Genomic DNA, 144,179 nt, shown 5'->3' with positions numbered 1-144,179 from the left:
TTTCCTTTGCTGTGCAAAAGCTTTTCAGTTTGATGAGGTCCCATGGGTTTATTTTTGCTCTAATTTCTATTGCTTTGGGAGACTGACCTGAGAAAATATTCATGATGTTGATGTCAGAGAGTGTTTTGCCTATGTTTTCTTCTAGGAGTTTGATGGTGTCCTGCCTTCTATTTAAGTCTTTCAGCCATTTGGAGTTTATTTTTGTGCATGGTGTGAGGGTGTGTTCTAGTTTCATTGCTTTGCATGCAGCAGTCCAGGATTCCCAGCAATGCTTGCTGAATAGACTTTCTTTTTCCCATTTTCTTTTCTTGCCTCCCTTGTCAAAGATGAATTGACCATAGGTGTCAGGGTTTATTTCCGGGTTCTCTATTCTGTTGCATTGGTCTGTCTGCCTGTTTTTTTTTTTTTTTTTTTTTTTTTTGTCTTTTGTCTTTTTTGTTGTTGTTATTGTTGCTATTTCTTGGGCCGCTCCCGCGGCATATGGAGGTTCCCAGGCTAGGGGTTGAATCGGAACTGTAGCCACCGGCCTACGCCAGAGCCACAGCAACGCGGGATCCGAGCCGCGTCTGCAGCCTACACCACAGCTCACGGCAACGCCGGATCGTTAACCCACTGAGCCAGGGCAGGGATCGAACCCGCAACCTCATGGTTCCTAGTCGGATTCGCCAACCACTGCGCCACGACGGGAACTCTTGTCTGCCTGTTTTGATACCAGAACCACACTCTTTTGATGACCGTGGCTTTGTAGTATTTCTTGAAGTCTGGGAGAGTTATGCCTCCTGCTTGGTTTTTGTTTCTCAGGATTGCTTTGGTGATTCTGGGTCTTTTGTGGTTCCATATAAATGTTTGGATTGTTTGTTATAGTTCTGTGAAAAATGTCCTGGGTGATTTGATAGGGATTGCATTGAATCTGTAGATTGCTTTGGGTAGTGTGGCCATTTTTACAATATTGATTTTCCCAATCCAGGAACATGGAATATCTTTCCATTTCTTTACATCTTCTTTGATTTCTTTGATTAAAGTTTTATACTTCTCGGCATATAGGTCCTTCACCTCCTTGGTCAGGTGTATTCCCAGGTACTTGAATTTGTGAGTTACAATTTTAAAAGGTATTGTATTTTTGTATTCCTTTTCTAATATTTCATTGCTGGTATACAGAAATGCGACTGACTTCTGAATGTTAATCTTATATCCTGCCACTTTGCTGAATTTCTTCATCAGTTCAAGGAGTTTTGGGGTTGAGTCCTTAGGGTTTTCTAGGTATAGTATCATGTCATCTGCATACAGTGACAGTTTGATCTCTTCTCTTCCTATATGGATGCCTTTGATTTCTTTTGTTTGTCTAATTGCTGTGGCTAGGACATCCACAACGATGTTGAAGAGCTGTGGTGAGAGTGGGCATCCCTGTCTTGTTCCAGATTTGAGTGAGAAGGCTTTCAGTTTTTCCCCATTGAGTATTATGTTGTCTGTGGGTTTATCATAAATGGCTTTGATTATATTCAGGAATGTTCCCTCTCTACCCACTTTGGCGAGGGTCTTGATCATGAATGGATGTTGGACTTTGTCAAATGCTTTTTCTGCCTCCATTGAGATGATCATTTGATTTTTGACTTTTTTTTTGTTAATGTGGTGTATGATGCTGAATGATTTGCGTATGTTGAACCATCCTTGTGAACCTGGGATGAACCCTACCTGGTCATGGTGTATAATTTTTTTGGTGTGTTGTTGGATTCGGTTGGCTAAGATTTTGTTGAGAATTTTTGCATCTATATTCATCAATGATATTGGGCGACAGTTTTCTTTTTTGGTGGTATCTCTGTCTGGTTTTGGAATGAGGGTGATGGTGGCATCATAGAATGTCTTTGGGAGTATTCCTTCTTCTTCAACCTTTTGAAAGAGTTTAAGGAGGATGGGCACCAATTCCTCTTTATATGCTTGATAGAATTCACCTGTGAAGCCATCTGGTCCTGGACTTTTATTTGTAGGGAGTGATTTTATGACCTCTTCAATTTCATTTCTAGTGATCGGTCTGTTCCATTGGTCTGTTTCTGCTTGATTCAGTTTTGGCAGGCTGTAAGATTCTAGAAAATTGTCCATTTCTTCCAGATTGTCAAACTTGTTGCCATATAGTTGTTCATAATATTCTCTTATGGTTTTTTGTATTTCTGCAGTATCCATTGTGATTTCTCCTTTTTCATTAATGATTTTGTTTATTTGGGTTCTTTCTCTCCTCTTTTTAGTGAGTCTGGCCAGGGGTTTATCAATTTTGTTTACCTTTTCAAAGAACCAGCTCTTGGATTTATTAATTTTCTCTATTGTTTTTTGAGTCTCTATTTTATTGATTTCCTCTTTGATCTTTATAATTTCCTTCCTTCTGCTGACTTTAGGCCTTTTTTGTTCTTCTTTTTCTAATTTGTTTAGGTGGAGGGTTAAGTTGTCAATTTGGGATCTTTCTTCTTTTTTGAGAAAGGCCTGGATTGCTATAAATTTCCCTCTGAGCACTGCTTTCGCAGCATCCCATAGATTTTGAGATGTTCTGTCTTCATCATCTTTTGTTTCAAGGTAGTTTTTAATTTCCTTCTTGATTTCCTCATTGACCCATTGGTTTTTTAGTAGCATGTTGTTTAGTCTCCATGGAGTAGGTTTTTTCTCTTTACTTTTCCCATGGTTGATTTCTAATTTCATGGCATTGTGGTCAGAGAAGATACTTGAGATAATGTCTATGCTCCTAAATTTATTGAGGTTAGCTTTGTGTCCCAATATGTGGTCGATTCTTGAGAATGTTCCATGAGCATTTGAGAAGAATGTGTATTCTGCTTTTTTTGGATGTAGTGTCCTGAAGATATCAATGAAGTCTAACTTTTCTATTGTTTCCTTTAGGATCTCTGTTGCTTTATTGGTTTTCTGTCTAGAGGATCTGTCCATTGATGTGAGGCGGGTATTAAAGTCTCCTACTATGATTGTATTCTCATCAATATCTCCCTTTATGTCTGTTAATATTTGTTGTATGTATCTGGGTGCTCCTATATTTGGGGCATATATGTTGACAATAGTAACATCCTCTCCTTGGATGGATCCCTTAATCATTAAGTAGTGTCCTTCTTTGTCTTTCTTTATGTCTTTTGTTTTAAAGTCTATTTTGTCTGATATGAGTGTTGAGACTCCTGCTTTTCTGTCTTGTCTATTGGCGTGAAATATTTTTCCCCACCCTTTCACTTTCAATCTATATGTATCTTTTGCCCTAAGGTGAGTTTCTTGTAGGCAGCATATTGAAGGTTTTTGACTTTTTATCCACTCAGCCACTCTGTGTCTTTTGATTGGGGCATTCAGTCCATTGACATTTAAGGTGATAATTGATAGATGATTATTTATTGCCATTTGAATCTCGTGTTCCAGTTGAGTCTATGGTTCTCCATTTTTTTTTTTTTTTTGGTTGGATGGTCTCCTGTTATTATCTGCTTGAGTGTTTTTTTTTCATTTTTTGCAAATGCAATATTTGGTTTTGGTTTGTGGTTGCCCCGTTTTTTAAGTATGCTAAACCCTTCCCATAATTGTGTGTTTTAGCCTGATGGTCCTGTAAGTTCAAACACTTCATTATTATATTAAATTTAAGAAGAGAGACATACAAACAAACAAAAAGGGTTATTTACTTCCTAACATCCCTTGCCCACATTTTATGGTTTTGATGACTCTTTTTTCTTTTTTTCTTTTTAATTTTATTTTGTTTGAATCATGTTCAGGATTAAATCTGTATGCTGGCTTATTTGAGTGACTTCTCTCTGATTGTGGTTTCCTCAGTCTTAGTTCTCCCTCTTCTTCTTTTTTTTTTCTTTTCTTTTTTCTTCCCTTTCCTTCCTTTCTTTTTGGTTTAGAGAAGCCCTTTCAATATTTCCTTTAACCTGGGTTTTGTGTTGCTGTATTCTTTAAGTTTTTGTTTGTTGGAAAAAAATTTTATTTCCCCTTCTATTTTAAATGATATTCTTGCTGGATAGAGTATTCTAGTTTGCATATTTTTTCCTTTTAGCACTTTAAATATCTCTTGCCATTCCCTCCTGGCCTGTAGTGTTTCTGTAGAGAAATCAGCTGATATTCTTATGGGGGTTCCCTTGTAGGTAACATTCTGTTTTTCTCTTGCTGCCTTTAGGATCCTCTCTTTATCACTAACTTTTGCCATTTTTATTATGATGTGTCTTGTGGGTCTGTTTGGGTTCAGTTTATTTGGGGCCCTCTGTACTTCTTGTATCTTGAACCCAGTATCCTTTAGAGTTGGGAAGTTTCCAGTGATAATTTCTTCAAATATATTTTCCTTCCCCTTATCTTTTTCTACTCCTTCTGGAATTCCTATTATGCGTAGATTGGCCCACTTTATATTATCCCATAGGTCTCTTATATTGATTTCCAGTTTTTTGATTCAGTTTTCTGCCTGTTGACCGGACTGAGTGATTTCCATTATTCTATCTTCCATATCACTGATTCGTTCTTCTGCATTATTCATTCTGTTTTTTACTGCCCTTGGTTCAGTTTGCATCTCTGCAAATGAATATTCTAGTTTATCTTGGCTCCTCCTTATATTTTCTAGTTCCTTTCTGAGGGTATCTGCATTACTGTTCATATCTTCTCTTAATTCCTTCAGTATTTTCAGTATTTCTCTTTTGAACTCCAGGTCTGTCAGACTGCAGAGATCTGTTTCATTGTTGACTGTTTTAGGTGAGTTCTCCTGTTGGTTTGACTGGGGGTGGTTTCTCAGCTTCTTCATCTTGCTTGTTGTTTTCTTTCTCCTGAGGGAGTTGTACTCTCCGTGATCGGGCAGTGTTTGCCTTGTCACTGCTGTGGAATATTTCCTGAGGGCTGGCGTTGTTGGTCAATCTTTTTTGAGGCAGTGTGTCTTTTCTGGAGTGTTGATGGGGCTAACAGTGTTTCTTGGAAGCAAAGGAGGACTTCCTGAGGGCAGACAGGCCTTGGAGGTCCACACCACGATGGTAGCAGATTTCACTCAGCTGGGAAGAGCTTGCTCTGGTGTTTTTAGGCTGTGGGGTTCTTGCAGGGGGTTGGCGGTGTTGGGCAGCTGCTCTTCAGGGGTGCATCACCCCCTGGGGGCTGGAGCAGCTATCTGGGTCACTGAGAACCTAAGAGGCTCTTCCCTAGGGCAGCCCAACTCAGAAGGACGGCCTGTGAATGTAGGCGGATCTTTTCACAGTCTGGCTGAGCTTGTTGCAGATTTTCTGGGCTGCAGGGGGTCCTTCAGGGGGCTGGTGGTGCTGAGCAGCTATTTCACGGGAGTGGGGCACCCCCTGGGGGCTTGGGCGGGTAGCAGGGCTGTTGGAAACCCAAGAGGCTCCTCCCCGGGGCAGCCCGACTCAGAAAAGCAGTCAGAGAATTAGGCAGATCTTTTCACGGCCTGGCTAGGCTTGTTCTAGCTTTTCTGGGCTGCAGGCCTTTTCTCGGGGGCTGGTGGTATTTGGTGCTGCTCTGCAGAAGTGTAGCCCCTCCAAAGGGCAAGCAGGCCTGTGCAGGGAGAGCCGCTGCGGTGGTAGGCTTCAGGCAATTGTTGAGGCCAGCCCTCCTGGATGGCAGGCAGCCCCAGGTTCGGCAAGAGCGTAGGGGGTGGTGGGGGTGGGGGGAGGGGATGCACTGGGAAGCACAGCTTTCAGCTAGCTAGTGGGCCTGTAAGCTTGCTGTGGCATGGGGGGTATTCTATGGGGACCCACCCCTTCTTCTCTCCCCTCCCCAGCATGGGCACAGACCAGGCTCTTCTCCCAGGTTCCCTCTGATGTGGCTTTCCACTTCCCCGCCCCTAGAGTATTGTTCCCTTCCTCTGTGACAGCTTTGTTTTCTAGTCTCCCAGGCAGTCTCTGCCCTGTCAAATGGTTTCTAGACCTCCCAAGCAGTTTCCGCTCCGCCCCGCCCCCCCAGCCCATTCTCTGGTGACTAACCTCTTGAGCCAAGGTCTCGGTGCCCAGCTCCTACCCAGGCGTCCCCGGGCCCTTTCTCAGGGACTAACCTTTGGAGGCGAGGTCTCAGTGCCCAGTCCCCACCCAGGCGCCCCCCGGCCCTTTCCCGGGGACTAACCTCTGGAGCCGAGGATTCGGTGCCCAGCCCCCACCCAGGCGTCTCAATTTTTGGTGACTGTGCCCGTAGTTCAGATGGTCCGTTCAGTTCTTGATTGGCTTTTCCGTACTCCAACTTACTGCTACACTCTTCTCTGCATCTGGAGATTCCTCTGGTTCGTTTGATCTTTCCCCCATGTAGGTGACTTTTTAGGGTGTGGGATCCCTTTCTCCTCCGCACTTCCCTTTCGGGAGCACCCGTCCTTCTCGGATTCACCTTCTCTCACTCTCCTCTTTTCTCCTGTTCTGCCCAGTAATGTCACGAACTTCTTGCTGTTATTGGAGTTTAGGTTCCTCTGCCAGCGATTGGTTGCTGTTCTGTGTGAGTCATTTATTCTGTAGATGTGCTTTTTTTGTTGTGTTTGTGGGAGAGGGTGAGCATGTCCCCCTACTCCTCCACCATCTTGTCCTCTCTCTCTTCCCTCTATTTCTGAGTGATTTTTCTCTTTATGGCCTAGAATTCTCTATTGACATTCACCATCTCTAGAACATTGTAGATCTCACCCCATTGATTTCTGGCTCTCATCATTTCCGCCAAGATATTCACTGTTGGTATTATTATTTGCAAGTGCTGTGCTTTTATTTTTCTGGCTACATGTTTTAGTTTATGGGTTTTTTTCATTTTTAAAGATTTTCTGAAGTATAGTTGATTTACAATATTGTGGTCATTTCTGCTGTACAAGAAAGTGGTTCAGTTAAACATATACACACATGTTTCAGGTTCTTTTCCCACATAGATTATCATGAAGTTCTCTGTGCTATACAGCAGGTTCCCACTGGCCAATCATTCCATACACCTCAGTGTGCATATGCCAATCCCAAACCCCCAATCCATCCCTCCCCCGCCTGTCCCCTTTGGTAACCATAAATTTATTTTCAAAGGCTGTGAGTCTGTTCCTGTTCTGCATATAAGTTGATTTGTGTCTTTTTTTTTCTTTAGGTTCCACATAAAGTTATATCATAAGATGCTTGTCTTTTCACTGTCTAATTTCACTTAGTATAATAATTTCTAAGTCCATCCATGTTGTTGCAGATGGCATTATTTCATTCTTTTTATGGTCGAGTAATATGCCATCGTACATATGTACCACATCTTCTTTATCCTTTCCTCTTTTGATGGGCATTTATGTTGCATCCATGTCTTGGCTATTGTAAATAGTGCCGCAGTGAAAAATGGAGTGCATGTATCTTCTTAAATTATGGTTTTCTCCATAGCATTTCAGTTCATATTTTAAAAATTAATATATGTGGAGTTCCTGCCATGATGCAACAGAAACTAATCTAAGTAGGAACCATGAGGTTGTGGGTTTGATCCCTGGCCTTGCTCAGTGGGTTAAGGATCCAGCATTGCCATGAGCTGTGGTGTAGGTCACAGATGCAGCTTGGATCTGGTGTTGCTGTGGCTGTCGCATAAGCTGGCAGCTACAGCTCTGATTAGACCCCCAGCCTGGGAACCTCCATATGCCACAGGTGAGGCCCTAAAAAGAAAAAAGACCAAAAAAAACTGATATATGTATGTCACCTACCCTAAAATGCTTCCATTTTGAGACATTTTATAATGTGTGCACTCCTGTTGCCACCCAAAATCAAGACATAGAATGTGTCACCTCGCAACTTGTTGCTTCCCATTTGTAATCACTTTTCTGCAATCATTAGTAAATCTGATTAGATGTTAATTGCCATATGTTCCTTTTTCTTGCCCAAGAGCTCCACATAAATCACACAATTTATAATCATTTGTGTTTAATTTCCTAAGCTTGGAATTCTGTTTTGTGATTCGTTCCACTTGCCTCACACAACTGATATGTATTCCTTTGATCACTCAGTGGTTTTCCATTATATGAGCACGTCACAACTTGTTCACCCTATCACATGTGGATCGATATTTCAAAGATTGGTTGTTCCCATTTTTGACTCATGAATAAAGTTGCCATAAATATGGGTTATGTGGGGTTTTTTTAATGAGTGTATACTCTCATTTCTCTTGGGTCAGAGGGAAATGCTCTGTCATGGTAAACACTAGGTGGTCATTATTCTCAGATTCTATATTTGTTAATTCATTAGTGAAACTTTTGTTATGGAAAGCCAATGTGGTTTTAGTTCAGTCTAGGCGCACCCTCCCTGAATCTCAAATCTTTCAAGGTGTTACAGGGACAAGTTCTGGCTGAAGATAAAGTCGTTGGGCTCAGGATAGGAAGGATATCACCCCCTTTAAGCCTCTCATGTCCCTTCATCACATCAGTGATCTGGCTTCAGCTCAACATACAACACCCTTAAGTGGTGAGGTGGGGCTTTCGCAGCAGAAATGGAATAAGAGGCACTTTATCTATCTCTAATATCTGTCACAGGAGAGCAATGAAAGTGTCCTTGGGGCACAGCAAATGTCCACATCTCACTGCTAATAGTAAAGGCTTATGTTCTCACCATTCAGGACACCTCCCCTTGCTTTGCTTTTGCTCACAGTGGGCAGTAAACAGGTACATTCTAGGTCAGAAAGGATGCCTTTCTCCACATTGGAAAGATTTACTGGAAATATTATTCACAAACTGCTTCTTTGAACTTCCTGTGCTTGAAATGTTTTCCAGTCTCCTTCTGCATCTGCTAAATAAGATCTTTTGTGAAGGCCTGTGCATAGTAATTTTTTTAATTGTTAGATATTTCATATTTTTATGTAAGTATTAAATGTTATTACAATTATGTAAAATAGTTTTTGCCTGCTAATATTATTTAAATATTATTTTCAAATTTAATTTATTATTCAATCAAAATATAGCAGATTTACAACCAGACCTTCTGGGCTCACCTGCTGCTGTTCTGGGGATCCATGCCCCAGAAAGCTGCTGTGGTTCCTATCTTCACCAAATATGTATTTGATTTTCTCTCCAAGAGGACAGTGACCTGGAAATGAGAAACTTCTCAGAAAAGAGGAAGAGGGGTCAAGTCAGTTTCTATGTGCAGAGACAGACCTGATGTCCCCTCACCAGGTCGACATGTCCTTGTTCACCATGACTCTGTGGTCACACTCCTGGCCAGGGTGCTTACAGATAACATGGGGAAACAGGCTATGTAGGACCAAGACAGTTCCAGTCTCAGGGTGGCAATGATACCTCAGAGAGAAGATGCCTCCTGAGAAGGGGCAGGAAAGGAGGGCTGGGGTCTGGGATTCTCAGGGGGCCCTGGAGGCAATGGATGCCCATGGAGGCAAGCACCTTCATGGAGGAGCACTCAGCTGAGTGGGCTCTGCAGGTTCCAGCAGAGGGAGATACAAAGACAGAAGGAAAGGGGGCCTACAGAGGGGGCACTTAAGGGCCTGCCAGATCATCTTCCTTTCTGCTCCTCTACCCAAAATTTCCTTCCTCTTCCTTACTGGCCATAGTCATCACAGAGGAAGTGATGTCTGTGCTCTCACGGGGAGGAGCTTGTGAAGTGGGCAGGAGCTCCCTTTTTCTCCCACTTCCCCATTGGAATGATAGCTGGCCTTGAATAAAGGGGGTAGTTCCTTCAAATATTTAGGCTGACTAAAGCCCTGCGGCCTTCAAATTCCTTATCTGTGTGAACATGCCAAAGATTCCTGCTCATTCCATAGAGCTGAGAACCCACTCTGAATTCTTCCCTGATCCACTGGTTGGGGGAGGAGGGAATATTTCACTGCTTGCCCCATCCTCTAGCCAGCTTCAATGAGTTGGTAAATGTCACATCCTTTTGGCAGGTTCTAGAAGAATTTAACTGATTTTCATTATTATGGATATTTTATACTTATTGAAATAAAAGAAATTGCCTATTGGCAATTTTTTGTTTTCCTTCCTAATCCCAGGTTTTGAGGTAGTGCATCAGTTGTGATATTGATAATGAGAAAACAACAACAACAACAAAAAAACCTCAAGAAAACTGCAGAAAGCAAAAAAAAAAAAAAAAAAAAAAAAAAAAGAAGAAGAAGAAGGAAGAATAGTCTAAATAGATTAAGTTCTTATTTTCACTGACTGCTGGTGTGTTGCTGGCCCTGTGTCAGTTTCACTTCCTTTGCTCTTTGCAATCTCTCTAGATTCTTGCCCATGCAAAACAAGGATTGGAGGTGCAGGATATAGTACAAGGATGGAGGCAGGCAATATGCCAGGAGGTTTTTCTGGCCTGGAGGTGGTGCCTACACGGTAGAAACCCAGTGGTTTTTTTTTTGCAGGGATGGAAGCAGGAGTTCTCTCCAGGCAGAGGTGATATGCAAAGGACAGGAATGTTTCTGGGTCACAGGGAATTTCCCCTAGAATTGACACCACAGTGTAACAGCTCTGACCTAGGCTCTTTTCATGAGATGTTAAGGTCTGTCACCCCTGCCCCCCCAGCAAAAAGGTCACAATCAAGAATCTGGGACCTATGCAGTATAACAGCTCTGATCTTAACAATTTAGATCCATCACTCTGACCAAAAATAAAGGCTCCTGCTGGTTGCCTCAGAGACAGCAAGCAATATTCAGGTTGCAGTGCAATGTAACATCTCTGACTTGGGCTTTTTTCATGAGCCTTTCAGTTCTGGAGACCCCCAGCAAAAAGGAGATCACAATCAGAGATAACAGCTCTGATCTGAACCATTCAGATCCATTCACCTGGGCAAAAAACCACTCCTGATGGCTGCCCCAGAGCTGTCAATAAAGAGTCAGGTAGTAGCATAGTGTAACAGCTCTGACCTGGGCTCCTTTCATGAGCTGTTCAGGTCCAACACCCCTAACAAGAAAGGTCACAATTAAGAGTCTGGAACAGTAAAGTGTCACATCTCTGACCTGGGCTCTTTTCATGAGCCATTCAAATCATTGCCCCGAGCAGAAAAAAATGCTTTTGCCTGTTGACTCCAAGGTGGCAGACAAGAGTCAGGCAGTAGTGCAATGTAACAGCTCTGACATAGGCTCCTTCCATGAACAATTCACATCAATCACTCCAAGCAAAAAAGAGGAAGCAACTGAGTGTCAGATAGTAGTGTAGTGTAACAGCCATGACCAGGGCCTTTTTCAAGAGTGGTTCATGTCCATGAACCCATGAAAAAAAATGCTCCTGCTTGTTGACTTGAAGATGGAAACAAAGAATCCAGTAAGAGTGTACAGCAAGCTCTGTTTTCACCCTCTAGGAGAAAGGACCATGCTGAGGTAGGCACTGGCTGTTACTGCAACTTGTTCTTCCCTTATATACCTATATCATGTACCTGTTTGGGGACCCCCTGCATCTCTTGTCCATGCCCACTAATTTCCTGTCCCAAAGCTCCTGTGCTGGGCATGCATAATGGCTGAGATTTTTTTTCTCTTTAGGGACCACGTTCTTATCCTCTGATTGGTTCAGAGCAGGGATGCCTTGTTTGAATGGAAAAAAAGGTTATACAGCAGTGTCCCTAAGAACATTCCTCTTCTGCATGTGTCTTCATTGTTTGATCACAGGCCTCCTGTTTTTGGCAATCATAAAATGTTAGGTAGGCTAGAAAGGACACTTGGACCTAAGTGATTCAAAACAGACTACTGGGATGGGGAATTCTGGCCAGAGAATGGGATCATAAATTATAACACTATCCTACAACTAGACTTATTTTCAAATGACAGGGAAAATGGAGGGAAATACACCATGTGCAGGAAATCTTCCAGCTGAGGGGTAAAAGGAGCTAGGTCATAAGTGTTGATTGGATATTGATCACAGGTGTCATCCCAATAGATGCCAGATAAAGAAGTGGTCACTCCACCTCAGGGGAATTTAAAACCTGAAGACCCTCATGAGGTGACCCCAAAGGTTTCCCAAAGCTATCCAGAATTGCCTCCTTACTTGAGACCAAACTTACAGTTAAGAATAAGAGGGGCATGCTCACAAGTCCAAAAATGAAGAAAAGGAGACAATCTTGTTTTAATAAAATTAAAATCTGCCCATTAGTAGAGACAAAAGGGGAATTGGGACTCTATGGGTAGTAAAAAACCCTTCTTTCCTTGAAATAAAACAATTCAAACAGGGCCTGGGAAACTATACAGACAAGCAGAGCCACTCTATAGACACCTTCCAACATGTAAATTTAGCTTTTGACTTGAACTGGAAAGATGTAATGGTGATCCTTAGCCAGACTCTGACAGACCCAGAACAGAGTAAAAAAAAATCAGGAAATCTAGGAAATATGCCACTGGGCTCCACAAGTCTAATCCCAAGTAGCCGGTGAAGGAAATGTCAGCCTCTACCTCAGAACCTAAGTGGAATTAAAACAATCCAGGCCACACTTGGGAAAGAGACCATTTACTCATATGTATCAAAGTGGTACTAAAGACAGTATACCCAGAGGTCACTGGCTATGCCAAAAGAATCTGCAGTGGCCCAGGGACCCAAGGAAAACCTTACTGCATTCCTAGAAAGGCTATGGGATGCACCCCAGAAATTCACAACTTTAGACCTGGAGTCCTAGAAAGGGCATGTCATCTTAAAGGATAATAATTCCTGACCCAATGTACATCAGACATCAGAATCAAGTTATAGAAACTACAGCAGCAGGACTCTGGGGCCACACTAGATGAGAGGACCCAAGTGGTCACTAATACCTATTACAACAGGGAGCAGGAAAAGGAGGTCAAGACTCAGGAGAATGAAAGGAAAAAGGAACTGAGCCATGCCCAAATGATTATGGCCATCCAGGAACTCACACAAACCTCCACTAAAGCCCCTTGAAATAAAACAGATGGGAAATGCTGGATTTGCCAACAGCTGGGGCATTGCATCAAAGAATGTATGAGATGGAGCCCAAAACAGCTTTCCCTAGGTGTCATTGACATGGATATTTGGGAGCCTTCTTCCCCCAGGGCCCCTGGGTCATAATCAAATCCAAAGGCAACAGTGGTCCAATAGGACTGAAGCAGCCCACTCCATCCAGCCCCACTTTCTGGCATCATCCTCAATGGGCTGGATCCAAGGGTACAACAGAACATGGCAGGTGAGAAAAAAATTTTCTTGTAGAAACAGGGGCTGCCTACACCTTTGCAATCTCCTACTCAGGACTTGCACCATTCTGGCAGCCAAAGGGACAGCCACCACTAGGTGCATCCCACTGACACTACTTTCATGGTGGGATATACTAACATTCACCCATAGCTTCCTTGTGGTCCCTGAATGCTCCATTCCCTTGTGATTAAGAGATATACTCTTCAAGGTGGGAACCACTGTAACTCCAGGTTGGATTCCTGGACCAAGACCCTTGAAACCCCTAGTTGTTCCAGGGGACAAAAACCACCTGAGCCTCAGGAGATAGAATCTTGGGGATTGGATAATGACCCTCAGCTCTGGGACCAGAGAATACCTGGATGAGCTCACAGGGCATTATAGGTTACAATCTTACTTAAAGGACCCACCAGATTTCCCAAGAAAAGATAGCATCTCCTTAAAAGGGAGGCTAGGGAAGGACCTCAACAATTGATTAACATGTTCCTTCCCTGTGGGTTGCTGGAACCCCTCCCTCATCTCTTCATGTATCACTCCAATAGTTCCAGTGAGTTGAAAGGATGGGACCTGGTAAATGGTCCTGGACTGAAGGATAGTAAATGAGGTGGTCCCTTGCTCCTGCCATACCTAACCTTTATTTGCTCCTCAGAGAGATTCCTCCAGGGTCTCAATTGTTCATGGCTCTTGACCTAAAATATGTCTTTTTCTATATTCCACTGACAAATGAATCCCAATTCCTCTTTGCCTTTGTCTTTTTGTTGTTGTTGTTGTTGCTATTTCTTGGGCCGCTCCCACGGCATATGGAGGTTCCCAGGCTAGGGGTTGAATCGGAGCTGTAGCCACCGGCCTACGCCAGAGCCACAGCAACGTGGGATCCGAGCCGCGTCTGCAACCTACACCACAGCTCACGGCAACGCCGGATCCTTAACCCACTGAGCAAGGGCAGGGACCGAACCCGCAACCTCATGGTTCCTAGTCGGATTCGTTAACCACTGCACCACGACGGGAACTCCCCTCTTTGCCTTTGCATGGGATGCTCCTGAAGGAAACCATCAGCAGTTCACATGGACAGTCCTGCCTCAGGGATTCAGAGGTAGCCCCCTTCTCTTTGGACAGGGCTTAGCACAGGACCTAAAAGAATTAAACTTGTTCACTGAGCCAAAAAGAATCTCAACAACACACACAACTAGCTCTCAACTTTCTTTCCAAAGTGGGGTAGCAGTTCTCTAAGGACAAATTCCAGCTCATGAAACAGGAGTTCTCTTACTTAGGAGTTATCCTCACTCTGAGATCTTGACAGCTGCCATCTGATCAAGTGCAGAGCATATTACAGATCCCCAATCCCATGTCCTGAAAACCTCTACCAGCATTCTTGTGACTTACCAGGTATTGCAGACTGTGGAAGCCCAATTATTGACTCATCGTTATACCTGGTATGAGATATCTGGAGGGGTAGGCAAAACCTTCCCTGTCTGCTGGCTGTTATACAATGGATGTGATAAGGCACTAAACACACAGTGTGTAAGTCTTTCACCTCCTTGGTCAGGTGTATTCCCAGGTATTTGATTTTGGGGGGAGCAATTTTGAAGGGTATTGTATTTTTGTATTCCTTTTCTAATATTTCATTGTTAGTATATAGAAATGCGGCTGATTTCTGTATGTTAATCTTATATCCTGCTACCATGTTGAATTTGTTAATCAGTTCAAGCAGTTTTTGTGTTGAGTCCTTAGAGTTTTCTATATATAGTATCATGTCATCTGCATACAGTGACAGTTTCACCTCTTGTCTCCCTATTTGGATGCCTTTAATTTCTTTTGTCTGATTGTTGTTGCTAGGACTTCCAGTACTATGTTGAATAACAGTGGTGAGAGTGGGCATCCCTGTCTTGTTCCAGATTTGAGTGGGAAGGCTTTCAGTTTTTCTCCATTGAGTATTATATTTGCTATGGGTTTGTCATAAAGGGCTTTGATGATGTTCAGGAATGTTCCCTCTATACCCACTTTGGTAAGAGTTTTGATCATGAATGGATATTGGACTTTGTCAAATGCTTTTTCTGCATCTATTGAGATGATCATATATGGTTTTTGACTTTTCTTTTGTTAATGTGTATGACATTGACTGATTTGTGTATGTTGAACTATCCTTATGTACCTGGGATGAATCCCACCTGGTCATGGTATACAATCTTTTTGATATGTTGCTGGATTCGGTTGGCTAAAATTTTGTTGAGAATTTTTGCATCTATATTCCTCAAAGATATTGGCTGATAGTTTTCTTTTTGAGTGGTATCTTTGTTTGGTTTTGGAGTTAGGGTGATGGTGGCATCATAGGATGTCTTTGAAAGTGTTCTTTTTTTTCTTCAACCTTTTGAAAGAGTTTAAGGAGAATGGGTATAAGTTCCTCTTTGAATGTTTAGTAGGATTCACCTGTGGAGCCATCTGGTCCTGGACCAGACACAATGAAATACTACTCAGCCATAAAAAAGAACAAAATAATGCCATTTGTAGCAACATGGATGGAACTAGAGCCTCTCATCCTGAGTGAAGGAAGTCAGAAAGAGAAAGAAAAATACCATATGATATCACTTATATCTGCAATCTAATATATAGCACAAATGAACCTTTCCGCAGAAAAGAAAATCATGGACTTGGAGAATAGACTCATGGTTGCCTAGGGGTAGGGGGAGGGAGTGGGATGGATTGGGAACTTGGAGTTAATGAATGCAAATTATTGCTTTTGGAATGGATTAGCAATGAGATCCTGCTGTTTAGCACTGAGAACTATGTCTAATCACTTAAGACGGAACATGATAATGGGAGAAAATAGAATGTATACATGTAAGTGTAACTGGGTCCCTATGCCATACAGTAGAAAAAAATTGTATTGGGAAATAACAATTAAAAAAAAACAGTGCTTGGCATCTGAAAGTTTTGCTTTACAAAAAAAGCACAATCAAACATGATAGCCAATTTTTTTTAGTGGCAAACCTTCATAAGTAGAACTGAAACACCCTTAGGGAGTGTATTCTTGAGTGAGTGGAAAAGTGTTTTGAATAAGAAAGGCTGAAGTTTGTTGTTTAACACTTATCACACTTCTCAAAGAGCAGCAAGGGCCTAGCCAGCTTAAGATCTATGTTTCCACTTTGAATGAGATGCAAATATCTTTCATCTAGACAATACTTCTTCTGAAAGGAGCTTCCTACTCAAGGCTCAAGTTGCAGGGAGTTCTTTGAGGTTTTAATTCCTAATGCAAGCATATTCTTGCTGTATGATATCCTCAACATGAAGGCATGTGGGAAGAGGATGAGGGGAGGTGAGATGGTGCTGAGGGGAGGTGAGATGGTGCTGAGGGGAGGTGAGTAGGAATGATAGAAGTGAGCATAATGCTGACAGGAGGAAAGGATAGGGCTAAGGGAGAGTCCTGAGACAGCCCTTGGTGTCAGTGAGGTGAGGGCTGGCCTAAGATATGTGGGCTTCTTGCCTTCATTCCCTTTGACTCAGGAGAGGGGTTTGCCATGTGGGACTACCCAGATAGCTCATGGCTTGAGAGGGAGCAGGAGCTCACAGACACTGGCCCCATGACAGGGCTATAGATTTCTGGGTGGTGTGGTAGGGCTTGGTTTCTTCTGGGTGAGGAGGAAGGGGGAAAAGTGAGGAGGAAGTGGAGGATGGTGAGGATCAGAATAAGAGAGGTGGAAAGAGCTGGAGGTGAATCCAGGAGGTGCAGGAGAGGGGCACAGGGGTTGTCTTGCCAGCAAATGGGCTCTGCTATGGCCATGGACAATCAGGGTGGATGAAGCACCAGACCCCAGCATCAATGCCTTGGCTTGCATCCCCTATGCTGTTTTCTTGAATGACCTTGAGACCAGGCCTGGTATTCTCCACCCATGTCTATTCCAGGCTGAGGGCAGTAGGATGAATGTGGTCCAGAACCACTGGTTGGGCAAGTCATCATTCAACTCACCATTACCTTCTGGAATAATCTTAGGGGTGTTGGCAGGCCAGGTAGCACAGCCCATCAGAAAGCAGAGGATGAGCCCAGAGCCTTCCACTCTTGCCACTATGGGACTGTACCTCTCACACTGCCACCTCTCCAATTTTGTCAGCAGGAGAGCTCATGTGCCCCAAAGAAGCCCAGCTGAACTTCTCAGTGGAGAACTTTCTGGTTTTTTCATTGCTCTGGCCCTAGGACATGCAACCTCCAGAGCCCAGCTATTTCCCACTTCCTACCAGATCCCTGGAGTCACTTGGCATCTGGCTGGGAGGAGCCATGGCAATGCCAGGCTCTGGGGAATCTATCTCCTCCTCTCATCTTCAGCTGAGGTGTGGGCAGTAAGAGAAAACTGGACTGCCCCTGAATCCTTCCTGATGGATGTGGTGAGCAGGGGAAACTGATATTTCAAAGAGAAGCCAGGCCAGGTGGTGACCTCACCAACACTCCTACACAGAGACCCCTGCCCCCAACACCACATAGGGATAAATTCACCCCAGTGGTTGGATGGGTATTTGGGGTTGGCAAATGCAAACTTTTAAATTAAGAACTGATAATGAGGTCCCACTATAGTAGCACAGGGAACTCTATCCATCCTCATGGGCTACAATATGATGGTACATAATATGACAAATGTAATGTGTGTGTGTGTGTGTGTGTATGTGTGTGTGTGTGTGATGACTGGGTCACATTGCTCTATAGCAGTGATTGGCATAACATTGTAAATCAACTATACTGTAATTTGCTTAAAAATTATATCTTGGAGTTCCCGTCGTGGCGCAGTGGTTAACAAATCCGACTAGGAACCATGAGGTTGCGGGTTCGGTCCCTGCCCTTGCTCAGTGGGTTAAGGGTCCGGCGTTGCTGTGAGCTGTGGTGTAGATCACAGACGTGGCTCGGATCCCTCATTGCTGTGGGTCTGGCGTAGGCCAGTGGCTACAGCTCCGATTCGACCCCTAGCCTGGGAACCTCCATATGCTGCAGGAGCGGCCCAAGAAATAGCAAAAAGACAAAAAAAAAAATTATATCTTAAAACTGACCAAAAAGGATGATTCAGAACATATATACTATGGAATACTAGTCAGACAAAGGAAAAAATGATATGATGCCATTTGCATTTACATGGATGGACCCAGAGATACTCATGCTCAGTGAAATAAGTCAGACAGAGAATGACAAATACCATATGATATCACTTATATGTGGAATCTAAAATTTGACACAAATGAATTTTTATGAAACCTAAACAGACTCACAGGCATAGAGAATAGACTTTTTGCCAAGGGGTGGGGGAAGTGAGTGGGAAGGACTGGAGTTTGGGGTTAGTAGATGGAAATTATTACTTGTAGAATGGGAAAGCAACTAGATCCTACTGTACAGCACGAGGAGTTATCTAATCTCCTGTGATACACCCTGATGGAAAAAAATATATATTAAAAAAAATCATGTACATCTTGTTATCTCAGAGCTGAAAACCAGGGGCTGAATTTCTAATTCCAGGAAGATGCACATGTCCCTACTCCTTCAAAGAAGTGCAAGTAAAACCCCAAGATGTTGTACAGGAAATAAACATAAGACCATGAGAGCTTGTGGGAATTGGCTAGCCATGAGATGGTTTGTGCTGAGTATCCTCTTTCCCACATTATATGCTGCACCTGTTTGTCCTTTAATTGTACTCATTAGATTTAGTTAAACTAAAAATTTTAAAACTTGATGTATTGCTACTGTACCATGTGATCAAAAAACAAAGCCTAATAGTTAACCAATGTACTTTTACCACTATGATGTAATCTGTCGTGAAAAAACTGTCTATATAATCAACCACTTATGCCAATAAAGTTTGAGTAGTCCAGCACCCTGAAAGAAGGGACAAAGAGGCTGTCTCTGTCGCAAAAGCTGACACACATCCCTCTCCTGTGGGAAAAGTGTACATTCCCTGGCCGCCGGAGCTGGCCCTAGCAAATTACATGATGTCTACAAATATTCACCTCAAATATAATGACATGAGGTGAAACAAGATGAAAAAGTATACTTTGCTAAAATTAACCAAAGTAAAGTAGGCATGGCTATGTTAATATTAGATAAATTAAACTTAATGGCAAAGAATATTACTACAAAGAGAAACATATAATGATTAAAGTTCAAGCCTTTAAGAAGATGTAACACTCCTAAATGCATATGCATCAAAAATAGAAGAAAATATGTAAAGGAAAACCTTACAGAACTGAAAGGAAAAAATAAATAAATCCACAAGTCAAGTTGGAGACTTCAACATCCTTCAGTTGGAGATGGAAAAATCAATAAAGATATGGAAGAACTCAAACATACTATAAACCAACAACAAAATGCACATTCTTATCAAGTTTATGGAATATAAGATAGACTAGATGCAGGGTATAAAACAAGCCTCAAATTTTAAAGAAGACAAATATACAGTGCATATTCTCTTGCCAGAACAGATACAAACTAGAAATTCATAACCAAAGGTAACAGAAATCCTCAAATACTTTGAAACTAAAAAGAGATTTTTAAATAAATGCAAGTGTATAAAAATGAAGTTAATGCACCTCAACTTTGTGTGATATGGTTAAAACAGCAGTGAGACGGAAATTTACAGTACTAAATTCATACATTAGAAGAAAAATATTCTGAAATCAAAGCCTAATTTCCCATATCAAGAAGCCCTCAAATGGAGAAGGAAATAAATCCAATTCAAGGGTTGAAAGTGAAGAAGGAAGTAATAACCATAAGACTGGAGGTAAAGAATTACCACACACACAAAAAAAAGAAAAATCAATGAAACAATAATCTGGCCTTTTGTATGAGGCATAAAAGGGTCAAACCTCTAACAAAACTGAACCAAAATAGACAGAAAAAAACTCAAATTACCAATACCATGAAGGTGAGAAAGGAAATCATTACAAATCTGGCAGGCATCACAATGATGATAAAACCATACTATGGGCAGCTCCACACTTAAATTAGACAGCATAAAAAAAGATATCAGTTCTTCCAGAAATACAATTACAACTCTTCGATATGGAACAAGTCATTTGAAAAGCCCTGTAACTATTAAGAAAATTGAGTTCCCAATTTAAAAACTCACATTTTTTGGAAGAACACAGAAGTGGTTTAACTGGAGAATTCCATCAAATATTTTCAGAATTAACATAAATTCTACATAATTTCTTCCAAAAAAATATAATCCTATCCACTTTTTGAAACAAATATGACCTGGATGATAAAATCATACAAAAAAGTATGAAGAATAAAAGCACATATCAATATCCTTCATGAATAGAAATGTAAAAAAAAACCCACAAACTATTATCAAGTAGAATTAAGCAACATATGAAAAGAACTATACATCACAACAAGTAGTGTTTATTTCTGGTTCAATGTTTAAAAAAATCAATCTGTGCAATATACTATGTCAATAAGCTAAAGAAGGAAAATCACTGTCACAAACTCAATGCAGAAAAAAAAACTGGCAAAAAATTAGCATCCATCTATTTCAAAAACTCTCCCACAATTAGGAAGAGGGAGAAATTCTTCAACTTAATTAAGAGCATTTGCAAAACTTCATCTCACCAGTAACTATTATTCTGAAGAGGGAAAGACTATATGCTTTCCTCTTGTTATGAGGAACAAGGCAAGGATTTTGGCTCCCATCATTCTTATTCAACATAGCAGGAGACATTCTAACTAGTACAAAAGGCAAAAAAAAAAGAGAAATAAAAAGGACACCAATCAGGAAGATAGAAATAAAACCATCCCTATTTACAGATGACATGATGGCAAATAATCCCAAGGCATCTCCCCCATAAAACCTCCTATAAATAATAAACAAGTTTTTTGAGGTCACAATATACAAGATCAATGTATAAAAGTCAATTGTCTCCCCATACACTAGTAATGAATATATGAAGATTAAAGTCCAAAATTCAATATCACTTATAGTTGCTCAAAAAGACACATGAAATACTTATAAGTAAATCTAACAAGATATGTAAAATTATATGCTAAAATATACACAACATTGGTGAAATAAATCAAAGAACATCTAAAGAAGTGGAGAGACATACCATGTTCACAGATTAGAAGACTCAACACAATCATGATGTCAACTCTTCTCAGACTGACATGGGATGATAGGTCATTACAACCAAAGCTCCAGCAAGACTTTTTTGGGAGATACACAAAATATCATTCTGAAATTTATAATGAAAGGCAAAGGAACTATAATGAAAGTGAAAACAAATTTTAAAAAAATTAGGACTTAGTCTCCCCAATTTCTAGACTTACACAGCTACAGTAAACAAGACGTTGTGGTTCTGGTGGATCGATAGGAACAGAAATCAACAGAATTCAACAAATAGACACAGAAAAATGCCCAAATAATATTGGAGCAAGGTATAAAAGCAATTAAATGGAGGAAGAAAGGCCCCTTCAACAAAGGGCTCTGGAGTGATCGGATATATTGATAAACAAAATAATAACCATCAACCTGAGCCATACACAATGACCCAATGATACAAATCCTGGGCCTAGAGCCAGAAAAGATGAAAACTTGAATCCAAAAAGATACATGCACCCCAATATTCATGGCAGCACTATTCACAATAGGCAAGACTTGGAAGCAAGCTATATATCCATCCACAGGAAAATGAATAATGAAGATATATATACAGTGGAATATTACTCAACCACATAAGTGAAATGATGTTTTTGGCAGCAATATTTATGAACCTATAGATTGATGTACCAAGTGAAATAAGTCAGAGATAGACAAACATCATGTGATATCACTTACAGGTGGAATAAAAAATATGGGACAAATGAACTTACCAAACTGAAATAGACCCACATATAGAGAAAACCAACTGATGTTAGCAGAGTTAAAAGAGAAAAAAAAGAGTAAATTATGACTTTGGGATTAACATATACATGGTACTACATATAAAACAGAAGAACAACAAGGATCTACTTTACAACACAGAGAACTGTATACAATATTTTGTAATAAGCAAAATGGAAAAGAATCTGAAAAAGAATAATATATAGCTATAGAATGATAGCTGAATCACTTTGCTGTACTCCTGAAACTAACACAACATTGTAACTCAACAATATTTCAATTTTAAAAGTCAACTTAAAGCAGATCATGGACTTAAAAGTAAAATATAAAACTATAAAACTTCAGGAGAAAAAAATTTTCCTAGGAAAAAATCTTCAGGATCTAGGGCTAGGGAGCAAGTTCTTAGACTTAATGCAAATCCACACACAGAAAAATCAAAGAAAATCAGACCTCATCCAAATTAAAAGGTTTTATTCTGTGAAAAACTCTGTTGAGAGGATAAAAATGCAAATTACAGGCTGCATGGAGATATCTGCAAACCACACATTGAACAAAGGAATAGTGTCTAGAATATAAAGAACACTCAAATCTTGAGATTAAAAAAAAAGACAAACCAATTAAAACATGGTCAAAGGACATGCAGAGATATTTTATAGAGGAGGACAGCCAGAGGGCAAAGAAGCACATGAAAAAAAGTTCAACATCATTAGCCATGAAAGCCATGAAAATTAAAACTACAATGAGGTGTAACTACACTAGAGTGGCCACAGTAAAAACACCAATAGCTGGTGAGAAAATGGACAAACTCTTATATTACTGGTGGAAATACAAAATGGGACAGCCATGTTGGAAACCATGTAGTGGATTCTTAAAAATCTAAATATGAACCTACCTACAACCCAGAAATTGCACTCATGGGCATTTATCCCAGGGAAATGATGAATTACATTCACACAAAAACATGAACACTAATGTTTATAGCATCTTTATTCATAACAGCCCCTAAAGACCTCAGGTGTCCCTTGGAGGGTGACTGGTTAAACGAACTGATGTGTGCACACCATGGAATCCTATTGGGCATGCAGAGTTTTGATGACAGAGGGAAGCCAACCCCAGAAAGTTTCTTATTGTATGATCTTACTTCTGCAGAATTATTGAAATGAAAAAATTATAGAGATTAAAGACAAATAAGTGGTTGCCAGGGGTTGAAAAGCATATGAATGAGGAAAATGTTCTTATGGCTATAATAAGCAGCATGAAGGATACTGATACTGATGGAAATATTTGTATCTTTATTGTGTCACTTATAGTGTCTTCCGTGGGATGCTGTACATTTAGTTCTGCCGGACATTTAGTTCTCCAGGGGTGATCTGGGTAGAGGGTGTGATGGTAGATTTGTATTATTTCTTACAATTGCAGTTGTTTTTTAAAAATAGAGGGTTATTATATTTTATGTTATTTTTTCTTCCTTTTTTTTTTTTTTTTTTTTTTTTGATGATGGACAGCATGTGGAGTACCCAGGCCAGGGATCAGATCTGATATGAAGTTGTACCTCCAGTACAGCTGCAGCAATGCCAGATATTTTAACACACTGTGTAGGGCCAGGGGATGGATCCTTTGTCCTGGGACTGTAGAGACACTGACAATCCAGTTGTTAAAATCAATCCTCTGCTTTTATTTTAAAAAGCACATCATGGAAAATGAAACAAATGAGAAGTTACACAGAGCTGCCACATGACCCAAAAGACAGGATTCCACTCCAAGGCATACACCTAAAATTGATAAGAACATACATCCACACAAAAACTGGGACCCTAATGTCCACTGCATCATTCTTCCTAAGAGTCCCAAAGAGGAAGTCTCCTAAATGTCTACCAACCAGGGGCCGATAAATCAAATGGGGTCCATCCATGCAACAGAAGCTTATTCAGCCACAAAAAGGAATAGAGCACAGACACGGGCTACCACATGGGTGAAACCTGAAAACACAATGTTCAGTGAAAGAAGCCGGACACAGGACCCCAGATTATGTGGTTCCATTGATATGAAATCCTCTGAATAGGCAAATCCACAGAGACAGAAAGCAGATGAGTGCTTGCAGGATGGGGAGGAGGGGGGAGGAGGAGGGAAGTTGGGAGGGGAGCAACTGCTAACAGGTACAAGGCTTATTTCAGGGGGAACAGAAGTGTTCCAAAATTACTTGTTGTGATGGTTGTGCAATCCCTGTATATACAAAAAAAATAATTGCACAGCTTAAATGGCTGGATTGTACAGTATGTGCATTTTGCCTCAGAATGCAGAGCATTATGGAGCTGGCTGGCTAGTGACTATTTCCTATCTCCTGGGAAAGCTGATGACTTTCCCACTGCAGGACACTGACCCCACCACTGGGCATGGGTTATATTTTACTGGGGAACCTTCAAGGTGTTTCAGGTTACTGGACACCCAGGCAGCCTCAGGACTGTATGGAAGGCACAGTGGGGCCTAGAAAACTGTCTGTATGTCTGTGGCCAGCAAGGAATGTTCAATAGTAATAGTTAAACTCTTAATGGGCTTGGTCTACACTGACTCACATTGGCCTCGAGGTTTGGGGTCAGCTGCTGGACCCTGTGGGCCTGGGGACCAACAGGAAACCCACCAGGCCCTGTCCAGATCCCTTCTCCTTCCTGAGGCCTCATGTCCTCTCTGGGCCCCCTAGTAACATCATCCCAGAACTGTGATGAATCCTATATCAACTCCTGTGTCCCCTGCAAGCCCAGTCTTGGAGAGAGGTGGGATGAGCCCCACTCTGGGCAGCAATCTGAAATAACCAAGGTTTGAACCTATCTCTATGTCCAGCCAGAGAAGAGTCTTTGTAGTTAAGCCCAGGAAACCTGTCTACAAGTCAGGGCTCCAACTGAGAACAAGAGGGTGGCATGACTATGTAGGAGCAGAATGGACTGAGGGGCAGGGGCAGGGATCATGAAATAAGGAAGCTGATCCCAGACCCCAGTAAAGCATGCTACTAACTTGTGGTGAGAGCAAGAGAATGCAAACCACAAGTGTAATTTCCAATTTCATAGTAGACACGTACCAAAAAATAAAGAAAAAACACAGCCGAAATTAGTGCTGAGAATATATTTTATGGTTCCCAACACCTGCAAAATATTGTCATTTAATCTTGTAGCACTAGCCACATTTCAAGGGTTCAACAGCCACTCATGGCTGGTGCCACCATACCAAAGAGACAGAATTGCTTGGTGTGGGCCTGGGTCACTTGGTGGGGAAACATCAGTCCAGATGTTGAAGATAAGATGGTTTGGCCTCAACCCAGCCTAGATGAGTCCCTGTACCCAACACAGCTGAGCTTGCTCCACTATGGCACCAGCTGGCTGGGAGCCATGAGCTGACCAGCCCACCTCAGATGATCTTTCTCTCAACCACAAAATGGAATCATTTGCCAAATATCAAAAATCCCTTCTTTTAATGGGACTATATATGCACATTGTGGACATAGAGCCAGATCAATGGAAAACCTCATGTTGTTGGTAATGATAACACATTACATAGTATAGGGACTCTGGAGTGGGTGACTCAAAACAGGCCATTTATTATTATCAGAAACAAGAGGCCTGTGATGCAACACAGAAGTAAGATGCAAGTACCAGTGGAATACTCTCCAGGGCATTAGCCTTATATACTTTTGCCCATGCAAATAAGATATTACCACATAACCAATCAGAGGATGAGAATACACCTCCACCCCACCCCACCCCACAACACTCAGCCCTTACACAAGCATGCACAGTGCAGATTGGTTGCAACAGAATAGCAGTCCTCAAACACGTCCGCATTGTTAGTATATAAGGCAAGTCCAAGCTGCAGTCAGAAAGAGCCCACTCTGTCTGAGAGCATCATTGAACGAGCTGTACACTATCATCTTGCAGTTGATTGGACACTGTCAAGTAGCCAGCAGGAGCATCTTTTTGTTTGGCCAAAAGGACTATATTGGCACTTTGATGAAAGTCTGAGTCAGAGCTGTTACACTTCAGTGTTGGTTTAAAGGGAAATTCCCTTTGACCAGAACCACCAGCATTCTGAGCTGATCTCTTCTGCTTGAAGAGACCACTTGTTTCTCATCCTGCACAGCAAGACCACCATTCCTATTCCTGTGCTGTGGCATCAGCTTCTTGGTCAGAGCAACATGCTGTTAGGTGGAATCCCTCCACTTTGCACATCAAAGCTCCCTGGTTTTATTGCAACATAGATACAGCCCTTTTTGGCCTACATTTACATCCTTGTGTGTAGGCAAGGACTGAGAGAGAAAGCATGGAGCAGAGAACCTTGGCTTTTTTGGATCATCATCAACTTCCCATGAAAAGCCACTTAAGGTAGGGATCCTAGGTTTTTAGTAGCTTGAGGATCAGTTCTGTTTTGATTTCCATCAGTGACCCTCAATTTCTATGACACTTAATTTTCATTTCTTCATGGGGCACATGAAGAATGGAGTTTGGGATTTCTATGAAACTTTTTCTGGAGGGCTTTCCATTGATAGGACTGAGCTTTTTGTTCTGTTTTGATCAACCAGCCTGCTTGGATGTAGGATTTCTGCTTCTGTTGGGCAAAATTAGTTGGGCTCTATCTGTTTCTGCCTTACCATCTGGGAATGCTCTCAAGAACCACATACGGGGGTGCTGCCGCTGGGTCATGAGCCAGCAACCTGGGCTCCCGAGACAACTAAAACCTGGAGAGCTGGGCTGGGGTTTCTGCTCAGCAAGTACAGGGCTAAATCCACTTCTACAGCTACATGTTTCCTGTCATGTGTTATAGAACTGCTGGTTTATTGGGGGTAGCTTGTGATATCCACTGAGGAAACAAATCCAAGTTCTTATGTCTCCAGAACTCCAACTGCAGCTAGAAAGCTTTTATCCAGGCAGGAAAGGCTGCTGGAGTCTGGCACCATTAAATTCCCTGAATTCCCTCTCTCCTCCTACTCCCAGGGGAAGTGAAGCTCTGCAGGAGATCCACCTGTCTCCAGGCAACTTAAAATCAACTTAGCCTGTTTGCAGCTGTAGTTTCACATATTTTTCCTTCTTTTTTTTTTTTTTTTCCCTCTTTACTCCCTGTCCCAAATCCTCTGTGAAAATGTGTCTTTGGAAACAATTGATGGATTCTGGTAAGAGCTATGCCCTGATGTATTCAGAAGGCCCTGGGCTCACTGCCTTAGTAACAGTTGCCTCTTCGATCTCCAGCCTTTCCTTTGCTATTGTTACCTTGTCTCAGACACTGATGAAGCTGCTAGCCCTGATGGATTTTAAAGAGACTTTGATTAAATCCTTAGTCCCCTATGGGCATTCTGTGGTAATTTCTCTCTTTCCCTGTAACAAGCCATGCTCTCCCTACCAAGGTGAAGGAAATAGGACAGGGCTAAGTCTACCACCATTAAAGTGCCTCCAAATTAGATGACACCACCTAGACTGAACAACCTAGCCTGATTATACCTATCCTCTTAAATGTGGCATGGGAAACTCAGACCAGGGTGAAATCTTCTAGTAGGTTGGGGGCAGAGTGATGGGGACACGAGCTGCACATTGAGGGGTATGGGTGGGTTTGGGTGGGTGTGGACATCACAGGCTGGGCAGGGTAGAGGGAGTGGTCCTCCACAACTGGCATGACCCTGGGCTGTACTGGAGGGGCAGGCCCTGCCAATGCCTCAGTGCCCTGTGTTGCTCTAATATACTATTAGAAGGCTGCTATTTGTAATTTGTTCCTTTTTTTTCTTTTTCTTTGTTCTTTTTGATGAGTTATTATGATTTTATCATATGTTCTTTGTTGGTGTATTTTTTTAAATTGAAATATAAATTATTTATACTACTATGTTAGTGTCAGCTTTACAGTATAGTAGCTCAATACTTTCATAGATTGTATGCCACTAAATACAATACAGTAACTAAAAGTTATTATAAAATAATGGCCATGTTACCTTGTGGTATGCAGTATATCCTTGTACCTTATTTGTTTTATATGAAGTAGTTTCTACCTCTTAATCCCTTACTTCTATCTTGTTCCTCTCCTATTCCCTCTTCATACTGGTAACCAAGTTTGTTCTTTATATCTCTGAATCTATTTTTGTTTTGTTGTGCTTTAATTTTCATTTGTTTAAAGGTATTTTCTAATTTCTTTGATTGTTTTTTTTTCCTTGCCTATAGTTTTTTTAGTGATAGTTGTTTAGCTATCACATGTTTTTGTTTTCCCATTTCTATTGCTGTAATTGATTCCTAGTTTCATATTGCTGTGGGGCAAAATGCTTGATATACTTTTTATTATTTTAAATTTGCTGAGATTTGTTTTGTTGCCCAGCATATCCAAATATCTACTTTTTAAAATGTGATAGTCATTTCAACTCAAACATATTCAAAAAATCTACATGTAATCTCCTCTCATATGAAGATGGCAGATTATAAAAAAGAACTAGTGGAAATTAACTAAATGAACCAAAATCAGTATGATAAAATTACAATAAAAATTAAAGGTTTAGAAGTATAAAAATCATGGGCTGAGAATATTACTTTTAAGTAACTGTCTTTAATAATTGGTTTTGTTTTTTCTTCTTGGCCTATTTAGGTGTAAAGTTAGGTTGTTTTAGTTTTTTGTTGTTGTTGTTGTTGATTTTTTAGGGCCTCACCCATGACATATGGAGGTTCCCAGGCTAGGGGTCTAATCAGAGCTGTAGCCACCAGCATAAGCCACATCCACTGCAGTGCCAGATCGCAGCCACATCTGTAGCCTATGCCACAGCTCACAGCAATGCCGGATCCTTAACCCACTAAGCGAGGCCAAGGATTGAACCTGAAACCTCATGGTTCCTAGTCAGATTCATTTATGCTGTGTCAGGATGCATCTTCCTCATTTTTTTTAACTTGAGTCAAGCATGTATCATAATGAACTTAATGCTTAGACCTGCTTTTGGTGTGTCATCTGTAGGTTTTGAATTGCCCAGAAGGCAGCAGCTGCTCCTGAAGCTGCTACTGCTGCTGTGCCTGGAGCTGCAGCTCAGACTGTGGCTCTGGGGGCTCGGCCCAGGTGGCAGTGGAGTGGGCTAGGTGGCTCTGTGCCTGTGCCTAGACAGGAAAAGGAGGTGCTACTCACTATGGGACTGCTCTGGATCCTGGCAACTGTGCCTGTGTACTTTGAGGATTTGGGCACGGAGGTCTGGCTCCTCTTGAACTACTATTTGTGCAGCCAGTGCTGGTGCTTCAGTCTCAAGCTTTTCCTGGTGTTCTGCTCACTTTTGGTGCAAGTGTTCAGCTTCCACTGGTTTGTGCATGATTTCAGTATCAAGGACAGGGCCACAGCCACTGCACCTACAGCTGCCCTCAGCCTGGAGCCTATTGCAAGAAGGTAGGCAGCAGTGTGTCTGCAGCTGTGGAAGGTGGGGCTCATCCTTCCATGCTGCAAAGGCAAGTATCCAATGCCAGTAAGAGCAATGTCACTGAAGCCAACAGGGGCATTGACAGCAGCAGGGCTACTAGGGCCCATGACAAACACAGGTCTGCATCCTGCTCCTTCTGCATCTTGCTCCTGCAGTCACTCATCCACATCTTGCAGCTAGGGAAGATGTTGATCCCCTGGCTCGAGTGGAGTCATATGAGAGGATAAGTTCAATGTGCAGGAAAGAGAGGAAACAACTGTCAAAGAAAGTTCTGGAAGAGAGTGGAGGGGATCAACACTAAGGGGGCTCTCGTGAATAAGGATGAGGAGCTCTTCTGCCTGAAACTTTCCATTCATGTGCTTAGTTAGGATTGTGCTTAATCTTTGCACAGTAGAGTGAAAGTTAAATGGTTCATGTGTACATTTTTCCAGACAAGATTCTAGAGACACAAATTCCATTCCCCACACAGCTGTCTGAATTTAAACTGTTCCATCTTCTCTGAAAAGAGGTAGTAATATCAAACTCCTCTGTGTCCCAGGAGGGTCCAATGTGCCAATAAGAAAGGACATGTAGGAGGGTAAAGTAAGAAGTGTTATTTAAGGAATTCCTACTGTGGTTCAGCAGCAAGGACCCTGAGTAGTATCCATGGTGATGCAGGGTGGATCCCTGGCCTTGCTTAGTGGGTTAAGAATCTGGTGTTGCCACAAGCTGTGGTGTAGTTTGCAGACGTGTCATTGCTGTGGCTGTGGTGTAGATCAGCAGCTGTAATTCCAATTCAAGCCCTAGCCTGGGAACTTACATATGCTGCAAGTGCAGCCCTAAAAAGACAAAATAATAATAATAATTATTAATAATAATAATAAATAGAAGAAGGAAAAAAAGTGCTATTTAAGTACCTTTGAGCCTTAACTGAATAGGATTCTCCTGAAACAGGTTACTCAGAGGAAAAGATACTTGATATCAATGTTTTATTAGTCAAAATTAGGGTCCCAATAATCTTTTATTATCTTCTTTGAGAAATTACTGAATTGAAATATACAATTCCTCATTTGCAAAATGAAATAATAATGGTTGTTACCTCAAAAGAGTTGTGTGAGCATTTCATGAGCTAATATATTTAAAGTGTTTCTGACATAGAAAGAGTACAGAAGAATTGTTAGCTATTATTTCTGTCATCCTCATCAATAAAAAAAATAAAGATACTATTCAGAGTAGTAACCTGAGAATCCTTACAATTTGCTATATAATTTGAATAAAGGGGGGAAAAAAAGTGCACCTGCTCTGGTTGACAAGTTTGTGGAAAACTGTTTGGAAATCATTAAGCCCTGAAAATCCAAATTGCCACTACTGTAGCATCATTTGGTAATTCTCTTTTATAACGTGATACTCATATGAGTACTGTGGATAGAAATACTCATCATTTACTGATTTTTATGGAGAAATAATGTTTTCTGGCCTTGTCTTTGATTTTCTATGTGGTATTTCATTTAAATACACTGAGAAAACACTTGCTAATAATTGGACAGCCTCTTCCAAGTCTCATAGGCCAATTGCAAAAGACAAAATAATGCCCAGTGACAAAAAGTGATTTGTTTTGTAAAATGCTCACAAATTGGTCAGGGAATACACATATATTAGATACCTGTGATTAAAACATCTACCCTATTTGGCAAATAATTTATTTTGAATGACACTCTCCTTATTGCCATTTTAAGGTATTTGTTTTGAAGACTATAGATCAAAGGGTTTAACATGGGACTCACAAAGATATAGAAAACAGCTGCAATTTTGCCTTATTCTACAGATGCCTCAGAAGGAGGCCTCAGATACATCATCCCATTAAAAATAGTGACAGCCTGCAGATGGAGCCCACAGGTGGGGAAAGCCTCAGACCTCCCTTCAACAGAGTGGTTACACAGAATGGCTGTGAAAATAAAAATGTAGATGAGGATGATGGTGAGAGAACAGGTGAGGGTGAAACCAGCCACCGAAACAAGGTAATCTCTTTGACATATAAGTATCTGAGCAGACCAGGACTAAGAGAGGTAGATGAGCACAGTAAAAGTGGTTGATTTCATTGCATCCCCAGAAGGAGAGGTAGTGCATCAGAATGGTCTGTGCTAGACCATTTGCAAAGCCATAAATATTAGGAGTAGCAACAAGTGAGAGGCAGACACGTTGGGACAATTTGCTCCCATATAGCAAGGGTTTGCAGATGGCCATGTGATGGTCATTAGCCATCCCTGTGAACACATAATGATATATGATTACCAGAGCAATGAAAAAGTGGAATTGAAAAATTCAGTCAAGGAAGGAAATGGATTTTCTATTGGATAAGAGATTAACTGACATCTAAGGAGCAACGTGGAGGGGTTACAAAGGAGAGGTGGCTGAGGAGCAAGTTCATTGGAGTGTGAAGTTTTGAGTCACTTTGGATTAACAAAATCATACTGACATTGCCAATTACTGTGATAAGGTAGATGACTAGGAATACCAGGAAAAGGGCAGGCTGCATCTGTGCTAGATATATCAGTCACAGAAGTATAAACTCAGCCACCACTGTGTAGTTGTCCTTTAACATTGTTTACTTAGCTTCAAATAAGGTCTAAAGTAAAGGAAATAAATATGCATGTGTCTTTTGTCATTTTTTCCATTACCCACCTCTGGTCATCTGATGCATACTCCTCTCAAACTTGTAAATACATGTGGCATAAAGAAGTAGCTTGCAATTGATGTTTTCAGTATATTAATTAATATAAAGCTCCTTTATATAAAAGCAGTCATATATTTATTTTTTTTTATTTCCCCACTGTACAGCAAGGGGATCAAGTTATCCTTACATGCATACATTACAATTACATTTTTTCCCCACCCTTTGTTCTGTTGCAACATGAGTATCTAGACAAAGTTCTCAATGCTTATGCAGCAGGATCTCCTTGTAAATCTATTCTAAGCAGTCATATTTTTAAATGCTTTTCTGTAAATCTTTTCATATTTGAAAAGCGTTTATATTTTCTGAAAATATCATTATCATATCATAAATTGTTTACATATAGACCCCCTTAAACATTGCTTTTCTTTGAAATCATGACCCTTTATTTTTCAATATACCTTTCGATATGGTATCTAAAGCATCAGTCATTGAAGATAGGTGTTTTCACAGTTGAATGGAGTAAAAGAAAGTGGTACTGATAACATGCACAGATCCTTATAGAACTGGAGTCTGTCTTCCTGCCCCTCTAAACTCAAGGCCATTTATTTTCTGTCTATTCCCTCACTTTGCAATGCATGGCCATTTTCCCCACACTCGTCTATCTCAAGTGGCCCTCATATCACCAAATATTACACAACTTTTAAGACTAAGCTCAGGATATCCTTTGTTTTGTATATTATAGCAAATTATTGGGGCAAAATTAATTATGGGGCAAGAAAGTAAATCAGTATTTTTTGTATAAAAACAGATAAGCCAATATTACATAATCAATATGTGCATTTGTGTCAATATAGACATCCCCATATATTGGTTATATTAAATATTAAATAGCAGAGTAGCTAGGGGAAAATAATGTTTAGAAGACTACCTTGCTGGGGAGGAGATAATCATGAAAAAGGATTGACAAACATACAAGCACATCATAATGATTTGTTGTATATCTACCTCATTTTAATTCTTGCAAAAAGTAAGGAAAAAAATTCTATAACATGAAGTAAATTTAAGTTCTTTAAGACATTTAAAAGGTCATATTGATAGTGTTCATAGCATGACCCATACAACTGAGGCAGTATATAAGAAATCATAAAATACATCTCCCAACATTTGTGCAAGATAAAAATGACCACAAAAACCATCATGGAAAAATCTACATTTTCCTTCCATAACACATAACCAGTTATGTCATTGTTGTACTGGCACTTTGTAGTTGGTATGCCATGGATTACTTTGTAAGGTACTTTTAAATAAACCTCTCCTGCTTTCTTGCCCCTTTGCATTATCTCATTCTGCACTTGAGGACTTTGGACCTCTTAATGGGGATGACAAAAATGCGAGACAAGTCAATTAAATCAATGAAATCATAATAATTCTGTGGTTTTCTTTTATAAGTTAAAAAGATTATTATAATTGTAATAATAAGTAAACATTCTTTTGGTTCTGGGATTGTGTTTTAATATCTCTATTAAATCATTAATCAAGAGTCAAAATAACATCTTCATTTTTATTGTAGGGGAATGAGGCAGTGCAAGCAATGAACATACAGATTATTTAACTGAATACTTTATGGTAATAAACTTCCTTGACAAAAACAGAACACAATATCCTCCATGAGAGAGCAAGGAAAACTCAGACGTTTTAGCAAATGGACAACAGTGGCTCAGGGGACAAACAGGCCTGGTACTCTTGTCAGTCACCCTCACCCTGAGGCTCTGTCAGGTGGCCTTTGGTTTACTTCATTTTTCGTTATGATCCCACTCCATCATATATTTATAAATATTTGTATTCTGAGAGGAATAGCAGAAGTTAAATCAAGATATTTGCTAATTCATCAGATATGTTTCAGACCATAATTTCCTTTATTTTCATTACAATATTTATTCATAAATTTCAAAATATGTTTTAACAATATCTAATCCTGAGCAGGAGTGTGCCCATCGCAAGATGGCAGTGGCCATGCCAGGCCTGGGCCTTGTGTGACCAGTGGGCTCTGAAGGCACAGTGCAAACCCTGCCCTCATTCCCTCTTAGAGGTGCTACCTCCACACCTCTCCCACCTTGCCCTGTATGGATATCCCTATGGGCCTGGCACAGCAGGGCTCAGCAAAGTCATGCCTTTCCTGACTGAGCTCTGGACTCTCCTGAGCCACTGGAATAGGGACCCCATTATCTTCTGGAGCCAGGTGAGTGGCTGAGAGGTGCTGGCCCAGGGTAGCAAGACCTCAGCCTGGTGGATGGGCAGGCCAGGGCCCCACCTCACAGGTCATGTGTGGAGGAACAAGCCTCCCCTTCCCTGGTCCAGACCCAGCCTGTGAGGGTGGTGCCCTGGCCTGCACATATGCCTGCAGATCCCTTCATGGTCTTGGGCTTGCAGCTATGGGAATACTGCAAGCATGTCTGTCCATAGAACAGCAGCCAGCTTTACTAGTGAATGCTGTGCCCAAGTGTCCCCAGAGCTCCAGTGGTATGGTTGGCAGCTATCTGGGGTAAATTGAGACATGGCTGGGAACAGGAGGCATTTCTCTAGTTTGAAAGGAGAGGGAAAGAAAACAGAAAGCACAGCCTCACATAGTTCAGGCTGGTCTCCAGCCCATGTCCAGATCCCAGAGCTGGTTTCCCAAGAGTGACTCAGTGTTTCTTACTCTGTGAGGCTTTATTCACTCCTGTGTCCAGTTGCCTGGCAGAAGGCAGGCTGTTTTTACATGGTCTGACACTGCAGGCTGGACAACTCTTGTTTGCAGAGGTTGGACTTGGAGATGGGCATCTACTATTCATGTCCGGGCTGTGACATTGAGTTGGGGTAGGTGGAAGCCATAGCTCAGGGCTGAATACTTTATGGTAATAAACTTCCTTGACAAAAACAGAACACAATATCCTCCATGAGAGATATTCATATGTAGCCTCTGGGAACCTCCAAACATGCTTATTATCCTAAGGGCCCAAATGCTGGATTTCTCAGACCCTACTGAGTTTTTCTCATCATACTCCTGAGCCCTTCTTCATTAGGAAGGAAGAATAATCCTGGCTGAAAGGAGCCCAGAGCTGGATGCCATGTTCTCTCATTCCAGTTGTCTGTTTAAAGAGATTAGAAACCATGATGCATTCTCTTGGGGACAGTTTGTGTTGTCCCAGCAGCATTTCTGTGTAGCATTCTCCATCCCCTTGCCTGTTACTTTAATGGTGGGAACCATCCCCTTGTTCTAGGCCTTGAACTTTGCTGACCAAGAGAAATGACCCCATTTTCCTGTATTTCCCCCACTTCCTCCTCTTCTCCCTTCCCCTTGACTCCCATTTGGGTGCAGGGTACCAGTGATCCTTTGGGATAACCCTATTGTGGAGACATCCTGCTTCTTAATCTGCTTCAGGCCAGGTGAAGTGCAGCCAGTGCAAGCTTGCTCCTGAGGCCTCACTGCCTGTGTTCTGGGTAAAGCCTGGAGTGGGAAAGTGGAGATGGTCCATCCCATGGCTGCACCCTCTGGACATGGTCTTCCCGGGGACAAGAAGCTATGGAGCAAGAGCATTTGATCTTACCTGGTCTGTACACAGGGCAAACAGGATGTTGGTGCAGGACAACAGTGGGGGCTGGCCCTGAGAAAGGAGACCATCCCCTGCCTTGGGCCAGCAGGGTGCCCCCAGAGGCATGGGCCTCTGTCACAAAGTCCATGTGGAGACCATTGCAGATTCATGGCCTGGAGTCCATCTGTCAGAGGCCCCAGACAGGTTTGATATCTGTGCTCTCAGGCCTTCCCCTTTGTGCTGGAACTTTTCTTAATGTTCTTCCAAGAGAAAACATCTGCCTGTGGCCTAGGGAACAAGGGTAAGGTGAAGGTATGGTGGCTGACTCTCAAGGCTACATGACAGGGGGTGGGGCATGCCATCCCTTGGAACTGGGGCTGGCCAGCAGGTCACTGTTCCAGAGGGTTGTGCTGGTTTGCCCACCTTTCCAAACCCCTGTCCATTTATATGTACCCAGTGTGGAGCCACAGCTCAATAGGCAAGGGCTGTCCCTCAGAGAGGACCTTCAGGATGACCCTGAGCCCCCATTCCTGTAGGAGGGGACATGGTCATCATGAGCGTGGCCTAGGGGTGCTGCCACCATGCCCACTGGGAATCAGACATGCCTGGCTAGAGGGAGGGCATCTTTCACCCAGGAACTGGACATCACCAAGGCCAGGGTCCAGCCCAGATGGCCCAAGTGAGTGCCAGTGCTCAGGGATCACTTGAGCAGGGCTAGTTTCCAGGCAGAGCACAGTCCCCACAGTCAGGTCACCAGCCACCTGTAAAACTCCTGGGCACCTCTGGCCACTCCAAGCTGACCAAGATGGTTTACAGCCCCCAGGACAGTTAGGACCCCCCTCCCCCTGCCAGGAGCCAGGCAGGGCCCCACCAGCTGCTGAACTGGTCCTAGGACTTGGCAGGAGACTACAGTTGCCGCAAAATGCTGGAGGAGTGCCCCAGCCCCGGCTTCAAGAGGCACCACAGAGCCTGGAGTTTCCCAGTGCCCTTGAAGCTGATGGCTTGTGTGTGGCCACTGAGAAGACCACTTCCTACACAAGGCAAGCCTTGCACATGGAGCCTATTGCTCCTTCCTCAATCCTGCATGAAGGTGGCCTTTTACGGAAGCAAAACCTGAGACTCAGAGATGACAAGAAACACAGAGAAAGAACCTGAAGTCCATGTTCCCTTGTTGATGCACAGCTTTGGCCCATGCCTGCCCTGACTGCTCTTGGAGGAGTCTCCAGTCATGGGGGGGGGGGGGGGAGGTCCAGTATGTGTCTAGCTCAGGCTCCACCTCACCACCTTTCTTTTTTTATATACTACTCAATGAATTTATTACATTTATAGTTGTACAATGATCATCACAACCCACTTTTATAGCATTTCCATCCCAAACCCTCAGCACAAGCCCCCACCCCCCAACCTGTCTCATTTGGAAACCATAAGTTTTTCAAGTCTATGAGTTAGTATCTGTTCTGCAAAGAAGTTCATTGGGTGCTCTTTTTCAGATTCCACATGTGAGAGCATTTACTGAAGAAATCAAAGAGGAAATTAAAAAATACCTATAAGCAAATGACAACAAAGATACAACATCCCACCTGCTTTCTTAGCCTGGCCCTAGCTGCACTTGACTGACCAGTGCATGGGTGTTCTTAGAATTGTATTTTGGATTTTTACATGAGAGTTCTCCTTTCACTTTCCATAGAGTTATACAGATATATATGTGGGCTGACAGACAGATGGGAAAATGGACAAGACAGGCAGAGATCAATAAATGTGAGGCTCTGTGGAAAAACAAACAAAAAAAAAACCCAACCTAATCCTATCTGTGAAAGAAGAGTGAATTCCCAATGAGTTCAGATATAATGAACCTAAGGAGTGTAACACATTTGTCACAGAGGGACCAGCTCACTATGGTTCAATTATGTCTAGCAAAAAGTCAAACTGTGTAAACCACATAAGCATTATTGTTTTTAAAACCTTAAGCTCATTGAGGACATAAGTTCTTGCTGCTTTCCAGTATCATCAGGGAATGAAATCTCCTGAAATGATGAAGCAATGGGATTTATTATTTATTTTAACTTATGCCTAAATATCTTGATATTTTGAGACAACATGGGGAATATTAAGTTCCTTTGTTTAGAATATGCAAGATATAATATTGCATGGTATATGGAATAAGTTTTGGTGTCTGTAAAACCTTGGATGATCAATAAACTTTTTTGACTTTGGATTAGTTATTTCCTGGTCCTAAATCTTGTTCTTTATTTTTTAATAGGATAATACCTCATAGCAAAGGGAACCTTGTGAATATACAGGTGATGTGAGTTTTCACTGATGAGTTTTGTCGGCCTACCCGACCCAGACCTGCTGTCTTTTCTTCTCTACCTTTTTCACCTTAAGTTTAATCCATAGATTCCATAAATGGAGCTCCTTTGGTGCAGGGAACCAGTAAGATGCAGGAACTCAAAAAAAGGACCTTGCCTGATGGCAGAAAAACCTGAAGGCAGGTTCCTAACCAAGGAAGGGAGCTCACCTGAATGGTACAAGCCAATGGTGGGCTTCTGGTCAGGATGAAAGCTTGCCTGTATGGTACAAGCCAAGGGCAGGCCTCAGGTTACACAGCTCTCATTTTGATGTTGACGGGGAAGAATTGGAGCTTTCCTGGGAAAACAATTTCCATGTTTGCACCAGAGAACATGGATTGTTTCTCGGGTGACCTAGTCTTTCCTGTTGTTTTATTTGTTCTTCAGGTTTCCTCAGTCTTTCCTGGTCATTAGCTTATTATTCTTATTTTCCTGTGGTGATTTGTGATTTAACAAAATTACAACAATAACATAATAAGAATTACATCCTGAAGGACTTTCCCCTATTAAAATCCAACTTAATTAAAACAGTGTTTATCTACTAACTAGTTATACAGTAAACTTTAGAGTTAGGATTTTAATGAGGTTCATAGAAGTTAAATATATATTATTCAGCTATGAGTTATAGAAGATTTTAAGCGATAGCTATGAGTTATAGAAGCTATGAGTTATAGAAGCTAGCTATGAGTTATAGAAGCTTTTAAGCGATAGCTAGTTAAGTTAGTTTATATTTTCTTACACTGTCTCCCTGCTGTAATGCTTTAAAGATAAGCACCAGTCTAAAAACAAGATTTGTGAATGCCAAATTCTTGTTGTCTGTGACCTCTTCAACTTGTGGAGACTGGCTGGCTATGGGATGATTTGTACTGAGTTTCCTCCTTTCCACATGATGTATTGTACCTAATGGCCCTTAAATTGTACTCACTAAATTTAGTTAAAATAAAGATCTTAGAACACAATGTATAGCTGCTGTACCATGTAAAAGTTAACTGATGTACTTTTAACACTATGATGCAATCTGTAGTTAGAAACTGTCCATTTAATCAACCACTTATATCAATAAAATTTTAGCAGTCCAGCACCCTGAAAGAAGGGACAAAGAGGCTGCACCAATGCTCGTCCCTCTCCTTCAGGAAAAGTGTACACTCCCTGTCCACTGGAGCTGGCCTCTGGCACTTTGGGTCTACTTTCCATCTGAGTTTGGCAAATGGAAAAAACCAGGAGCACAGCAGAGGTGAGAGGAAGGAAAAAGTAACTCAATTTATTTTTTGTTTTCTCCCAGTTTCATAATGAAGGGGCTGGAGTGTCTGCAGACTTACAAGGAAAATTCCTGCTGAGGTGTGTGTTGAGAAGTGTTTGAGACTATTGAACTGATGAACTCTGCAGAAGGCAAACTTCGTGTAAGTGTAAAATCACAATAAGTCAAGGAATGCTCATACAGAAGAAGAGGATGTTTCATTTTGACAGCCAGGCAGCTTCAATGATCTTTTTTATAATCTCAACAATCTCCAATTTCCCTACTAAGATGAGTATAGGGAAAAATCTGAAGTGTCTGAAATATAGAGAGAAATCTGAAGTGTTCTTCAATATCATTCCCTCTAAAGTCTTTGAAAAACCTCTGCCTCAATTCTTTTTATCATAGTTGGCACTCCCTTTCATGTCTGTATGCATTCCAGAAATCTCTGTCATCCTTGATTCCCTCCTCTCATTCCCACTCCTTCCCATAACCAAATATCACCCCCTTGACTTTTTAAATACCTTAAGAGTCCAATTTTCCTACATGAGGAAGAAAGAGAAAAAGAAGAGAGCAAAGAGGAAAAGAAGAAAGGTATTCCCTCAATTGAAAGGAACTTCAAGGAGGTTTTCAATGATACTTCAAATTATTGGGAGCTCTTTTTTCTTAAAAGCTTAAAAATATTTATCCATTCATTTCTTAAATAAAAATTTCAATTTGAGGGAAGTTATGACCTGGAATCATTTGTCTCAAGAAAAGCAAGTAATTGTTCTGACCACTTTTTGTCTCATCCTCTATACTCACACTATCGACCTATTAGAAGACCCATTCTTTTTGCCCAGATACATGACAATAGTAATGTTATAATATATTTTAAATATAAAATGCATATTATGTACATATGCCCATAGGTCTGTATTTATAATGAATATAAAATTTATGAATTTTGAAAACTTCCAAAAACCTAATTACCCATTAAATAGCTAAATTATATGTCTTGGAGTGTTTCCAGAGGTAGCCCCAGAATTACTCCCAATATCAAAATTGATACTATGCGTTTTTGCATAGTTTTTGCATCTTTTACTAAAAGACGCAATATGCAGATAATGATTAACCCATAAAATATGATCCTATTTATTAAGTTGCAACTTTTGTAAACACCTTCAGAAGGAGTTCTAATGATGTCCCTTAGGTGACTTCTTTATAAAGTCATCAAAGATGAAACCCCCAGAAGTTAGCTGTTCAGGTACAAGTCCTCTGATTCTGCTGACCTTCAGGGAGACTAAGATTAACCTTTCATAGGTTAAGTCTGACAGGTCTGAAAATCAGAAATTCACAAGAAATATTGTTTTATTTCTTATTATTTCCTCTTTTGAACATAAAATGGAATTAGTGACTATAAGAAATGACTCATTAAGATCAAATAGTAGGTGGACCCTACTATTTCTGCCAAACACAACTGGGGACTTGTGCTGAGGAGGTCAGACAAATTTTGAAACCATCTCTAACTTTAGGTATAGGTTCATTTCACAATATAGCTATGAGTTAGAGTAGCTTACATGTTGAGTGTTAGCTAATTTGGAGGATTTAAAAAGTTCATACATCATATGGAAGTTCTGTTGTGGCTCAGCAGGTTAAGTACTCTACAAAGTGTCTATGAGGATGTGAGTTTGATCTCTGGCCTTGCTCAGTGGGTTAAGGGTCTGGCATTGTCACAAGCTGCTGTGTAGGTTGCAGATGCAGCTCAGATTACTTTGGAGTAGGCCTGTAGCTGCAGCTCTGATTTGACCCATAGCCTGGGAATTTCCATATGCCACAGGTGTGGCCCTAGAAAGAAAAAAAAGTTAATACTTTATAATGTGTTATGATATAATATTTCCATAAAGAAAATAATAAGTTTGGCATAAGATTTAGGTTATTACTAACAACTCATACCTATCAGGAAATATTAAGGGTCCTCATGACTTTTAGCTCTCCACACTTACCTAGGGCTGAATCTCCTCTTTCTTTCTAGATGCTTTTAGTTTTTGCCCTTTCCTCTCACTTTTCCATCATGGCACAGCAGAAACTAATCAGACTAGGAGCTATGAGGTTGTGTGTTCCATCCCTGGCCTTATGCAGTGGGTTAAGGATCTGGCACTGCCATGAGCTATGGTGTAGGTCACAGATGCAGCTCAGATCTGGCATTGCTGTGGCTCAAGTGTAAGATGGCAGCTGTAGCTCTGATTAGACCCCTAGCCTGGAAACCTCCATATGCTGTGGGTACAGCCCTAAAGAGGACAAAAAGACAAAAAAATTTTAACTTGCATGATTCTCATTTCATTTCTAAATTATTTTATTACAAGTTTTAGGAAAAAAGTGATGAAGTCTTGCACCATATCTCCTTATCAAAAACATTAAGAACTTAAGTATAATTTGCTGACTATATTAATAGTGGTCATTTGAAAACATACAATGATCATTAACCAAAATTCACTTCATTTCTCCATTTGTAAATGGGAATATAATACATGTAATTCTCATGTACTTCTCAAGTAATTGTAGACATCAAACTAGATAATCATAAAATAAGTATTGATTAGTGCTTAACATATTGTGTGATTAGGTACTGTAGCTGTGCAATGAACAAAATGTTCAATACCCCTGACCTTGTGGCATCCGGAGTCTAGTGGACAGAGATTGTACTGCAAATAAGTCAGTAGGGTTGTACATGGCACTGTTAGGAAGAAAAATGTTTTAAAAAAAAGGAATTTGAGGGTCAGGAAGTTCATATTTTAATAGTAACATCAAAAAACTCATGAAAAGGTGATTTTTATTTAGTAACAAACTGAAGAAGGAGGAGAATAAGCAATAAGGCTTTTTTAAGATAGGCGTTGTAGGAGGGATAAATATCAGAACTACCACATGAAGCAGCAGTTCTACTCCTGGGTAGATAACTGAAAAAAAAACACAAAAACAATAATTGGAAGAGATAACATGTACCTAAATTTCCTAGCAGCATTATTTATAATTGCTCAAATATGGATGCAGCTTAAGTTTCCATTCACAGATGAATGGATAAAGAAGATGTGCTATATATGTGCAATGGAATACTACTCAGTCATACAAGGAACAAACATTTTGCAATTTGCAGCAGTATGGATGGACTTGGAGGGCATTATGATAAGTGAAATAAGTCATACAGAGAAAAATAATGTAGTATAACAATTATATATGGAAACTAAAGGATACAACAAACCAATGAATGAAACAAAGAAGCTAATTCACAAATACAGAGAAAAAACTACTGGTTACCAGTGGGGAGATAGTAAATTGTGAAGCTAAGATTCAAATAGGCCAGTCAATAATCTTTGATATCATACTGTTTAGGAAATAAATATGACAAGCCCACATAACACTATGCACTCTCTGGCTACAGTGACATTCATTGAATCAGCAATTCATTAATTTTCCATATATTTAACAAATATTCAGGGAAAACCTGTTTTCCACCATACTGTAGATGCAGGAGAGTTTAAGAGAAGCCAAAGGATGATTTGTGTCCTTAAAGTGTTTCTCTTCATGGTGAGAATGATGAGGCATGGAAGTTGTACAGTCAGGTTTTAAATTATCAAGAATTAGTGAAAACCATGTTAGAAAATGGAAGCAAGTAGAGATTACCCTATCCAAAGAAATATAATACAAAGAGCATGTTGATCATTTTTTTTTAATCAGCAGATATTCATTGATCTATTTTCTAGGTTTTTAGATAAATTCTGACAAATTAGTGAGCAAAACCAGACATGACCCTGGTCTTAGGAAGCTGACAATCTTGAGGATAATATAACCAGGAATCGATCATTCATGTAATGTTAAAATTATAGTTGTGGAAAGTTCTATAAAGTTTTATGATGTGAGAACATACACTAGGAGGACATGACTTTGAGAGATCAGCCAAGAAAGCACTGAAAATCAAAAGGATAAATATAAATCCCAACAAACACAAAAACCGAAACTCACAATTAGAAAATTTTTTTAAAAGGCAATATTTTACCTCCAGGGAAATAACATAATCTGTTAGTGTAACCAAAATAAAAGAAGCCAGAAAAATGAAATATTTTCAAGTACTGAAAACAATATCTGTCTGTTTACATTCATACCCAAATTATTATTTGGGAATGAAAATTAAGAAATTCTCAGAGAAGTAAAAAAAGAAACTCTCATTGATGAACTCATTAAAGGTTTATGTCACACAGAAGAAAACTAAACCATGAATAAATATTGGGTGCAAAGAGAACAGTGAGAGAGTCATTTATAAATCACTAAAATTAAATGGACTTTGATGCTGAATAAACATTAAATTTAATTGTAATCATATACAATAGATATTAACATGTAAAGTTAATTATTAAATAATAATTCATTATTGATGTTTTATTTTACACCTGAAAATGACGCCGTATGTTAGAAACAAAGTATAACCAGAAATAAACTATTCTAAGTTACTTTTATTTCATAGCAAAATAGACTTACTGATTAGTGGAGACTTAGTTAAGTCAGGTATGTGTATTAAAATTTAAGGGGATTTATTAGAAATAGAAAGCCAAATGTGTAATAAACAAGTTAAACAAAATAGACTTAGAAAATATAATTTAATTTATAGTACATAAAGATGTACAAAGGCATGGAAAAATTTGTAAAAAAAAAAGCACATAAAAAGCTGTTAGAAAATAATCCATAGTGTTACTATTCCCAATAAAATAAGAAACAGAGTGGTTAAAAGTACTCAGCAACTGAAACAAGAGTAGAATCACACAGGAGACATAACTAACTTAAAACAATTAAAAATACTGCTAAAGATATATGGCTATCTTACAGAGTTGACTTTTAGACATTACACAACATAGAAGGGATAGAAACTATAAATGATAAAAGGAATAATACTAGTTCATTATTTGATATGATGCAATAATATAGACTCAATGTTTAAAGAAAAACAAAATGCATTAGACAAATCCACAATCATTCTGTTTCTATATATGAAATGATAAAACATGTTAGGATACTGAAGATCTGGAAAAAAATCCACCAAATGGACATATTAGAACCCTGTTCTACTCCCAGTTCTTCTGTACTACAGTCTTCCTCAAATTGTATGCCTCAGGATAAAGATACCAAAATGAGCATCAGAGTGCCCTGACAGGAATGGGTGTGCAACATCTGTTTTTCTAAAATATCTGAAACAAAATGGAATTATGTGAAGACATTAATTATTAGTTATGCTTATACCACTGTTCTTTATATTAGTTTATATTTTTGACTGTGTGTTGGAAAGTTTACAACAAAATAAATGTAAAGGCATGAAATGAGTATTATGATATGGATGCATATTGGTTTAATTTTTGATAATTTTAAAAGTCTATAGAAAATTTGGCATTTCCATCCAAAGACTTATGAATAAGGAATCCATTGTACCACTATTATCATCTAAAGATACTACTTTGAGTAATCACCTGAGATTCCCAAAGATCTTCATTGCTGTATGATTTAAATGAAGGGGAAATGAAGAACCAAAAGTAATAAAAAATGCACCTGCTTTTGTGGGAGAACAGGTGAGGGTGAAACCAGCCACCACAAACAAGGTGGTTTCTTTCACAAAAGAAAGGACTGAGCAGGCCAGGACTAAGAGAGGTGGATCAGCACAGTAAAAGTGGTTGATTTCATTGGGTCCACAGAAGGAGAGATGGGGCATCAGGATGGTCTGTGCTAGAAAATTTGCAAAGCCATAAATATTAAGAGTAGTAATAAGTGAGAGGCAGACACTTTGGGACACTTTTCTTCTATAGAGCAAGGGTTTTCAGATGAACATGTAGCCATCACTATGAGTATATAATAGTAATACAGGTTTAAAAATAAGGGTTTGCAGAAGGACATAAGCCATAACTATTAGTATATAATAAATTTTTATCACTAGGGCAATGAAAAAATGGAAATTTATAAAGCAACCAAGAAAGGGAATGGTTTTTCTCTTGGATAAGAAATGCACCAGCATCCAAGGTGTGGCATTAGTGGTATAACAGAGATCTACCAAGGAGAGATGGCTGAGGAAAAAGTACATTGGGGTATGAAGTTTCAAGTCACTTCACATCTACAAAATTATACCGACATTGCCAATTACAAATAAGATAGATGATTAGGAATACCACAGAAAGGATAGACTGAAACTCAGCTCAATCTGTCAGTCTCAGAATAAACTCAGTCACTGCTGTGTAGTTTCCCTTTAACATTTTTTGCTTAGCTTCAAATGAGGTCTAAAGTAACGGAAATAAACATGCATTTGTCTTCTGTTATTTTGCTGCTACTCAGACCATGTCATCTGATAGTGCTCTCAAACCTGTAATTGCATGTGGCATAAAGAAATAGCATAGGAGTCTCTGTTGTGACTCTGTGGGTTAAGAATCTGCAGGTTGCTGCCAATATATGCATTAGATTCTGGCACTAAGCAGTGGGCTAAAGAATTGGGCATTGGCGTAGCTGCATTTTAGGTTGGATCTGAAGCTTATATTCAATTCCTGGCATAAGAATGTCCATATGCCACTGGTAGAATCATAAAAAAAGAAAACAGAAAAGAGCATAGTATGCAGGCAGTTGATGTTTTCAGTATCTAAATTAATATAGAGATCCTTTATATAAAAATCAGTCATTTTTAAATGCTTTTCTGCAATATCTTCATATTTGAAAAGTCTTTATCTTTTCTGCAAATATCATTATCATAAATTGTTCACATATGGTCCCCTTAAACATTGCTTTTCTTTGAAATTATGATCCTTTGTTTTTCAATATACATTTTAAGGTAGTAGCTAATGTGTCAGTCATTGAAGCTCAGGCATTTTCACAGCTGAATGAAGTAAAAGGAAGTGGAACCAATACATGCACAGATCCTTATTGAACCAGAATCTGTCTATCTTCTCCTCTAAACTCAAGGTTATTTTCAAGTGGGTCCCTCACCCTGTGGTGCCTACACATATTCCCCACACTCGGCTATATTGAGCAGCCCTCATATACCAAATCTTACTTAAGTTTTTAGACTCAGCTCAGGATAAGCTAGGATTTGCATAAGATAGAGAATTATTGTGGGGCAAAACTTGGGACATAGGACAAAACATAAATTTAGGTTTTGTATAAAAATAAACATGCAGTACATAAGCAATATATAATATATGTGTGTGTGGATGTATACTTACATATTTTCATGGTAATAAATTTTCAAGGGGGGGTTGCTGATTAGAGGGAAAATAATGTATTAAAATTCCCTCTGGTTGAATAGCTGACAATGATTTTTAGAAAGATTAACATATATCCCCAAATCCTAAAGATTTTTTTTGTGAATTTACGTCATGTAAAACATAAGGAAAAAAATCTTAATATGAATGAAGGTTCTTTAATACATGTAAAAGTTCATACATGTGATTGATAATAATAATCACATTGCCCATACAACTGATGTAGTATATAAGAAATCATAAAGTACATCTCCCAAAGTTTATGCAGGATAAAAGTAACCATGAAGACCATCATGGGAAAAAAAATCTACATTTTCCTTCAATATCACATAACCAGTTGTATGACTCTTGTTAATAGCTGAAGTGTCTGGGATGGACACAGATTACTTTGTAAGGCACTTTGTAAATGAACCACTTTTGATTTCTTGTCCCTTTGTATTATCTCATTCTGTTCTTGAGTACTTTGGACTTATTAACAAGGTTGACAAAATGCAAGATAAATCATTTAAATCAATGAAATCATAATCATTCTGTGGTTTTCTTTTTTAAGCTCATATGATTATCATAATTTTCACAATATGTAAACATTCTTTTGGTTCTGGAGATATATTTTTATTGTTCTATTTATTAAATCATCAATCAAGAGCCAAAATAAATATCTCCACTCATTTTTACTGTGAGGTATGAGGAAGTGCAAACAAAAAAAAACATGTCAGATCATTTAACTGAGTGCTTTATGGTAATAACTTTTCTTGATAAAATAGAATACATGCTCCTCCATTATTGAGCAAGGAAAACTCAGAGAGAAGCATTAGTAAGTGGACATAAGAGGCTCTGGGGACAAACAGGCTTTGCATCCATGACATTCACCTTCACATTGAGAGTTTGTCAAGTGGCCTTTGGTCTACTTTTTTCATTATGATCCTATTCCATTGTTTATTTATAAATATTTGCACTCTGAGAAGAATGGCAGAATTTAAATCAAAACATTTGTTAATTAATCAGAATATTGTTGGGGTCTTAATTTTACTTTTCTTAAAATTTTATCTCTATATTTCAAAATATATTTTAATGATACCTAATCCTACCTGAAAAAGAAGAACATTTTCCCAATTACAGCACTGAAAGAAAAGCTGAAGAGTTTATAACATATTTTTCACAGAAGGACCAGCTCCCTACAGTTCAAATATTTCTAGCTTAAAATCATTCAGACTATAAACAACCTCTACTATTTATCCTTCTGAAAATTAAGTTCATTGAGGACATAATTATTTGCCATTCCCCAGTGTCATCAGAGAATGAAACCTCCTGTAATGATGAAACAAAGAGATTCACTCTTTATTTTAATTTGTCTGAATGTCTTGATGCTTTGAGACTTGATTTGGGGGAAATATTAAATTATGTTGTTTACCACAGGCAAGAAAGAATAGCCCATGGTGTATATAGACTCAGATCAAAATTTCAGAATAACTGCAAACCAAAAATCTAAAATTAATAAACAAACAAATAAGAAAAACCTACTCAAATACAACACAAAAGATTGTCATCAAACCACAAGAGGAGACAACAAGAGAAGAAGGGAAGGAAAATGAGCAACAAAGACAAATCCAAAACAGCTAATAAAATGGCAAAAAGCAAATACATATCAATAATTACCTTAAATTTTAATGGACTAATTGCCCCAACCAAAAGACATAGACTGGCTGAATGGATACAAAAACAAGATCCATAAATATGCTGTCTTCAAGAGACCCACTTCACTTCTAGGGACACATACATATTGAAAGTGAGAGGATGGAATAAAATAGTCCATGCAAATGGTAATCATAAGAAAGCTGGAGTAGCAATACTCATATCAGACAAAATAGACTTTAAAATGAAGAATATTTAAGGGAAAAGGAAGGCTATTACCTAATGATCAAAGGATTAATCCAAGAAGAATATATAACAATTTTAAATATCTACACACCCAACATAGATTCACCACAATATATAAGACAACTGCTAATAACCTTAAAAGGACAATTCAACAATGACACAATCATAGTCAGGGACTTTAACACCCCACTTACAGCAATGGACAGATCATCCAGACAGAAAATCAACAAGGAAACACAGGTCCTGAATGAAGCATTAGACCAGATGGACTTAATAGATATTTATAGGACATTCCATCCAAAAGCAACAGAATACACTTTCTTCTCAAGTGCACATGCAACATTCTCGAAGATTGATCACATCCTGGGATACAAATCAAGTCTAAGTAATTTTAAGAAAATTGAAATCATATCAAGCATATTTTCTGACCACAACACTATATGACTGGAAATCAAGAAAAAAAACTGCAAAAAAAAAAAAAAACCAAAACACTTGGAGACTAAACAACATGCTACTAAATAACCAATGGATCACTAAATAAATCAAAGAGGAAAGTTAAAAATGCCTAGAAGCAAATGGAAACAAAAATATGACACTCCAAAACTTATGGGATGCAGAAAAAGCCATTTTAAGAGGAAAGTTTATAGCAATACAAGCCCACCTCAGGAAACAACAAAAAGCTCAAATAAACAGGCTAACTTTACACCTAAAGCAGCTGGAGAGAGAGAATGTCAGACAAGACCTAAAGTTAGTAGAAGGAAAGAAATCATAAAGATCAGAGCAGAAATCAATGAAATAGAAATGAAGAAACCCATAGAAAAGATCAACAAAGTGAAAACCTGGGTTTTTGTAAAGATCAACAAAATTGATAAATCCTTAGCCATACTTATCAAGAAAAAAGAGAGAAGACTTGAATCAATAAAATTAGAAATGAAAAAGGAGAACTAACCACAGACATCACAGAAATACAAAGGATCATAAGAGACTACTATATGCATCTATATGCCAATTAAAAGGAAAACCTAGAAGACATGGACAAATTCCTAGAAAAGTACAATCTTCCAAGACTAAACCAAGATGAAATATAAAAGATTGATGGACCATTCACAAGAACTGAAATTGAAGCTGTGATTAAAAAACTTCCAATAAACAAAAGTCCAGGACCAGATGGCTTCACAGGAAATTCTATCAAACATTTAGAGAAGAGCTATCACCTATCCTTCTGAAACTATTCCAAAAAATTGCAGAGGAAGGGATACTCCCAAACTCATTCTATGAGGCCACAATCTCCCAATACCAAAACCAGAAAAATATACCACAAAAAAAGAAAACTACAGGCCAATGTCACTGATGAACATAGACGCAAAAATCCTCAACAAAATACTAGCAAACCGCATCCAACAATACATTAAATCCCATGATCAAGTGGGATTTATCCCAGGGATGCAAGTGTTCTTCAATATCCACAAATCAATCAGTGTGATACACCACATTAACAAACTGAAGAATAAAAACCATATGATCTTCTCAATAGATGCAGAAAAGGCCTTTAATAAAATCCAATACCCATTTCTGATTAAAAAAAAAAAACCCTTCAGAAAGTGGACATAGAGGGAACATACCTCAACATAATAAAGTCCATATATGACAAACCCACAGCTAACATCATTCTCAATGGTGAAAAGCTGAAAGAATGCCCACTGAGCTCAGGAACAAGACAAGGATGTCCATTATCAACACCACTATTCAAAATAGCTTTGGAAGTCCTAGCCTCAGCAATCAGAAAAGTAAAAGAAATAAAAGGAACCCAAATTGGAAAGGAAGAAGTAAAACTATCACTCTTTGCAGTTGACATAATAATATACCTAGAGAATCCTAAAGACTCTACCAGAAAACTGTTAGAATTTAGCCATGAATTTGGCAAAGTCTCAGGATACAAAATTAATACACAGAAATTGATGGCATTTCTATATACGAACAATGAAAGGTCAGAAAGAGAAATTAGGGGAGCAATCCCACTTACCATCACATCCAAAAGGATAAAATACCAAGGAGTAACCTACCTAAAGGGACAAAACAACTTTACTCTGAAAACTATAAGACACTGATGAAAGAAATCAAAGATGACACAAATAGATGGAAAGACATACCATGTTCTTAGATTGGAAGAGTCAATGTTATCAAAATAACTATACTACTTAAGGCAATTTACAGATTCAATGAAATCCCTGTCAAATTGCCAAGAACATTTTTCACAGAACTTGAACAAAATATTTTAAAGTTTGTTTGGAAACACAAAAGACCCATAATAGCCAAAGATATCCTGAAAAAGAAAAACAGAGCTGGAGGAATCAGACTCCCTGGCTTCAGACTATACTACAAAGCAACAGTCACCAAAACCATATGGTACTGGCACAAAGACAGACATATAGATCAGTGGAACAGGATAGAAAGCCCAGAATTCAACCCATGCACCTACAGCAAACTAATCCATGGCAGAGGAGGCAAGAATATACAATGGAGAAAAGACAACTTGTTCCATAAGTGGTGCTGGGAAAACCGAACAGCCACATGTAAAAGAAAGGAATTAGAACACTCCCTAACACCATACACAAAAATAAACTCCATATGGATGAAAGACCTAGATATAAGACCAGACACTATAAAAATTTTAGAGAAAAACATATGCCAAACACTCTCTGACATAAATGACAGCAACATCTTCTCAGATCCACCTCTTAGAGTAATCACAGTAACAACAAAAATAAGCAAATGGGACTTAATTAAACTTAAAAGTTTCTGCACAGCAAAGGAAACCCTAAACAAAACAAAAAGACAACCCACAGAATGGGAGAAAATCTTTGCACATGAATTGACTGACAAGAGATTAATCTCCAAAATTTATAAACACCTTCTATAGCTCCATAACAAAAAAACAAACAACCCCATCAAAAAATGGGCAGAAGATCTAAACAGACAATTCTCCAAAGATGACATACAGATGGCCAAAAAACACATAAAAAGATGCTCAACATCTCTCATTATTAGAGAAATGCAAATCAAAACCACTATGAGGTACCACCTTACACCAGCCAGAATGGCCATCATCCAAAAGTCTACAAACAATAAGTGCTGGAGAGGGGGTGGAGAAAAAGGAAGCCTGGTACAATGTTGGTGGGATTGTAAATTGGTGCAACCACTGTGGAAAACAGGAGGGAGATTCCTCAGAAAATTAAACATAGAACTACCATCTTGTCCATCAATTCCATTCCTGAGCATCTCCCCAGAGAAAACCATGACTCAAAAAGACACATGTACTCAGATGTTCACTGCAGCACTATTTTCAATAGCCAAGACATGGAGACAACCTAAATGTCCATCGACAGAGGAGTGGATCAAGAAGATGTGGTTCATATACACAATAGAATATTACTCAGCCTTTAAAAGGAACGAAACAAGAGCCTTTTTAGCAACACAGATGGGCCTAGCAATTATCGTGCTAAGTGAAATCAGTCAAACAATGAGATACCAACATCGACATGTGGAATCTGAAAAAGGACACAATGAACTTCTTGGCAGAACAGATACTGACTCACAGACTTTTAAAAATTTATGGTTTCCGGACAAGGGCTTAGTCTCTAGAATATATAAACAACTTATACAACTCAACAGCAAAAAAGCCAATCAATCAATGGAAAAATGGGCAAAAGACCTGGATAGACATTTCTCCAAAGAAGATACACAGATGGCCAGCAAACACAAGAAAAAATGCTCAACATCGCTGATTATAAGAGAAATGCAAATCAAAACTACCATGAGATATCACCTCACACCAGTCAGAATGGCCATCATTAAGAAATCCACAAATAACAAGTGCTGGAGGAGCTGTGGGGAAAAGGGAACCCTCCTGCACTGTTGGTGGGAATGTAAACTGGTACAGCCACTAGGGAGAACAGTTTGGAGATACCTTAGAAACCTATACATAGAACTTCCATGTGACCCCGCAATCCCACTCTTGGGCATCTATCCGGACAAAACTCTACTTAAATGAGGCACATGCACCCGCATGTTCATTGCAGCCCTATTCACAATAGCCAGGACATGGAAACAACCCAAATGTCCATCGACAGATGATTGGATTAGGGAGATGTGCTATATATACACAATGGAATACTACTCAGCCATAACAAAGAATGACATAATGCCATTTGCAGCAACATGGATGGAACTAGAGAATCTCATACTGAGTGAAATGAGCCAGAAGGACAAAGACAAATACCATATGATATCACTTATAACTGGAATCTAATATCCAGCACAAATGAACATCTCCTCAGAAAAGAAAATCATGGACTTGGAGAAGAGACTTGTGGTTGCCTGATGGGAGGGGGAAGGAGTGGGAGGGATCGGGAGCTTGGGCTTATCAGACACAACCTAGAATAGATTTACAAGGAGATTCTGCTGAATAGCATTGAGAACTATGTCTAGATACTCATGTTGCAACAGAAGAAAGGGTGGGGGGAAAATGTAATTGTAATGTACACATGTAAGGATAACCTGACCCCCTTGCTGTACAGTGGGAAAATAAAAAAAATTATTCAAAAAATTTAAAAAAATAAATGAATAAATAAAAATTTATGGTTTCCAAAGGAGATATTTTGGGGGGTGATGGGATGCACTGAGGTTCTAGGATGGAAATCCTATAAAATTGGATTGTGATGATCATTGTACAACTATAAATGTAATAAATTCATTGAATAATTTAAAAAAGAGAGGTATAATAATACATAGCAAAGGGAACATTTTGGATATGCAGATAATAAATATGTGCTGGAGAATCTTCCTTGGTCAGCCTTCCCCACCAAGACTTGTTGTCTTTTCTTCCCTACTTTTCTTTCTCTACCTGGAGTTTAATCTTTAGATTCCATCAGCTGAGCTCCTTTGCTCTCTACTTTCCATTTAACTTTGAACAATGGGAGTAGCCAGGACCATGTCAGAGGCAGGAGAAAGAGAAAAGTAGCCCAATGTGTTTTTCATTTTCTCCCAGCTTCACAGTGAAGAGTCTGGAGGGTCTGAAGACTACCAAGGAAAATTCCTGGTGAGGTGTGTGTTGAGAAGGTGCCTGAGCTATCAGGTATGGCCCCAGGCAGAGAGATATACTGCTCACATTGCTGTGAGATGCAGCACCAAGCCTGGTGGACTTGGAGCTGGAGGTATGGCATTGACTGGAAGGAGGGCACGGCCTCAGAGTGGACCCCTTGAAGAGTGAAGTGGAGACACTGAGGCCATGCTGAAGTGCAGGACAAGCAAAGCCCCTGCAAGAACATCCCCCACTTGAGGGTGGGCTGAGACAAGTGCATGCCCTTAAGTGACCCTTTATCCTTGGGCCAACTTTGTTGTAAGTTTGAAGGAAATTAAGTTGGGGCTTGTGTGTGGTGGGGTAAACTGTGCTCTGTACCAGTGTCAATGCCTGGCTGGGGAGGTCTCTGTGCCTGGGGGATGGGCAACTTGCTGCAGCTTGGTGGCAGGATTTAGATCCATTGGACCTTGTTTCTGCCCATCCCTGGACAGTGCACTGCCGGTACTGTGGGAACAAGCTGGAAAGAAAGCACCCCAGGAGTTCCCATCATGGTGCAGTGGTTAACGAATCCGACTAGGAACCATGAGGTTGCGGGTTCAGTCCCTGCCCTTGCTCAGTGGGTTAACGATCCGGCGTTGCTGTGAGCTGTGGTGTAGGTTGCAGACGCGGCTCGGATCCCTCATTGCTGTGGCTCTGGCGTAGGCCGGTGGCTACAGCTCCGATTCAACCCCTAGCCTGGGAACCTCCATATGCCACAGGAGCAGCCCAAGAAATAGCAACAACAACAACAACAAAAGACAAAAAGAGACCAAAAAAAAAAAAAGAAAAAGAAAGCACCCCACCAGACTGTGGGGGGTGCTGTTGGGGAAATGGCTTGGATCTTCAATGTCAGAAAATGAGACACATGAACACAGGGAGACCTTGACAAGGCCCTTTACTTCTGCAGAAGTCATGGATACTCAAAAACCATGTGCAAAGAAGAAAAGACCCTCCCTATTTATCCCTAACACAGGTGATGTACCTGACCCCTTCCCATTGGTCAGTTCAGGGTGCACATTCTTCTAGGTTGGCTAATTTGAAACAAATTGTTACTGGGAGAAGAAGGAAAGAGAGGGGGTCACGGAGGGTGTTTCAGCTGAAACCAGAGCAAAATGGAGTAACCAAGATTTCCTTTGATAGAAAAGACAATATGTTACTTTCCACAATTTCCCCCTTTCATTTTTTATCAAATATTCTTTTCTTCAAACTCTTTGAGCGTGTCAGCTCTCATGTTCTATTGTGTCCATCAGGAGCATATTGGCTTGGTGGGGAGGGGGTCCCAAGTTGCTTTGTTAGGCAGTTTCTATTAATCTTTGAATAAATCCCCTGGCACAAGGAATTATACAACATGCAACTAAGACAAGAACACTAACTACAGCAATTAGAGGGTAAAGATTGAAGCTATTAGTCCCTTCCATTTTCCAAACCAATTTTCTAAAAGGTCTGTGAAGGGGCCATTAATACCAGAATTCTCTGAAAGCTCATCTGCTAAGGTCATTAATATGCATAGGGCCTTGGTGATGGTGCCATCTGGGGTGGTTTTCTTGGGAATGAATGTACAGTACTAGATACCAATCATTACACAGACTCCACCCTTTTCTGCCAGCATCATGTCTAAAGCAAGTCTATTTTCCCATGCCATTTGACTAGTTGGCCCTAGCTTTTCAGCTATTTCTTTAATGACATCTCTAGTGCAATTAATGAAACTTTGTTGATCATAATAGATGTAGTTTATCCAATCAACATTTTTGTTTATGGTTGACCAACAAAAGAGAACAGATTCAAACCCAGAAGCTACTGGATTATTTGCTATAAATTTGTTTGGAACACCCCATGGAACACCTATTGAGTCAATATAGACCTGGTGGTCAAAGGACACACACACACACACACACACACACACACCAGGGTTATGTCTCATTACCTCAGTATTGGCTGAGTTTGAGATTGGGGCCTAAATTCCTGGGTGAAAGGGATGGCCAATTGCACTAAAGTACAGGTGTTACTTTAATTTTCCAGAAAATTATATTAGTGGACTCCCACAATACCACCAGACATCTTCCCAAGGCATTTGGAACTGGGATTTATTGTGGAGGATGATGTAGGACTGGCTTTCACTGCACCTGGTCAGGTTACCTGAGAAAGTTGCTTTTGCCTCTTGTTGTTTTAGACATAAGTTGACATTTTCATTTGGCTGCTGAACAGTTCTCAAGGGCTGACCCACAGAACTTTTGACCTCAAAGAGTAGCAGTGACAAAGTCCAACTGGACTTTTTTTGCCAAGCCATTTTGTCCTGGAAGAGGGCCATTACACATTTGAGACCCAGTGGGTCTGATGACCATCCCAGAGGAAAGGGAATCACTTGGGCCTCCAGTCTCCCTGTGGAACAAGCCTAACAGCTTCCATTGTGTAGTGTATCCACAGAATATTTTATCCATTTCAACTAGGGATTTGTGTCCCCATATCCTGTTTTTATACTCACAGTCAGCCTTCCTCCAAAGGTGAGTTTTGTGTTTCCTTCAATTTATAGGGCAGTGGTGGCTACCAACTGTATATGCTCAGATATCCTTTGGTGACAGGGTCTAGGAGGAAGGAAAATAAGGCCACCAGCTGGTGGCTTCCCCCATGTTTCTGTGTGAGGACCCCTAGAGCTGTTCCCCAGCCCATGCTTACAAATAAATGAAAAGGTTTTTTAAAAGGATGGAGAGCCAGAAGAGGGGAACCTGTCAGTGCCTCTCTTAAATCCCTAAATTGTTGTACCTCCTCCTGACTCCATAGTAAGGGATCAGGGTCTTCCTCTACAAGCTTGGAAATAGTCCTTTTATATTATCTCTAGTATACATGGTCCCCTTGTTGCAGGTTTTGGGGCATCTGATCTTTATCCAAAAATAGATTACTGAGATAAACTTTAGAAATGAGCTTAGAATGTCCTTTTAGAATCTCAGTTAAAGTTTGCAGCAATATAACATAATAGCAAGGAACTATCTAGGAAGTAAGTATTAGTGATACTGACCACAATTAGAAGAATGAAATTAACAGATTTAGCAAGTGCTCATTGAAACATCTCTTTCTCTCTAAAATTACTCTCATTTTATCAAATATTAGCCAAACCAAGATTAATTTATTTGTCAGTTGTCTGATGTCAACAACCTTGGCCTGATGGTTTGTGTGAATAAAATTGATCATATAGTTTTTTTAATTGGCTTTGTTAGAACTTTATAAGGAATCTTAGACTAAGTTTTAAAAGGCACCTCAGGGCTAGGAAAATCATGCCAAGTGTTTGTCTTAACTTAAAGATCTAGTGAATTCCTTCCCTTTTAAAAACCCAGATGTCTTGAGGTGTTTACAGGCTACATACAAGGTGGCCTTCCTAATTTATGTGATAAAGCTTATGGGAACCTGAGAGTTTCCATTCTCTGAAGAAATCAGGTAGAGAAGAGAGAAATGTTTCAGTTCTGTTTACAAAGGTATAATTTACCAAATTGCTTATTGGGGAGAATTTCATTATACCTGAAAAATACAGATTAAAAGCCAGTATTATTTTAAAGAGAAACTATAAAATTATAACCATATTCACCAGTTCACACAGTCCAATATAACCAATCCTTTTTGTTTAACTGTTTATGAAATTATCAATTTCCCTTTTAGAATTTTTTTAAATTTCTTACTCAGCTCATCATTAAGGTCTGGAATTCAGAAGCTTGTATTTCTTTAAAAAAAAATTCTTTCTATAGATCTTCTAGAAGAGGAAATATTTTTATGAAGGTATCAAGTAAAGCCATTAACAGTGACAAAAGACTTAAGACACACTAAATCTGATTGAAGTGCAAATTGACAATGAAACTTGGTAACTGTTGTGACATATAACAATTTGAAATAACTAGAAAAAAACAACTATAACATAGTACAAGTATATATCCAAATTTCAGAAACTGTGAAAGTTCTAGAATATCTATGTAAAAAAACATCTATTCATCTATATAATCTGTTTATCACTCATTTGATAACGCTCTCTATGTATTTTAACATTCCAAATAATTCTAGTAAATTTAACATTTTCTGAATGCCTCAAGGAACTCATGAAGCATTTTATTTTTCATTTTTGTTGCCAGTACAACTTTGACAGTATTTTTATTTTTTTTTTATTTTATTTTCCCACTGTACAGCAAGGGGGTCAGGTCATCCTTACATGTATACATTACAATTACAGTTTTTCCCCCACCCTTTCTTCTGTTGCAACATGAGTATATAGACATAGTTCTCAATGCTACTCAGCAGGATCTCCTGGTAAATCTATTCTAAGTTGTGTCTGATAAGCCCAAGTTCCCGATCCCTCCCACTCACTCCGTCTCCCCCTGGGCAGGCAAAGTCTTTTCTCAAAGTCCATGATTTTCTTTTCTGAGGAGATGTTCATTTGTGCTGGATATTAGATTCCAGTTATAAGTGATATCATATGGTATTTGTCTTTGTCCTTCTGGCTCATTTCACTCAGTATGAGATTCTCTAGTTCCATCCATGTTGCTGCAAATGGCATTATGTCATTCTTTGTTATGGCTGAGTAGTATTCCATTGTGTATATATAGCACATCTCCCTAATCCAATCATCTGTCGATGGACATTTGGGTTGTTTCCATGTCCTGGCTATTGTGAATAGTGCTGCAATGAACATGCGGGTGCATGTGCCTCATTTAAGTAGAGTTTTGTCCGGATAGATGCCCAAGAATGGGATTGCGGGGTCACATGGAAGTTCTATGTATAGATTTCTAAGGTATCTCCAAACTGTTCTCAATAGTGGCAATACCAGTTTACATTCCCACCAACAGGGCAGGAGGGTTCCCTTTTCTCCACACCCCTTCTAGCACTTGTCATACGTGGACTTATTAATGATGGCCATCCTGACTGGTGTGAGGTGGTATCTCATGGTAGTTTTGATTTGCATTTCTCTTATAATCAGCGATGTTGAGCATTTTTTCTTGTGTTTGCTGGCCATCTGTATATCTTCCTTGGAGAAATGTCTATCCAGGTCTTTTGCCCATTTTTCCATTGATTGATTGGCTTTTTTGCTGTTGAGTTGTTTAAGTTGCTTATATATTCTAGAGATTAAGCCCTTGTCTATTGCATCATTTGAAACTGTATTCTCCCATTCTGAAAGTTGTCTTTTTGTTGTCTTTTGGGTTTCCTTTGCTGTGCAAAACTTGTCAGTTTGATTAGGTCCCATGGGTTTATTTTTGCTCTAATTTCGATTGCTTTGGGAGACTGACCTGAGAAAATATTCATGATGTTGATGTCAGAGAGTGTTTTGCCTATGTTCTCTTCTGGGAGTTTGATGGTGTCCTGTCGTATATTTAAGTCTTTCAGCCATTTTGAGTTTATTTTTGTGCGTGGTGTGAGGGTGTGTTCTAGTTTCATTGCTTTGCATGCAGCAGTCCAGGTTTCCCAGCAATGCTTGCTGAATAGTCTTTCTTTTTCCCATTTTCTGTTCTTGCCTCCCTTGTCAAAGATGAGTTGACCATAGGTGTCAGGGTTTATTTCTGGGTTCTCTATTCTGTTGCATTGGTCTGTCTGTCTGTTTTGATACCAGTACCACAGTGTTTTGATGACTGTGGCTTTGTAGTATTTCTTGAAGTCTGGGAGAGTTATGCCTCCTGCTTGGTTTTTGTTTCTCAGGATTTCTTTGGTGATTCTGGGTCTTTTGTGGTTCCATATAAATGTTTGGATTGTTTGTTGTAGTTCTGTGAAAAATGTCCTGGGTGATTTGATAGGGATTGCATTGAATCTGTAGATTGCTTTGGGTAGTATGGCCATTTATACAATATTGATTTTTAAACATGGAATATCTTTCCATTTCTTTACATCTTCTTTGATTTCTTTGATTAAGGTTTTATGGTTCTCGGCATATAGGTCCTTTACCTCCTTGGTCAGGTGTATTCCGAGGTATTTGATTTTGTGAGGTGCAATTTTAAAAGGTATTGTATTTTTGTATTCCTTTTCTAATATTTCATTGCTGGTATACAGAAATGCAACTGACTTCTGAATGTGAATCTTCTATCCTGCTACTTTGCTGAATTTCTTCATCAGTTCAAGGAGTTTTGGGGTTGAGTCCTTAGGGTTTTCTAGGTATAGTATCATGTCATCTGCATACAGTGACAGTTTGATCTCTTCTCTTCCTATATGGATGCCTTTGATTTCTTTTGTTTGTCTAATTGCTGTGGCTAGGACATCCACAACGATGTTGAAGAGCAGTGGTGAGAGTGGGCATCCCTGTCTTGTTCCAGATTTGAGTGCGAAGGCTTTCAGTTTTTCTCCCTTGAGTATTACATTTGCTGTGGGTTTGTCATAAATGGCTTTGATTATGTTCAGGAATGTTCCCTCTATACCCACTTTGGCGAGGGTCTTGATCATGAATGGATGTTGGACTTTGTCAAATGCTTTTACTGCGTCTATTGAGATGATCATATGATTTTTGACTTTTCTTTTGTTAATGTGGTGTATGATGTTGATTGATTTGCATATGTTGAACCATCCTTGTGAACCTGGGATGAGCCCTACCTGGTCATGGTGTATAATTTTTTTGATATGTTGTTGGATTTGGTTGGCTCAGATTTTGTTGAGAAATTTTGCGTCTATATTCATCAATGATATTGGGTGATAGTTTTCTTTTTTGGTGGTATCTCTGTCTTGTTTTGGAATTGGGGTGATGTTGGCATCATTGTATGTCTTTAGGAGTTTTCCTTCTTCTTCAACCGTCTGAAAGATTTTAAGGAGGATGGGCACCAATTCCTCTTTGTATGTTTGGTAGAATTCACCTGTGAAGCCATCTGGTCCTGGACTTTTATTTGTAGGGAGTGTTTTTATGACCTCTTCAATTTCATTTCTAGTGATCGGTCTGTTCCGTTGGTCTGTTTCTTCTTGATTCAGTTTTGGCAGGCTGTAAGATTCTAGAAAAATTGTCCATTTCTTCCAGATTGTCAAACTTGTTGCCATATAGTTGTTCATGGTATTCTCTTATGGTTTTTTGTATTTCTGCAGTATCCGTTGTGATTTCTCCTTTTTGATTAATGATTTTGTTTATTTGGGTTCTTTCTCTCCTCTTCTTAGTGAGTCTGGCCAGGGGTTTGTCAATTTTGTTTACCCTTTCAAAGAACCAGCTCTTGGATTTATTAATTTTCTCTACTGTTTTGTGAGTCTCTGTTTTATTTATTTCCTCTTTGATCTTTATAATTTCCTTCCTTCTGCTGACTTTAGCTCTTTTTTGTTCTTCTTTTTCTAATTCATTTAGGTGGAGGGTTAAGTTGTCAATTTGGGATCTTTCTTCTTTTTTGAGAAAGGCCTGCATCGCTATGAATTTCCTCTGAGCACTGCTTTTGCAGCGTCCCATAGATTTTGACTGGTTGTGTCTTCATTACCGTTTGTCTCGTGGTATTTTTTAATTTCCTTCTTGATTTCCTCATTGACCCATTGGTTTTTTAGTAGCATGTTGTTTAGTCTCCATGTAGTAGGTTTTTTCTTCATTTCTTTTCCTGTTGTTGATTTCTAGTCTCATACCAATGTTGTCAGAGAAGATACTTGAGATAACTTCTCTGCTTGTAAATTTGTTGAGGTTAGCTTTGTGTCCCAATATGTGGTCGATTCTTGAGAATGTTCCATGTGCACTTGAGGAGAATGTATTCTGATGTTTTTGGATGTAGTGTCCTGAAGGTGTCAATTAAGTCTACCTTTTCTATTGTTTCCTTTAGGATCTCTGTTGCTTTATTGGTTTTCTGTCTAGAGGATCTGTCCATTGGTGTGAGGGGGGTATTAAGGTCTCCTACTATGATTGCATTCCCATCAATATCTCCCTTTATGTCTGTTAATATTTGTTTTATGTATCTGGGTGCTCCTATATTGGGGCATATATGTTAACAATAGTAATATCCCTTCTGGGATGGATCCCTTAATCATTAAATAGTGTCCTTCTTTGTCTTTCTTTATGTCTTTTGTTTTAAAGTCAATTTTGTCTGATATGAGTATCGAAACTCCTGCTTTTCTGTCATGACTATTGGCATGAAATATTTTTTTCTCACCCCTTCACTTTCAATCTATATGTATCCTTTGTCCTAAGGTGAGTTTCTTGCAGGCAGCAGATTGAAGGTTTTTGCTTTTTTATCCACTTAGCCACTCTGTGTCTTTTGATTGGAGTATTCGGTCCATTGACATTTAAGGTGATAATTGATAGACGACTATTTATTGCCATTTTGAACCTTGTATTCCAGTTGATTCTATGGTTCTCCATTCTTCCTTTCTTTTTTTTCTTTTTTTTCTTTTTTTTTTTTTTTTGGTTGGATGGTCTCCTGTTATTTTCTGCTTGAGTGTTTTTTGTTTTTGTTTTTTTTTTCATATTTTGCGAATGCAATATTTGGTTTTGGCTTGTGGTTGCCCTGTTTTTTAAGTATGCTAACCCCTTCCTATAATTGTGTGTTTTAGCCTGATGGTCCTGTAGGTTCAATCACTTCATTACTATATTGAAATTAAGAAGAAAAACATACAAACAAACAAACAAACAAAAAGGGTCTATTTATTTCCTAACATCCCTTGCCCACATATTATGATTTTGATGACTCTTTTTTTTTCTTTTTAATTTTATTTTCTTTGAAACTTATTCATGATTAAATCTGTATGCTGGCTTATTTGAGCGACTGCTCTCTGATTGTGGCTTCCTCAATCCTAGTTTTTCCTCTTCTTTTTCTTTTTCTTCTTTTTCCTCCCTTTCTCTCCTTCCTTTCTTTTTGGTTTAGAGAAGCCCTTTCAGTATTTCTTTTAGCCTGGGTTTTGTATTTTTGCATTCGTTTAGCTTTTGTTTGTTGGAAAAAAAATTTATTTCTCCTTCTATTTTAAATGATATTCTTGCTGGTTAGAGTATTCTAGGTTGCATATTTTTTCCTTTTAGCACTTTAAGTATCTCTTGCCATTCCCTCCTGGCCTGTAGTGTTTCTGTAAAGAAATCAGCTGATAATCTTATGGGGGTTCCCTTGTAGGTAACATTCTGCTTTTCTCTTGCTGCCTTTAGGATCCTCTCTTTATCATTAACTTTTGCCATTTTTATTATTATGTGTCTTGGTGTGGGTCTATTTGGGTTCAACTTGTTTGGGGCCCTCTGTGCTTTCTGTATCTTGAACTCAGTATCCTTCAGATTTGGGAAGTTTCCAGTGATAATTTCTTCAAATATATTTTCCTTCCCCTTATCTTTTTCTACTCCTTCTGGAATCCCTATTATGCGTAGATTGGTCTGCTTTCTATTATCCCATAGGTCTCTTATATTGCTCTCATGTTTTTTTCATTTGGCTTTCTGTCAGCTGTCCTGATTGGGTGATTTCCATTATTCTATCTTCCATATCACTGATTCGTTCTTCTGCATTGTTCACTCTGGTGTTTACTGCCTTTAGCTCAGTTTGTATCTCTGCAAATGAATTTTCTAGTTTTTCTTGGCTCCTCTTTATATTTTCTAATTCCTTTCGGAGGGCATCTGCATTACTGTTCATATCTTCTCTTAATTCCTTCAGTATTTTCACTGTTTCTCTTTTGAACTCCAGGTCTGTCAGACTGCAGAGGTCTGTTTCATTGTTGACTGCTTTAGGCGAGTTCTCCTGTTGGTTTAACTGGGGGTGGTTTCTGAGCTTCTTCATCTTGCTTGTTGTTTTCTTTTTCTTGGTGGAGGTGTACTCTCCGTGGCTGGGCAGGGTTTGCCTTGTCACTGCTGTGGAATGTTTCCTGAGGGCCGGCTTTATTGTTCAGTCTTCTTTGAGGCAGCATGGCTTTTCCTGAGGGTGGGTGAGGCTTACAGGGTCTCTCTGAAGCAGAGGAGGACTTCCTGAGGGCAGACAGGACTGGGAGGTCCCCACCACAATGGGAGCAGATTTCACTCAGCTGGGAAGAGCTTGCTCTGGTGTTTTTGGGCTGTGGGGCTCTTGCAGGGGGCTGGTGGTGCTGGGCAGCTGTTCCTCAGGCGTGCAGCACTCCCCAAGGGTGGGAGAAGCTAGCTGGGCCACTGAGAACCCAAGGGGCTCTTCCCCAGGGCAGCTGAATTGGTAGGACCGCCTTGGAATGGAGGCAGATATTGCACGGCCAGACCGAGCTTGTTTTAGCTTTTCTGGGCTGTGGTCCTTTTCCAGGGGGCTGGTGTTGCTGGGCAGATGTTCTGTGGGAGTGCAGCACCCCCCAGGGCTGAACAGCTAGCTGGGTCATTCAGAACCCAAGAGGCTCTTTCCCAGGGCAGTCTGACTCATAAGGACTGTTGGAGAATGTAGGCAGACCTTGTCATGGCCTGGCCAAGCTTGTTCTAGCTTTTCTGGGCTGCAGGCCTTTTCCTGGGGGCTGGCGGTGTTTGGTGCTGCTCTGTGGGGGTGTAGCCCCTCCAAAGGGCAACCAGGCCAGAGCATGGACAGCCCCTGTGGTGGTAGTCTTTTGGCAATTTTTGAGGCCAACCCTCCCAGATGGCAGGCAGCCCCATGTCCAGCATGTGTGTAAGGGGTGGGGAGGGGGGAGGCACTGGGAAACACAGCTTTCTGATAGCTGGCTGGCCAGTAAGCTTGCTGTGGCATGGGGAGCATTCTATGTGGGCCCACCCCTTCTTCTCTCCCCTCCCCAACACTGGCACAGACCCAGCTCTTCTCCCAGGTTCCCTCTGATGTGGCTTTCTACTTCCCCACTCTTAACGTATTGCTCCCTCTCCACACGATGATCTGCTTTCTAGCCTCCCAGGCAGTCTCTGCCCCGTCAAACTTGACAGACCAGTTCATAGACCTCCCAAGCAGTCTCTGCACCACCCTCCCCAGCCCATTTTTGGGGACTAACCTCCAGAGTGAAAGTCTCGGTGACCAGCCACCCCCCCCCAATCATCTCAGTTTTTGGTGACTGTGCCAGTAGTTCAGATGATCTGCTCAGTTCTCGCTCTGCTTTTCAGAATCCCAACTTACTGCTGCACTCTTCTCTGCATCTGGAGGTCCCTCCGATTCAGTTTATTTTTCTGTTGAGTAGGTGACTTTCCAGGGTGTGGGATCCCTTTCTCCTCCACAGTTCCCTTTTGGGAGTGGCTGTCCAGCTTGGATTCCCCTTCTCTCACTCTCCTCTTTTCTCTTGTTTTACCTAGTAATGTCACAAGATTCTTGCCATTATTGGAGTTTAGGTTCTTCTGCTAGTGATTGGTTCCTGTTCTGTGTGAGTTGTTTATCCTGTGGATGTGTTTTTTTTTTTTTTGATGTTGTTTTTTTTGTGGGAGAGGGCGAGCATGTCCCCCTACTCTTCCACTATCTTGGCTCCCCTGGATACTTTTTTGATTTGAAATAGATAATAGTATTGGAAGATTAAATGAGGAAAGCAGATAAAGATCATATTATCAAAGATATTTAATAAAAGACTCTATGAGGTATACTTAATTAGCAGGCCAAGGGGAAATACTGAATATCTCCAAATGAGGGAATAATACTACAAATAAAATTTAATGAGATTAATTTGATTGCAGTATATAGGCTAAGTAGTATGGGGACAAGATAGCCAGAACACTGATATGTGGTTCAAATACAAGTTAAGTCCTAAGTGGCAGCACCAGAAATGGAAAAGGAACAATTTTGAGAAATTGAGCAAGAAAAATTAGTCAAGTCTAGGTAAATTTTTGGATATGGAGGTTTGGCAGATAAGAATAAAAGATCATAGAATTCTGAATTTCTAGACTCTGTGTGTGTGTGTGTCTGTGTATCTGTGTGTGTGTCTGTGTGTGATGAATGTATAGAGAAATAGCTGGAGGTAAAAGAAGGAAAGAAGTTGTAGCTGCTGAGCGTAGGAGTTTATACTCCAGTCTGTTTTTTCAAATAAAGAAATGGAATCCAGTAGTTAGTTAACTTCCTTGAATTCACACAGTTGATTAGTCACAAAGCCAAGGCTATAATCACAGGTTTTATGTCTCCCAGCTTCTTTTTCATTGGGTTTCTTAGATTTCAGTCTTGAGTGATTTGGAAAGTGGTGAAACTCTTCATGGATGTGGTAAAATACTTTGTATTTTTAGGGGAATAACGGTTATTTTGCATTGGGGAGTGGGAGACAATACTCTGTGTCTTTGATCTCAAGGGATCTTAGGAGTGGTGTCTGTCGCACCTGAAGGAGGTTAAGGTGGGATGTGGGATTCTGCAGTGATCCTTTATGATTAGGGCATAGCAGATGAGATTTGTAAGGGTGATGATATGTTCATGTGTCAAATGCGTTGGAAGTAGAAATCTGTGGTGACAGACTTTAATAAGTCAGTGCAGAGTATACAAGAGTATTGAAGAGAATCAGGAAAATGCAGTGTTGTCCATCCTTAACACATTCTCTGTGGATTGCTTCTGTTTTAGGCAGTTTGTGACAGTAGGAAGGACACACACTGGGGAGGAGGGGGAGTAGTGTCAAATGTGACATTAAGTCAAGGAAGCTGAGTACTGAGAAATTGTCATTTGATTTGTCATTAGCCTTTGTAACCATAAGTTTCAGGAAAGATCTGAGGTCTTGAAGAATCCTTGAGGGTAGAAATGATGTCTTTAGAAGAGCAGATTCTAAGGGAGTCCAGGTGGCGATAAACTTCTTTTTGGAACTCTTTGACAACATAGGAGAGAAATCAGGCATTAGCTTATAGCTTGAAAGAAGTGCAGGTTTGAGTGAATGTTGTTTCCAGTGGAGAGGAACCTGTGAGTATTTGTAGACTCTTCCAAAGGTGGAGTCAGCAAGGGGTCACTTGAGCGTGAGGAACAATTTAGGAAAGAGCTGCAGGAGGGGCAGATTTTTATGGTATCAAGGAAGGGTGTTTATATTTGTAGCTTGGGGGGTTGCATATATTTTGATATGTAGGAAGTGAGCATTTTATGGAGAGGAAGCAGAGGGAGTTTCTACTTGATGACTTCTATTTTCTTACTATGATGGGAACATTCACATCTCTGACCCAGATTAGTGCAGTGCCTGGATTTGTACCTAAATACACCAGGAAGCATTATCTTTTGGTCTCTAATGAAAACTGTACTAATTTGGGAGTGGAAAGTGGCCTGTGTTAATTACTGGCTGCCCTGTGGAAACATCATCATTTATGTGACTTCTGTTGGCAAAGAAAAATAGGTGAAATAGTCTTAGAAAGAGAAAGATAAAAAAGAAAAAAATCTTTTCATAACAGCTCATTGTGTATAAATTGCTGTAAACCCAATAAATATTTTAAATTATTGGTTATATAGTAAATTTGAAAAATTTACTGTTAGACAAAATGAACATTTTATTACTGTATTTTTAGAAAAAAGGCTTAGAATTCAGTGTTAGGCACTAAGGATGGAAAGTAACCTAGTTACTAAGGAAGCCTCATTCTGTATTTTTTCTTTACTACTTTAACTCTCTCCTGTATGAAAAAAAAATATTTTTCTCCAATGAAAAGCTATAGTTCATAATTTACATTTGTACTTAGCACTTTACATTGGCTCTCTTGACCTCCATTCCACTTCCCTTCACTTCAGAAGGTTTGGAACACTAACAGCCACATTTCCCATGCTTTCTAGATCTTGGCCTCTAGTAATAAATTAGATCCTTCCCATTACATGCTCTCCTGAAGGATTTGGATGGTGACACTTCAGAGCTCTTGGCAACATATGCATGAAACCAGCCTAGAGGAAGGTGAGTAATTTGCATTATACAAAATGTTCCACAAATGGTAAGCAGGAGTTAAAGTATTTCAACTCAAACCTTTAAACCTCACTTCACTGCTCTGTGTGCTAAAATATAGCTTTTTGGATGGGAAAGATCGCTTTTTTAATCCAACTCTAATTACACCTTCACTCATTAAAATAGTTTGACTAATTTGTTCAAAAATAATGAGAAAGTGGTTGCCACATATCATCCTCTGTAATTTGGGGCAATAATGTTCCACCAGGAAAATGGCAAATTCCTGGAAAATCATGATAGTCCTGTCCTTCTTGGGAACCTGGCATATAACCACAGAAAGTCAAGGGTCAGCACTGTGGAAGTATTGAAAAAAATACCATTTAATTCTGGGAATAAGCAAATATTTAAATAATATCAAACTCATGAATTGGAGCTTAATTGAAAGAGAACAAGAGCTTAGTGGGGGAGGTACTCAAGTAGTTATGAATGGGAAATGAATAATAAAAAGTGTCAACACCTGGCTTCCCCTGGTGGCTTAGCAGGTTAAGACTCCGACTAGTACCCACGAGAATGCAATTAGATTCCTGGCCTTGCATAGAGGATTAAAGATCCAGCATTTCCATGAACTGTGGCAGAGTTTGCAGATTTGGCTATCATCCCACATTGATGTGGCTGTGGTGTAGGCTGGCAGATGCAGCTCTGATTTGATGCCTGGGAATGACCATATGCTATGGATGCAGCCCACAAAGCAATAAATAAATAAATGAATGAATGAATGAATAAATAAATAAATAAATAAATAAATGGAAACAGCAAACCTGGAAGTATCAGGACTCCAGAAGATAAGTTAGTTTGGCTATCTAAGAAAAGAGAACCTTGATAAGTTAGGAATTCTTTTAAGGAACCAAATCTTCCTTCTCACTTACGTTATGGAACAGCTCAAGGATAACCATTGCCATCAAAAACTAAAGCTGTAAAAATGTTTTACATTAGGAGCAAAAAAAGGCACTGCATGTTCACAAACATATGACTTTGTTGGCATTCTTCTAGCATCCTGTCAGGCTAACTAAACATCTGGTTCAACCTAGGATGTACTAACAGACACTTTTATCTGCAAAAGAGCCAGACATCATGATATATTAGAGTTTACTTAGCAAATCTAAGCATGGAGGCAAGTAAATAATTGAGAACAAATTACTCAATCACTTAAGGGGGGTTATTTTGATAGGATTACATTTTCAAAAGAATCTCAAGAAAGATTTAAAACAGATGTTCTAAGTGCCAAGCATTTACACAAGAAACAACACTTGTGGTAAAACAAGAGAAAAGAGGAGAGTGAGAGAAGGGGAATCCAAGCTGGACAGCCACTCCCAAAAGGGAACTGTGGAGGAGAAAGGGATCCCACACCCTGGAAAGTCACCTACTCAACAGAAAAATAAACTGAATCGGAGGGACCTCCAGATGCAGAGAAGAGTGCAGCAGTAAGTTGGGATTCTGAAAAGCAGAGCGAGAACTGAGCAGATCATCTGAACTACTGGCACAGTCACCAAAAACTGAGATGATTGGGGGGGGTGGCTGGTCACCGAGACTTTCACTCTGGAGGTTAGTCCCCAAAAATGGGCTGGGGAGGGTGGTGCAGAGACTGCTTGGGAGGTCTATGAACTGGTCTGTCAAGTTTGACGGGGCAGAGACTGCCTGGGAGGCTAGAAAGCAGATCATCGTGTGGAGAGGGAGCAATACGTTAAGAGTGGGGAAGTAGAAAGCCACATCAGAGGGAACCTGGGAGAAGAGCTGGGTCTGTGCCAGTGTTGGGGAGGGGAGAGAAGAAGGGGTGGGCCCACATAGAATGCTCCCCATGCCACAGCAAGCTTACTGGCCAGCCAGCTATCAGAAAGCTGTGTTTCCCAGTGCCTCCCCCCTCCCCACCCCTTACACACATGCTGGACATGGGGCTGCCTGCCATCTGGGAGGGTTGGCCTCAAAAATTTCCAAAAGACTACCACCACAGGGGCTGTCCATGCTCTGGCCTGGTTGCCCTTTGGAGGGGCTACACCCCCACAGAGCAGCACCAAACACCGCCAGCCCCCAGGAAAAGGCCTGCAGCCCAGAAAAGCTAGAACAAGCTTGGCCAGGCCATGACAAGGTCTGCCTACATTCTCCAACAGTCCTTATGAGTCAGACTGCCCTGGGAAAGAGCCTCTTGGGTTCTGAATGACCCAGCTAGCTGTTCAGCCCTGGGGGGTGCTGCACTCCCACAGAACATCTGCCCAGCAACACCAGCCCCCTGGAAAAGGACCACAGCCCAGAAAAGCTAAAACAAGCTCGGTCTGGCCGTGCAATATCTGCCTCCATTCCAAGGCGGTCCTACCAATTCAGCTGCCCTGGGGAAGAGCCCCTTGGGTTCTCAGTGGCCCAGCTAGCTTCTCCCACCCTTGGGGAGTGCTGCACGCCTGAGGAACAGCTGCCCAGCACCACCAGCCCCCTGCAAGAGCCCCACAGCCCAAAAACACCAGAGCAAGCTCTTCCCAGCTGAGTGAAATCTGCTCCCATTGTGGTGGGGACCTCCCAGTCCTGTCTGCCCTCAGGAAGTCCTCCTCTGCTTCAGAGAGACCCTGTAAGCCTCACCCACCCTCAGGAAAAGCCATGCTGCCTCAAAGAAGACTGAACAATAAAGCCGGCCCTCAGGAAACATTCCACAGCAGTGACAAGGCAAACCCTGCCCAGCCACGGAGAGTACACCTCCACCAAGAAAAAGAAAACAACAAGCAAGATGAAGAAGCTCAGAAACCACCCCCAGTTAAACCAACAGGAGAACTCGCCTAAAGCAGTCAACAATGAAACAGACCTCTGCAGTCTGACAGACCTGGAGTTCAAAAGAGAAACAGTGAAAATACTGAAGGAATTAAGAGAAGATATGAACAGTAATGCAGATGCCCTCCGAAAGGAATTAGAAAATATAAAGAGGAGCCAAGAAAAACTAGAAAATTCATTTGCAGAGATACAAACTGAGCTAAAGGCAGTAAACACCAGAGTGAACAATGCAGAAGAACGAATCAGTGATATGGAAGATAGAATAATGGAAATCACCCAATCAGGACAGCTGACAGAAAGCCAAATGAAAAAAACATGAGAGCAATATAAGAGACCTATGGGATAATAGAAAGCAGACCAATCTACGCATAATAGGGATTCCAGAAGGAGTAGAAAAAGATAAGGGGAAGGAAAATATATTTGAAGAAATTATCACTGGAAACTTCCCAAATCTGAAGGATACTGAGTTCAAGATACAGAAAGCACAGAGGGCCCCAAACAAGTTGAACCCAAATAGACCCACACCAAGACACATAATAATAAAAATGGCAAAAGTTAATGATAAAGAGAGGATCCTAAAGGCAGCAAGAGAAAAGCAGAATGTTACCTACAAGGGAACCCCCATAAGATTATCAGCTGATTTCTTTACAGAAACACTACAGGCCAGGAGGGAATGGCAAGAGATACTTAAAGTGCTAAAAGGAAAAAATATGCAACCTAGAATACTCTAACCAGCAAGAATATCATTTAAAATAGAAGGAGAAATAAATTTTTTTTCCAACAAACAAAAGCTAAACGAATGCAAAAATACAAAACCCAGGCTAAAAGAAATACTGAAAGGGCTTCTCTAAACCAAAAAGAAAGGAAGGAGAGAAAGGGAGGAAAAAGAAGAAAAAGAAAAAGAAGAGGAAAAACTAGGATTGAGGAAGCCACAATCAGAGAGCAGTCGCTCAAATAAGCCAGCATACAGATTTAATCATGAATAAGTTTCAAAGAAAATAAAATTAAAAAGAAAAAAAAGAGTCATCAAAATCATAATATGTGGGCAAGGGATGTTAGGAAATAAATAGACCCTTTTTGTTTGTTTGTTTGTTTGTATGTTTTTCTTCTTAATTTCAATATAGTAATGAAGTGATTGAACCTACAGGACCATCAGGCTAAAACACACAATTATAGGAAGGGGTTAGCATACTTAAAAAACAGGGCAACCACAAGCCAAAACCAAATATTGCATTCGCAAAATATGAAAAAAAAAACAAAAACAAAAAACACTCAAGCAGAAAATAACAGGAGACCATCCAACCAAAAAAAAAAAAAAAGAAAAAAAAGAAAAAAAAGAAAGGAAGAATGGAGAACCATAGAATCAACTGGAATACAAGGTTCAAAATGGCAATAAATAGTCGTCTATCAATTATCACCTTAAATGTCAATGGACCGAATACTCCAATCAAAAGACACAGAGTGGCTAAGTGGATAAAAAAGCAAAAACCTTCAATCTGCTGCCTGCAAGAAACTCACCTTAGGACAAAGGATACATATAGATTGAAAGTGAAGGGGTGAGAAAAAAATATTTCATGCCAATAGTCATGACAGAAAAGCAGGAGTTTCGATACTCATATCAGACAAAATTGACTTTAAAACAAAAGACATAAAGAAAGACAAAGAAGGACACTATTTAATGATTAAGGGATCCATCCCAGAAGGGATATTACTATTGTTAACATATATGCCCCAATATAGGAGCACCCAGATACATAAAACAAATATTAACAGACATAAAGGGAGATATTGATGGGAATGCAATCATAGTAGGAGACCTTAATACCCCCCTCACACCAATGGACAGATCCTCTAGACAGAAAACCAATAAAGCAACAGAGATCCTAAAGGAAACAATAGAAAAGGTAGACTTAATTGACACCTTCAGGACACTACATCCAAAAACATCAGAATACATTCTCCTCAAGTGCACATGGAACATTCTCAAGAATCGACCACATATTGGGACACAAAGCTAACCTCAACAAATTTACAAGCAGAGAAGTTATCTCAAGTATCTTCTCTGACAACATTGGTATGAGACTAGAAATCAACAACAGGAAAAGAAATGAAGAAAAAACCTACTACATGGAGACTAAACAACATGCTACTAAAAAACCAATGGGTCAATGAGGAAATCAAGAAGGAAATTAAAAAATACCACGAGACAAACGGTAATGAAGACACAACCAGTCAAAATCTATGGGACGCTGCAAAAGCAGTGCTCAGAGGAAATTCATAGCGATGCAGGCCTTTCTCAAAAAAGAAGAAAGATCCCAAATTGACAACTTAACCCTCCACCTAAATGAATTAGAAAAAGAAGAACAAAAAAGAGCTAAAGTCAGCAGAAGGAAGGAAATTATAAAGATCAAAGAGGAAATAAATAAAACAGAGACTCACAAAACAGTAGAGAAAATTAATAAATCCAAGAGCTGGTTCTTTGAAAGGGTAAACAAAATTGACAAACCCCTGGCCAGACTCACTAAGAAGAGGAGAGAAAGAACCCAAATAAACAAAATCATTAATCAAAAAGGAGAAATCACAACGGATACTGCAGAAATACAAAAAACCATAAGAGAATACCATGAACAACTATATGGCAACAAGTTTGACAATCTGGAAGAAATGGACAATTTTTCTAGAATCTTACAGCCTGCCAAAACTGAATCAAGAAGAAACAGACCAACGGAACAGACCGATCACTAGAAATGAAATTGAAGAGGTCATAAAAACACTCCCTACAAATAAAAGTCCAGGACCAGATGGCTTCACAGGTGAATTCTACCAAACATACAAAGAGGAATTGGTGCCCATCCTCCTTAAAATCTTTCAGACGGTTGAAGAAGAAGGAAAACTCCTAAAGACATACAATGATGCCAACATCACCCCAATTCCAAAACAAGACAGAGATACCACCAAAAAAGAAAACTATCACCCAATATCATTGATGAATATAGACGCAAAATTTCTCAACAAAATCTGAGCCAACCAAATCCAACAACATATCAAAAAAATTATACACCATGACCAGGTAGGGCTCATCCCAGGTTCACAAGGATGGTTCAACATATGCAAATCAATCAACATCATACACCACATTAACAAAAGAAAAGTCAAAAATCATATGATCATCTCAATAGACGCAGTAAAAGCATTTGACAAAGTCCAACATCCATTCATGATCAAGACCCTCGCCAAAGTGGGTATAGAGGGAACATTCCTGAACATAATCAAAGCCATTTATGACAAACCCACAGCAAATGTAATACTCAAGGGAGAAAAACTGAAAGCCTTCGCACTCAAATCTGGAACAAGACAGGGATGCCCACTCTCACCACTGCTCTTCAACATCGTTGTGGATGTCCTAGCCACAGCAATTAGACAAACAAAAGAAATCAAAGGCATCCATATAGGAAGAGAAGAGATCAAACTGTCACTGTATGCAGATGACATGATACTATACCTAGAAAACCCTAAGGACTCAACCCCAAAACTCCTTGAACTGATGAAGAAATTCAGCAAAGTAGCAGGATAGAAGATTCACATTCAGAAGTCAGTTGCATTTCTGTATACCAGCAATGAAATATTAGAAAAGGAATACAAAAATACAATACCTTTTAAAATTGCACCTCACAAAATCAAATACCTCGGAATACACCTGACCAAGGAGGTAAAGGACCTATATGCCGAGAACCATAAAACCTTAATCAAAGAAATCAAAGAAGATGTAAAGAAATGGAAAGATATTCCATGTTTAAAAATCAATATTGTATAAATGGCCATACTACCCAAAGCAATCTACAGATTCAATGCAATCCCTATCAAATCACCCAGGACATTTTTCACAGAACTACAACAAACAATCCAAACATTTATATGGAACCACAAAAGACCCAGAATCACCAAAGAAATCCTGAGAAACAAAAACCAAGCAGGAGGCATAACTCTCCCAGACTTCAAGAAATACTACAAAGCCACAGTCATCAAAACACTGTGGTACTGGTATCAAAACAGACAGACAGACCAATGCAACAGAATAGAGAACCCAGAAATAAACCCTGACACCTATGGTCAACTCATCTTTGACAAGGGAGGCAAGAACAGAAAATGGGAAAAAGAAAGACTATTCAGCAAGCATTGCTGGGAAACCTGGACTGCTGCATGCAAAGCAATGAAACTAGAACACACCCTCACACCACGCACAAAAATAAGCTCAAAATGGCTGAAAGACTTAAATATACGACAGGACACCATCAAACTCCCAGAAGAGAACATAGGCAAAACACTCTCTGACATCAACATCATGAATATTTTCTCAGGTCAGTCTCCCAAAGCAATCGAAATTAGAGCAAAAATAAACCCATGGGACCTAATCAAACTGACAAGTTTTGCACAGCAAAGGAAACCCAAAAGACAACAAAAAGACAACTTTCAGAATGGGAGAATACAGTTTCAAATGATGCAATAGACAAGGGCTTAATCTCTAGAATATATAAGCAACTTAAACAACTCAACAGCAAAAAAACCAATCAACCAATGGAAAAATGGGCAAAAGACCTGGATAGACATTTCTCCAAGGAAGATATACAGATGGCCAGCAAACACAAGAAAAAATGCTCAACATCGCTGATTATAAGAGAAATGCAAATCAAAACTACCATGAGATACCACCTCACACCAGTCAGGATGGCCATCATTAATAAGTCCAAGTATGACAAGTGCTAGAAGGGGTGTGGAGAAAAGGGAACCCTCCTGCCCTGTTGGTGGGAATGTAAACTGGTATTGCCACTATTGAGAACAGTTTGGAGATACCTTAGAAATCTATACATAGAACTTCCATGTGACCCCGCAATCCCACTCTTGGGCATCTATCCGGACAAAACTCTACTTAAATGAGGCACATGCACCCGCATGTTCATTGCAGCATTATTCACAATAGCCAGGACATGGAAACAACCCAAATGTCCATCGACAGATGATTGGATTAGGGAGATGTGCTATATATACACAATGGAATACTACTCAGCCATACAAAAGGATGACATCATGCCATTTGCAGCAACATGGATGGAACTAGAGAATCTCATACTGAGTGAAATGAGCCAGAAAGTCAAAGGCAAATACCATATGATATCACTTATAACTGGAATCTAATATCCAGCACAAATGAACATCTCCTCGGAAAAGGAAATCATGGACTTGGAGAAGAGACTTGTGGTTGCCTGATGGGAGGGGGAGGGAGTGGGAGGGATTGGGAACTTGGGCTTATCAGACACAACTTAGAATAGATTTACAAAGAGATCCTGCTGAGTAGCATTGAGAACTATGTCTATATACTCATGTTGCAACAGAAGAAAGGGTGGGGGAAAAACTGTAATTGTAATGTATACATGTAAGCATAACCTGACCCCCTTGCTGTACAGTGGGAAAATAAAAAAAAAAGAAAAAAAAGAAAAGAAAAGTCAATAGAACTTGTTCTTGGTCACCTAGTACCAGGACTGAATTTTTCTATCACCTAATCTGATACTCTTTATACCTTTTAGAATTTGAATTAAAAGATAATGTTAATATTTATTACTGTGAATATATTGTCACATATAACAGCAGGATAGTTGTCATTATAAAGGATTTTAAAATGTTCCTTAGCAAGAAAAAAAATAAGATCTAAATTCTTTCTCACTCCATAACAATAAGTATTTTCAAATGGCATGTTTTCAACTTTGAAATATTTGAGATTATAGCTTTCATTATTTTTCTGCTTTTAATAGTAAAAAAATCAATGCACTTGAGAAAGTAGTTGGTTTATTAACCTATTTGATGATATGCTCTAGGAAGTATCATGAGAAGGAAGAGCCTCTCAATTTTACTGAATATGTTTTGCACAGGTGATGGGCCAACCTCTTGTCTTGGATTACCTCTACTAACATTTTATTCCCTCAATTTAGACATGAGTAAGGGTAGTATTCCTTGATTGTTTTTTCACTATTGCTCCTCAAGGGTGATTTTTTAGACATTTTTTTCTTTAAATCACTTCCACTTCTAAAATAGTAATACCATAAATATACTGCCTCGTTATGTGATTTTTTAATATATCTACCTATAACCATGTGCAATTTATATTATATATATCTGTGTGTATATATATCTGTGTGTATGAATATATATATATATTCATCCCCCAATAAGCCATATTTACCTAATTCTCAGACATATTGTTCCCATCAAATGCATATATTTAAATAACCTACTTATTGAAAATAATAATATTGAAGAGGAATGATGTGATTATTTAAACATTGACCAAACTGAATTTCTAGTTGTGCTTAAAACAACTACAAAAATCTATATCTAATTCCTCTCTCCTGTGTCACCTTCTTATAAAATGTCTTTCATCAGACCCATTATTACCAAAAATATATTTTTCTTTATTTAACTTGCTTATTATCCATCTACTTCTCACTGAATGAAATTCCACATGAATACAACCCTTGTTCATATAATTAAATATTTTACAGTAGAAAATTAACAGAACACTGTAGACCAACTATAGTGGGAAAAATAAAAATAATTAAAAGAAATTTAACATTTTATACTGTCCCATTGATTGCTTTCTACTGTAGGGACTGGACAGTATTTTTTGGATAAGATAAATATGCCAAAATTTCCTGAAGTAAATTGACCATGAAGCCATTTTTTTCTGTAACAAATATTAACACTACAACAATGGGAAAAACCCTATAGAAATAGCACCTATGTGGCTCTTCTGTGTGCTACCCTCATTCCCAGAGTATCAATCTCCTCAGTGATGGAGTTGTATGTTTTTCCTCCAAATAGCTCTTTCATCTAAGTGTCACTTCCTTTGAAATTCAACCATCTGAATTTCACTACCTGAGCCCATTATATTTCACTTTTCATGATGTCAATGAAGGGTACTACCTCTGCATAAATGAGATCTTACATGGTTTTTCCATGACACAAGAGGGTTCAAGAGACTACAAGTATCCTGGAAAATGGAGTTCAATGAAGACCTGAAAGGAAGAAAGTCCTCATCCCTCCAAAAAAGGGGTGATCAGGGGCAGGGAGAATGTCTCAATAACAATCTTCATAATGTGGCCAATGATCAGATCTGCATTTTTGGTATTTTCACATCATGATATCAAGGAGTATGTTGAAGTGGATAGAGTAGAGGAAATAAGAGTCAAAAAGACTTGATATTATTGCCTATCTTGAGTCTTAATTTCTTTTCTATGAAATGGTATAAAAACCTCTTTAATAATATGTGTTGCTACATTAAGTGAGTTAAAGTATGTAAAGAACCTACTAAAATATATGCCTCAGAGTTGGCCTTCAACCAAATGTGAGGTTATTCTCCTCACCTAATGCCTAATATTTTCACTAAATTAAATGTCCAGATTAAAACAGTGTATCCTTATACAACATCCAAACATTATTTACCTCATTAATTTTAGGAGAAATATACTTACTCCCCTATATGTTTTGCTTGGTGTTTTTTTTTTTTTTTTGTCCTTGTCTTTTTTTAATTTTTTCTTATTATTTCCCCAATACAATTTTTTTTAAGAATCAGTAAGAATTAGATGGCAATTTTTCCTCAGGAGACATTCTTAATGATGAATGCAAAGGGACATCTTAATATGTTTTAACTTTACTCACAAACCAGCACAATTTCATCCACTGAGAATGCCATATGGCGTCATGTTTCTTCCTTCAGTTCCTACACTTTTTAAGTTTGCTATTAACAGTTTATAATTTGTACCTCATTCATTTTCTCACTTCCCCACTGAGCCCTTGGCACAGCCCCTAAGACATAATCATTGGTCATAGTTGCCCAGTTTAAATCCTTCATTTGGTCTTAGAGTATAAATGTCATTTACTCAATACTCTTCTTATTGTTACCCCTGAATTACTCTAATCTCCTCTTTAACAGTCATAAAATAAAATGAAACCTATATCATTCAGTCTAGGTTCTGTTGAAATGTTTAGTTATCATGAACAAACTCAATCATTTTACTAGATGGAATATATATTATATTATCATCCAGGCCTTGACTTTGTAGGAAAATGTATAGTTTCTTACGAACTGGAGACAGCCATGCACAAATTAGTAAATGGGGTCACCCCAGTACCATGCTTGAAAATGATTCTATGATCAAATTATAGAAGAAATAGCTCCAGATGACCAGTGAGTTTGAGAAAGGAACATTAGTAAGAAGGAATAAGAGTTGGAGTGCAGTAGTCAGAGAAGTTTTGATTTATAAAGAATGATGTAATAATGTAGAATGACTTGAAAATCTCCATGTGCATACAGGAGCATTGAAGGTATCCCCCAGTTTCCTAAAGTTCACTTTATCCACTTTGCCTTTAAGAAGACCAATGTTAGTACTTGTTTTCGCTGATGGAAAGAAATTCAAAAGGGATTTTTGCCTATACATAACCACAGAAATGTTGGTCTTATGTAAAAATGAGGTGGCATAACTCAAATATTCAAGGAGAGGAAAAAATTGTAGTGCTAAAATGTATTGTTACATGTTAAAAATGATACATCAAATTTAACACCATCTTCTAGAAGGATAAAGTGAATCAAGATAGAAGATAATTTTCTTATCTCTAGACCTAAACATAACACAGCCAACTTATTTCCTTTGAAAGAAAGTAAGACTGTGTTTTAAAGATCAGAGTTGAAAATTTTTAGCTGAAACTTTTGAAAGGAAGCTTCATTTTAGTTTTCCTCACACACTTTATGGAAGAAGCACGCATGATATAAGGCCAGTAAATGAGTAAACCTCTCTTGGCTTCTGTTCATTATTCATAAAATAAGGATAACAACAATAAAAATATCAGTTTAATATGAGGGTAAGTCAATTGAAGGGACTTTACCTGATAAATTGTAAGGGGTTCTTTTTATGTAAATGTATGTATCAGACCAACAGAGCAATAACTATGGAAACTGGCCGTGTGCCTTTCTGCTGGAATTTGATAAAAAATGTTTACCATTCTTGATTCAAATGGCTTTTCGAGAATTAGTATGGAAAAAGAAAACATCCCTTTACATTTAAGAAAAAACTGTGACCCATAATGATATTGAAGTAAATAAGAGCAAATTATGGCATGGCATTGTAAATAAACAATAATTTAACAAAAAGTAAAATAAAATAAAATAATAAAATAAAATAAAAAACTTTAGTCATTCTCTACCTGCCCATCCCTTCATGTCAGAAGCCATATCATGCAGAGGAATCATGAAATCATTAAATTTCTCATAGAATTCCTTCAGGAGGCAGATAATGCAGGGAAGTGCTTTCCAGACTCTGCAATTTCACGTACATAAACACTTGAAAACTATGTTTTCATTAAAAAATGAAGTTCATAAAACACAAAAACTACCATGTGTTCTCACTATTTCTCATAAAAGAAAGAGTATTTTTAATAATCTAAAATCAGAAGTACAGAATATAATAAAAGATAGTATTTTAAAACAAATAAATCTAGCTTTAAGAAAAAAAATATCAAAATGTCTGGCTTAATTTTTGAACCATGAAAATAACTAGATTACAAATTATTCCTTATTTTGTGGATGATTCCTTTTTGACTTTTGGTAAATTCATTATGCAGGGGAAAAAAAAACCTGTCCAGATTCTTTCACTCTCCAACTCTTCCTTCCTTGTGTACCTGTTGAAGATTTTTTATTAATTATCTGCTTTGTCCACAGGTTAAGCAAATGAAGAATTCTTAAATGAAGGTCTATAGAAAACCCAATTTCATCCAAATACCACATGGAAATAATTTGGTAAAATATGAATAAGACAATTGAGGAAAACATATTCTATAATTATTGAACTAGAGGTTTATAGAGTTCTTTCCATTATCTGTTCTGAAGCTATGAATATGAATATTGAAGCTTTGGTAAAGTACATAAAAAGTTTTCAAAATACCTAATAAGTCATAGCCATTACTGAAGATTCAACAAATGTTAGTTTCTAGACTTTTTTTTTCCTATCAATGATCTGCAAAATGTCTAAATTTTCTTTCACAATTTACACGTATAATCCTGCCTATGTATATAAATCCTCACTTTTGAGGCATCATGAGCAGCCTGGGTTACTCTCCTTTTCATCAAAATCCTTATGGCATTTTTCACCTCTTTGTTTCTCACTGTGTAAATGGGAGGGTTTAACATGGGAGTGAGGATTGCAAAGAACATTGTCACCAAATTGTCTGCAGGGTAAGTGGTCATGGGTTGCATGTAGGTGAATATACAAGGGACAATGAAAATTACTGCTACCATAAAGTGGGAGCCACAGGTAGAGAGGGCTTTGCATCATCCTTCAGAGCCCAGGGATTTCAGGGATGACTATGTAGGAGATGAGTAGCATGAAAAAATGAACAGGTACATGCCCTCTACTATTAGTAGCCACCAGTATTCTAAGCCTGTAGGTGTCTCTGCAGGAAAGTCCAAAAGTGAGAAGAAATCACACATGAAGTGATCAATGACATTGGGTCCACAGAAGGTCAAATCACAGGTGAAAAGAATCTGCACAGTGGAGTGAAGGATCCCCCAATCCAGGCCACCACCACCAGGTGCTGGCAGAGCCCATATCTCGTGATTGTTCTGTAGTGCAAGGATTGCAAATGGCCACATAATGGTCACAAGCCATGGCAATGAGGACAATGATCTCTGATCCTCCCAGGAAATGTTCCAAAAAGAGCTGAGTCATGCAGCCACTCCGGACAATGGTTCTCTGGTACAGGAGCTCAATGGTAATTTTGGGGGTGGTAACAGAATTGAAAGAGGCATCTAGGAAGGGCAAGTGAGTGAGAAAGAAGTACATGGGAGCCAAAAGTGGGGAGCTGAGGGAGATGGTAATGACAATGAACAGACTGGCCAGCAAGGTAAATAGGAAAATGAACAAAAACCATTAAGTGTATTTTCTGCAAGTGGATTCTGTATAAGCCCCCAAAGAACAAATTCAGTCCATTGTAGGGAGGTATAAGGAGATCCACTTAGGAAGTAACACCTTCCTGGGTTCTTATTTATCTACAAAGAAATAAAGAATGACATCTATTCATCAGGAAAGGATTGTAGTCTCAATTTCTTAGAACCAAAATAGTCCCTGTAAGTGAGGAGCTTGTCCTTGGCAGTCTTGCTCCAGTACTTGTTCCAATTATTTCTTACTTCCTCTATGGTGTCTTCTATCTATTCAGACACCTAGTACCTGTCACCAGAGAAATTTCTATAGGGCAATATTTGATGTGTAATTTCATGAGAACACACTGTGCTGACTGCAGGAGATCAGGTTTATCCTCCTGCTTCTAAGTACAAATGACTTTGCCAAGTCATCTCAGTGTCCCATGCTCCTGAAGCTTCCCTTTGTCTGTGGGCTTACACATTATAATCCTCAAATGTATTTTATAAACTGAGAGTTGCCCCACAGACTTAAGAATTATTCCCTCTTCCATGAGAATTGATATTTGAACTCTCAGATCTAAATATGGAAAGAAAGACACCATCAAATAATATCTATCACAAGCAGAGAGTCTCCAAAATCTATATAAGTCATTGGTGACCCACTCTTCATGGTACCCACCAGAGCACAAAATAATTCAGGTGTGTTTCCTCACTTACTTTAGCACCTGGCATGATGTCTACAGCGTCTAACCTATCAGGTGATGAGTAAAACTTCGTTGATTGCCACTCTCCAAGGGTAAGAATGAGACTGATTTCCCATACCATAAACCTTGGGTGAATTCAAGTGCCCTAGTTCTCCCACTCTGTTTATCATTTCTCTCAACATTATGAGAAACATAAACAGCCACTGAAATGAAGCTGCCCACCCTTTAACAGTTTCTGACACACTTCATGAAAATATTTAATTGCCACTTGAAAATCCTAAGTACTCACTCATTTTACTCTAAATGATTAGTGTTTTTATTAATTGATATTTTTATTCTTCAAAATTATGTTCCACATACAATTTAAAATAGTCATATTCAACAAGTATATATGTTTGTAGATTTTTTTTTTTTTTGCTTTTTAGAGGCTTACATGAGTCATATGAAAGTTCCCAGGCTAGGGGTCAAATTGGAGCTGTAGCTGCCAGCCTACACCACAGCCACGGCAACTCAGGATTCCTGACCCACTGAGTGAGGCCAGGGATCCAGGGATGAAACCTGCATCCTTATGGATACTAGTTGGTTTCATTTCTGCTGTGCCATAACAGGAACTCCTATAGACTTGTTAATAAATAAATAAATAAATAAATAAAAAGGAAGAAAGAAAAGAAAAACTCTTGGTGTATTTCCTACTGTATGAAACTAGGTTAAGTTCTGACTGCAGCAGCTCAAATTGCTCAGGAGGTTTGGGTTAATACCCTGGCTTAGGGCATTAGGTTAAATGATCAAACTTTATTGCAGTTGTGGTATTGGTTACAGCTATGGCTCAGATTCAGTCCTTGTCTTAGGAATTTACATATGCTGTGGGTGCAGCCATACAAATTAAAAAAAGAAAGAAAGAAAAATAAAAAACTTCTTGCATGGGTATTCACTGCCAAATGATCTATCAAGCAAAGAAAATCTTTATTTTCAAAGATTTAGAAATAAAACATAAAGTTGGAGAATAGAGAGATATAGTCTTCTATGTAAGATAGATAGATGATATACTATACATACATATGGAGACTAACACATTTACATATAAAATTGATTACCTACTCTAAATACCTACTAAAATTCACTCATTCAACAAATAATTATTGGATGCTTACTATGTATATAAATGTGTTCATACATAGTCCTGAAGTGTCTGCCTATTAAATGCCCTTAATACCTGAAATTTCATTACTAAAGGTCAGCAAGGCATCCATCCATATGAATGATAGTCCTACTCCTTTATGGTTCTGCCACATTCATCTCATGCCTTCTTCTCCCATCTTCCTATAGCATTCATCCTCCAACATTTATGCCTACAGGCTAATGTGCTATTAATGGAATAAGAAATTTGTGGATGTTAATTTCCTAAGAAAAGTAAAAAGGAGACATAAATAAAATAAAATGCATTCTATAAAAATACATATTTACCCTCAAAGATATATGAGTAAAGAGCTTTATTTCTCAATTATCCAAAATGAAAATTCTACATATATGGGAACAAAGTGCAGCAGCTCCTTTGCATTTCCTTATTCTGAGGTATGCTTGCCTAACAGATCAGAAAAAAATACAGTGTACATGAAGTGTTAAACATAATTAAGAAAAGTGTTTTAGAAGTAACTATGAAAAAATACAAATCATTTTTTTGTTTTTCTTTGGCTCCAATATACCACCTAGCAATAAACCCTAAAGGAACAATTATTAAATGAGAAAAATTGCTATTTAAATATATGTCACCACAACCATTAAGAGCTGGTGAAAATTTATAAACATTGAGTCTTCAACATTGGATAAATGGATAAGTAAAATATATTGTTTCTCTTTGATTAATGTACAGGCTTTAGCAGGTGTTGTAAAAATTGTGCAATATAAGAAAATTCTTATGTTGTATTCTTAAATGAGGAAAATTTTGGATGCAAATGTGAATTATTCTAACTTTAATTATAAGTAATTTTATTTTAAATTCATGTCAATAAGAAAAATATCCTCAAAATATTTTTACCTCTAAATTGGTAATATTGTACATGAGTCTATACTTTGTGATGTTTTGTGTGCTGAAAAATAGATTTGACTATGAGATGGGTGTGGATGAAGGGTGATTTCCTGATGTATAAGATCCCTTTAAACCTGAGAATCTATAATTATACAAGTCCTGGAAAAAATTCTCACCTATAAAATTGCCTGACATAACTCCATGGCCAGGGCCCCAGGCAGCTGATTTTATACTCAGGCATAGCATATAGCTGCTAGTTCACCAAGAAAAATGTTGTAAGATTACAAACACTAACTACAACTTAGCTTCCATGTTTCTTTGTTGATTTATAAATAATATCACTGGGTAAGCCTTCAAAGTGCTACTACATACCCTTTTTGCAGGCAAATTATGTAGTTTCTTAACTGAGGTTAATTGGACTTCAGGGGTATTTTATCACCATTAGCAGACCTTGCCAGCAATGCAATCATTTCATATAAGATAAATGAACAGCAGATGAGAACTTTTATTGCATTCAAATATAATTTTGATGGTCTCCTTGAGTTTACATGAGTACAAAAACAATATGATGAGAAAAAAGACAAACAAAAAATTAACTACTTATGGGTTTAGATTGTTGATAACTTACGAGCTTATCATGAAGTCTGAATATCGAGTATTGTGGAAATTAAACCTGATTTTTAAATATTATTATAGTAATTCGTTTTTAATTGATCTACCACTCATGTATCAAAAAAATTAAATATTGTTTTCAAATATAAATTAAGTGATAATTATGAACACTATTAAAATATTGGCTCTTCCCATCAGGTACAGTTTATAGTCCTTCTTTTTTTTTTTTTTTTTTTTTTTTTTTTTTGTCTTTTTGTTGTTGTTGCTATTTCTTGGGCCGCTCCCTTGGCATATGGAGGTTCCCAGGCTAGGGGTTGAATCGGAGCTGTAGCCACCGGCCTACGCCAGAGCGACAGCAACTCGGGATCCGAGCCACGTCTGCAACCTACACCACAGCTCACGGCAACGCCGGATCGTTAACCCACTGAGCAAGGGCAGGGACTGAACCCGCAACCTCATGGTTCCTAGTCGGATTCGTTAACCACTGCGCCACGACGGGAACTCCTATAGTCCTTCTTTAAAGTAGTTCTTTATTGTGGCAATTATGTTCTTAACATGATAATGATGAAAATAATTCCATTCTTCAATTACGCTTAGAGATTGCAAAATGCATTTATTTCAGTCTTTTAAATGTAATCATACAATATCCAAATGGAAGAGAAAATTGGGCAATTACATTCACAATTTATAACAAAGAAATATAAGACAGGGAATATGAACATCATTTGCAAAAGGTAAGAATGAAGCCAGGTCACTAAATTTTAGGCTAGGATACTAATTGGGTTCATTGCCACTGAGCCATCAGGGGAACTCCTACAGTTAATTTTTATAATACTGACATCTTGTTCCAACAAAATAAGAATTCCAAAAACATTTGGACAGGTATATCAGTTAGGTTCCAATAGTATACTGGCAAGCATATTCCTTCTATATCATATTCCACACTATCCTAAATACCAGTAGGCGATAAAGCTTTCTGAGAACAAACTGATTTTATATTCAGGCATAGCATATAGCAAGGCACAAAGAAAATAAAAAATTCAGTTATAATACAAAACAAGGGAGGTTCTGATGGAATACTCTTTTTTTTTGACAGCATTGAAAGAGATTCAAATTTGGTTTTAGAAGAAAACAGATCTAAGTACTAACTGTGATATGGGTAGATTTTCTTAAACTTTTTTGAACTTCACAGTTTTCCAATTGTAGAATGGGAATAATCATAATAACACCTACATTGCAGAGGTGTTGTTGTTGTCAGGTGAGACATATTGGCAAGAAATTTATAGTAATAAAATAAGGAAATGTAAAGATCATGATAGAAATAAAATATTCATATTGTATCATTTATTATCTGTAATTGCATTTTTGTTGTTGTTATTGTTTAATAACATTCTAGTGACATTTTTTGACCTCTGTATTCCTCTTTACTCTGTTGGGAACAGGGTTTTACATGGGAGTAATGATAGTGTGGTATATAGTCAGGGGCAGAGAGATGTGCCTGCCTCATAAGCCACTGCCTCTGCCACCACCTCTGGGGCTGCCACAGCCTCTGGGAGCCTGAAAAAGGGGAAATGTGGACAGAGAATTACTCAGTCCCCAGGTGGCAGTGGTAGCAGTGGCCATGATGAGGCATGCCCGGAGCTGGGGACCAGCAAGGTCTGGAGGTCCTGCCATGAGGGCAGGCAGGGGGTTGCTGACAGACATGTGTGGGGCTTGGAGTGCCATGGGGGTGGAGGGGCAGCACCAGACCCCACTGTGGGCAGGCTGTGGGGTCATCTCAGCTGGTGTTCCTTGAGGGAATTTTCTGAAAAGAGCAGATGGGGTGGTGAGCTGCCTCCCATGAGCCACACAGGAGTTGGGTTTCTGGGAACTCTCATCCCTGCTAAGATTCTGATCCATAAAATCTTCAGGATCCAAACTCAAATGTCACAACCACAGCAATGTTTTCAGGCACATGTGAACTTGCTATAAGACATTTCCAAGTATGGGGGATGGCTCAGCCCAGGCCTAAGGTGTCATTTCTGTCCTGAAAAGTGGTATCTGTCCCCCACCCATCCATGTTGGTTGGAGAGCAGAGCTCCCCTTGCATCACCTCTGTGGCTGGGGGAGCTGACTGGCACCAACAGGCCACTTAAGAAGCAGGGCCACTGTGGGATGGCTGGCCAGGGGTGGGTACTCACTGCATTGTAGAGAGTAAGCAGCAAGCACGTTGAAGAGGGCCTGCTGCCTGAAAAGGGAACAATGGTCTCACTATAAACACCTGCCACTTGTCAAGTGTGTGGTGAGTGTGGGACAATGGATGGGGCAAGTGATAGAATTGGGGGCTCCATCACACTTTAACAATTATTACAGATTGTCTAAAAAAGTAGACAAACATCAAAGTGAGGTGTCATTTTGACCCTTCTGAATCTCACTCCATCCTCCTGTGTCCTGGTCAAGCCTGCTCTCTGCTGCCCTGTGCCCCTCCCCTCTCCTCTGCTCCCTACAGGGACCTGTTGACCTCTGAAGACTCAGCCAACCACACTCAGGGCCATTCCTGCTCCGTGTGCCCCCACTCCTGCAGGTACTCTGAACAGGCCCCACTCTTGCCACCTCAGCTCCAGCCCTTTTCCTTGTGCTCCCCTCCCCCTAGGACCACTGGCCACCACCATTTGCTCCCCTGTCCCAGGACCAGTGGCCCAGTGGCCTGACTTTATGCTGTAGTGCTCCCAGAACATAATATTGTTTTAGAAGGTGTTGCTCACATTCATGTCAATAAACTTGATATCCAGAGACTAGAGCCTGGCCTGCTCCTTCATTCTATGTGGGTGGAGCTGGGGGTGGAAGGTGGTGAGGTCATATGCCTAGAACCCTAACCAACTGCCACAGAAGAGCAGGTGCTGCTGGCCACTGTCACACCCACTCCCACTACACTTCACCTGCTGATGCTGCTCAGCAGGTGCATAAAGCACCCACCCTGGGCTGTGGGACCTTGGTATACTCTGTGGGGACAGGGGCTGAGTGGAAGGAACTGGCCAGGGGCAGGGACCTCTTTGGGTCAATGGGTTGAGGCCTGTTTCTTGTCCCAAGTCAGTCAGGCCTGTGTTCATCTGGCCTGGCCATCTCCTTCCATGGTTTCTGTGGGGGTCTCCTTGCTCTTTCCTCTTGGCTTCTGTTCCTTGCTCTGTGACTCTGTCCCCCTCAGGTATTTGGGCGGTCTTATTGTAATCCCAGTGGGACAGGCAGCAAGGAGGTGGCCATGGCTTCCTAGCATGTGCAGCCTTGGGCCTCTGAGCCTGGGAGATGCCAGGAAAGCTGGGGATGGGTGAGGGGTCCCTGAGGCACAGGTATAGTGGCCATACCTGGTATTTCCCTTGGTTCTCCGCCTTCACCTTCTCCAGGTCCAACAACAGAGACCATGCCTGTCCTCTCACCTTTTGGGGAATCCCCTTGTAGACCCACCAGCACATCTGCAGCAAAGAAGGGACCCCAAGATATGTGCAAGTGACACCTGGTGAGATGGAGTAAGACTGAGAAGATGCTCAGGAGAGTCTGATTCTGCCTGAACCTGTACCCATCTCCCCCAACTAAGAATAGGCTGTGGTGTGGCCATGGCTGGTCCTGCCCTGTGTTTTCTGGGCTAGGGTGGCCAGGGAAGTCCCAGGGGACACAGGCCAGCCCCCTTCAGGGTCAGCATGCTCAGCTTTCTACATTTTTACTGCCCTGGTATTTACTCTAATTCCACAGCATCTTCACCCACTTAGTGGCTTACCTGATCCCCAGAGCTCTTTGTGGGAAAGGGGGACACAGTGGTGTTAGTCAAGCTCCCCAGTTACCTAAAGTGGCCCTGACTCAGGGTTGTGATCTTAGAGAGACCAGTGAAGGCACAGACCCCTCACAGCCTGAGGATCCCTAGACTGCTCTGGGGTCAGGCAGCAGGGAACTACTTCCACCCCTCAGCTGCTTCCCACCTCCCACCAGCATAGCACAAATGGGCTCTCACCCTCACCTCATGGGTGCTGGGGCTATACATGCTGAGGCCCTGTGTTCTGAGGATAGACTGATCCCGACGGCAAGGCAAGAGAAGTAGAGCTTGGGGACCAGGTGCTGTACCATCTCCCTGAGCTCTCTCATCATAAGCCTAGTGTGGACCCTGGTCCCAGTGGCCATCAGGGCTGGAGGCCCTGAGCTAGGCTGAAGGGTCCTGCCTCCAGAGGTGATTCAGCAAATGGCAACCCTTCCCAGGGGAGAAGGAGAGGGGGTTTCCAGATGACCTACAGCAAAAAACCTAGAATGTTGGTGACTTTGTATAGTGAGAGGTCAGCATCATCCCATGGGTCTGCTGGAGACCCTGACCAGTGCCCCTGAAACCCAGATAGGGCAACAAGGTTAGGGTGTAAGCAGAACATCTGAGGGAGCCAAGGAATGTCTGATGATGGGCCCATCACAAGACCCTGCTCCAAGAGGAGCTGCTGGCACCTCACCTGCTTCTTCTTGTTCTTATCCTGCCTGGGATACACCTGCTCCTGCTGCTTCTGGGCCCCACCTGGGCCTCACCTGCTCAACCGTGGCTCAGATCCCACCAGGAATATACCTGCCCCTGAGAGATGTGAATCCTCACCTGATCCTCACCTGGCCCCTCAGGCTGTGGTCTGCACCTAGGCTGTTATGATCCCCAATTGGGGGATGTACCTACCCCTGCTGATGATGATGCCCCCTTGGGCCTCACCTGTTACCCAGCTCTAATCCCCAACAGGCCCCCCTGTCTGTTCCTGGCTCTGAACCCTGCCAGGGCTACACATGATCCTAGTGCCTTTGCTCTCTCTGGGGCCTCAACTTCTCATACTTGGCCACTATTTATGCTCGTTCCAGGGCCAGCAGTGTCTCCAGCTTCACCATGTCTGATGCTGCAAGAAAAAATTATAATATTCCACTGCATGAAAGAGCTCCAGAGATCCAACAGGTTAAAGTGGTCTCCTTGTTGGAAGCTCCCTGTCTGTCTGATCAGAGAGGAGAAAACCATGCTGCCTGGGTGGGTGACATCCCATACATCTAACACTTCCACTTACAGGCCCTTCCCAGCAGCCTGGGTTATCCTATTGTAATGAGATGAGGGAGATCAAGAAGGGGGTCCAGAGGCCCCAGGGCAATGGCTGTCCTGCAGTGCAGGGGTGTGCACTCCTGGCCCAGGTGTGTCAAGGGGAGGGCAGCTGCCAGATGGAACCCTGAAGGTTCATGGGACTCACATTTTGCCTAAGCATCAAAAGCCCAGGAACCAAAAGGTAAACATTGAAAAATTGGACTTGATTAAAATTAAAACAGGTGAACTTCAAGTGACACTGCCAAGAAAAAGACAACCCACACAATGAACAAAAATGTGAGAATGACCCGACCAATAAGGGCCTGGTATACAGAATATGGCCAAACTCCTAACTCCACTATAGAAATGGCCCAAGTAGACAATAGGCAAAGGGCCTGCATAGACATTTCTCCAAAGTCAACCCAACTGTAGAGAACAAGCACAACAGGCACTGGAGACATGGCTCAACATTAGAGTTAGGGGGATGCAAATCAAAGCCACCAGAGGGCAAAACTTCTCACCCACTGGAATGAATGTTACTGATTAAATGAGGATGTGGAAAAGCTGGAAACTTCCTATATGACTCACAGGATTGTAAAGTGGTGCAACATCTATGGAAAACCAGTCCTTTCTCCAAAAGTTAAATGAAGAGCTGCCACATGACCCAACCATTCCACTCCCAGGTATAAACCCAAGAGAGAGGAAGACAGGGATGCAGACATCTAAACATGTATGTTCATAGCAGAGCTACTTACAAGAACAAAAAGGTGGGCCCCATCTAAGTTTCCTTGGACAGGTGGCCAGAGGCCTAGGATGTGGTGAAACATCAGTCAATTGGAGAGGGAGTGAAACACTGCCACATTCTGCAACATGGAGAGAGATGATGCTCAGGAAAGAAAGCAGGCCCAGAGACTGCCTATTGTGAGGGTCCGAGGAGGTGCCCTGTCCAACAGAGCCAGGCCAGAGCCAGAGAGACAGGAAGAGGTCAGTGGTCCCCAGGGCTGCATGAGGGCTTAGTGGCAGTATCTGCTGATAAGAGATTTTCTTGGTGAGGTAGTGGAAGGTGGAAAGAGTGGTGATAGTGGCATGGTTCTGCTAATACACTAAAAACCTCTCAGTCATATACATTAGCAATTGCATTTGATGTGTGAATTTATATCAAAAGCTCCGAGCCAGATTCCCCACCTTCTGGGCCCCAAGAGGCTCTGAAGTTGGGAGTGGAAGTTGGACAGGTTTAAATAATGCCAGGTGCTCTCCCAGCCAAGGACAGCTCTTTGCTCCTGTCCACTAAGCTCTTCCCTAACCATGCCCCTACCCCAGATGTGTCCACTGGGGAGGCAGACTGGGATGTGGGCACCAGAGGTCTCTAGGACAGGAGGCACCCATCTCCTCCATTCTTCTTAACTCTCAGCTGATTCTGGCTGGTGAATCAGAGAAGAGTTCCAGCCTCTCAGGAGGGGGACAGGATTGGGAAAAGATGACATATTTGACCACAGTTGGCCTCTGTGCTATGAGACCATCCCTAGGTTCACACTTGTGAACAAGTCACCAGGGGAAGGGGCTAATTTTCCCTGTTGATGTGGTGGGACACATCTGTTCTGGGACAACATAAAGAAGGTCTAGCCAATGGTTAACACAGCTGGGGTCTGTGGGTCAGATGACACATGGAATGTTGGGGACATTATGCTGAACTGGGTGAGGCTCTATGTCCCCACCCCAGCCCACACACCAAACACGCTCACCTTGCTGTGGTCTCTGATCTCAGGTGGGATGAATGGGAAACCCCTAGGCTTTAGGCAAAAGAAGAGGCTTTGAGGGGTGAGTGGGCCCTGGAGAGTTGCCTAAGCTCAGATCTCCTCCTTCCCAACTGCCCAGAACTCCTCCTTGTCCCTCCATTCACATCTCTCATCCTGCTCCTGCCGCCCTAATCTCTTCCTCCAGCCATCACCTCTCCACCTTCCTCCTCTATCTGCGCTCATCCAGCACCATCCTACTACTGCAAACTCCCCAATCCCCAGGCCCCTTTCTCTTCCATCCACCTCTGCAATTGTCCTCCTCCCTTCTCCTCCTCCTCACCCACTTCTCCTCCACCAGCCATTCACCCTTTCACCTCCTACATCCATCTCTCTACCCAATCCAGCTTCTTTGAATATCCATCTCACCTCCTGCATCCCATCCTCTCCTCTCCCCCACTTCCTTTTCTGAGCAGGGGTCTGAGCTCTGACTTCAGGCCTCCTCACAGGGATTCTGGCACCTCTGGCACCATGGAGCCTGAAGGGAGCTACACCCTCTGTGGTTGGTGCTAGAGGTCCTTGTCACTTTGAATAAAGACCAGAGTGGTCCACACTCCCACCAGTGGCTTCTGTCCCCTACTGTCAGTATGTGGTGAAGGTGCACATCACACTTACCTTCATGACTTCTCACTTCTACATCTGCACCTCTTTGGTGGAAATGCACCCAGGGATGGGGCAGGAGAGGTGGAGAAGATGGGCAAGTGTCAGAGCTGGTCAGAGACCACAGGGCCTCCAACTGCCTGGGGACAAGAAAAAAGTGAGCACCAGACATCAGGCAGAACTCTTGGGTCTCTGTCATTCCACCCAAAATAGGGCCAAGGTCAGAGGTCACAGTTAACAATGTGCCCATAACCAAAGAGTTTATCCTCTTCAGGGGCAGGAATATAACCTGGTAGTGAAGATGGCAGGGGAAGCTGTAGCTTAGCAAGTGATGGATCCAGGCACAGGGAAACTCAGGAACACTTGGTGCCCCAAACCTGACCTTCCTCCACTCCTGCTCTCCCCCTCCATCTTAGGGATTCAGGGAGGATAATGATGTGGACCCTAAGTCCCTAGGATTTGACATGACTCAGGCCAGTGGTGGATCACCCAGGCCTCACCAGCTCCAATATTTCTCTGGGTCTGAGCATCAACCCAGGGGCTCACATGGGCAAATATTTGACACCCCCTCGGTCCCAATAGAGCAGGCTGTGAGATGGCCTGGACCTGTGTCTTCTACTTCAGCCCCTTCTCCCTCTCACCTTCATTCTCTTCCATCCACATCCCACTCCTCCCTCGCCTCTTGCTTGGTTCTCCTACTCTCCCTCCTCCATCTACACCTCCTTCATCCTTCCCTTCCATCAAAATTTTCATTTCTTCCTCACACTCCTGTTTTCAATGCTCCTGTTCCATCACTCACTGCCTTGTTCCATCCTCCCACATCCACCTTTCCTCTTGCCTCTATCTCTCCCCTGGCTAGACCTTACTTCCTCTCCATCTTCCTCCTCCTTCTGTGCCTGCATCCTCTCCCCTCCTCCTCCTTCTGCAACTTCTCCCCTCCTTCCTACTCCCCCTCTTTGTTTTCTGGGCCAGGATTCTGAGATCTGACCTCAGGCTCCTGACAGGGCTTTGGGCACATCTGGCAGCAGCCCACATTCCATGGAGGCCTAAGGGGGTACACACTCAGTGGTTGTTGCTGGAGATCCTTGTCACCTCGACCTCAGGCCAGAGTGGTCCAGGCCCCCACCATGGCCTCTTTACTTAAAGTGTAAGTAGTGGGTGAGGGTGCAGCTCATGCTCATCTTTCTGACTCTCCCTGTTGAATGTGGGCTTCTCTTCTCAAGATGGTAACAAAGTGACCAGGCAGGTGTGGGAATCAGGTAGTTCTTAGCAGGGCAGGCAGGTAAGCAAGCATCAGAGGATATCAGTGACCACAAGGGCCTCCAACTGCCTGGGGACTTGAAGCAGAGTGGGTTCAGGGCAATGGGTGGAAATCTGGAGTCACTGCTATTCCAACCACTGTGGGGCCCATCCTATTGGCCAGGAGCAGCACTGAGCCCTTGACCTGAAAATTGACTTTCAATTGCAACCAGCTGGTCCTCCAACCCTTCTTTCACTCCTCCTCTCCCCCTGGTTGATAGAAGTGCCAGGAGAATACTCTTGTGAACCCTAAGCCCTTACCATTGGACCTGAATCAGGCCAGTTATTTCCCACCTAGCCCTCACCCAGCTTCCTGTGCTCCCCATGTCTGAGCATCAAACCAGGGGCTCACTCAGGTACAACAATTGCAAGGACCCCACTGAACACCCAGAGAGCTGGCTCTGGACTGATCTGGACCACCTGCTCCCCCTCTATCCATCCATCTACTCATGCTTTAACCTTCATCTCCAACCCATCCTCCACTTCACTTCTTCCTGCTCCTTTTTATTCCCTTCTTTCCCCAACCTCCTTTCACCTTTCCTCTTCTTCCTCCCCCTCCTGTGTCTCCTCCTCCTTCTCCTCTTCCTCCTACATCCTCTCCCCTCCCTATTCCACTTCCCCATGAGCCCCTGAACCCACCCCCAGAAAGCCAAGTGTCTGAAATCTGACACAGGGCCCTTTACATGGACTCAGGCACTGGGGGCAGCAGCCCACACCCTCAGAGCCATGAGGGGGCTGCATGCACCTGGATCATTATCAAGGCTGGGTTGACCATCACCTTGGCAGAGACCAGGGAGGATGGAGTCATCCACCTAGGTGCCTCTGTCCCCAAGGGTCAGTATGCAGTGAGAGTGCAGGTGTCACTCACCTTTATGACCTCTTGCTGTCAGAGCTGTGTCTCTGTTGTATAAGTAGACCAGGAGTTAGGTTGCTGGATCAGAGGAAGGAGGTCAGGCAAGTGTCAGAGCAGGTCAGTGACCATGAGGGCCTACAACTGCCTGGGGACATGGAAGCAGATAGGGTGCTATGTTGTGGGTGGAACTCTAGGGCTGTTTCCATCCCACCCACAAGGGCCAAGGTCAGAGGTTAGGGTCAGCATTGAGTCTATAACCAAGGATGTCATCCTCTCAAGGAACAGGGCTGTAATTCATAGGAGAAGGTGACATGGATATGTGTCACCTGGCAGGTGGTGGACAAGGGCATATGGACCCTCACTAACTCTTGTCCCCCAACCCTAATGGTCATTCACTCCTCCTCTCTGCTCCCAATTAGGGTTTCTAGGAAAGTACTGGTGTGGACCCTAAGCCCTTGCAGTTTGACTTGACTCAGGCCAGCGATTTGCCACCAAGGCCTCACCATGCTGCCAGATTTCACTTTGTCCCAAGCATCAAACCAGGAGCTCACTCAGGTACACCATTTAAGACACCCCACCCAGCTCCCAACACCTGCTCTGGGCTGGGCTGGATCCCCTGCTTCCACTCCCCACTCCTCTATCTGTCCTTCATCCTCTTCCACTCACCTCCTGCTCAGTCCTCTCCTCCTCCATCTCCTCCTGCTCAGTCCTCTCCTCCTCTCCTCTATCTATTCCTCTTCCTCCTCCTGTCTTCATGCTCTTCCTGATCCAATTTCCTTGCATCCTCCCCCTCACCTCCATTCATGTTTCCTCCTCTTCCTCTCACTCCTGTCCTTACTTCTCCTCCCCATTCACCTCCTCCCTCCATCCTGCTGCATCCACCTTTTCTCCTGAATCCATCTTTCCTCTTGCTAGACCTTCCTTTCCATCCGCCTCTCCTCCTCCTGCATCCCCTCCCCTCCTGCACCTCCTGCAACCTCTTCTGTCCCTCCTCCTCCCCCTCTTCCTTTTCTGGTCAAGAGTCTGAACTCTAGCCTTGGGCTCCTCACAGGGATTCAGGAACCTCTGGAAGCAGCCTGCAGCCCATGGAACATGGAAGGGGCTGCATGATCAGGATTTGGTGCCAAAGTTCCTTGTCACCTCAACCACAGACCCGTGTGCTCCAAGCAACTACCACAGTCCTCTGTCCTTGATAAATCAGTAGGGGGTAAAGGTGCAGCTCAAACCCACCTTTGTGAATCTTGCTGTTGGATGTGGGCCTCTCTCCTCAAAATGGTAACAAAGTAACTAGGTGGGTGTGGGGATCAGGTGGGTCAGAGCAGGTCAGGCAGGTGAGCAATTGTCAGAGCAGGTTAACAACCACGAAGGCCTCTATCTGCCTAGGGACACAAAGCTGAGTTGGTGTCATGAAGCAGGCAGAATTGCCAGTTCACTGTCATTCCACCCACAATTGTGTTGATGTCAGAGGTCAGGGTCAACATTTAGCCCATAAAAAAGGAGGTCATCCTCTCCAGGGGCTGGGATGTCACCCTGAAGGGGAAGGTGACCAGGGCAGCTGTAGCCTGGCCTGTGATGGACATGGACACATGGACCCTCAGGAACACTTGGTCTCCCAACCCTGACCTTCCTCACTCCTCCTCTCCCCTTACCTCTTAGAGGTTTCCAGGAGTATACCAATATGGACACTAAGTTTTTGTCATTGGACTTGAATCAGGCCAGAGTTTTCCTGCCTAGGCCTCAACCAGCTCCCTGAGGTTCCCTGGGTCCCAGCATAAAACCAGGGGCTCAGTCAGGAACAACTTTTAAGCAACACAATTTTGAACTCAATACAGAGGTTCTGGGTAGTCTGGCCCACTGCTTCTCCTTCACTCCCTTCTCCATTTAACCTTCATTCTCTTCAATCAACCTCAACATTCCCCTCTTCTCTGCTTCCTTCCTGTGTCCTCCCCTCTGCCTCCAACCATCTTTCCTTTACTTCTTCACCCTCCTGTATTTTATACTCCTCCTCACTCACCTCTTCCTTCCTCCTTCCTCCATCCAACTCTGGTCTGGCTAGACCTTCCTTTGCCCCCATCTTCCACATCCTCCTCCTCTTCCTCCTGCATCTTCTCCCCTCCTTCATCCTTCCCCTCTTCCTTTTCTGGGCCAGGGGTCTGAACTCTCACCTCAGGCTCCTCACAAGGATTTGGGCATGTCTGGTAGCAGCATGAACCCCATGGAGCCTTGAGGGGGTTGCACACTCAGTGATTGGTGCTGGAGGTCCATTTCACCTCAGCCCCAGACCTGAGTGGTTCAGGCACCCATGAGTGGCCTCTGTACTTGAGGTGTTGCTAAGGGTCAAGGGGGAAGATCATGCTCACCTTTCTGATTCTTGCTGCTGGATATGTGCCTCTCCTTTCAAATTGATTACAAGGTAACCAGGTGAGTGTGGGGATAAGTTTGGTCAGAGCAGGGCCAGTAGGCAAGCAAATGTCAGAGAAGGTCAGTAGCCACAAGGGCCTACTACTAACTGCTTGGGGACATGGAGCAGGGTGGGTGTAGGGCAGGGGGTGGAACTCTGGGATCACTGCCATTCCACCCACATTGGAGCCCATCCCATTAGCCATGAGCAGCACTGAATCCTTAACATGAAGAATGACTTTCCTTTGGTGTGTCTGTCTTCTATCATGAAGGTCAGAGTGACCAGCAGCAGGTGGAGTGTGGCTGAGCTGGACATGGGCACCTGGATTCTCACTACCAGTAGCTCTTCCAACCCTGACCCTCCTTTACTGCTCCTCTCTTATTGCTTGTCAGAGTGCAGGAGGATACTGATGTGGATATTAAGCCCTTGTGGTTGGACTGGAATCAGGCCAATGATTTCCCACCTAGTCCTCACCAGTTCCCTGATATTCCCCAGATTCAAGCATCAAACCAGGGGCTCATTGGGCACAATGATTACAGGGACCCCACCCAGACCCCATAGATCTGACTCTGGGCTGGCCTGTACCCCCTACTCCCCCTCCATCTATCCATCTCCCCTGCTTCCTTTCTCCTCCTCCTGCTACACTTCTCCTCCTGCTCCTTCCTTCCTTCTCTTCCCCTCCATTCATCTTTCCTCCCCTTCATCCCCCTCCTGTGTCTCCTCCAGAAAACTCTTTTTGTCTATCCTTTTTCACCTGTGCTCCCCACCTGGAGCCAGTTTCTGATCTCTGGCCTCAAGCCCCTCAAATGGAATCAGGCACCATGGGAAGCAACCTTCACCCCTTGGAGACACAAGGGGCTCCATGCACCTGGCTCATGGTCAGGGCTGGGTTTGACATCATCTTGACTGAGACCAGGACTGAGTAACCCACCCAGTTGCCTCTGTCCTCAAGAGTCAGTATGTGGTGCAGGTCTTGCGCACTTTTCTAACCTCTCACTGTTAGAGCTGGTCTTTGCTGTATAAAGGGACTCAGTTTCAGGTCCGCAGGTCAGAGCAGGGAAGGCAGACAAGCATCAAAGCAGGTTGGAGACCACAACTCTCTGGGGACACAAAGAAGAGAGGGTGACATGCAGAGGGTGGAACTTGGAGGTCGCTGCCGTTCCACCCAAAATAGGACCAAGGTCAGAGGTAAATGTTAGCACTTAACCCATAACCAAGGAGGTCATCCTCTCCAGAGACAGGTCTGTCAGCTGGCAGGGAAGGTGACTGGGCCAATTGTAGCCAGGAAGGCAATTGATCCAGGCACATGGACCCTCAGGAACACTTGTTCCCCTGACCATGACCTTCCTTCACTCCTCCTTCCCCCCTCCCTATTAGGGTTTCCAGGACAATACTAATGTGGATCCTAATCCCTTGCCAATGGACTTGAATCATCCCAGAGATTTCCCACCCAGACCTCACATAACTCCCTGAGGTTCCCTGGGTTCAAGCATCAAAGCTGGAGCTTGCTCAGGTACATCCTTTGCAGAGACGCCACCTGGATCCCAGTGCCACTGGCTCTGCATTATCCTGGACCCACTGATCCTCCTCCATGCCCTCCTCTGTCTCTCCTTCCTCTTCCATTGACCACTTCCTTCCATCCAAATTGTCCTGCTTAGTTCTCCCCCTCTTCCTTGTATTCCTCCTCATCTACTCCTCCTCCATCTTTCCACTCCACCCTTTCATCATTACTCTTCTTGCTCTCACTCCTGTCATTTTAACTCCTCCTAAATCGCCTCCTGCTTAATCGATCTTCCTGTATCCACCTTTCTTCTTACATCCATTTCTCCTCTAGCTAGACCTTCCTTCCTCCACATCCTCCTTCTCCTGCATTGTCTCCCCTCCATGCTTCTTCCCTTCTTCCTTTTCTGGGCTATGGGTCTGTGCTCTCATCTTAGGCTCCTCAGAGGGACTCAAGCCCCTCTGGCATCAGCCCACACCCCACAGAATCCTGAGGGGGCTGCATGCTCAGTGGTTGGTGCGGGAGGTCCCTGTCACCTCAGTCCCAGACCTGAGTGGTCCAGGCACCAACCAGTGCCCTCTCTGCCCTTGAGGTGTTGGTAAGGGTCAAGGGCACAGCTCACACTCACTTTTCTGACTCTTGCTGTTGGATGTGGTCCTCTCCTCTCAAAATGCTAACAGGGTAACCAGGTGTGTGTGTGTATCAGATGGGTCAGAGCAGGGTGAGCAGGAGAGTGAGTTTCAGAGTAGGTCAGTGACCAAGAGGGCCTCCAACTGCCTGGGCACATGAAGCAGAGTGGGTGCTAGGCAACAGACAGAACTCTGGGGTCACTGACATTCCACTCACATTGGAGCCCATCCCATTGGACAGGAGCAGCACTGAACCCTTTAACTGAAATGTGATTTTCTTTGGAGGAGGCTTCTCCCTCCACTCAGGGGAGGGTGACCAGGGGCAGGTGGATACTGGATGGGATGGACCTGGACATCTTCACCCTCACAACCAGCTGTCCCTGAACCCTAATGTTCCTCCACTCTTCCTCTCCTCCTGCTTGTTAGCAGTGTCAGGAGGATACTGATATGGACCCTAAGCTCTTGTGGTTGGTCTTGAATCAGGCCAGTGATTTCCCACCCAGGTCTCATTTTGTACCTTGAGGTTCCCCAGGTCTGAGCATCAAACTAGGGGCTCAATCGGGTACAACATTTGCAGAGACCCCAAACTGAACTCCAAGGAGCCAACTTGGGCTGGTCTGGGCCTCCTGCCCTCCTATCCCCCCTTTATGTGCTGGTCCTCCTCTTGATCATCCTTCTTGTCCTGCATCTTCACTGTTCAAATTTTCTCCTTATCCCCTGCACCACCTCCTCCTGCTCCATCCTCTCACTTACATCTCTTCTCATATCCATTTTCTTCTCACCTGCCCCCCTCCCCGACTCCAAATGTCTAAGCTCTGACCTTGGCCTCCTTCATGAGCCTGGGCCCCTTGGCTTCGGATGGCAGCCCTCAGTCCCTGAGGGTCCCATACCCCTGGCTTATCTTCAGTGCTCCAGTGTTAGTGTCAGCTCAGCCACAGCCCAGGTTGAAGTGGCCTCTGTCCCCAAGGAGCCCTTTAGGGATGAGTGTGCAGGTCTCACTCACCTTTCTGTGCACTCACTGTTGGAGGTGTGTCTCTCTTCTAGAAATGGTAACAAGGTGGATAAGGAGCTTGGGGGGTCAGAACATGACAGATGAGTGAACAGAGCAGGTCAGAGACCACTCGGGCTACCAACTGCCTTCAGACACAAAGCAGGTTGGGTGCCAGGCAGCGTCAAAACTGTGGAGTCATTGCCATTCCACCCATGGTGGGGGTGGGGGCCATCTCATTGGTCAGCATCAGCCCTGAGCCCTTTATCTGGAAGCTCTTGCTTTCAGGGGAGGGTCCTGTGGCCAAGCCGACCTCCCCTGGGAGGCCTGGTCTTGTCCCACTGCCCCTCAGCCCACCTCCCCAGGTGTCCAGCACTCCTTGGATAGATGTGTATCACAGTTGTGCACTGCTCCTGCCCATAGGGCACCACAGAGCTTTTGCACTTAAACCACCACTACAGATCTTCATCATTACCTTGGGGGCCAGTGTCAGTGGCTGTGTAACATGCGTATTATGGATCCATCATGATTTTGTTAAAGGTCCTTATTTTTGAGCTCTCAGGTCTTTCCATTTGGCAAATACCCGGGAGCCTCAGGGGAGCCCCAGTCCCCTGCTCTTCCCCCATGTGGAGGTGATGTCAGTCACCTGTGCCTGTGGTTTTAACTCAGGGTATTGGTGGTGCCCACTGACCCCAGCTGCACTCTCTGAGACCACCTGACCCTCAGACCATCCTTCCCAGCTGGGACCTTGAATACTGCTGAGGTAAGAGGTGCCTGCTGCCATGGCTTTTGCTTTCCATCTGCATATCCCTTAGGAGTGAGGTCCATAGGCATATTTTATCTTTCCTCCCTTTGTATTGTGACCTATAGGTCACATCATTTCCCATCTGTTTGTCTTTAAAAAGTTGATTTGTAGAAATTCTTCACTCATTAAGGACTTTAGAAGTGCAAATGTTTTTTCAGTTTCAAATTTTCTTTGACCTCAGTGAGGGTTTTCCCCCCATGCACATACTTGATTTCCATGTGTTTGAATCTGTCCCTTTTCAGAAGTGGCGTCTGGGATTTTGTCTGACTTAGCAAGGCTTTTCCTTCACATGGTAGCCTGTAGTAAACTTTGTCTTCATAGTTGCCATGGCCATTCCCACTTTAACGTTTTTACACGTTTTTTAGCTATTCATGCTTAGTTACTCTGCACGTGAACCTTTGTAGCAGCCCATGTAGGCCATGAAGCAACAGGCACAACGTTTTCTTTGGGCTCATCTGCGTCGTCCACTCAAGGAGAAGTACGTGCATGGAGGAATTTACCTGGCAGGAGACACCAGTGGTCATGGGCTTGAGGGATTCCTTCCTGGGCCTGGGGTCAGGTCAGCAGGCTGGGCACATAGTCACATTCCTACAGAGAGAGGTGGGTTTGGGGGGGGGGGCCTCTGTAACTTCCCTGATACCAAGAACCTCCTAAAGAAGAGCCACCTTGGTGTTCCAGTGGAAACAAACACTACATCCACGAGGATGCAGATTTGATCCCTAGTCCTGCTCAGTGGGTTAAGGATCCAGCACTCCTGCACTTTGTTGTGTAGGTTGCAGACATGGCTGTGGTTGTAGCATAGGCTGGCAGCTGCACCTCTGATTCGACCCCTAGTCTGGGAACTTCCACATCTCACACCTGACACCCCCAGAAAAATAAAAAGTAAAAAAAATAGCAATGTGAATAAGGCCACTGGTGGGCCCATGCACATCCTCTTATGCTGGTGGCCTGGATTACAGCAAAGTCACCTGGTATAGGTGTCCCCTCTAGCACCACCTCCCACAGTAGCACATGTGCACTTTATCCATGTAACCACACATATGCACTCTGTGTGTGGGCATCTGGCTCCTCCTCTGGACCCAGCTGACCCAACCTGCACACAAGCTTCTCATTACTGTCAGACACAGCATGGGGTGGAGCAGGTGTGTCTGCTCCTCAGTCCCCCCCCTCTCACCTAGGGATGTGCTGAGGGTACTGAGGGGCATGGGCACTGGTCCAGGACTCACCAGCAGGGCAGGAATCCACAGCCCTACCCATCATCTGCCCTCCTGGCTGGTGGGGCTCAGAGATGGAGACCATACAAGGGAAGTCCTTCCCCATGTAAGCCAGGTGCCATGGCTGATCAGATCCCCAGGGCTTGAGTTTTGGGGGGCCCTGGAGTGCCAGCTCAATGCCTCTCTCCCTGGGGTGTCAGTTGAGATCCCCACTGTAAAGGAAACAGAAGAGAACTGGGGTTGACCATGGCCATGGGGTTGATCCTGCTCATCCACCCATTCTGCCTTGGGCTCTTGCCCTTTAACTTGTAGCTTGGCGCCAGCACAGCAGCCACACTGGCCTGGAGACCCACTGACCACACTCACCATGTCACCACTCTGCTCAGGGCAGTATCTGAGGAGGCCTTGCTCCCACACCCCTGCTCTAGTTTTCTCTTCACTTGGTACCATGAAGCAATTTAAAACATTCTACTGACTTCCACTGTTTCCAGGTTCATGTGGGCAGGGTGGCCTCCTGGACACAGAGCACAGGCCTCAGAATGAAATCAGTTTAAACATGTGTGTGATTGGAAAGCATCAGTTCTAGAGATGACTTTGGCTAACAGTGCTGCTCTGTGCACATAAAAGTCAAGAGGGTAGTATCCCATGATAACATCACAGTAAAATAAAGCAGAGTGAGGTGAACGTAGTGTAAAGTAAGATGGTAAAAATAACCCCCATAGTCAGTAACTAAAATGACTGTAGAAGGGCCACACTTACTAGTTAAAAGTAGTGATTTTAAGTGAAATGACATAAGGTCTACCTAAAAGCAGTTAAGGCCAGAGTTATCTTGTTTGGTTAAGGATCCCATGTTGTCATTGCCGTGACTCAGGTTGCTGCTGTGGCAGGAGTTTGATCCCTGGCTGAGGAACTTCTGCATGTTACAGATGTGCCCCCCGCCAAAAAAAAGAGAGAAAAAAATCATTTCAGAAACACATGTGTAGGGAGTTCCCATTGTAGCTTAGTGGGTTAAGAACCTGAGTAGTATCCATGAGGATGCAGGTTTAATCATTGGGTGAAGATTCCTGCATTACCACAAGCTGTGGCATATGTTGCAGATGCGGTTCAGATGTGGTGTTACTGTACCTGTGACGTAGTCCAGCGGCTGCAGGATTGGATTCCTAACATGGAAACTTCAATATGCCACAGGTGTGGCCCTAAAAAGACAAAAAACAAAAACAAACAGAATAAAAAAAACCTCATGTATAGCCAAAAATACATAATATTAGTGGGCAGTGCCCTCTTGGGTATCTCAGACCCAGAACACAGTGACTGCTCTGTGGTGTCCTCAATACTCCTCATTGATGGTTTTAAAAGCACACAGATTTGGAAACAAAGATTCCTCTCTCAAGAAATAGTTCCCAGGTCTAAGAAGAACTCAGGGAGTTAGAAACACTTAGAGCAACTACTCTAACAGGCATGTGAGATGCACACCACCCTGCTTCTCAAAGATCAAACATGACCCAGTCACCCCATGGCTGGGCATTCACCACAAAAAGGCAACACACTGTTCGCAGAAGCCTCTTCCCAACAGCCCCTAAGTGGGAATAAGGAGCAGATGTGGTCCAGCCCAGCCTTTGATATGTCACCAGCCATAGGGCGAGAGCCAGTGCAGCAGCAACACTCTCCAGAGAACTGGGCTACAGGGAAAGGCCAGTTCCCTGGCAGCATGGGCTCCAAGCATGGCCTTGGCCAGACCACGGGATCCAGGAGGTCACCCCTAGGGCTGTGTTATCACAGGCCTGTCTCAGGACTTGGGGTCTGCATCCTGGGCCCACCGGTGTCAACTGCCTCTGGCTTACACATGACACTGTTGACAGGCATTGGTTCTCTTCTCATTACAACTTTTCTCTTCACTGATTTTAACTTCCCACTGATTGACACAGAATTATGGTGACCTGAGAAATAAGAGGTGATTGGATTCTAAAGGCTGCCTTCTAGACATCCTTATTTTATTTTATTTCATTTTATTTTATTTTATTTTATTTTATTTTATTTTATTTTATTTTATTTTATTTTATTTTATTTTATTTTATTATTTTCTTTTCTTTTTAGGACATATATGTGGCATATGGCTGTTCCCAGGCTAGGGGTCAAATGGGAGCTGCAATTGCTGGCCTACACCACAGCCACAGCAATGCCAGAGCTGAGCCACATCTGTGACCTATACCACAGCTCATGGCAATTCCAGATCCTTAACCCACTGAGTGAGGACAGGAATCAATCCCACATCCTCATGGATACTAGTCAGGTTTGCAACCTGCTGAGCCACAACAGGAACTCCTAGACTTCTTTAAACCAAGTCATCAGGCAAACAGTTGCCCCAGTGTCCGGTCATGGAGGCAGTCCTGGGAACATGAACTCCTGGTCCTCCGGGGCTGACCACATGGCCATGTCCTCAAACAACAGAAGAGATGGGAAGGATGACTTACCCTTCCAGTCCTGTATTTATAAAACAAGTACCCACAGCAGAGACCCAGCACCCAAGCCAGCAGTTCTGAGGCAGAAGTAGGATAGGCTGAGCTGTGAGCTGAAGACAAGTTTTCTATTTAAAGCCTCCTTGACAAAAGTAGCATCTCCAATGTGGGCCTTTAGGAAACCAAGGGTTTGGAGGTCCTAGATGGCTGCAAAAGAGCTGCCTCTGGGAGGCCCTCAATCCCAAGGCCCAGGAGCAGAGCCAGCCTCCCACAGCCTGCACCCTCTCAAACAGGCCTTGCCAGGACTCGCATCTGCCTGCAGCTGTGGGGAAGCTGCGGAGCCCAGGGCTGTCTGAGGCAGTACTTGCACCTGAAGACAAAATCAGCTTTTCTCTAGGGTTGCATGGGCACTTCCAAAGTGCCTTCCAGGCCAGCCTCCAGACCTTCCTTGTGGTGCAGGTGGCTATTCCCACATCCCATTGCCAGTGGGTCCTGTGCTGCCTCTTGTGAATCCTCAGACACATCGGGCCTTCCTGTGGGTTCCCCCTGCCACTCTGTGCCCAGGAAACCATGACACCCTAAGTGTCAGTCACTTCTTTCATTTATTAAGCACCTACTATGTGCTCATTGCCATGCAGGATGCCTGTGTCTAAATGAAACAGACTTTTCAGACCCACTTGCAGTGGAAACATAGGTTTTACTCTAAAATTCACCATTCATCTTAAAGTCCTTCAGGGCCTTTGGGAAGAGGGTAGGTCCTCCTTGTTGGAGTTGAACCCACCTGGCAGGCAGAAAAGGCATCACACCAGAAGGCTGACCACCTAAGAGGTGCGGGCAGGGCCCACGTTGCCCATATCCCCCTGAAGCACCCTCAGAGCCAGAGCCTTGTGCCCTCTGTGCTCTGCTGCAATTGGGCACCTGAGCAGCACTTCCACTGGCTGGGGCTCATCTTTTCCATCGCTGCCCTTTATAAGTGCTCCCCCCAACATGTGAGTGTGCAGATATGAAGAAATGTAATCTTTCAGCTAGTTTTATTTTACTTTATTTTTTAAATATATTTAAATCTATTTATTTCAGGGCATATGAATGTTCCCAGGCCAGGGATTGAATTTGAATTGCCCATGCTGGGCAGAGAGAACCCTCACCTCTGCAGTGACCTGAGCCACATTCTTAAGTCATGGCACCCTGCAGGATCTCTTTTCGTGAGTTTTTTTGTTGTTGTTTTTCTTTTTCTTTTTCTTTTCTTTTTTTTTTTTACAGCTTCTCCTGAGTGAGGCCAGGGATCAAACCTGCATCCTCATGGATATTAGTAGGGTTCTTAACTCACTGAGCCACAATGGGAACTCCCACCTTTCATGTGGTTTTCAAGCCACAGCCTCTTCTTTTCCCTTTGTGGGCTCTCACTGTGCCTTCTCCAACCTCCACACACAATGGCACCACAGCCAAAAAGCATGTTATCTTTCCTGACAGATGCTCAGCCCCTGCATGGGTCCACACGAGCTGGCTATTCTCTGCCTGCATGAACACCAGAGGTCTCTGGCCACAACTTGCTCTTTACTACACAATGTTCTTGGAACCTCCCCTCCACCTCTTCCATCACCACCCCCTCGATGTGCCTGGAGCTGGGGGTCAGCCTTGTGAGATGCCAGGTGCCAGGGCTTTGCTGGTGGGTGCTGGCTGCACTCTCCATGTGGCCATCCATGTGGCCCTGTTTCTGCCACCATAGGCAAAGCTGTGCCAGCCGCTCTGTGCATCCTCTGGGATAGATGCTGCTTTCTGTGGGATGGCCTAACTCCCAGGAGAGGACACTCTAGGTCAAAGACTCTGTATCATTTCAATTCTACCAGATGCTGGCAGACTGCTCTCCAGCCATCCCTCCTGACAGCTCTATGAACATCAGAGTACATATATTTACCTTTGATGGATTCTACTTTTCCTGTTAAATCTATGAACTTCTTTCCTAAATCCAGGTTAGTAAGATTTTCTCCTATGTTTTATTTATTTATTTACTTATTTATTTATTTTTAGGACCACACCTGCAGCACATGGAGTTCCCAGGCTAGGGGTCAAATCAGAGCTGCAGCTCCAGGCCTCTGCCAGAGCTGCAGCAATGCCAGATCTGGACTGTCTCTGTGACCTACATTACAGCTCACAGCAATGCCAGATCCTTAACCCACTGAATGAGGCCAGGGATCGAACCCGAGTCCTTATGGATACTAGTCAGGTTCGTTATTGCTGAGCCACACTGGGAACTCCATCTCCTATGTTTTACTCTAAAATCTTATATTTTATATTTGGATCTATGACTAATTGTGAGTTAACTTTGCATAAGTTATGAGGTTTAGATCAATCTCTCTCTCTCTCTCTCTCTCTCTCTCTCTCTCTCTCTCTCTCTCTCTCTCTCTCTCTTTTTTAAATGAACATCTGGTTGCTCCCACACTCCTTTCTCTTCTGGTTTAGGCAGCAGACTTCTCGCTGGGTTCTTACATGACAGAGAGGCTGGGACTCCCTGGGGCCTGTATTTTAAGGACACTTATCTCCCTCCTTGGATCCACCCACAGAACCCCATCACATCCCAGAGGTTCCCAACGACATCACCATCACAGGGGGGCTTAGGATTTCAACATGAATTTGGGGGAATGCACATATTCACACCCCAGCACTGGGACTTGGCCACACGGGGTCGAGGTTCTTTTGGAACGGTGGATGGAGACAAGCAGGATGTGGCTTTGTATCCTTGTGTAAAGGTTGTCTTCATGTCAGCAGACTTGACAGAACAGAAATGTGGCCCTCAGTGGGGAGAGGGAGACATGATTCTGGATTCCCTGGTAGGAGACCTGCAGATGGAAAAGCCCTCTGGAAAAGACTGCTGTGTGTGCTCAGTCCCTTCCCTCAGACCCAGGCCTTCAGTGGAGCCCTATTAACACACCCCTGGGTGTTGCTATCACTGTGGGGAGCTGAGGAAGGTCTGTGCCTGTGCTTTGCTGGCCCAGAGCCTACAGGAGCATGGCCAGGAAACATGCATATAGATGGAAAGAGTCAGAGACTAGGTTCTGTGCCACTGGCGGTTCTTATTTGGAGAACTAGGCATCCATTTCCCCAAATTCTGATAACACCTCCTGGTCCTCTCTGGGGGTCCTTGGTATGGTAGCGAGTCAGTTCAGAAATGGGCATGTGACCCAGAGTCGCTGATTCAGGGCTTGTACTGAAGACAGAGGGAAGTTACATGTGCTAGATTTGAACTTAGGAGACCACAAGACCAGAGCCACAGTGCCCTCATGCAGAGCATGGAGGAAGCCAGCATAGACAGACAGGGTGAGGGGAGGAGAGAAACAAGTTGTAATGACATGCCACAAACTCTGGCCAGCCAGAACTGAGCTGTCTCTACTCTGGACTGCTCAACGGTCAACCAATAAATTCTTTCCCTTTCTTGATAGGTTCTTTTCTTGGGTAAGGCTTTTGATGGCTCTCACACAGAAAGTCCAAGCTGATGCAGTTTGCAAATATTCCTGGGGATTCCTAGGAATTCCTGGGGTCCCAGCAGAATGGGCGCTGAGTTGTATTGCTGGGACCCAAAGCTGGACCTTCCACATCATCTGCAACAGGAGCCCTGCTTCTCCCCCCTCCCACACTGCCATCACCCCACTTAAGCTTGGTACTGACCCAGGATGATGAGACTGATAGGGACAGAGGAGGATAGTGAGGACAGTGGGCTGCCTCACTCCAACCCCCCAGGGGACTTTCCCTAAGGCAGGGATGGTGACCACATAGTCTGGCTTTGGGCACATGTGAAGCCTACCTTGGTGTCACAGGACAGAAGCAAATGTACATCTTTGCAGGTTTGGTCCTCAGAATGACAGTGACAGTGACCAGGAGACAGAAATCAGGGAAATGGGCTGGCTTATTATGAGAATAATCATATACAAAGACAGAGGGAAGAAAAGCAGCAAGGGCACTTTGCAAAAACACAGAGATTGATTGCAAGCGTGGGTTGTGGGCAGGAAGACTCATTATAAACCCCCTCCAACCCCTGCACTCCCTCCGTCCCTCCCTGGAAAATGCTTCCTCTGCACTGGTGGGACTGAGGAAATGTGGCACCAGGGACAGAGGGCATGGGAAGCACTCACTTCATGGGGGATTTAAAAATCACATCCTTTATTTCAGTCTTTGCTTAAAGAAAAGGACTGAAAATATCCTTCTCCTTTATATATGGCATCCTAGGCTCACTGACACACTGGCCATTCCTGTTCCAGGTCACCTGCAAGGCTGATGTGGCAGGTGCATTCTTGCAGTAGTGGGACTCTCAGTCCATATCGTCCTGGTCTTGCAACTATCCCCTCCCCAGCTTCAGGAGCTAGAACACACAGCGTCCCCAAGGGGATCTGACCAGTCATGCCATCAAAAGGCATGATTCTCCTCAAAGAGGGTCACATCCATGGGGCTGAGGGCAGGTCCTTAGAAAGGATCTTCATGATACTGAGATGATGGGGTCCAGAGTCTGGAAGGTCACTGCTGGACTGGGAAGCCACAGGTGAGTTCCATCTTTTCCCATTTGTAGATCTTTTGTCTGTGCAGCCTCTGAATCCCACTCCTGATGTAAGGGAGGCCATTCCTGAAAGCATCTTGGTAGGAAAGAAGCCCCCACCTCACTCTAATTCTTTGTGAGATGAGGGACTGTCTGTGCACTGTGGGATGTTAGTGGCATCTACCCACCAGATGCAGAAACACAGAGCCCAGCCCAGGTGTGACAACCAAACATCTCCAGACATCCCCTAACATCCCCCAGGGGGCAAAACACCTGCATGAAGGCCACTGCCAAGGACACACAGTGTTACCTGGCTTCTATCTCAGTTTTCACATCAACTCCTTGTGGACCACCCCCCTCCCCTCCCCCAGATTCTCTAGCTAAATGCTGCTCTTTTCATGATTGATCACTTTCATGGATGCCTAACTGGCCATCTTTCTCCTCCTATCAGGTTATTGCCTGCCCTTGGGAGGGGCGGCCTCTCACTTGCTCTCTAATGTGGAAAAGGGAAGGACCTAGGCTTGTATGCTATCTTTTTATTTTATTCTATCTTTTTGGCTGTGCCTGCAGCATATGGAAGTTCCCAAGCCAGGGATGGAACATGTGCCATGGCAGTGACCTGAGCTGTGGCAGTGACAACACCAGATCTTTAACCCACTGAGCCACCAGGGTGCTCCTGGTCTTGCCTTTTAAACTGATTTAATTGCTCCTTCCTTTATTCTATTACTAATTAATTAGGGGGAAAAAAGGGGGGAAAACAGATGGTTTGGAAGATGTGAAGCCAGCTGGATATCCCATGAGTCTATAAATGACAGTGATGGGTGTCACACCAATAGAGTGATGGACAGCCACAAATTTTAACATCCCCTGCACTGGGAGACACAACACAGCCAAAAACAGCACATGCCAAGCTCTGACTTGAAACATTACAGATCCTTCACAGAAATAAAGAAGGTGAAAAATACCACCATGTTCATCTATCAAAAAGCTTTTTAGTCCTCAATGGAAATGAGCTGGTGTTTCCTCAGCAGATATTTAGCAGGGAGAAAAACTGTGTTTGCCCACTTTACCTGATTTTCTATGCAGCGGAGTTGCTAAGGCCAGTGGGTATTGTATAGAAATGGCCACAGATCGAGCCTGTTGTCATCCAGGCTGTAGCTCTCAGAGTGATACTTGGGGGTCAATGTGGTCATTGTGTCTGTTCATGGAATACTTGGAGAAAAACTGCTTCTCTTTGTCACCCACCTGGGAGGCAAGGGACACACAGGGCCTGATGTTCACAAAGCTGGAAAGACCTCAGGCTGGTGTCCTACGAGCCTCACTCTGGGATCTCCCTTCTGACCCCTGCCATGAGTCCCTACATTTGAACTTCTCCAAAGGCAGGAGTGGACAGGGGCCACTGCTGGGGCTGAGGTGAGGGGATGAACCATGAGAATGTGGGCTCCTGACTCCAGGACCCAGGAAACTGCATCAAGAAACATGGGCAGGGGTCTTGGGAAGATGCATTTCATGAGGCTTCCAGGCAGTTCTACAGGGACCACCACATTCATGGGCTTCAGCTCTCATGAGCCTGACAACGCAGAAAAGCAGGGATATTCTGAGCTCTGCCCCCAAAGAGAGGATGAGCTTGCTTGTTATGAAGTGGCCAAGCCCCATGCAGATGGACTTGGCAGGGCAAAGGGAGGGCCTGGATGCTGAGGGCTTGGACCTGGGCTTGAGGTCCTTTAACAGACAGCATCACACCTTTGAAGGTCACACTGTAGCCATCTGCTCCTTGAGTCAAATCCACTGCCACAGGTACACTTACCCACTGACTATTCATGGGCATCATATTTGGCTTACCTGCAGGGAGTACAGTTGTCCTTCCATAGGAACAGGACTTTGCAGAACATGCTATAGGCCTCAGTCATGGTGATCTTCCAGAGCCTCCTGTAGATCAACAGGTCTGAGTACATCATCCCCATGTCCTCCTCAGACAAAGGAAGACAGTCAGCACTAAGAGATAGCATAAAAGTCCTTCTGCACACAAGACTGAGCGAGGCCAAGTGGAGGGGAGCCATTCCCAAAGGGCCGGGAGCAGGTGCAACACTGACAGGCAGCAAGGACTGCAGCATCTTGGAAAATGACAAAGACCCAGACACTGGGTCTGGGGGACAAGGAGGGACTGTTGGCCTTCACAGATGTGTCTGTATCCTCAGCCTGGAACCTACAGATGGTGAATGCGTCTAGGAAAAGGGCCTTGGCCAATGTTACAAAGTGAAGGGTCTTGAGGTGAGGCAACCCTGGACCCTTAGTTGGGCCCTAAACCCAGTGAGAGGTGTCCTTAAACAGGACAGAGAAGAGAGACTCAGGCATGCAGAGAAAGCCATGTGACCATAAAGACAGAGGTGGAGCTGAGGAGTGCCTGGAGCCCCAGATGCTAGAGGGGCAGGATGGACTCACCCCCAGAAAGTTTCAGGGCAGCAGAGCCCTGCTGCACCTTGATTCCAGCCCTGAACTGAGAGAGGATACAACCCTGTGGTTGTAATCACTGACCCCAACCCCACTGCAGCGTATTGTTACAGCTGCCCTTGGACAGCAACACAAAGACAGTTTTGGGCACAAGGTTCTGACCCAGTGAGCCCACTTTGCTTAAAGAAGGAAGACACAGAAAAGACAGAAAAGGCTCACTGACATCTGGCCTAGTCAGAGGCCACAGACTGCCTCAGCCCTGCTCAAGGGTCAACATCACTAAGGCTAATGTGAGCCCAAACCCTCCTCCATTTCTCAGTATTTGCTCTGATCCCTCAAAACTCCTGCCACCCCCCAGGATGTACAGCCAGAGGCATCAGAGAAACAGTGATGCAGCAGGACCACCCTCCCCTCCAATAGGGGCCTGGAGGACCCTGTGACCAGCCTGCGTCCTATTCCTCATCACCCACTCTGGCCTTTTCTCCCCTCCCCTGGGGAGGTCTGTCCTGACCCATATCCAAGGGACACCACTGCTATGGGGTCACCTGTGTTGATGTTGTCAGCAGACAGAGCCACTATGGCCAGCTCTTACTTTCTGTGTGTCTGTCCCTCCAGGGGACAGTGAGCATTTTATGGAAAGTGACCTTGTCTACCCAACTCTGCTGAGTCCCCAGCACCTGATGCATCTGACACAGGACTCCTTATCACTTTCTTTTGCATGAAGAGAATATTTTCTAGTGACTTTGTAATTTCTTAAATTCAGCAATTATAGTTAGAGACTTCAGTTCTTCACTTTTGAAAATGGGTAGAACTAGAACAAAAAACCTGTAGGGAAACAAGACAACATTGTAAAACAATTAGGCCCATAGACAGCCTAGAATACACCATCAACTATGAGCAGCAGGCTCTTGAGCACACAAGGGACCATCTCCAGGACAGAACAGGCCACTGTATGAGTAACATTACTGAAATCACAGAGAGGAGGCTCTGACCATAACAGAACAGAATGACAAACTGAATAACAGGAAGACATTTACAAGGGTGTGGACATCACACTACACACTCCTAAATAACAAAAGGGTCCCAGAAGTCCTGAGAAAATTAGAAAATACTTTTGAAATGAGTGAACATAAAGACCCAGCAAACCAAAACTTACAGATGCAGTGAAAGCAGTACTGAGAGAGAAATTTACAGTGGTAAACACATATATCCCTCCACCTCCCCTTTGGGAAACTTCTTAAACTTTTCCAAAAGGTTGAAGAAGAAGGAACACTTCCAAAGATATTCTATGAAGCCACCATCACCCTAATACCAAAATCAGACAAAGATAATACCAAAAGAGAAAATTATATCCCAGTATCTTTGATGAATATAGACATGACAATTCTCAACAAAATTTTAGCCAACAAAGTCCAACAACATATAAAAAAAATCATACACCACCACCAGGTTCACAAGGATGGTTCAACCTATGCAAATCAATCAACATCATACACCACATTAACAGAAGAAAAGTCAAAAATCACATGATCATTTCAATAGATGCAGAAAAAGAATTTGACAAAGTCCAACAACCACTCATGATAAAAATTATTACCAAAGTGGGTATAGAGGGAACATTCCTTAATATAATCAAAGTCATTTATGACAAACCCACAACAAATATAATACTCAATGGAGAAAAGCTGTAAGCCTTCCTACTAAAATCTGGAACAAGACAAGGATGCCCACTCTCACCACTTTTATTCAATGTAGTATTGGAAGTCCTAGCTACAGCAACCAGACAAACAAAAGAAATAAAAGGTAGCCAAAAATTTTTTTAAGAAACTATTTTTAGAATTCCTGTTGTGGCTCAGCAGGTGAAGAACCTGACATAGTGTCCATGAGGATGCAGGTTTGATCCCTGGCCTCACTCAGTGGGTTAAGGACCCAGCATTACTGTGAGCTGTGGTGTAGGTCTTGGAGGCAGCTCAGATTCATCATTGCTGTGGCTGTGGTGTAGGCCTGTAGCTGCAGCTCTGATTTGACACCTAGCCTGTGAACTTTCATATGCCACAGGTATGACCCCCCAAAAAAACACTTTTCACTTTCCTTAAATTATTATACAAGCACATGTCTACTAGCTACTAGAAAAATTAGGAAAAGGAGGAAACAACCTACGTGGATGTCCCACACTTCTGAGGGTTTTGGTGTGTGGCTTTTTGTACAGATTTGTGGTGAGGGGTCCTCTTGCAGCTTTGCCCTTGTGCTAGAGCATACCAGAGAAGTTTTTTCTATGTTAAGTTCATTCTTTTGAACAGTGGCCTAATATTCCACTGTACCAATGTGTCTTTATTTCTCTGATCCCCTTATTGATAGTCACTTCATTGTCTTCAGTATGCTGCAAGTGTACACAGAAAACAAGAATGGCAGTTCTTGCATCTGCCTGCTTACTCAGCCATCTGTGTCTGTCCCAGGAGAAATTCATACAAGTAAATGCTGGGTCAGTGTGAAGATCCCCTTGGCCTCTGGATCTGTCCTTCTACTGGTGGAACAGCTTCCCACCCGTCACTGGTCCTTGAAATTGAGGCTGAGCCAGTGTCAATAGCTGCTCATAGTCACACAGTTTGAGTTCCAAGTGGGGACATGTTGGCAGCAGGACTTGGTTCTGCTGAGAACCTATAGCCTTGATGGTGACATCTGGGCCTCCTGGGTGTTTACTGGGCCATCTCCCCCTGCCCCATTCAAGGGTCTCTAATGTATCTCTAGATACCAAAGCCTCAAAACAGCTGCCATGGGGCTTAAGCTGTCTGTTGCTTGGGTCCCAGGCTGTCCATGGTGTTGTTCTCAGCCAGGCACCTACCTGGGCTGCTTTACTGTGGGGAGCCCTGCAGATACCTCCCCCATTTGGCCATGCAGTGGCTAGATCACCTAGAAAGGATTATGGGATGCCTTCAGCAAAAACCATCAGGGAACACTGAGGAAGCATATTTATTACTGGAGGTCCTATGGGTACATGGCCCTCCAGGGACTACACAACCAGGTTGTGGACAGAGTGAGTAGGAGTGTGGGCCTGGGGCTCTGCATCTATGGGGGAGTGGGGGTGGGGTGTAGGGGTTCTTGGGTTCACTCTTTACTGGCAAATTGAAAGCATAGGAGCAGGAATTAGGGTGTGGGAGGGGAGAGGGGGGTCACTGAAGTCGTCACTCAGCAGGTTAGCCAGGGCCTTCTGAATGAGGGTCTTTCATGGGTGGGGGTGCCTGGGGCTCTTGCTTGTGGCTGTGTCATACAGCTGTCTGTATATTTACCCAAGATAGATGTCTTTGAAAGGGAAACTTACCATCAGGAACTTACACTCCAATATCCCAAACCCTCATGACCAACATCCCTTTATCTTTGGTCCATGGAACTCAAAATCCAGTCCAGGGAGCTGACCAGGGTGCCAGAAAGCCCTGTGCTTTCCCTCAAGGATAATTTCAATTGTGTTCCTCTTTGTTTCTGGGTGGGGACACTAACCCTCCTTTATCTGGCTCTAACAAGCATTGCAAAACCTCTTGTGGGTGGGCTTTTATGCCTCAGGAAACTCTGGAAGATCACTGGATCAAGCATGCCTGTAGGGACCCCAGCATAGCTGTGACCTGTGGTGTAGGTTGCGGATGTGGCTCAGATCTTGCGTTACTGTGGCTGAGGTGTAGGCCTGCAGTTGTAGCTCTGATTTGACCCCTAGCCTGGGAACTTCCATATGTCAAGGACGTGGACCTAAAAAGCAAAAAAAAAAAAAAAAAAAAAAAATGTCTTTCGTCTTTGACATTTTTAAATTAATGTACATTTGTATTAAAGTAATTCATATTTACATTTAAAATAAAGTTAGTGGGGGGTTTTGGGGGTAGGGAGGAGTATACTTGCAGCATGTGGAATTTCCCAGGCTAGGGGTGGAATCAAAGCTGTAGTTACAGGCCTATACCACAGCCACAGCATTTGTGACCTACACCATAGCTCACAGCAATGCCAGAACTTTTACCCACTAAGTGAGGCCAGGGATCAAACCCTCATCCTCATGTATACTAGTCAGGTTCTCAACCCACTGAGCACAGACGGGAACTCCCAGAGCTATAGTTTTTAGTGTTGGTGCCCCACCCCTGCCCACAGGAGCTTGTGCATTGAAGGGGATCCTGGGCATCTATATTTGCACCAGTCACACAGTGATTCAATATCAGGCCAGAGCAGTGAACTCCCACTGGGATGACCCTGAATGACCCCACCATATCCTCCCAGATGTTGAGTGAGTTCATTTTCAGAAGGCTGGAGGGTGGTGGTTGTAAGTTCAGACCCTGGCTCCCCCATTCAGCTGGTGTGACCGTGAGCAGGTGATTTCCCTCTCTATGTCTTGGCACCCATTTTTGAAAAATAAGGGTGATTATTCTTTTCCTGCCTTGTGTGAAAATGTTTCCCATACAGATTTCCTGGGAGAGATCCAGTTTCAAGCCTTGGATCTGCCTCTCAATTTGCTAAGCTTTGTTTGTTTTTGTTAGAGTCTTGGAGCTGGGCTGCATTTGGATCTGTTTTGTTCAGTGCATGAGCAAACAGAGTGAGGCAGGGTGCCCTGTTCAATCCAGCAGGCGGATCTGCCCTCTCTTACCCCTTTTGCCTGTGGATAGAGCCCATCGCCCCCTCTCCAGACAAGGAGACAAGAGCCTAGAGCTCCATCTTTGTGCCTGGTGAGGCTGATGTGGGTGGTGGGGGGAAATGATGGTTTTCACACAAGAAATTTGCTCACGTAGCTATGGACTTGGTTTCACTATGGTATCTGGCGTTAGCTCTTCCAGGAGGGACAGAGGCTTTGGGGTATTCCTCCAGCTCTTGGTGCTCCCTTGTCTCGATGTGGCTTTTATTTAGATCATGAGAAAACAGGCCAGATGGTGACCCAGTCATGTTCCCTGGGTGAGAGGCCAAGTTGAGTAATTGTAAAATCAGGACATAAGTCTATCCCACATGCTTATTTCCTAGAAAGGGCAGGCCATTCTCATTCCACTAAACCACACTCCACCCCTCACTAAGCTCAACTCTCCAAACTTACTAGGAAAGATTTTAAAAGCCTGCCCAAGTTGTCCCATGGGGGACCACAGTGACTGGGAGGTATAGATGGAATCCTTTGGCTTCAAAAAATTTGGTGTCTGACATTTGCTATTCTTCAGTAACACACAGACAGAAAGACCTGCCCACACTGGCCAATTCCTGGTTCCAGAATACAGGTGAAGGTTGGAGGCTTGTGCAGGGCCCAAGCTGATCACCTGGACAGACAGGGATGCTTCAAGAGAGCTAAGAGGCAGGTAACCAGGTAAGCTCACTTGTCTGGGGACCTAAAATACCCCATGAACACTGTCAACTTCATCTCTGCCACCTCTCTGACCAGAATCTCATCCACATGTCCATCTGCCCCTTTTTATCTCACTCAGATGAATGTCTGAAAGGCTGCTGGAAGTTCATCCATCAGCCATCCCTGGTGTCCACCCCATAATTTTCTCTCAGGTGGTGGCAAGTCCAGACACAAACATGGAATCACCCACCTTTGTCCCCTGTCAGGCCCATGGGAAGAGAAGTCCAGACACAAACAGAGGGGGATAGAATCATCCCCAGGCCCTTGGGGAGAGCAGTCCTGCAGGCTCTCTCTGCAAATGACATCAGGCTCTGATCCTCCCTCTCAGTGGTCACCCTGGTTCCAACCTGGCTCTCTCTCACCAGGAGTGCTGTGTGCCCAGCCCCAGCCCCTCTTCCCCACAGCCCCTACTTGCTCTTAACAAAAGAGTCTGACCTGTCTTTTTCAGATGTGAGCCAGAGCATGTCCCTTCTCTGCTCAGAACTCCCCAAGGTCTCGCATCACTCAGGATGAAAACCAAGGTTGTTTTAAGGGGCTGAGATCTGCCTTGTCCTCTCTCGAACTTTCTGCCATACTTCCTCAGCAACAGCCATGCCAGCCGCCTTGCCGGATGCTGGTCCTCCAAGGCCCCAGGGCTTCTCCACCTCAGGGCCTATGCACAGGCTGTTTTCTCCACCTGGAACCGTCTTCCCTTCCACGTGGATCCTTCAAAGACCTACACTTGGCTCAAATATGACCTTCACAGGGAGCCTGCCTGACACACCCACTCCAGGGCTCTCTGCCTTACTCCTTCATAGAACCTGCATTCCAGGTGCATCATATGAACTGTCACTCCCTTTGTTTACCTTTCTTCCCCACTAGGGTGAAGGCTCAGCAAGGATAAAGTTCTGATTATTTTGTTCCCTGATGTATCCAGCCTATCCTGGAGGAAGGTCCTGACAGTGCAACTCTGGCTCCTGGGTGGGAACCCATGGCCCAAATCCAGGGCCTGCTGGCCTCTGTGCTCAGGCCTCCCAGCCTCTCCCTGGGGGAGGGACCAGGTTAAGGCAGAGCTCAGTTCCAGACCAGCAGGACTTGCTTCTCTAAACAAGGCTAACCCAGGTGTTCTTGGGCATACTTCCAAGCCTGTGGCACAAGGATATGGCACTTTCACTCCCCAGGGGCAGAGGCCCATGTGTCACCCCATGGGCTGTTGTGGGCAAGTGCTGAGCACAACTCTGGGTACTGTTCATTAATGGACTTGGGGCTACTGTCTTGATTGACTACCAGAATCCATAGGTCGAGGACACGAAGGGGCAAGAGGGACCCCATCCTGCTCTGAATATCAAAGCAAGCACACCAGGTATGGCAGCTCAGGGCCCATTTTCCCCCCTCATCACAGCCACCCTCTGGGAGGAGGAGGTCTGGAGGCCAAGGAGATGCTTGTGGGATCACATGGGCAGAGTAAGACATGGAAGAAAGTTTCCCCTTGCCTCTGGAAGCACCTTCCAACTCTCCTGTCATTCTCAGAAGGTGAGGAAAAGCAAAGGATAAAATAGTCCTGTTGAAACAACTAAAAGCTGGGCCGTATATATGACACAGTGGTTTTCAGATGCTGGACACAAGCAGAGAAGGACAGAAATCCTTCTGGAAATAGAGAAAAAATGTGGAAGCCTTCCAGTTTTTCCAGGTCAATTCTGGTAACTCTGATGAGGGAGATGAAAAATAATTATGCAAAAGGGATACAAGAGGAAACTGTAAATCTGAATAGCCCCAAATCTATTAAAGAAATTAATTCCTTAATTTTAAAATATTTCAGCAAGAAAAATACCACACCCAAAGGGATTGACTGGTGAATTCTATCAAATGTTTTAAATGAATAACATGCATATTATCCAAATTTTGTCTTGGAGGAGGAGAGAATGCAATGTTAGTTGGTAACAGTACAAAATGAAACATAAAGCTGCAAGACAAAAATAGCCGGAGAAGCTGTTAAATTGTAACAACATAACTTTAATCTTCCCTGTTTCTTAAACTATCATGAACATGTGCTAAAAATAGAATGTGCTAAAAATAGAAAATACCCCTTTCCCTGTATAACTAGTTGCTGCCTAAGATGCAGGGGAGCCTGAGTTCTCTCTGCTCAGTGCTCTGGGCCACTCTGTCCCTCCAGAGACCTGCTTTAGATCTCTTTGCTCCAATCTCTGCCTCCTTCTTGCCTCACCATTTCTAACACACTTCAAAACTCATTTCAGGAGGCAATAAAACACAAAAAGAAAACTTGGCAAAGACATTACAAAAAAATAACTTTGCAGTCCAACATCTGAAATCATGTATCCTCATATAATATTAGCCAATTGAACCCAGGGATAGTTCCAAACGCTAATGAATCATGACAAAATGGGTTTCTTTCAGGAGTTCAAAATTTTAACAGCCAAAAACCAATCAGTGTGATCCATCAAAGTGACAGAATAATCAAGACAAACCATTAAATCATATCAATAGAGGCCAAAAAAAAATACATTGGACAAAATGAGACACCAGTTTATGGTAAAAACTCTCAGCAAACTGGGAATGGAACATAAATTTTCCACCCTCAAAAACACAGCCAGCATCTTATTTAATGAGAGATACTGAATTACTTCCCCATAAGTTCAGGGACAAAGCAGAAGAGGCCACAGTCACTTCTAGTTATCATTATAGTGGAGATCTTGGAAGTTGAAATAAGGCAAGAAAATAAATAAAAGGACATAGAGAGATGACATATAAGGGGTGAAGAATAAAGGGCCCAGAAGCATCACATGTTGTTGAGGATGTGGGGCCCCCTGGGATGGGGGTGTTCATTGGGGTAGCCCCTTGGGGAGGAGGCTGGCAGAATCTGAAGCTGAGCATCTGCACCCTCTGGAGCAGCTCCCCTTTGCCAGGAGGGACTCCCAGGGACAAAGACATGCCTCACAAGAGTGTTGTGCATTGCTTACAAACAGCAAGAAAACCCGAAAGTCTGTCAGTGGTGGGGTGGGTGACATAGGTACTGCGCAAGGGATACCATGTGCATGGTGGGGAATGGGAGAGGCCAGACTCAGGAACAGACACTCTAGGAGTTCCAAGGACACACCAGCCACACCACTGCACTAGGAGACAGGGTGTGGTCCCCTCCAGCTGTATTATTTCACCAGGAGACAGGAGGTGGTCACCTCCATGGCTGGCAGTGGGATGACCAATGCCAAGGGAGAAGGCAGTCCTTCTGGGGACCAGAAACACTTGCACACAGGGCAGAAAATATCAAAGTGCACACCCTTCATTATCTGTCTTTTTATAAAGGAAAGAAGAATGCCAGGCAACTGGACCAGACGCACCTACAGAGGAAGGGCTAGGGCAGAACCACCAGTAGGCAGAGGGCCCAGTTGTGCTGAGCAGCCTCCTGGAGAAGTACGCCAGGTGGGGTAGCTGTGCTGCAGATTTTGGCAGAGACCCTCTGAATATGGAAGGGGCTGGCAGTGGGACAGAGAGGCCCTGAGCAGATGGACAAAAGGGAGCCACAAAGCCCCTGTGCTAAGCAGTCACCAGCATCCATCACACACTGACTTCTTAAAGTCTGGCCCCTGCAGCCACTCACTCTCCCCCCACCTGATCCCAGGAGGTGGGTCAGCTCCAGGAGATCAAGGGGATGGCTTCAGGATCTGGTCCTGGAGGTACAGAAGAAAGACTCTCTGGGACCCATGTTTACATCTCACTGGCAGAGGCAATGCCCCTATGCTCTGAGTAAGTGGATCCAGGAGTCCCAGTCACTTCCTGTTTGTTCCACCCCACCCATCCCAGATGGGATGCATGTGGCATCTCCAAGCTGAGCTGCCCACTCCCTGCCTCACCTGCCACATACCATTCTTTCAGGTGCTGGGAAGTTCTGCCCATGGGGGTGAAACCCATCACTTGCACCCCGCCTTGTCCAGGCCAGGATATTTGGGCCTCCTCCACCCGTCACCATCCCTGCCCAGGGGTAAAGGCAGTTCTGCCAAGTGGTCAGCTCTCCTCCAGTTCCCAGGGCTCCCCATCAGGCAAGGACCTTAGGGGTCCCCAGACCTTTGTGCCAGGACTGATCCCTGCAGGGCCCCAGAACAACAGTAGGAAGAGTAGAAAGAAAGTTATAAAACTAGATGACATGTGGGCCCTGATGTTATGGCTGTGTCATAGCACAGTGTGATTGTTCTACATTGTGATGGCCCCCAGCCACCAGAACAAAGCCACCTCACACCCAGCCCCCTGGGTGAAGCAGGCAGAGAGGTGTGTAATTTCCTGAAATGCTTGTGGGTTTAAAAGTCCATTATGTTTCTGTTCACAGGATGGTTCAGCTGTCCACAATGACCTTTCCTTAAGGCACAGGGTAGAGAGGTGGTCAGTGGGTGGCTCTGTTCATGGTGTTCGTACAGCTCTTTGTTATGGTAGCTCTGCTTTTTCTCTTTAAAGTCTTTTGAAATCTTTTTCTAGTAGGAAGAGAAATGTCATTGAGCAAGGCCATGTTGCTGAATAAATGTAAACCCTCTTGAGATCCAGGCCCATAGACCCTACATGACTTTCCCAGGAACTCAGAGGTAAGAGAGGGATGGTTGTTTTGCAGGGGTTGGAGAATCAAGCAAGGTATGCCTGGAGGATTCCACATTTCCTACCTGTAAATATGAGTGGTTTTGTCTTATCTTGTTGCTTTGCTTTACCTTCCTCCTGCTATTAAAAAAGATTCCTTGCGTGTTCCCACTGTGGCTCAACATTGACAAACCTAGCTACTATCTGTGAGGATGAGGGTTTGATCCTTGGCCTTTCTCAGTGGATTAAGGATCCAGCATTGCTGTGAGCTGTGGTGTAGGTCACAGATGTGGCTCAGATCCAGCACTGCTGTGGCTGTGATGTAGGCTGGCAGCTGCAACTCTGATCTGACCCCTACCCTGGGAACTTCCATATACCAAGGGTGAGGCCCTAAAAAGCAAAAAAGAAAAAAAAAGAAAAGAAAAACTCCTTTCTAGGTGAGGATTGAACCAACCTCAGGATAAGGTTTCCAGGCCCTGGAGTTAGGGGCTCCTGGCTGAACATATAGGAAAGCATCCTAGGTTTCTGTTGATAGGTCTAAACACAGCCCACTGTGTCTGCATTTAAATTAAGGTTCTATTAAGGAGAAGGATCCAACTTGGGCTACTTAGGGCCCCTAGTAAATGAAAATATATTGGAAATTTCTTCCAAACTTGTACTTGAAATTCACAAGCATTTGTACGTCTCACCAGTGACCAAGCCAGGGTGACCCAGTGAGGAATTCCCTAAGGAGATCTAAGGTCTTGAGAGAGCTGAGCCTTGATTTGACAACAGGCCTTGTAACCCCATCCAGATTTTGCCAACAGCTCTTTCCTTCCTTTCTCCTCCTGTGGGCCCTGACCAGGCAGGAACTGACACTTTGTTTTTGATATGCTCCATATAAGATAAAATTTGGCCTCTAACTTTATCAGGAGAAATGGGGAAGATGTAGATGGGCCCAGGATAAATTTCAGTCCATCAGTGAGGGGGCATCTGTGCTGAAAGGGTGAAAATTTGGTGGACTCGGTGGTAGAAACCAAAAAGAGAAAAGTGAGTGAGAAGCTGTTTGGGGTGGGAAATGCTGGTAACTGGCATGACGCTTGTCCAAACTGAAGATACTGAAGCTGTCCATGTTTGAAAATATCAAGAAACTTTCTGGCCAGAAATCAGGCCTGGCACACTGTAGGTCAGCAACAATTTTTAGAACAAATGATAAACAATAAAATCCACAGAGGAAGCCTCTTCCCAAGCTAACAAGAACCCCCTGGCACAGGTGTCTCCATGAACCCTCTCCACTCACAGTGGGCAAATTTTTCTGGAAAACACCTGCTAGGAAATACTTTAGGCTTTGCAGGCCAGACAGCATGTCACAACCATTCAACTCTGGTGCCTTGGTGTGGCCATTTTCCAGTAAAACTTTATTTACAAAAACAGATGGGGAAGGGAGGGGTGTGGTGGATATGGCCTGTGAGCCGTGTATGTGGTCTCCTGCACTAGCAGATCTTAGGGCTTTAACAGGACAGAGATGACAATTTTATATCCTCTCAAGGCCCAGAACTGGATTCTTCAGTTAAGTACAAATGCATTAAAACTGCCTCTCCCCTGTACTATTGTGTCTACATTTTTTTTAATGCTGTCAAAAGACTATGTATTGTGTTAATGGTAAGTTGGAAGGCTGAAAACCTTTCCTTGCTTCTGAGGGAAGAGTAGGTGAAACTGTTTCCTCCCTGATCTTGGATTTGAGACCCAGGTCAGTGAGAACTGTGGTCTGGTGAGCAGCCACCAGGGGACAGCCTGGGAACACAGGAAATGAACTGTTGTGCACAAGAATCCAGCACCTTGAAGGCTTGCACCATCCTGGGTCAAATTGGGTGCCCGCTCTGGGTGTGGGTTCAGAACCTGGGATCCCCAGCAGAAAACACTAGCCCAGGACATTTCTTCTGATGCCACACTCTGCAGAAGTTTTGCTGACAGGCATTACTGGTGCCAATACATACTTAATTCTAAATATGAGCTAGACCAAGAAGCCTGGCATCCTCGGGAAAGAAGCTGACATTATTTCAGGCCATGTTATTTAAATAATTGACCTCAGGGTCCCCTGGTAGCTTAGCAGTTAAGGATCTGGCATTGTTGTCATTGCTGAGGCTCAGGTCATTGCTGTGGCTTGGGTTCAATCCCTGGCCCAGATGCCTTAGGCATGGCCAAAAAAAAAGCCGCCAAAATATGGGAAAATCTGGACAAACCAAGAGGTGTGGGTGATTTTGCCCAGAATTTGCTGCTTTGTTACTTTTGTCCTGACTGACTCTGTGCATAAAAATGTTCCAGACCTCAGTTTATTTTGTGGAACTCAGGAAGGAAGGTTTGGCTTCATCCTCCACGGCCATGAAACAGCAACCTCTGTGCCCGAGGCTCAATCATGGTTCTGGGGTGACTCTGGGCTGGTCTTGAATCTTTGCTGAGGGCAAAGTAAACTAGTAAAATATGGCTTCAAGACAATTACTGTTCCTCAAAATGCTGCAAGTGTAATAAAAGAAAATGCTTCTTAAACTGGGGAATCAACCTCCACCCTTGATTTCTATGATCAGAGATGGCTGGTTTTTATCCTGAAACTGGGGGACAAGAATCACCAGGAGGCCTTTATAAACAAGATTGCTGGCATCATATTTCCCTGGTGGCACAGTGGGCTGAGGATCTGGTGTTGTCACTGCTGTGGCTTGGGTTCAACCCCTGGCCTGGGAACTGGGCTGTGGGTGGAGCCAAAAAAAAAGATGGCTGGGATCACCCCTGCATGTCTGCTACTGAGGACAGCATTTCTAATAAGTAAAGTTAATTCTGCTGGTCCCAGGACCTCACTTTGAGAACTATTGTCATAATGTTAAGGGCATTCAGTCTAGACCATGGGTTGTCAAGATTTTTCTATCAGGGGCCAAATGGTAAATAATTCATTCAGGCCTGGACTCAAGTACCCAGCCATGTTATCCCCATAAGCAATCTTAATATATATGGCTATAATTTTTTTATATATACAGTCAATATATAAATAAATGAATGGGTGTGACTGGGTCCAAATAAAATTTTATTTACAAAAACAGTCTGTGGGCCAGTTTCACCTCATGGGCTCTAGTTTACCAATCCCTGGTTTGTGACTTTTGAATTATAATAGGTGTTCTGCTAATGGTTTCCATCTCCTTTTCATTGCTTTTTTTTTTTTTTTTTTTTTTTTTTTTTGCTATTTCTTTGGGCTGCTCCCACAGCATATGGAGGTTCCCAGGCTAGGGGTCGAATCGGAGCTGTAGCCACTGGCCTACTCCAGAGTCACAGCAACCTACACCACAGCTCACGGCAACGCCGGATCCTTAATCCACTGAGCAAGGGCAGGGACCGAACCCGCAACCTCATGGTTCCTAGTCAGATTCGTTAACCACTGCGCCATGACGGGAACTCCTCCATTTCATTGTTGATCCAGTTTCTTCCATTTCTGAAATATCTCCTCCTCTTCTTATTTAGAGCTATGAAAATCTTACTCATTCCTTTTTTTTTATTAGTATTTGTCTAAAATATTTTCCCCAAGTACATGCCTATCACTCTTATTTCAATAATATTTTGATTATGTAGCTACAGGAAACTTCCCTTTTTCCCTTGTAAGTTCTTTGACTAGCCTAATACTCTGCCATAAAACAGAGTGACAAGAAAGAAAAAAAAAATAATGTTCTATGTATGGAGATCCCATAAACCAAAGCAGGCAGTTTTTATCCTTTTAGACAAGAAAACAATACGTTTGTGAAGAATTGGCAGGACAAAAGGGTTTAGGCCTGGGGTAATAATTAGTAAAGAAGTAAGAAGTTTTGGTTATAGAGACTTCTTGGTCCTAAATTCTCTGTCTCTGATGAAATGAATATCTTCTAGCCTCCTGACACAGAAAGGAGAACTTTTTTATTTTTATTTTTTATCTTTTTATGGCTATACCTGAGGCATATGGAAGTTCCCAGGCTAGGGGTCAAATCTGAGCTGCAGTTGGCAGCCAACACCACATCCACAGCAATTCCAGATCCAAGCAATGTTCTCAAACTACACCATAGCTCACGGCAACAGCAGATCCTTAACCCACTGTGTGAGACTAGGGATCAAGCCCACATCCTCATGGAAACCAGTCAGGTTCATTACTGCTGAGCCACAACAAGAACTCTGAGGGGAAATTTCATATGGAAGATTCATTTACTGCTTTCTGGAGTACAAAGAACGGTATCCTTTTTCCACTGCTGCTTCCTCAATAACTTTAATTGAAAGTAATTAATATGCTAAAATGCCATATTTTGGGAGAGCATATCCTTCTTTATTTCAACTGTGTAATGTCCATCATACATAGTACTCTTTATTGAATTATATATTTTATTTATATACCAGCAACCCTCATTTTATTGAGCTTCACTTCATTGCGCACTGCAGATAATTGGTTTATTTTATTTTTATTTTTATTTTTTTTTACAAATTGAAGGTTTGTTGCAACCCTGCATCAAGCAAGTCTCAGCGATGTTTTTTTCCAATAGAATTCACTCACTTCATGTCTCTGTATCACATTTTTTTTTTAGGGCCATGCCTGCAGCATGTGGAAGTTCCCAGACTAGGAGTTGAATTAGAGCCATAGCTGCCAGCTTATACCAAATTGGAGCTGGTTTTCTGACCTATGCTACAGTTCACGGCAATGCTAGATAATTAACCTACTGAGGCCAGGGATCAAATTTGCATTCTCAGGGACACTGTGTCAGGTTCTTTTTTTTTTTCAGACAGTTAGATTATCAAGAGGGGAATGTGAAAGGAGGAATACGCACTCTGGCACATGTGATAACAGATACATTGTTATTGGATGGGTAGCTTCAGAATCTAATTTACATTGGGTTCCAAAATATCCCTTTAAAAATTAATTTTCTCCTTAACTAAATCAGAATACTTTCTAATGTTTGCAATTACAAATCCTGAGCAGGATGGTATTTGGTCCCAGGAAAGGCAATAGTTCCTCAAGGAAATGAAAATCAGTGGCACTGAAGGTCTAGTAAGTACAGGACTGGAAACTCTAGTGGTTAATGACAGAGCACATGAGTTATTTAAATAATTCTCTACAATGAAATGGCTATTGAAGAAAAGACTTGAAAAATATGTAGCTGTTGATAAAGAGTGAGTAGTAAGGACTAAAGATTATGAAGAAGAGAAGGAAGACAGGCTTTTTCTAGCTGTACTGGGGAGCTTAGTGACAGAAAATGATAAGATCAAAGTTTTAAATTCTTGGCTCAATGCAGAGTAAGAGAACCAGGGACTTGCTATACCTGTCAAAAGTACTTGTTGCAACAGCAAGATTGATGTAATTAAGAATAAAACATCCTGTCTGATGTTCTGGGTTGCTGAATTTCAGATTAGATTGAATTCACCTCTTTGTCAAATTTCTTTTTTATTATTATTATTATTATTTTCCCACTGTACAGCAAGGGGGTCAGGTCATCCTTTGATGTATACATTGCAGTTACAGTTTTTTCCCCCACCCTTTCTTCTGTTGCAACATGAGTATCTAGACATAGTTCTCAATGCTATTCAGCAGGATCTCCTTATAAATCTATTCTAAGTTGTGTCTGATAAGCCCAAGCTCCTGATCCCTCCCACTCCCTCCCCCTCCCATCAGGCAACCACAAGTCTCTTCTCCAAGTCCATGATTTTCTTTTCTGAGGAGATGTTCATTTGTGCTGGATATTAGATTCCAGTTATAAGTGATATCATATGGTATTTGTCTTTGTCTTTCTGGCTCATTTCACTCAGTATGAGATTCTCTAGTTCCATCCATGTTGCTGCAAATGGCATTATGTCATCCTTTTTTATGGCTGAGTAGTATTCCATTGTGTATATATACCACCTCTTCCGAATCCAATCATCTGTCGATGGACATTTGGATTGTTTCCATGTCCTGGCTATTGTGAATAGGGCTGCAATGAACATGCGGGTGCATGTGTCTCTTTTAAGTAGAGCTTTGTCCGGATAGATGCCCAAGAGTGGGATTGTGGGGTCATATGGAAGTTCTATGTATAGGTTTCTAAGGTATCTCCAAACTGTTCTCCATAGTGGCTGTACCAGTTTACGTTCCCACCAACAGTGCAGGAGGGGTCCCTTTTCTCCACAGCCCCTCCAGCACTTGTTATTTGTGGATTTATTAATGATGACCATTCTGACTGGTGTGAGGTGATATCTCATGGTAGTTTTGATTTGCATTTTTCTTATAATCAGCGATGTTGAGCATTTTTTCATGTGTTTGTTGGCCATCTGTATATCTTCCTTGGAGAAATGTCTATTCAGGTCTTTTGCCCATTTTTCCATTGATTGATTGGCTTTTTTGCTGTTGAGTTGTATAAGTTGCTTGTATATTCTAGAGATTAAGCCCTTGTCAGTTGCATCATTTGAAACCATTTTCTCCCATTCTGTAAGTTGTCTTTTTGTTGTCTTTGGGGTTTCCTTTGCTGTGCAAAAGCTTTTCAGTTTGATGAGGTCCCATGGGTTTATTTTTGCTCTAATTTCTATTGCTTTGGGAGACTGACCTGAGAAAATATTCATGATGTTGATGTCAGAGAGTGTTTTGCCTATGTTTTCTTCTAGGAGTTTGATGGTGTCCTGTCTTCTATTTAAGTCTTTCAGCCATTTGGAGTTTATTTTTGTGCATGGTGTGAGGGTGTGTTCTAGTTTCATTGCTTTGCATACAGCTGTCCAGGTTTCCCAGCAATGCTTGCTGAATAGACTTTCCTTTTCCCATTTGATATTCCTGCCTCCCTTGTCAAAGATTAATTGACCATAGGTGTCAGGGTTTATTTCCGGATTCTCTATTTTGTTCCATGGGTCTGTCTGTCTGTTTTGATACCAGTACCACACTGTTTTGATGACTGTGGCTTTGTAGTATTTCTTGAAGTCTGGGAGAGTTATGCCTCCTGCTTGGTTTTTGTTTCTCAGGATTGCTTTGGCGATTCTGGGTCTTTTGTGGTTCCATATAAATGTTTGGATTGTTTGTTCTAGTTCTGTGAACAATGTCATGGGTAATTTGATAGGGATGGCATTGAATCTGTAGATTGCTTTGGGTAGGATGGCCATTTTCACAATATTGATTTTTCCAATCCAGGAACATGGAATATCTTTCCATTTCTTTACATCTTCTTTGATTTCTTTGATTAAAGTTTTATGGTTCTCGGCATATAGGTCCTTTACCTCCTTGGTCAGGTGTATTCCGAGGTATTTGATTTTGTGAGGTACAATTTTAAAAGGTATCATTTTTTTGTATTCCTTTTCTAATGTTTCATTGCTGGTATACAGAAATGCAACTGACTTCTGAATGTTAATCTTATATCCTGCCACTTTGCTGAATTTATTCATCAGTTCAAGGAGTTTTGGGGTTGAGTCCTTAGGGTTTTCTAGGTATAGTATCATATCATCTGCATACACTGACAGTTTGATCTCTTCTCTTCCTATATGGATGCCTTTGATTTCTTTTGTTTGTCTAATTGCTGTGGCTAAGACTTCCAAAACGATGTTGAAGAGCAGTGGTGAGAGTGGGCATCCCTGTCTTGTTCCAGATTTGAGTGAGAAGGCTTTCAGTTTTTCCCCATTGAGGATTATATTTGCTGTGGGTTTATCATAAATGGCTTTGATTCTATTCAGGAATGTTCCCTCTATACCCACTTTGGCGAGGGTCTTGATCATGAATGGATGTTGAACTTTGTCAAATGCTTTTTCTGCGTCTATTGAGATGATCATATGATTTTTGACTTTTTTTTTTGTTAATGTGGTGTATGATGCTGATTGATTTGCGTATGTTGAACCATCCTTGTGAACCTGGGATGAGCCCTACCTGGTCATGGTGTATAATTTTTTTGATATGTTGTTGGATTCGGTTGGCTAAGATTTTGTGGAGAATTTTTGCATCTATATTCATCAATGATATTGGCCGATAGTTTTCTTTTTTGGTGGTATCTCTGTCTGGTTTTGGAATGAGGGTGATGGTGGCCTCATAGAATGTCTTTGGGAGTATTCCTTCTTCTTCAACCTTTTGAAAGAGTTTAAGGAGGATGGGCACCAGATCCTCTTTATATGTTTGATAAAATTCACCTGTGAAGCCATCTGGTCCTGGACTTTTATTTGTAGGGAGTGATTTTATGACCTCTTCAATTTCAATTCTAGTGATCGGTCTGTTCAGTTGGTCTGTTTCTGCTTGATTCGGTTTTGGCAAGCTGTAAGATTCTAGAAAATTGTCCATTTCTTCCAGATTGTCAAACTTGTTGCCATACAGTTGTTCATAGTATTCTCTTATGGTTTTTTGTATTTCTGCTGAATCTGTTGTGATTTCTCCTTTTACATTTCTAGTTTTGGTGATTTGGGTTCTTTCTCTCCTCTTTTTAGTGAGTCTGGCCAGGGGTTTGTCAATTTTGTTCACCTTTTCAAAGAACGAGCTCTTGGTTTTATTCATTTTCTCTATTGTTTTTTGAGTCTCTATTTTATTGATTTCTTCTTTGATCTTTATAATTTCCTTCCTTCTGCTGACTTTAGGCCTTTTTTGTTCTTCTTTTTCTAATTTGTTTAGGTGGAGGGTTAAGTTGTCAATTTGGGATCTTTCTTCTTTTTTGAGAAAGGCCTGGATTGCTATAAATTTCCCTCTGAGCACTGCTTTCGCAGCATCCCATAGATTTTGAGAGGTTGTGTCTTCATTATCATTTGTTTCAAGGTAGTTTTTAATTTCCTTCTTGATTTCCTCATTGACCCATTGGTTTTTTAGTAGCATGTTGTTTAGTCTCCATGGAGTAGGTTTTTTCTCTTTGCTTTTCCCATGGTTGATTTCTAATTTCATGGCATTGTGGTCAGAGAAGATACTTGAGATAATTTCTACGCTCCTAAATTTATTGAGATTCGCTTTGTGTCCCAATATGTGGTCGATTCTTGAGAATGTTCCATGAGCATTTGAGAAGAATGTGTATTCTGCTTTTTTTGGATGTAGTGTCCTGAAGATATCAATGAAGTCTAACTTTTCTATTGTTTCCTTTAGGATCTCTGTTGCTTTATTGGTTTTCTGTCTAGAGGATCTGTCCATTGATGTGAGGGGGGTATTAAGGTCTCCTACTATGATTGTATTCTCATCAATATCTCCCTTTATGTCTGTTAATATTTGTTGTGTGTATCTGGGTGCTCCTGTATTTGGGGCATATATGTTGACAATAGTAACATCCTCTCCTTGGATGGATCCCTTAATCATTAAATAGTGTCCTTCTTTGTCTTTCTTTATGCCTTTTGTTTTAAAGTCTATTTTGTCTGATATGAGCGTTGCGACTCCTGCTTTTCTGTCATGTCTATTGGCGTGAAATATCTTTCCCCACCCTTTCACTTTCAATCTATATGTATCTTTTGTCCTAAGGTGAGTTTCTTGTAGGCAGCATATTGAAGGTTTTTGCCTTTTTATCCACTCAGCCACTCTGTGTCTTTTGATTGGGGCATTCAGTCCATTGACATTTAAGGTGATAATTGATAGATGATTATTTATTGCCATTTGAACCTCGTGTTCCAGTTGATTCTATGGTTCTCCATTTTTTTTTTTTTTTTTTTTTGGTTGGATGGTCTCCTGTTATTATCTGCTTGAGTGGTTTTTTTTTTTTTTCATTTTTTGCAAATGCAATATTTGGTTTTGGCTTGTGATTGCCCTGTTTTTTAAGTATGCTAACCCCTTCCCATAAATGTGTGTTTTAGCCTGATGGTCCTGTAAGTTCAAACACTTCATTACTATATTAAAATTAAGAAGAGAGACATACATATAAACAAAAAGGGTTATTTATTTCCTCACATCCCTTGCCCACATTTTATGGTTTTGATGACTCTTTTTTATTTTTTTCTTTTTAATTTTATTTTGTTTGAAGCATGTTCATGATTAAATCTGTATGCTGGCTTATTTGAGTGACTTCTCTCTGATTGCAGTTTCCTCAGTCCTAGTTCTTCCTCTTCTTCTTCTTCTTTTTTTTTTCTTTTCTTTTTTCTTCCCTTTCCTTCCTTTCTTTTTCGTTTAGAGAAGCCCTTTCAATATTTCCTTTAACCTGGGTTTTGTGTTGCTGTATTCTTTAAGTTTTTGTTTGTTGGGAAAAATTTTTATTTCCCCTTCTATTTTAAATGATATTCTTGCTGGATAGAGTATTCTAGGTTGCATATTTTTTCCTTTTAGCACTTTAAATATCTCTTGCCATTCCCTCCTGGCCTGTAGTGTTTCTGTAGAGAAATCAGCTGATATTCTTATGGGGGTTCCCTTGTAGGTAACATTCTGTTTTTCTCTTGCTGCCTTTAGGATCCTCTCTTTATCACTAACTTTTGCCATTTTTATTATGATGTGTCTTGGTGTGGGTCTGTTTGGGTTCAGTTTGTTTGGGGCCCTCTGTGCTTCTTGTATCTTGAATCCAGTATCCTTTAGATTTGGGAAGTTTCCAGCAATAATATCTTCAAATATATTTTCCATTCCCTTATCTTTTTCTACTCCTTCTGGAATTCCTATTATGCGTACATTGGCCCGCTTTATATTATCCCATAGGTCTCTTATATTGCTTTCCAGTTTTTTGATTCGGTTTTCTGTCTGTTGACCAGATTGAGTGATTTCCATTATTCTATCTTCCATATCACTGATTCGTTCTTCTGCATTATTCATTCTGGTTTTTACTGCCCCTAGTTCAGTTTGCATCTCTGCAAATGAATGTTCTAGTTTTTCTTGGCTCCTCCTTATATTTTCTAGTTCCTTTCTGAGGGTATCTGCATTACTGTTCATATCTTCTCTGAATTCCTTCAGTATTTTCAGTATTTCTCTTTTGAACTCCAGGTCTGTCAGACTGCCGAGATCTCTTTCATTGTTGACTGTTTTAGGTGAGTTCTCCTGTTGGTTTGACTGGGAGTGGTTTCTCAGCTTCTTCATCTTGCTTGTTGTTTTCTTTCTCCTGAGGGAGTTGTACTCTCCGTGATCGTGCAGTGTTTACCTTGTCACTGCCGTGGAATATTTCCTGAGGGCTGGCGTTGTTGGTCAATCTTTTTTGAGGCAGTGTGTCTTTTCTGGAGTGTTGATGGGGCTAACAGTGTTTCTTTGAAGCAAAGGAGGACTTCCTGAGGGCAGACAGGACTGAGAGGTCCACACCGCGATGGTAGCAGATTTCACTTGGCCATGCAGAGCTTGCTCTGGTGTTTTTAGGCTGTGGGGTTCTTGCAGGGGGTTGGCGGTGTTGGGCAGCTGCTTTTTAGGGGTGCATCACCCCCTGGGGGCTGGAGCAGCTATCTGGGGCACTGAGAACCTGAGAGGCTCTTCCCTAGGGCAGCCCAACGCAGAAGGACAGCCTGAGAATGTAGGCGGATCTTTTCACAGTCTGGCTGAGCTTGTTGCAGCTTTTCTGGGCTGCAGGGGGTCCTGCCTGGAGCTGGCAGTCCTATGCAGCTGGTCCACTAGTGCATCCCCTGGGGGCTTGGGCGGGTAGCAGGGCTGTTGGAAACCGAAGAGGCTCCTCCCCGGGGCAACCCGACTCAGAAAAACCATCCGAGAATTAGGCCGATCTATTCACAGCCTGGCTAAGCTTGTTCTAGCTTTTCTAGGCTGCAGGCCTTTTCTCGGGGGCTGGTGCTATTTGGTGCTGCTCTGCGGAAGTGTAGCCCCTCCAAAGGGCAAGCAGGCCTGTGCAGGGACAGCCCCTGCGGTGGTAGGCTTCAGGCAATTGTTGAGGCCAGCCCTCCTGGATGGCAGGCAGCCCCAGGTCCGCGAGAGCGTAGGGCGTGGCGGGGGTGGGGGGAGGGGATGCACTGGGAAGCAGAGTTTTCAGCTAGCTAGCGGGCCTATAAGCTTGCTGTGGCATGGGGGGTATTCTATGGGGACCCACCCCTTCTTCTCTCCCCTCCCCAGCACGGGCGCAGACCAGGCTCTCCTCCCAGGTTCCCTCTGATGTGGCTTTCCCCTTCCCCACTCCTGGAGTATTGCTCCCTTCCTCTGCGACAGCTTTGTTTTCTAGTCTCCCAGGCAGTCTCTGCCCCGTCAACTGGTTTCTAGACCTCCCAAGCAGTTTCCGCTCTGCCCTGCCCCCCTAGCCCGGGGACTAATCTCTGGAGCCGAGGTCTAGGTGCCCAGCCCCCACCCAGGCGGCGCCCCCTGGCCCTTTCTCGGGGACTAACCTTCTGCGGCGAGGTCTCGGTGCCCAGCCGCCCCCCCCAGGCATCCCCCGGCCCTTTCTCAGGGATTAACCTTTGGAGGCGAGGTCTCGGTGCCCAGCCCCCACCCAGGCGTCCCCCGGCCCCCTCTCAGGGACTAACCTTCAGAGGCGAGGTCTCGGTGCCCAGCCCCCACCCAGGCGTCTCAATTTTTGGTGACTCTGCCCGTAGTTCAGATGGTCCGTTGGGTTCTTGATCAGCTTTTCCGTACTCCAACTTACTGCTACACTCTTCTCTGCATCTGGAGATTCCTCCAGTTCGTTTGATCTTTCGCCCGGTAGGTGACTTTCCAGGGTGCGGGATCCCTTTCTCCTCCACAGTTCCCTTTCGGGAGCCCCCGTCTCGCTCGGATTCGCCTTCTCTCACTCTCCTCTTTTCTCCTGTTCTGCCCAATAATGTCACGAATTTCTTGCCATTATTGGAGTTTAGGTTCCTCTGCCAGCGATTGGTTGCTGTTCTGTGCAAGTCATTTATTCTGTAGATGTGCTTTTTTTGTTGTGTTTGTGGGAGAGGGCGAGCGTGTCTTCCTACTCCTCCGCCATCTTGTCCTCTCTGTGTCAGGTTCTTAACCCTCTGAGCCACAATAGGGAATTGTTCAAGACTCAGATGATGGTTAGCAATTTTTAAGCTATAAAATATTTGTTGGGTTTTTTGTTTGTTTGTTTGTTTTTTAGGGCCATTCCCAAGGCATATGGAGGTTCCCAGGCTAGGGGTCTAATAAGAGCTGCAGCTGTCGACCTACACCACAACCACAATGATGCCAGATCCAAGCCACATCTTTGACCTACATCACATGTCATGGCAACACCAGATCCTTAACCAGTGAGTGAATCCAGGGATCAAACCTGCATCCTCATGGACATGATTCAGGTTCATTACCACTAAGCCACAACAGGAACTTCTATAAAATTATTTTTAATTATGGTTGTACATTTTTTTAACCACAATGCTATTGTGTACTTAATCAACTGCAGTATAGTGTAAATTTAAGTTTATATTCACTGGGAACCAAATAAGTCATATAGCTCCCTTTACTATAATATTTACCTTATTGTGGTGGTCTGGAACTGAACAGTCAATATTTCTGAAGTCTATATGTGTCTTTGTACTTTCCTGTAATCCTTAGCATAAGATTTCCATAAGTAATGACTCAGTAAATATCTGTTATTAAACATTTTCCTATTTTCAGGCTGGAGCATGTTCTCTGTCTCTGGTGATATAAGGCTGGTAGGTGTTCAACAAAATTAGAAATAAACAGCTTTGAAGTCTCCATCTACTAATATAGTTCATATGAACAGGGATGATCTTCTATTAAAAATGTGTTGAGAAAACACTTTCTAAAAACTAGCCAGGATCTCTTTGTTTCCAAAATAGCTAGTTTGTATAAGAAACACAGTAGAGTATGCTGATGACCAGGAGCTGGGGGTGAGGAATTGAGGAGATGATGGTTAAAGGGCACAGACTTACAGTTATGAGGTAAACTAGTTCTGGAGATCTAAGACACAGCATTGTGATTAAAGTTACATTAATGCATTATATACTTTAAAACTGCTAAGAGACTAGATCTTAAATGTTCTCACCACCAGAAATAAACAAGAATTATGTAACTGGTGCATAAATATATGGTAGTAATGCATAAAGATATGGTAGTAATGCATCAATGTATTAAATACTCTACTGTGCAATTCCAGGGAGCAAGGAAAATAAATAAAATGTTGCCCCTGAAGTTGTGCAACATGGCAACATTAGGTGATATTCTCTTTATTGGTCATGTTCTGAATGATAATTTATAATATAATGAGTCACTTCAGGATGCCAAAAAGCACACATTTCTATGTATTCATTAAAATCTACTGCTGAATGTAACAGAAAATAATGTTTTACTACTGTGTGTGGTGCCTTATTGTAATTAATTTATTTATTTACCATGTAACAGGTAAATGCAAGATTTGTGTGTGTGCAGAGTAATTTACCAAGTGATAAGTGTAAGCTGGTGTACATCTACAAATACCACATGGGATTTATTTCTTATGAAACTTCACTGGGTACTAGATAGAAACCTAGATTTTTTTCATGGTCTTATAATATTAGAACACACTGTAGGTTAAAATCATTAAAATAAGATATTCTTTGATACAGGGTAAAAGGTGATTTAGTAATCTACTAATTGTTTCCTTAAGTGATGATGTCTATACAAATACAGTTAATTTAACATGATAGGAGATATTGTTGTGGCCAAGCTCAAACGAAGTAATTATAATATTTTGCCACATATTAAATTGAACAGGCTAATGTGTCTGTGTCAACCAAGAGCTTTACCACCATCATATACTTCTCTGGTTACATATTTAAAGGATGGAGTCTGTCCTTGCTTCCTTTATTATGATTCCTTTCCAAACTCCTTTTCCTATCAGGTGCTTCGCTGTCTCCTAGGATGACAAATCTTTTTGGATTTCACTCTGTTGAGACAGGACCTAAATTTAGCTTCCTAAACACAACTGCCCCTGCAGAATATTTACTGTGACTTCCCTCCACCATGAGGGAATGAGCTGTAGTGACTACATTATTATTAAAAATTGGATAATTAACTTCCTAAAGGGTTTTACATTTAATTGAATTTGGCTTACTTACATCATGGAAGAAAATAAAGTAGCTGGAATTTAATACATCAGAAACAAGCAAGTGAGAAAAAAAGTGTGTCTGCATGACTTCCCTTGTGCCACTGTGATGAGATATGTAAAACTTTATAGGCAATTGTCTACTTATAAACACCTGCCTGTAGAAAATAGTTGTGTGGCCCTGAGGCATGGGCCAATATATGTAAGTTAAAGCATGATAATGGTACCAATGAAAACTAGATACATTAAGCTTCCTTGTTGCTGGAAAAAACATTAGGTGTGCTCATGGTTTAAATAAGACCTCTCTCCATTTTAACTAACAAGAGAGATTTTTATTAAACTTCATTATGCTAAGCTACAATCTTTATTTTTCCTCTTCATTTACCATGTGATTCTTTTATCTACATTGCACAGGATATTGAACTTATTTTTATGATTTGGGGCAGTTCAGTAACAGAGTTTGTGAATTGCAAGTTAACTCTTTAAGAAAAATAAAATTTAGTAATTTTGGGATAATATGGCCATCCTGGGAATTCAACATTTTAAAAATATTTTGTAATAATAATGATGTAATAAATAATTTGAGAAGTGCTTTAAAACATACTATATAAACTAATATTTGAGTATGTTTTCTCTACAAATAGATTACATTTAAAAATGCAATAGTTGGATTTCCTGCTGTGGCACAGCAGGCCAATGATCCAGCATTGTTGGCTCAGGTGATGCACATATTTTGTCCCCAGCCCAGCGCAGTGGTTAAAGGATCCAGGATTATAGGTCACAGATATGGCTCAGATTCAGTCCCGGGCCCAGGAACTTCCAAATGTCACTGGTGCAGCCATAAAAAAATAATAATAAAAATAATTAAATTAAAATTCATTTATTTGGAATTTAATTTATTAAGGGATAAAAATACCCATTCTCTTTCCCCATTCCAACTCTTCAGAGAGTAGAATGGTAACCTAACCCTAACTGAGTAGTCTAATAAAACCTCTCAGTAGAAGTTCAAGCCTCTAAGATATTTGTAAAAAAAAAAGATCATTTTCTCTCATAACAGCAGAAGTGCTTCTGTAGGGAGTTTCCATTTGTGGCTCAACAGTTAATTAACCTTACTAGTATCCACGAGGATGTGGGTTTTAATCCCTGGCCTTGCTCAATGGGTTAAGGATCTAGCATTGTCACATGATGCGGCCTGGGTCCAGTGTTGCTGTGGCTGTGGCATAAGCCTGCAGCTGCAGTTTTGATTCAAGCCCTAGCCCAGAAACTTCCATATGCAGCAGGTGCAGCTTTAAAAAGAAAAAAAAAATGCCCCTGACATAGCACTCAGGGCAAGGTAGGATGAAAAGGCCTTTCTTATAAATCTTTCTTGTAAGTTCATTTTACTCATTGTTCACATGTTCTAGAAAATCATAGTTGTTAGGCATTCAGTTATAGTGGAAATTTAACTTTTAATGCCAGATCAGCTGATATAAAGCAAATGTTGACCTGAAACAGAGAGACTGTCAGATTTCTCTCCAGTAAAGATGGGTTTAATTGGAATTAGCAGAGAATTGCAACTCAGGGTTGGCCACCATTGGTGAGCCACTAAAAATATGGGCTTTCCCAAAGTTTTTGTCAATTACATAGCACTGCACTGTCAAATCTGGAGATGGAAGGAACATCAAATAAATGGTAGAATTTCTATTCAACACATTTTCTAAAGTCAAAGCTTCAAAGTGCAGTGGACTAATAACCTGAAAATATTGGAAAAACAAAGTGAACCCTCCCCCTTTTCCAGTGCTTATGATACAAAGACCTATGATTTGGGGTTCTGAGAATAAAATAAAAAAGTATAATACACTGGAGAGAATTCTTATTGAGAGTAACAATCATAAACCACATTTTTCAGAGAATTTAGGCACCATCTACTATCTAAGAATGAAGGTATGGCTTCTGTAAGAGGACTTCAGCTGGGCTCAGAATTTTGCAGAACTTCTGGTCATTACACAGTATTAGAGTGCCTAAGTGGAGATTTGCACGGCCTCAAACACACAGTGATCTTCCTTTCAGAACATCTGCCAACTTTAAGTTGCTTAAGGTGGGAGATTAAAGATATAAGCCAGAAAGCTCTGAAACACAAGAGAGGATGACTTGTACTTCCTTCTTTCTGAAGAGACAAAGAGTTCTATTTTTTAAGTGAAAACCCTGGATCACTCTGCCATAGTAACAAGGGTGAAGTGGAGAACAAAGCACCTTGACAAAACCATAAATGTCAATTTCTGATCAGAATGAGTTTACTAGTTTTAGTTTCATCAGAGAAATGATTAAACCTTCCTTGGGAGAAATCATCTGGAACACCTTTCTTTGCAGCTGCTTGTGCAATGAACAGAGGACTAAACATGAGAATGGGAAAGACTTTACAACCAATAAACATAGGATAAAATGCTAAAAGCAAATGTATGTTTAACTGCAAATTAGAGTTGGCAAACAAAGACTTAAAAATAACTCTAAGATATTTTTTGTTTCTGCTTTTTGCTTTTTAGGGCTGCACCTGTGGCATATGGAATTTCCCAGGCTAGGGGTCAAATAAGAGCTAAAGCTGCTGGCCTACACCACAGCTGTATCAACACAGGATCCAAGCTGTGTCTGCAACCTACACCACAGATTATGGCAACACCAGATCCTTAACACGCTGAGTGAGGCTAGGGGTCAAACATGCATCCTCATGGTTCCTAGTCAGGTTTGTTAACCACTGAGCCACAATGGGAACTCCTCTAATAATACGTTTCTAAAAAATTAAGAATTAAAGAATGTGGGGGGCATGCAACAAAGAATCTGAATCATTAGAAAGAAACCACATTGAGAAATACATCTAGAATTGTAGTTTATTGTATTGGTTTAATAATACATTGAATATTTAAAAATAGGATTTGCCTATCACATTTAGAATGGATAAGCAATTAGGCCCTATTGTATAGCACAGGGAACTACATCCAAGCTCTTGGGATAGAACATGATGGAAGATTATATGAGAAAAAGAATATATATATATTCACCTGTGTCACTCTTCTGTACAACAGAAATTGGCAAAACATTGTAAATCCTCTGTATTTAAAAAAATTAAAAGTAAGGAATTTGGCAGAAAATGACAAGGTCAAATGTGTTAATATTAGGGATATTTTGTTTGGAACTGGTAACTAAAATGTGATATAGAAGGTCATCAGAAAAACATATGCTGCTTTCAGCCAAATACTTACAATGCACACCATGAACAAGCCTTAAGAAAACAGACTTTCCAAGCAAATGCTCTTTCACATTGGCACTGCTTGAGAAAGAATGAACTTAAAAGTGCTTCCATATGAATGAGCAATTCAACTCCTGGGCATATATCCAGAAAAAATTTTCATTGAAAAATATACATGCACCCATATGTTCATCAAAGCGCTATTTGCAGTAGCCAAGACATGGGAAAAAACCTAAATGCCCATTGACGGATGAATGGATTTGTAAGATGTGGTACATATATACAATGGAATACTACTCAGCCATAAAAAAGTACAAAATAATGCCATTTGTAGCAACATGGATGGAACTAGAGACTCTCATACTGAGTGAGGTAAGTCACAAAGAGAAAGACACCATATGATATCACTTATATAAGTAGTCTAAAATATGGCACAAATGATCTATCTACAAAACAGAAAAGACCATGGGCATATAGGACAGACTTGTGTTTTCTGGGGGGAGGGAGAGGGAGAAGAGTGGGATGGATTGGGAATCTGGGGTTAGTAGATGAAAACTCTTTCATTTGGAGTGGACTGGCAATGAGATCTTGCTGTATAGCACAGGAAAATATATATCTAATCACTTGTGATGGAATATTATGGAGGATAATGTAAGAAAAAGAATGTATATATGTGTGTATATATATATATATGTATATATATGTACATATATATATATGACCAAGTAATTTTACTGTACAGCAGAAATTGACAGAACATTGTAAATCAATCATAATATTTTTTAAGTAATTAATAAAATCAAATAAAATTACTTCTCATTTGCCATAGAAGCTAGAGTTCTTTCAGACATTGAATGGCACCAGAGACAACTATATAATCATCCAGTTAGTAAGTAAATCAATCAATCTTGAAGAATTTTCTATTTTTTCAGTGTTCCTAGAGATCTTTGGTTTAATCAGGATATCTATACTAGATAGCATTCTGTTTTCATTCTGCATGTATGTTTTCTAGATTTTTAAAGTTTAAAGAAATGCTTCTGGGGTTCCGTCATGGCTCAGTGGCTAACAAATCCAACTAAGAACCATGAGGTTGCAGGTTCAATCCCTGGCCTTGCTCAGTGAGTTAAGGATCTGGCACTGGTGTGAGATGTGGTGTAGGTTTCAGATGAGGCTCGGATTCTGTGTTGCTGTGGCTCTGGCGTAGGCCAGTGACTACAGCTCTGATCAGACCCCTAGCCTGGAAACCTCCATATGCTGTGGGAGCAGCACTAGAAAAAGCAAAAAGACAAAAAAAAAGAAATGCTTCTGATACTTCAGTAAGTTGTCATCAGTCTTCTCTCTCGTACATGAAAATCTGACTTGCACATTACAGTAAACCATCATCAAACAGAAAGCCCTGATTCTATATTCCCCATATTTCATATAAATACCCCAATAGGCCTGGATTAACTTTATGGCAGAACAGTTAAATACAATTGATTTAAAATTGAACTCATGTTCTAGAATAAGCATCAAACTAGAAAATGCTAAGGATAATTTAACAATAAATCATTCCTAGATAAACTACCAAATCAAAGCAAAAATGTACTAGCAAATGCCTTGTAAGATGAGAAACTCTTATTTATGGAATATAACAGGCTTATATAAATTCCTATTGCTGAGCCTAACTAGAATTCTGACAATGGAAACATCACACTCCTAGACATTATGGGAAGTGTGCCTTAGTGGGTCTTTGAAAGAGGGTACCTAGGCAAAAGAACTTAAACAAAATTCAAGAGTTACACCAAAAATCCAATGAGGGTCCATTGGAGTTTTTAGAAAGGATTTATCAAACTAATAGGTATTACGCTGATGCAGATTCTGAGGACCCTACATGAGAGTTAAATATGAACTCATTGGGCAAAGTATCTTAGAAGAAGAAAGTTACAAATGTGACATGGTACATTTGGCATGAACCCTTCTCAATTGGTAGATGTTGTTTTTAAATTGTTCAACAGCAGAGAACATTGACAGAAGAAGATGAAAAAGTGAATACCACTTCTGGCAGCAGCCCTGGATTCTTGGAAAACAAGTAACAGAAAAAGAGGTAAGCCACACTGGGGAAGGAACAAAGTGACTAAGGAGGAAGGGCACTGGAGAAAAAGACTGCTCTAGGTTAAAAAATAAGTAAAAAATAGAAGAAAGTTGTGAGCCTCTGCTATGTTAGAGAGAGAGGACCACTCTGATGAGGAATGACGAGGCCCAGGGGCCCCCCTGGACTTGAGGCACCCAATTCCAATTTCTCTTCAGGTGCCCCAGGTAACTTTGACATTGAGGGAATATTTCATTGATTTTCTGATAGATACAGGTGAAACATATTTCACAGTAAACACCAAGGTGGAATAAAAAACATCTCAATCTATGCCGGTTATGAAAGTTACTGGAAATTTACTGAATTGTTCATTGTTACAACCTCTAGAATTCCAACTAGGGAAACTCACTTTGAAACATTTTCTTTTTTTAATCCTTAGTTTTTCCTATTTATTGATTTGTAAATTACATTGTAACTACATTTGTAAGTTACACACTAACTAAATTTATAAGATATAGATTTTACTGTTTTTTAAGAAATTTTTTATTATAGTTGATTTACAATGTTGTGCCAATTTCTGTAGTAGTAACCAAGTCATACCTATATATACATTGTTTTTCTTTTATCTTCCATCATGTTCTATCCCAAGAGACTTGATATAGTTCCTTGTACTATCCAGTAGGACCTCATCACTTATCCATTCTAAATACAATTGTTTGCATCTACTAAATTCAAACTTCCCTTCCATCCAACTCCTACCTCCCTTCCCCTTGGCAATCACAAGTCTCTTCTATGTTTGTGAGGTTTTTTCCTGTTTTGTAGCTAGGTTTACTTGTGTCATATCTTAGATACCACATAAAAATGATATAATATGGTACATGTCCTTCTCTTTCTCACTTCACTTAGTATGAGAATCTCTAGTTGAAACTATGTTGCTGCAAATGGTATTAGTTCATTCTTTTCTATGGTTGAGTAGTATTCCATTGTATATATGCACCACATTTTCTTAATCCATTCATCTGTTGATGGACATTTAGTTTATATCTATGTCTTGGTTATTGTGAAATACAGTTTTTTTTTACATGCCAGAATGTCCAACCCCTCTTTTGGGTTGAGATCTGCTTTGAATTAAATGTTCAATTAATTTTGAGGGGGCCAGAAAAGCTTGATGTCATTGTCCACCAAATCACACATTAAGCCAACAGATGGTGCTAATGGAAACCCCAGAAAAGGAGTTCTCCTTCCCACCCCCAGGTCTAAAAAAATATAAGTCCAGATATGTAAACTGACAGCACCCCAGGCAGGCCAACAAAACACATGGACAGTGTCACTGGGAGAGAAAGGCAAGATGATGGAAGAGTAGGGGGACATGCTTGCCCTCTCCCACAAACACACACACACACACACAAAAACACACTACAGGTTAAACGACTAATACAGAACAGCAATTAATAGCTGGCAGAAGAACCTAAACTCCAAAAATGGCAAGAATCTTGTGACATAACTGAGTAAAACAAGAGAAAAGAGCAGAGTGAGAGAAGGGGAATTGGGGCTGGACAGGCACTCCTGAAAGGGAACTGTGGAGGAGAAAGGGATCCTACACCCTGGAAAGTCATCTATTCAGGAGAAAGATCAACCAAATCAGAGGGATCTCCAAGTGCAGCAGTAAGTCTGAGTTCCAAAGAGCAGAGTGAGAACCGAACAGATCATCTGAACTACTGGCACAGTCACCAAAAATGGAGATGCGTGGGTGGGGGCTGGGCACCAAGACCTCAACTCCAGAGGTTAGTCCCCAGGAACGGGCTGGGGTCGGTGGTTCTGAGACTGCTTGGGGGACCAGAAACTAGTCTGTCCAGTTCTCGGGGCAGAGCCTGCCTGGGAGACTAGGAAGCTAAGCTTGTGAGTGCAGGCCACAATACGCTAAGGGCTGGGGGGTGGAAAGCCACATCAGAGGGAACCTGGGAGAAAAGCTTGATCAGCAGAAGAGACAAGGTGCCAATATTGGGGAGTGGAGAGGAGGGGGCCTGGGACAGCATAGAATACTCCCCACACCACAGTGAGCTCACTTGCCCAACAGCTATCAGAAAGCTGGACTTCCCAGAGCATCCCCTCTCCCCCATCCCTGTGCACATGCACCGGACCTGAGACTGCCTGCCATCCCAGAGGGCTGGCCTCACCATCTGCAGGAAGCTGACCACTGCAGGGGCTTTCCCTGCCATGCCCTGCCTGCCCCCTGGAGGGGCTACACCCCGACAGAGCAGCACCAAATACCGCCAGCCCCCAGGAAAAGGCCTGCAGACCAGGAAAGCTAGTACAAGATTAGCCTGGCTGTGTAAATCTGCCTCCATTGTCGTGTAATCCTGCCAATACCTGATGCCCTGGGGAAGAGCCCCTTGGGATCTCAGTGGCGCAGCTAGCTGTTCCCACCCTTGGGGAGTGCTGCACTCCTGAAGAACAGCTACCCAGCACCACCAGCCCCCTGCAAGAGCCCCACAGCCCAAAAACACCAGAGCAAGCTCTCCCCAGCAGTGTGAAAACTGCTTCCTCTTGGTGCAGACCTCCCAGTCCTGTCTGCCCTCAGGAAGTCCTCCTTTGCTTCAGAAAGACACTGTCAGCCCCACCCACCCTCAGGAAAAGCTATGCTTCCCCAAAGAAGACGACCAACAATGCCAGCCCCCTGGAAGCATTCAACAACAGTGACAAGGCAACCCTGCCTGGCCACAGGGAGTACACTGCCACGAAGAAAAAGAAAACAACAAGCAAGATGAAGAAGCTCAGAAACCACCCCCAGTTAAACCAACAGGAAAAAACACCTAAAGCAGTCAGCAATGAAACAGACCTCTGCAGTCTGACAGACCTGGAATTCAAAAGGGAAATAGTGAAAATACTGAAGGAATTAAGAGAAGATATGGACAGTAATGCAGACGCCCTCAGAAAGGAACTAGAAAATAAAAGGAGGAGCCAAGAAAAAATAGAAAATTCATTTGCAGAGATACAAACTGAGCTAAGGGCAGTAAAAACCAGAATGAATAACGCAGAAGAACGAATGAGTGATGTGGAAGATAGAATAATGGAAATCACACAATCAGGACAGCAGACAGAAAACCAAATGAAAAAACATGAGACCAATATAAGAGACCTATGGGATGATATAAAGCAGGCCAATCTACACATAATAGGAATTCCAGGAGTAGAAAAAGATAAGGGGAAGGAAAATATATTTGAAGAAATTATCACTGGAAACTTCCCAAATCTGAAGGATACTGAGTTCAAGATACAAAAAGCACAGAGGGCCCCAAACAAGTTAAACCCAAATAGACCCACACCAAGAAACATTATAGTAAAAATGGCAAAAGTTAATGATAAAGAGAGGATCCTAAAGGCAGCAAGAGAAAAGAAAAATGTTACTTATAAGGAAACCCCCATAAGATCATCAGCT

General features: G+C 42.1%; 1 protein-coding gene and 1 pseudogene across 8 annotated transcripts; both read right to left on the bottom strand.

Moving 5' to 3' along the window:
- Window positions 1-30,942: 30,942 nt before the first annotated feature.
- LOC146405394 (olfactory receptor 5M5-like) lies at window positions 30,943-31,889 on the bottom strand (annotated as a pseudogene).
- Window positions 31,890-34,651: 2,762 nt separating this feature from the next.
- Window positions 34,652-98,437, bottom strand: LOC146405393 (uncharacterized). 8 transcript variants are annotated; one of them, XR_014839202.1, is made up of 10 exons: window positions 98,269-98,437; window positions 97,130-97,239; window positions 94,969-95,117; window positions 93,754-93,883; window positions 91,602-91,726; window positions 90,936-90,983; window positions 89,949-90,056; window positions 87,476-87,583; window positions 35,549-35,821; window positions 34,652-35,089 (listed from the first exon to the last, which is right to left on the bottom strand). XR_014839202.1 is itself a non-coding variant. In XM_085015234.1 (9 exons), exons 6-9 carry the CDS (start codon window positions 90,018-90,020, stop codon window positions 85,638-85,640), a joined length of 528 nt encoding a protein of 175 aa, XP_084871360.1. In that variant the 5' UTR covers window positions 90,021-90,056; window positions 91,602-91,726; window positions 93,754-93,883; window positions 94,969-95,117; window positions 97,130-97,239; window positions 98,269-98,437; the 3' UTR covers window positions 84,727-85,637. The 8 variants fall into 8 exon arrangements, 2 of the variants coding, with proteins under 2 accessions (XP_084871360.1, XP_084871361.1); XM_085015234.1 differs by lacking the exons at window positions 34,652-35,089; window positions 35,549-35,821; window positions 90,936-90,983 and adding exons at window positions 84,727-85,938; window positions 86,315-86,361; XM_085015235.1 differs by lacking the exons at window positions 34,652-35,089; window positions 35,549-35,821; window positions 90,936-90,983 and adding exons at window positions 84,727-85,938; window positions 86,315-86,361 and having other exon boundaries at window positions 93,754-93,816.
- Between the last annotated feature and the right edge of the window lie 45,742 nt (window positions 98,438-144,179).

Source organism: Sus scrofa, chromosome 2 (assembly GCF_054392235.1).
Source record: "Sus scrofa isolate SSC_HxYL_T2T_F1_AM1 chromosome 2, Sscrofa_HxYL_maternal_Yorkshire_Landrace_v2.0, whole genome shotgun sequence".
NCBI classification, from domain to species: domain Eukaryota; kingdom Metazoa; phylum Chordata; class Mammalia; order Artiodactyla; family Suidae; genus Sus; species Sus scrofa.
The sequence above is the reverse complement of the archived record's forward strand: the minus strand, read 5'-3'. Positions and strand labels throughout refer to the sequence as shown.

Bases quoted from the DNA above. Each gene is read 5' to 3' on its own strand.
- LOC146405393 (XM_085015234.1), bottom strand. From the start codon at position 90,020: ATGTTTCACCACATCCTAGGCCTCTGGCCACCTGTCCAAGGAAACTTA. The intron at 87,584-89,948 runs GTAAGTAGCTCT...TCTTTGCTGCAG, and splicing joins GGGCCCACCTTTTTGTTCTT to ATGTGCTGGTGGGTCTACAA. The intron at 86,362-87,475 runs GTATGGCCACTA...TTCCCTTTTCAG, and splicing joins AGAACCAAGGGAAATACCAG to GCAGCAGGCCCTCTTCAACG.